Below are 101,442 nucleotides of genomic sequence, written 5' to 3'. Positions count from 1 at the left end.
GAAGACGCGGCTGGTATTCTTAGCTCTCGCGCGTCTTTTGACCGTCCTTCTCACACCTCCTCCCTCAAGAAATCCAGGCCTGGTGCGTCGACGGCGGCCCGAGAGGCCACCGCGTCGGAATTGTCCATCAGGCTCATGAAACGCTTGTCAATCACGCTTTACCATGACTGATGTCTCGACAGCTGTCAGAGTGATAATTATGGAAAGTGATGGAAGATACCAAGGTTACTTTCCATGAGAAGAGGACAACCACAACATCCTTCCTGTTCATGACGCTAATGTGTGTGTCTTCAAAATGCTTAAAATAAGAAGTTAAAAAAAATAAATAAAAGGTGCTTTATTCAGACATGCTGAGAAGTTTATTTGTTTTTAATGACTTTGAGGGATATTTTTAGTGGAAGATGCCTGAATATTAGAGTAAAGAAAAAAAGGTAAAAAGTTTGACATCACACAGAGGATCGTTTCAAATCTATATTGCACTTTTATTAAACATTAAAAACGAGACATGCAGGTAAGCGAAGCTCAAAGCAACTGATATCAGGAGGAATACTGTTCACATTCAACAGCCGACCCAAGAAAAACATGAAGCTTTTGTTTTGTTTTTCCTTTGATACACTCTTTTTTTGCCCCAAAACTTCCAACAATACTAGTGAGATATGAAATGTGCTGTAAAATACAATGAATCAAAAATGACGATTATTGGTGAACTTTGAAAAAACATACATAAACCCTAAAGCAATGTTTCAGTCATTTCACTTTGGAACTTTATTCACACACTCTTTCTCTGTCACACACACAAACACACACAGGGAGAATGTGTAAACTCCCCACGGCCTCGAGTCACTACTGAGAAACTCGGCATTAAATAGTTACACATTTTCACAAACCGGTCCCATTCACAATAAACAAATAATAAAAAAATTAAATAAAACTTGAGGCACTCCTCGGACAGCTTTTTGACCTCCTGATAACATGAGTTCTATTTTTTTCTTCAACGGTCTATAAAATCTATAAAGGCAAAAAAAAAAAAATCACGACACGTACAGCGGAGATAAACACTTCATCTGTGTTTGTTAAATGCAGACGACCCATTTTCAGAGCAGCACGGCAGCAATGTGACTGAGCCGCTGCCTCCTCGGGTCCATCCATAGTAAAAAAATATGCAAATGAGGAACAAATTCTGCATAAATACACGCCACAAGTACGTACTTAAAGCTGTATAATGTAAAACGGTTTTCAACATCCTTTTCAAATGGTTAGGTCAGCATCCGCAGTGAAGGAAAAGCCTGAACCGGAGAGCTAAAAAAAAAAAAAAAAAAAAAAGACAGATACACCTACACATTTTCCAATTGAATGGTCCTTCAGAAAGCGCTCATGGCGATGGAAGTTGAGCAACTCGAGTTCATGTTCCGATTTTACTTTTTGTGAAAGTTGTGAGGAAGGTATGTGGTGAAAAATAACCCGAAAAGCTTCTTCTTTTTCTTCTTCTTCTTCTTTTTTTTTTTCCTCGTGCAAATTCACATTCAATTGTCGCTCCACAGTGCACGGCTTAAGGCAAGAGAATTCTCCTCAAAGCGTTTCAAAAGCTTGTCACGTTTTAGGCACAAAAAAAAAGTCAATTTTGTAACATAATATACAAATAAAGATATTTCAGACGCAGCGTCCACAGGGTTAAATAACATCATTCTTGATCATTCTTGTTTTTTCTGTTTTCACTTGATTCTGCAGGACGCTGGAGGAGGCGTGTGGCGACCAGACACACTCTTCACGTCCCCTTATTGTCCACTCCAGACCGCGGCCCTGGATCAGCCCCGTCGATACTTTAATCAGCAGCTGGGCTCGTCCATCTCCTCGTCGCTCCAGTCAGGAGGCGCGTCCGTTCCGAAGTATCGATCCCCAAAGTTTCCTGCAGGGAAACAAAACCAAAACCCAGTAAGTGAAAATCTTTACTGATGCAAAGTCTATTCCTCGAAAAACGGAAATAATAGTTATTATTATGATAATTTTTACAAAGCAAAAGGAAAATAAAACTGATGCATAGAGCTGAATTAACAGATGAAACATCAAAAACTCCTTCTCACTCACCGATACCGGGTATGATGTGGAAGAGGTCGTTGACCTTCTTGTCCACGGCCGTGGTGATGATTTTGACCTGTGGGAAAGCGTAGGCCACAGAATGGACGCCCATCTCCGCCATGAGCAGCGACACCAGGAGGATCTTGTCCTCCTGAACGTCGTGATCCTGAGAATGCAGAAACGAACCCGTGAACACACTGAGCGGACTTCAGGGGGGGTTAAAGACGGTCTGTGGCGCTCACCAGGAGGACTCGTACGGCCATCATGGCGGCGGCCCCGGTGGACACGGTGCAGTCCATCAGAATCACGTGGTCCTCGCCGATGTCTTTGGGCAGACGCAGATAATGCAGCTAAAAGTGTGAAAAAAGGCAGGATGTGGCTCAGTATCTCAAACGCAGCGTCTAAACGCCGATGACCTGAAAAGGTTTTTGTTGGTGGCAACCAGCAGAGATCAGATAAAAAGCTGTGCACACACACACACACAGACACACACAATCAACCAGAGCACTGAGCTCCACATGCAAGACACTGCAATGCATCAAGTATTCTGACACTCTTATGAATAATCTGAACTTCTGCAAAAATAAAAGCTCATTTGTTTTAATCCCACCATCACTTGTTTTTTTTTTAATTTCAGTGGCGTCTCTGTGGCTGTTTGGTGTATATTTAGGACATGCGGTTCTCTAAAAACCCCTCCTCTCTGAAGTTTGACACTATTTTTAACTGCTTTGCACATCTGTGAAATGCACCCGAACCTTTGTGTGACCTTTTCTAACGTGCAGGAATAAATTCTGTTTTAAGAGAATTTCCTCAAAAGAACAAAAAAGTGTGATAAAGCATCGAGGCTGTGTGAAACGACACAAAACTCCTCATGAGCGGATGGCAACGCCGCATTAACGTGTATGTGTGTGTGTGAGATCTTATCTGTGTTTTAACTGTGAAAGTGTGGGACAAAGCAGTCGCAGAGTGCTCTGCAGCTGGATGCTGGAAGCTCCAAACTCATCTGTCGTTAATTCGGTTCAGCACCTCCGGTTCTCCCGTGTCCTGGTTGGTCTGGATGAGGATTTTGCCGATGCGGACGTCTTTGCACACGGCCCTCAGCGCCGGCTCCATGGTCTCCCCGGCTCGCAGGATGGACACGCCTGTGATCTAAAGACAACAAAGAGGAGAGTAAAAATCCAACAGAGGTTAATTGCATCAGTTTAGGGAGGGACAAAATTCTTTTGAATAGTTTTTAATATATATGAAAAAAAAAAAACAAGTGTGGGGAAGATGGCAGGAAGTAAATGGAGTTCACTCACCCTCTTCCCGTGGAAAGCCTTCCCCTCATAATCCTCTCCCTGGGGGGTCTGGACTACGCGGACCTGAGATAATATTAAAGAAATTTAACAGCGTGAGCGCAGTGCTGGGAACACTGCAGCCGGCCACAATGAAGTACAAACGTACGTGTGTGTGTGTGTGTGTGTGTGTGTGTGTGTGTGTATGTGTATGTGTGTCTGTGTGTGTGTGTGTGAGTGTGTGTGTTTGTCTAATGCACGTCATTATTAAGGTATGGAGACCTTCCTTTGTGGTGACTTAATAACTTTCTATTCTCGTGTGTGTGCATGTCTGTCTGACGGTCTGTGCAGCAAATACGAGCTCTTTCTTTCTTTGTCTTTATCTTTTCATGCGGCTGCGATTTCAAGGCCGCACGCCGTGCTGCATCTCGCTCTCACGTCTATCCTTCAGCTCTCGATCTCGGCCGTCATTGGGCTGCATCCTCTCAAGCATCTGAAGGTTCAGACTACTTAACAAAGAGGATCAAACCATCGTAAATTAATGAACTGTGCATCTCGGAAACCCGGACCTGCGACGGCAGGAAGGAGAGCGCCCGCTCGATCAGCAGCCGCATCAGCCTCTTGGAGTAGAAGATGAACTCGTCGCGGCTGGTTTCCTTGTTCCTGCGTGAGGAGGGGGAGAGAGAGAGGACACGGCTGCAGCGGCACGTCGCTCTACGGGGAACGGCGTTGGCGCGATGAACGCGGTTTCTTAGCACTCACCTGATAATGGTGTGCATGCCCCTGACTTGGGGGGTGCTCTCCAGCACGCTGAGGGTCTGGGGGAGGGGCTGGGCCTGGTGCGCCGAAGCCAGGGCTGCCCTGTAACCACGGCAACAAATAGCGGCGCGGGGGAGGCACGAGGTGAGGGCCGCACACACGGGAAAGATGGACACACACATGAATCCAATGCATATATACGTATATAAAAAAGCGACTGAACTGAGCACACGAGTGCAAGTTGATACACACAGAGAAAACGACACAGACACACGTGTACTGAATGTACATGCAGGGGGAAAAAAAAAAAAAGCACAGCTGGTTACGACAGTGTGACGGCAGACGCAGGATCAGTGCTGAGTATGTCAGTGGGAAACTACAAGAGAGACCATGATGATGGAAAAGATATGCTTCTTTTTCTCTATATTAAAAAAGGTTGAATTCTTTTTTAAATCGACATGTACATGTGCAACATGTGCAATGGTTAGTTTCCATCATCGGTCTCCACTGGTAATAAATCACCACGCTTACACAAATAAATATTAGTCTGCAATCTAGTTAGCTGAAGTCTGCTTTGGACTCTAAAACACACGACTCAGTGACTGAGTCACTAAACTGATTCTACAGTTTCTAAAACATCACTGAGATACACATCAGCCAGATGCAAAAAAAAAAAAAAAAGAAGAAAAAAAAAAAGAAAAGAAAGGAAAACAAATCATAGCAAATCTGCTCACATATCCCAGCGAAGTTTCCTCTATTGGGGAGGATTTGTCGACGACAATAACAACAGAGAAGACACAGAAAGACGAAACACAACAGATAAGAGGAGGGAAAATGAGACACAACATCAGGTGGATGAAGGGATGAAGGAAATATTTACACAGTGAAAAGTGCGACAGCTGAGGACAGCAGTGTTTCAACGTCTTTCAAATCTCTTGTTTATATTGTTGCAACGAAAAAAACAAAACAAAACAAGATTTGAACAGATGCTCTGGAGGGAAAAATAGTTTTGGATCAGATTAGAACATCTACGTGTTCGACCTGTGTGTGCGTGGGTGGGCGCACAAGCTATCGTGCGGCTGTCACTCTTTCACGATGTAGAGCAGTAGAAGTTGGTATTTGAGCTCACAGGCCCCGGCACATCCTGTGTCTAAAGTCAGACACCAAGCTCACTTCCTCTCTCTCTGTCTCGCACACTGTGGCCGACATTCAATGGAAAAAGTCAGCTCTTTGTAGTCGGGTATTGGAAACTTTCTCTGTGGCTGAGGTATGTGATCGTCAACAATAGCTGCAGAGGAGCTTCCTCTCGCTCGCTTTCTGTTGTAGTCACTCTCCCTCTGAAAGGAGGGTCAGCCGATTGACTCATTGGTGTATTTTTAGACACAGAAGGCAGGAAGAGTGCGAGCTGTCATTTCTCTAAAAGGCAGAGCGAGGGAAAACCAACGTCGTTTACGTTAGATGCTGGCTGCACCACACTACTTCCAAACTTCTCGTCTTTGTGCAGTTTTCAAACGGCACAGCAGCAGCGTTTGATTTAATTTTTACATTTTTTTGTCTCTATTCCACACCGGCGTTGACCGAAGCGCCGTCCCAGCGTCTTGTGACTGATCACTAATGAGCCACATTTGCTTTACAGGTACAAGAGTGCCGCCTGGTGACGTGTGGTGGCAGCCAGCACGGTGGAGGAAGGCGGAGAGGGGGTGGGGGTGGGGGGGGGGGCTTCGCAGGACTTCCTGTCAGTGAGAAGATGTTGAGGAGAGCGTGACAGACGGGATAAAGGCCACTCTACCTGACGCTGAGCTCGCGCTGTGAGCCGTGGAGGGGTTTTAGGGGAGCGGAGGGGTGGGGAGAGAGTGAGAGAGCAGTCCATCAGCAGTGTGTGTGTGTGTGTGTGTGTGTGGGTGTGTGTGAGAGAGTGTGTGTGTCACTGTTTAAATGTGTGTGTTGTGGGGACAACAAAAGGCCAACAAGTGCAAGAAATATGCGGTCAGTGAGTTGCGATCGGTGAAATTTGAACATGCAATAAAGCACTGTAAACGTACTGTTTCTGTCCTCTTCAGTATAAAATACAACTTATCAGATTGAAACTGGGGCTCGTGGTTATTTATTAACCAACAAAAACAGGTTTCTTTAACTCAACTCCTATTTACACAAGGATTCTTTTCTGTCTTATGTAAAAAAAACTCTAAATCAATTATTAAAATACTGTATATAGTATGAAGCACCAGCACAGCCAGGCTGGTTCAGTCCTGTGAGGCGTGTTACATAAAAATCACAACATAAAAATGATTAATGACCTAGTTCTGTTGAGACAATCCATACTGTGACTTATATAAAGCTGCTGATAAACTTTACTGGTCTTTCACTTTAACCTGGATCTTTACCCTGTAAGAATCCATAAAACACTCACTTTCACCTGATAGTGACATGAACGCTCTGACTCATCTGGAGAAGAACCAGAAATTACATTATGTAACGAGGACTGAATAATAAAACAATGTCACTACTGATCTGCAATAGAATTAACACTGATTAATAAGTTGAACATCATAAAACTACAAAAAGCACCCAAAGTCAAAGCTAATAAACTCAATTATTGCTACAGTAAAGATGTTACTGTGGTTCTATAACAAGCTGGGAGCTGATTAACTTGTGATCAATGCATCACCAGCACCGCGAGACGATCTGCGCAACTCAGCTTTTATTAAATGAAAATACACTCCCATTTCAGCAGATTGTCAGAAAAGTAAACTGTATGGGTGGTTTATTTAGAATTTCTGTGATTATTTTTCAACATGCTGCACAGAAATATACTGAAACATTTATCCACATAAAACCAAACCAATAACGTTAGTCCAGGTTTTAACGCTGCTTTATCTCTGCAGAGTTTATAACTGTAAAAATATATACAGTCTAAGTTTTACTTTTGCATTGTGTTGCAACAGTAATATTTTTCAATGGAATTGAATAAAATAGAAATACTTTAATTTCAGAAGGAAATTCTTTCTACTTTTAAAAGGGATTTTGTGTGTGTTGTGTCCAAGCTGCTCTTTTAACCGCCTCTTATGACAACGTTAGTGTGCATTTCACTGTGTGAAACAGCATCTCTTCTCTTGATAAAACACAATTTACTACATTTTGAAAATAAACCAATTTCTCAGCTTCCATGAAAGCTGTGCATTGTTTAATCCAACCACTAGAGGGAGTACTGCTGCTTGTAATTACATGCAAAAGAAGGAAGGGCCACATGTAACTACACCTTTTGATACCAATTACACTGTCAAGTCCAGAGATGAGACAAGGTGTGTTTGCTTTAAAAGATGAGGAACCGTGTAGCTTTTCAAGAAAATACTTTAAAGTGTGTATTAAGATGCAGAGCTGAATAATACAACATTTCATACCTCTTCCAGCTGACTGTGAACGTGCTGCACAATCAAATCGATGGCCACCATGTTTCCACCGCCTAAAAAACACAATAGCTTGGAATCACTGGAGTGTGAAGACACGGTGTCGCGTCCTCAGTATTAAAACAATAAAGCACAATTTAAGAAATTCTATTTTTAACATGAGTGCAGCTCTCTGTGATAAATAAAGAGCCATTGAGCGTATTGCTGCTGTTATGTCAAAGGAGTTACGTAACAGAGCGTGCACACATGTAAATACGGTATGTTAGTATGCGCTCACCACGTGGGACCACGATGTCCGCCAGCCGCATGGTGGGCTCAATGTACTGCTCGAAGGCGGGCTTCACAAACTTGTTGTACTGTTTGATGACGCCCTCGATGTCGCGGCCCCTCTCCGTGATGTCCCTCCTCAACCGGCGCACCAGCCGGATGTCGGAGTCGGTGTCCACGAAGATCTTCATGTCCAGCAACTGGCGGGAGAGCAGGACACAGCGTTACAGGGTTTGTTTTAGTGTTTTCTGAGGAACATTTCGTGGATGATGTATTTTGTATTGATATATTTTAACTATATTCTTCCACAATTCCATTTTTTTAATTGTCAGAAAATTCTTGGGAATAATAATTTATGATATAAACAAATCTGAAAACTTGAACTCTGCTGTATTAATCTTACAATCCTGATAAACAACTGGGAAACAGACACGTGTCAAATAAGCATCTTTCCGTTGACCAGAGGTGTTTCAAGCTACCTGCAGAAGCTGTTTGTCAGCAAAGGACATGATTCCTTCAAAGATAATGACACTGGCGCCATATACGGTTTTCTGTGGACACAAGAGAAAAAAAACATACAGGAAGAGTGTTAGCTGGATAGGTGAACTGAGCAAGCTAAAATTCTGGATACATCAATACCAGTAGCGAGCATCAGGTTCGACACTGCATAAAATACTCGTACTCAAAAAACCCAAACTCCATGTGGCGAGTATTTACATGATGTGATGCTTCTGCAACGTCGACTGCAGGTGCATGAGACAGCCCGAGGCACGGCTGTGGTTTGGGGATTCTTTAACATTAATGAGAATAACAAAAGTAAAAGTTTAAATTTTAAATTATAGTCTAACTTTTTCGGATACACTTGTTTACACTGCCACAATCAATATAACTCACAATTCACCCATATCACTGACGAACGATTGTCAAAAAGTAATAAACACACAGTACAAAATACAAACAAGTGTAGAGAAATCAGAGACCATCTGGAGACGTGCCGACTCGCAACGTGACTGAACCTCTACAGAGGGAGATTTAAACCCTCTTAGGTAATCGAGAAAACTGAGATTAAAAGCTGCAACTCTGACATGCAGCTCATTAAGTCACAAATGCATCAGCAGATGTGTGGATGTGTGCGTTCATGCTCACCCACTCCTTCTGCCTCCCGTGAGTTGTGAAGTCGTACACGGGGATTTTCACGCTCTTGCCCTGTTTGAGTTTGCGCAGGGTGTGCGTCAGCAAGTCAAAGTCAAAGGCGTCGGGATGGTCAAAGTTATAGTCGTTGCTGGCGGCCAGGACCTGCTGCTCCGGGGACAGGACCTGCGGACCGGCACAACGTCGTTAACAGAATGTCTTCACGGCAACCTGGCAACAGTGTTGTGTTTCAATGCAACTTGATTTGCTGAGCAAAATACTCCGAAAAGCTTTCGTTCCTTGACGTTTGCATGTACGCACAGAAACATTTGCATATAAAAACAAGAAAACGGCAAACGAAGCACTGACGTATGTTCTAGTTGCAAATAAAACCAATGCACCTCCTCGATTTCAAGCCTCTGATTCACACAGACTTGTGCAAAAACACTTAAGCACAGATTACTGTTGAAGAGCAGTGGAAGTGAGGAGCCTAAATTTAGGAGAACATCATGCGCCACTGTGACGTTTGCACCAGGTGGCGTGTCTGTATGTGTGTTTGTGTGTGTGTGTGTGTGTGTGTGTGTGTGTGTGTGTGTGTGTGTGTGTGTGTGTGTGTGTGTGTGTGTGTGTGTGTGTGTGTGTGTGTGCATGCATGCGGGCCTGCATGTGCCCTTAGGGTGGTCAAGCACTGAAACCCCAGACAAGGCATTTGGCGGTTTATGAACAGCTACTCCGGACCCCCCCCCTCTCCTCAACTGCACCGATTAAATACTCACAGAGGCTCTCCAACAGCAGAAAATGAGTTATCAGTAAAGAAACACATCAATTCTCGATGAAATGTGCGTAAATGCCGCGCTGTGGTAATGCAGAGAGCACACCGGCGGCGCCGGTCACTGGTAAATCCCTCCTACTCCTCGCACACTGAATCGCTGCTGTCAGATTTTGACGGTATTATGTAAGCTCGGAGTGGGTGGTGGGATAGAGGGGCAAGAAATATGGCTTCAGCTTGACTCCTCTACACTCTCCTTCATCTTTCCCCCAATTCTCTTGTTACTGTGCCTTCATTTCAACACATGTACCTTTTTACATTTTATCCAATCCATCTCCTTTCTCTTCAGTCTTCTCCGCACTTTCCCTCTGGGATTCAAAAGTAATCCCACTTTCTCTCTTTCAGTCTGTCTCCTGCACTTAGTGTCACTCTTTTCTACTCTTCCTCTGAGTCGCTGGGAGGTGAACAGTCAATGAAAACTCGGGACGAGGCGATCCTATTCTCCTGAATCAAAAGAAATGACTTCAACAAAGACATGCGCAGAAATGTCCGAATTCAGCAAATCAGAAGCACCAACAAGCTGGTGAGTGACGGCAAAACAATGTTAAGAAATTCAACATGACGCATGAACAAACGTACCTTGTAAAAAGAGTCCATCGAAAGTAGAACGACCCAGGGCACATCTAGGGCCTCGATGATTTTCCTGGCTACAGTCGTCTTTCCTGAGGCGCTGCCGCCACACAGGCCTGTCACACATCATTCATTTATTGACACATGGGCGTGAGCATTTTTTAATTACAGTTCAAAATACTTTCACCTGGTGAAATCTTAACAGGACAGCGCACGCTTAGACTGCTTGAGGCGATTATCATCAGCCAGAGAGAAACTTGTTTTGAAGTGCAGACTGAGCTTGGGTGTTTTTTTCAGGACTTTTCTCCCATCAAGTCGTGTTTTTAAGTCCAAAGCAAACGACGCTTTGTCTCAGTTAGAACGTGGAAAATGGTGCCATTTCTGTTTTCATTGTGAATGAGCTCTTGTTTATCTGAAAAACAGACAATACGCTCTGATATTTACATCTGACTGCGTCACAACGCAACTGAATTTTTCTCTCACAACTGAAATGATTTATTAGGTGAGACTCTTAAAGTGAGAGGGTGAAACTGTGGTGCAGCTTGAACCTGAGACAGGAGAGCAGAAAAACCTCAGACAACACAAAAACTTTGTGGATCTTTTTTCATGGTATGAAATTACTGTAGACAACCCACTTTACATTATGATTTTAATCTTTTTTTTTGCCATCATCTTGTTATCTTGTGACTTAACGGGCAAAAGCCAGTGACGCAGTGCAGTTGGGGTCACGACCAAGTTTTGGGGTGTAACTCACCAGTTGAGAAACTCTGGAGACAATATCAGGTGACTACAGGTGGGACAGGGTGGACACACACACGCACATACAGGCAAACAATCACACTCACACACATTCACACGGGCCCCGTTAACACGGATCCAAAAGTCCTCTTTATAATCGGATTGTGAGGTGAAACGGATCGTAAAAATCGCAGACACCGGAGGGGATCCGATTCACTCAGAAATCTGAGATCAGATTGTTAGAGGTAATCTACACCGATCGATAAAAAACCCAGTGGTCGGCGCTGAAGACTGCTGACTACAAAGCCTGCAGTCCTGATTGCAGCATGTTAGATTTCTACAGAACACATATGAAAAAATAAAAAAGGAAAGAAGCGAGTATTTCTCACCGATCACAAAAGCGTCTTTGGACTGTGTTCCATGCTCGTTGTACCACGGCGGCCGGCCAGCGGTGTAGATGGTTCTCTTGGACGTGCGCAGGAGCGGAGGCTCGGACTTACACTGGCTGGTGGTCCGTTTCCTGGCTGACAGGCCGCTGCTCACCGAGGGGAGAAGCCGGTCCAGTGATCCCTCACCGCCGCCACTGTAAGTCAACAAACACACAGCCGCTGTCAGAGCCACAAAACTTCCTCTTTTTCTGGTCAAACATCGCTGACACGAAGCAGGACAACAAACAGTAAAACCACATGTCTTGAAGTTTAGTCACTCAAACTGCAAACAATTACATGTTCTAAGAATGGAAAAGAAAAAAGTGTTTGCTTTAGAGATTTGTGTGCGGAAAGAAAACAAATAATACAAAAAAACAGAAATGCTATTCATCATGTGGCGTGTGAACAGGCAATAAACCATCCTGAAGACATTACAGTAAAACAAACGTAATTCAAAGCACACTTTGAAAATAAAGGAAACTCTTTTTCTCAGAAGGGAGTGAGTGTCTCTGCGGTGTTGCTTCAAATAAAAACACACTAACGTCTTTTTGGAGGGATGCACATGTAAAACATTGCACCGGTTAAACAACACTGACCCAGTATGGCGGCGTTGTCCCTCTTAGCAAGAGGTTAATGTTTTGTTTTGAATGTAGTCCAGCAGTGAACTTTGTCCATTTCCAGAGCAGCTACCTGCGAGTACCAGAGTACGTACAGTATGTACCTGTATCTGTTTCAACTACTGGAACTAATGGATCAAGGCATCCATAAACCACAGCCCTGAGACACGGTGTCAGTTTCAAGTGTGATCATACACTGAAATTAGCAGTGGAAACAAGTTGGGATGTGGATTTTTTTTTTTTTTTTGCAAAAATATGACAAGATAAATGATTTTCCAGTCTAGACCCGACTTAGTCAAACTTCCCTGACTGGTTATGAGTAGGGGCCTTGTCACTTCACACAAAAACAAAAATGAGCTGGAGCCACAAAACACATTTAGTTTTGGCATGAGGCTAAAACACAGCTGAGAAAAGCTTGATGTAAAGTTTTGATATATGGGCACAAATTTGCATTCATGGAGTTTCAATTACAATTTACAACACAAATCATTAGATTTTCAGCTGTTATTGGATCTGATTTTAATGGTTTGATACTTATTTTTAGGTATTTTCTAAGACAATTTTTCCATTTCAGCTTTGTAACCATTTTGGCCCTCTTTTAAACAGTTGTGCGTGTTTTTCCTTATGTTTTCGTTTAGTAATTCTGGTCTTTTTCAGGATTTTTTTTTTTTTTTTTTTTTTTTAGCTGTCTCTGCAAGTTTCCCCTTTTTACTGTGGTTTTAACTATTTTTCCTCTTTTGGTTCTTTTTGCATTCATTCCGAGTACTTTTTGAGAAGAACTGTTGTTCTCAAGCTGAAAATAAGCTAAAATGTTTCTTTATGTATACTTTCCTAAAAGCACCAGGGAGCCACTCCAGAAGGGCTGAGGATCCCCCTGCGGCTCCAGGGCTGCAGGTTCCTGGTCTGCCCTGGTCTTGAGGTTCAACTCTTTTAGTTTTGGTCCAAAGTGAAACTAACAAGCAGCTGAATGTTTTCTTAAAATTAACACTCTGACAAGAAGCTGACTCAAACGCAGTCCTGTTAATATGCTGTGCAAATGACTTCCTCTTGAAGTGGCTCTTCTGAAGTTGTGTAATCACAGACAGCTCCTCATAAGCAAATGACCACCACCTAATTCAAAACAGGTAGCATGAGAGCAAAGCAATTTGCATCGAGAGTTCAAACCAAACATCATGGTCGCTCACATCTCCTGCGAGAGACAAGGCTATATGGACGACACAAAGACACATTTATGTAACACCCAGTGCGACTGTTTTGTGTTTCAACATTATTCAATTGCATCTACGGGCTTCTGTAAAGGCTTTGTAACTAATGTGACTGTGCCAACACGGTTACTCAATGCTCCGCCTGGAGAACAAGGGCTTAATTTTGTGACAATACAAAGAAAAAGTGAAGAGGAAGGAGCATTAGCATTCAGCTAATGGTTCTGGTTGATTAAGATTCAGAGAAGAAAAACAAAGCAGGTCCAAAGAACTGGTCCAACACATTGCTGATTAGCCTCTCTCTTACATAAGCTCGCAGTTTCTTCGACTTTCAGAAACGAAACAGAAGTTACTTGCATATCACTGGTTAAACATTACCTTCAATTCACCGTCACAAACAAGAAGCTCAACAATAGTCCCAACAAAACTGATTGCTCCACAGATTATTTTACAAGCGAAACCCTGAGTGATAAGCTCACCGGGTAACAGTTGCTAGCAACACTTACTGCATTATTCGAGACATCCACACTTCACCTAGTGAGGACTGTAAAGAACCACACGCCATAACTGCAGTGTAGTGGAGTGTGCAAGAGTCCTCTGATCTTCTGCTGAGCTGTTATCCCAGCCAGCACATCTTTATACAAGCATACCTCCCCAGGTGGAGTGTCACAAGGGTCACAAGTCAAACAAACAATAGAGAGCAAACATTACTCTTATCTCCTCACTGTACCCGCTCTCAGAAGGAGTCAGGGAGTGGACTGTGGGAGCGGAGAGGAAACCCATGACACAGACTTTACTACAGCTGAGGTGTTATCACTTAGAACCAAACCAGGGTGCCATAAAAGATTAGCTTCATTGACTTCGCTGAATCATGCTCTGTTCGGGGAATAGATTCCTCAGCGTTCATGAAAAGCATACCAACTTCATACCCTGTAAGTCATGAGAAGAAACGACTGACGAGGTTATGGGGCACCTGATGGAGGAGACGCAGGCTGGTGGTCAGCGGTGCTTCGGGATATTATTAGCAGTAAATAAAGCAGTGTTTCATATCTTGTTTCTGTAGCGCTCCCTTGAAAACTGTCTTCCATCTCACTGGATTGTCTTCAATGAAACAAAACTGATCAGGCGGTTCATTAACTTTGGCTGACAACATTTTGCAAACAAACTGAGATACTATTCAGTCCCAACATTCCTATTCGAAGTGGCACGGCGGCAACTGCAAAACTTCCCAAACAATATTCCACACAAATAAACCTCAAAGAGAAAACGAGAATAGAAACTTTTTCTAACACTTGCAAAAAAATTAAAAAATTAAAGTTAAAGAAATGAACGAAAAGCACTTACCTGCCATCAGATCTTAGTGTCCAACAGCCAGATATTCTCGCTCCTGAGTACGCTGGGAGGGAGTTCATAGCTGAACAAACTATGTGTGTTTCAATCCTAAACTTCTTCCAGGATGTATATTCAGTACAGGTAGTCACACTCAAACACACTTCGCCTAATATGCACCTAACAGCACTGCCCTCTGGTGCAACACATCCAGGGAATCACACACACTCACAGTTTGGGCAATGTACAAAGGGGCAACGGCTGTGTTAAGAAACGAAACTTTAAACATCTCTTTAGCTTTCAGTTTCTCCCATCCTCTCTGTGAAGTGAGAGAGAAGGCACTGCAGCTTTGTGAAGGAAGCGCACTCAGCTTTTCCCTCCTCTTTTGCTCGCTCGCTGCTCCTCCCCTCGGCCGTCCAGCCAACAAACGTAAGAGGATAACCTACCCTCCAGATTATGTTCATTAGGTGGTATTAATAGCATCAGGTTAGAGTCAGACCTCTTCACTCCAGGCACACGCACGCGCGCGTGCACACACGCACTCGCATGCCAAGCTCGGGTCATCTGTCTTTGACAGTCAGTGTCGCAATATGTGGCTGGAGGTGAAAGAGGCACCAGAAGAGAGCGACAGAGACACAAACAACAAACCAGACCAGAGAGAGAGAGAGAAAAAAAAAACAAGTCACACAAGACAGTCGGCCTTTATTCTCCTCTGATGTTGATGCAGTTGAATGAATTCTTAACAGAGCTGCCTTAGGCTGAGGTGGAGAAGAGAGCGAGCGAGCGAGGGGGAGAGGGAGAGAGAGAGAGAGAGAGAGAGAGAGAGAGAGAGAGAGAGAGAGAGAGAGAGAGAGAGAGGGGAAGAAGGAAGAAGGAAGGGCAGTGGGGAGGTGATGTGCTGTTACCCTGCAGGGACTAGTGATGTCTCTGTGCCTGATTCCAAGTCTGAGGATGTCAGCGGCACCACAGCAAGCACACACACGCACACATACACACACACACACGCAAATGCAAACACGCACGTACACACCCAGCAATGTCCCCTCCCTGACTTCTCCCACAGTGAAGACTGGGGAATAAACATCGTGATGAAACCTAACACTACCTCTACTGTCAGCTGACAGGCTGAGGAACAGCCCAGGGCAACGCGCACACACACACACACACACACACACACACACACACACACACACACACACACACACACACACACACACACACACCCTCATACACCTCCCAGGCCACAACTTGTGCAGACAAATAAACAACTAGTGCAGAGGAGACTAACTAACTGTTTCCCAGTGCAAGACAACCCACAAACTTGATTATTTCATATTTCAGAAATCCAATGCATATGATATAAACTAATATTTAAAAGAGATCCAAATATTTGCCTACGGTTTCCGTCATTATTTCCTTGTTACGGGAGGAGCAACACATGGGAATTGGTTGTTTTCCTCTGATCTGAAGCTGTGACAGCCTCGGTGTCTTTAAACTGCTGGCAGAAGACAGCTGCACAGTAAGGAAGCCCATCGAAACAAGAAGCCTGCACTTGCTGCTATGCCAAACATCCGGCCAGCTCTCCACAGCCACAGGGAAGCACAGCGGGGTTTAAACTTTCAGCTTAGTAAAAATAACACTGTAAAAACATTACAGAAACCCTACACTTCATCTGAAGCAATTCTGAATTGATGCTTTGAAGCTTTAATAATGACAGAACGTAAATGCATCGGATGAAAAATGGAGGTTGTGCCCTCTTCAGAAGGAAACGTGTCATCCAAATGCTCAGTCTTATTTTTAAAACTAGGGCAAAATTATGTAAGTGAATACACTATGTATAGAATGGATAAAATATCTGGAACAAAAGTCTCATGTACTCCTGCTAATTATTAGAGAGTACAGATTCAATTTTTGAAAACTTCAACTGTGGTTATTGCTCTCGACTGGGCTGTGTGAGCTGTGTGATGTTTTAGTGTGAAAATATCAAAAATTTTCCTTCTGAAATGGTATCTGATTGTCTAGTCTAAAGAATCCTATCAAGTGTAAATCGTTTCAATGCTGTTTCATTTTTTTAAAGTTTATATTTTCTCAAAATTGTTACAATGATGCATAGAACATATAAAAGTGATTTTAAATGTCCTGTCTGTAAGACTCAGCCACAGTCTCCATGGGTGGAGTTCCCTCTTGTGGCGTAAAGAGGAATTTAATCTGCAGATCTGATCTGATGGAGAACCTGAAATGGGTCAGTATGACAGCCTGACACATGGAGTTCAAGTCAAATTCAGCATTACAGGTTTAGAATAAATACCAGCCTTAAGCACTATTTAAATTTGAGGACGTGTAACACGTTCGCTTTACTTGAACTGTACCAGACGGTTGGCTCTACGTAGCTTAATAACAGCTTTCTTACTGCATTACCCTGCTTTATCAGACCTGGAGGCTTCGTTCTTCTCACATCCATCACAAAAAGGATACTATAAATTAGCTAAAGGCTTTAGAAACCATCATTTTTGTGTTTAATCTCCCAACCTCAGATGAGAACAATGATGCCTCGTGTAAAATAAAGACAACTCCGAACAGCCAGCTGGCAGAAATCTCATTTTGTGGAGGAATCTACAATAAATCAACATTACAGAGTTAATTCGTGGCTGCCATCGCGGATACGTGTTACTTTTATAAAATGGACATGTAGTGCCACAAGTCGTGTAAGGATGCTCCACTGAAAATAAACGCCCAAAAAAGTTTTCCGTATTCAACACGTAATAACATACTAGTTCGAGCTCTCGATGTTCTACCTGTTTGTGACAGAGGAAGTTTTCTCCTCGCTGTCCATCTTTGAGCGTCTTTCTTCCATGCTAGCGGCAGACATTGCTACTCTGTTGACAATCAGATGTGAAGGGTTCAGCGGGCCGCGGAGCATCATGGGAAATGTAGGCGCACAGCGGCCCGTGTTCAGCGCTGAACAAGCCCGGTGGAACTATAAAACCCACAATGCACCGTTTCATTTTTCTGACTGACAGGTGGGAGCGTGTACTGTACCGTGAGCGCGGTGGGCCTTTCCCTAAAGTGGCAATGGCTGAGGTTCAACGGGCCACGTGTTTCATTACTGCAAAGCCGCTTTATCTGTCTTATTTATATTCGATACTTAGGAGCATTAGCAGCAAATATTTTCGTTTCAACAACAGCTGTGCATTTTTAGCTATTACAGTGCTTAAAACAAAGTAAAAATGGGAATACAAAACATAATTATGTAATATTAAAAAAATTGAGATATATAACACTGTATCTTAATACTCTGCCAAGTAGGTGATCCTAGGATATGATATAGAAAAAATGTCACTCTTCAATATAGAGATATGCAGCTCACTCTTATGTCTTCACATTCAGCTAGTTCACATCACATAAAAGACAACTTGCTCCACTGTGTGACATTTACAGGAATCATACATTCTGTAGGCCATTAACTCTCCCTAAAGACAAGTCATCCTGTCGTAAGTGAGACAGAGCATCCACACACTATCTCTCTACATCCTTACCTATTTCATGTGCTTCCATGAAGGTCGACTCCTCAGAATTGTGTCAGCAAATCCTCTGTAGTGCTGCTGTCTGAATTCCAAGATCTTAATATCATCTGTAACAAACTCTCTGGATCATCCTCAAGTACAGTGAATTTTGTAGAGCTTCTCGTCAGAATTTCTTCAACAGGATGATGTCAATGTATTCCTATCAAAGACAAATGACCTGCAGAACATATGGATTTTAGACACATTCTCTATAATTGTGGCTGTACTGAAAATAATAAAACCATAAAAACTGACAAGGATTACACAGGTTTAGTCAACAAACCTTTATTAATTAGTTTAGGGATACTAATGCACAGGTAATACAACAAGTTTGGGAGAAAAGTTGTAACAGTTCAGACTCAAAGGAGGTGTTGATTCCTCCAATGTTAGGTACTACACAGCTTAATTTCAGGTATGGAAATCTTTAATACATCATTAGTCTCGTTTTCTCTGTAACCTATATATCATAAACAGTTATAAGCTACAACATCATGTCTTAAAACTCTCCATAGTTTCCTCGCCATGGCTCCGACGGCATAGCCGGATGCCATCTCCAGCGTTTTGAAGTAGGTAGCATACAAAAGCGAACCACTGTTGTCCAAATAAAATGGTAAAATTCATAGGCTGTCTAAGGGGGATTTCTAAGGATTAACCTTGATTCCGTAATAACATTGCTGACAAAGGGAAGACACTTGAGCCTGCTGTTTTCCCAGGTACAAAAGTCACACCACACACAATCCAGGTAACTAGAAAGCTCCAACAACACTCCTATTTCAATCCTATTTCATGGTTTAATAAGTGCACTAAATACAGAAACAAACACACATACATATGCCTTGTTGTCCCATATTGAGTAGATAGTAACAGAGGACTCTCTCAATGTGTTTGCCATCACGTACTGAAAAAGCTCAATTTATGTGCATCAAAATGGGTAAAATAACAGTGTATGCCAACACAAAGGCCTACAATGTCCCTGTCCTCTTCACACTTTTCCAACCTTTTTTTTGTTGTTTAGATTTCATAATATGTATAAAGCATTTTCAAAGCAAACAAATAAAAGAAGGGGAGTGAAAAAAAAAAGCCATACAATTTTGAGAATACACATCAATATCAAAATATTAGCAAGCCAACAAAATCAGCTAAATATGGTGTATTGCTGTACTCTCTAAACATGTTGCAGTTAGCTCACACTGCGGGATAGATATGTGTTCTCCACATCATAGGAAGACAGATAGTAAAGGGTGTGATAAAATATAAAATACCCACTGTTAAAAGCAGTGCTAAACTATCATATTGCAACACCAAAGCTCGTCAGGTAAACACAGTCAGTGTGACGTTATCAATGAAACGAGTAACAAGCAGCCGATGAACTGATTCTGTGCCACAGCCTAACACTCAACAACAAGTGTTCCCATTTCTGACAATCCAGTCATTACAAAGGTGCTAACTGTTTAATTCACACGCACAGGCATACAAACGCACACACACACACGCACACGCGCACACACACACAGATTCTGGACAACTCATTTTGAAAAGGTCCAAGGACCAATCAGTGCTCGTCTAATTTATCCTCTCCATTAAATGACCCTGGACTGGAGATAAAGGTGCATCCCACATGCATAATCATCCTCACCCGAAGACGCTCCATCAGTTGATTAGCAACGGAGAGTTTCAGACTGAATCTTTGCTGTACATTGTAAAAAAAGTCACTGTGGAGGAGTGATGCCAGGTTTTAAATCCAATGATTCTTGAAAATGCTCTCTGCTGACATCAATGCTTGATTTTCTTTCTTTCTTTAATGACAGTTTGGTGCAAAATTCAGAGGACTTGTCAGCTGGTGGGATGGATCTGAGGACTTTAGTGAGTTGTGTCTGGTTCTTTAAGGTAGAGTGGTAAGTAAAGCACCCTTATCATCTCACCTCACGATTTTATCCAAAGCTATCGGATTGTAATCTAAGTAATTCATACAATAGAATATAAAATAGAACTATTATGTCATTCAGTCAATATTTTTTTTTTGTGGACATAAACTGCAAATATAAAGCAAATCATGAACTTTTCATTTACTCAAATTGGTATTCTACCTGTGGATTCAAGTATCTACTTTAAACACATTACAGTGAAAATAATCTCTGATCTTTTAGATCTTAAAAGCAATTTATTATTTTATATATATTTTTATATATGTATATAGATTTAAAATTTAAATATGGAGCTAATCTAACGTCGGGCGCCGGAGCAGCCTTCAGCTTCCAATAGACCAGTTATGGCTTTGAGGGTTGAGTCATAATTACACGGCTGTCAACCATGTAAAGACAAATTTAGGGTTTCGTCAGAGTAAAATATTCCCACTCCAGCATCAGACAGCCACTAGGTTAGGTGAGATACTCCTGAAGTGCAAAAATACAAGAGGGGAGCAGGAAGGGTTAAAGTGCAAGGCAATAACTTTGAGCGCCCATGAATTAATTCATAAACATTATTATATCTCGATCTTCATTTGCAGATTATTATCCTCAACTTCTCTATAAAAGATAGTATTTTTTTTTTTTATTATTCTTTCCTCAGCTTTCATTCAAGCGTAAGCAGGAGGTGAAATGTGGCCTCCGTTATGATGGTGTCACATCATTTGATTGTGCCGCAACGGTGCAACAAGCTTCACACGAAAATCTTCCTTCAGTCAAATAGTTTAGCTTTGTCCCATTTTAGAATGCTTCAAATGTCTTTTGTTTAAGGTCAGGTAAACGATATCTCATTCCACATAATCCTAACTTTTTCCATGCAGGTGGAAATATCCAATAACCACTCCTGGAAATATTCTGCTTATCGACTTCAGTGTAAAAGAACTGTGGAAGTAAATTTCAAACAATTAATTAATTATGGTTGTCAAAGCAGACACCTTTCACTGTCAGTGACTGATGCAGGAAAAAGATTGAAACATGGTTAACAACTGACCGATGATTTAGCTTATTTGACATCTGCTTACAGAAAACATGAAAACAAAACAAAACAAAACAAAAAAAAAAAAGTGAAAGCAGGAAGGAATTCAAAGATTTAAAACAACATTGCACGACAGCACACAACTGTAAAAACCTCCGACTGCGCATGACCCATCTGGACGTGTCAGGCTCGAAAATGACCGGTGGCATCATTGCTTTGAGTATATAGAGATATAGTTATAGATATTGTTTATGTACACAGTACAGTATATCTGTGGGAAAAAAAAAAAAAACATGTGAAAACACTAGTTATCGTTAAATGACTTCACCATGCTAATAGAATAATCTTTTTAAAACCTCTCAAACACAACACAAACTTCTCAGAGTAAAACGACTCTCCATTTATTCGGAATACTACTCCTGCTTAAAAAAAAAAAACTATCCGTTTGAAAGGTCGGGCTCCGATCTCTGATTTCTACTGACCTCCTGCGGTGAGTGGACAAACTAAACCGTGTGCCTTTGAAAGGGGACGAAAGTGGAATGGAGAAACAAAAACACTACTGGTGTGAGTATTGTTTGTCACAGTACGGATTACCTCTAGTGTTTCCAGACCAAGATTAGGAGACTGTGCTAGATGTTTCGCTTCGTAATAGGTGGTTTGGCTTTCTTCTCAGTGCCGAGTCTCTGTTTAGCCTCCATTTACAGTAAGCATCCTCTCTGGCTCCTGGGTCGACAACAAGCAGAGCTACTCTAGCAAAGACAGCCTCTTGGGTTTGCTCCGTGCGGGCTGTGTGTCCGGGCCTGAATCGTCGCTGTCCGTGGGGTCGGGGGTCGGGGAGGGGGACTGTGCTGGGCTGGACGGGGTCACTGCGGGGGCTACGGTTTGATTAGTGGCGAGCGCTTCAGTGTTTGTCTGGAGGGACTCGTCCGCCGGGAGGCGTTCCTTCGGTTTGCGGCCTCTTTTCTTCCCGGTGGTGGCGCCGTTCCTCACCTCGGCTTTGGTCCCGATGCTGTCCGGCACTTTGCTTTTGCTACTGGAGACCACTTGAGTGGTCGCTGCACGGAACCAGTTCTACAACAAGAGGTTTACAACTTCAGTACAAAAATAAATCAACACTGAAAATTGCTTTTTTTTTTTTTTTTTTAGGGAAAAAAACACAAATAGGTTAACGCAAGATCAAGATCTTATTAGGATTCTTCTCAAAAGAGAAATTCTACTGAGGTGAAGTCAACAGCCACGCTGCAAACAGAACAATGAAGCTCCGTCTGCAAGTGTGTGTGCTCACCTGTGAGTGTGTCTTGCTAATGTGGTACTTGACACCACTTTCAGAGCTAAACTCCTTCTGACAGATGAGACAGGTGTACTTCCCCAGCTCACCACCGCCCTGTGACACACACACACACACACACACACACACACACACACACACACACACACACACACACACACACACACACACACACACACACACACACACACACACACACACACACACACACACACACACACACACGCCCATACATACAAATACAGAGGTGTAGAAAAGGAGAATTTCAAGATATCGTTAATGGATTGGCTTTTAAAAAAGATCCGATGTGAGTAATGTGCTTTTCACAGTCAATGTGAATCCTTTCACATACTGTTTTCAATCAAAAAGAATTGATTAGATTATGCTTTAACCTGCATTTAGTTGTTATTTTATCTTAAAAGCAGAAGACAGCGTATCAATTCATATCTGAATCTGTCATTTCTGTCATTTAAAGGATTTGCATCCTTATTCTTGCTTTTAACAATAAACATACTAAACAGATTTAATAATTACTTAATGATTTCATTCACGCTCTGGCCAAAAAAATAAAAAATAAAAAAATAAGACTAGTAATAAAAATGGCTGAGGCTCAGTAACACTTGTTGGTGTTTTCCTCTGTTAATGGCTTCTCCTCCACAGAAAAAGCCCTTGGCTGTGCTGCGGCTGTTGGTTTGTACCTGGCTGCAGTTGGCGAGGTGAGCTTTAAGTCCTGACACACTGGAGTAAACAGCTTCACAGTTCTGGGACCAAACACAAACAAACAGCGAAGAAAGAAAACTCAGTAAATTGTGCAGAAAAAAGACGCACTGGAATCAACCTGTATTATTCAAACAGAACATTAATTTTCTGTGATCCTTTCAGTATCATTAAAGACACACGATAATAATCAATAAATGCAGATGTTATCAGTTATCTTGGGAAATAAGACAGTTTCACTAACTTGTTGCATATTTTTGATCATTTTACTACCACAAATTCAAAATGAATCCAGGCCTCATAAAGTCATACAGGGGTGAAGCATGTTGGTGTTCTCACTTCATTCGTGCAGCAGATGAAGCCCTTCTCCTTGACCTGGTTCTTCCAGGCCTCCAGCAGCTCTGGACTGAAGTTGGGGAGGCCCGGTCGAGTGTAGTTTAACTACACAACAAGTGATAACACAGCATGTTATCGAAACTTAATTTTATCACAGCGAAAAAAGAGAAATTGAGTACTGATGATATTAGATTTTACTTTTGAACAAGTGGTGCAAACTTCAGGGGCCACATCCAGCTCAACTTTATCTTGAGTGGGCCAGAAAAGTAAAGTAATTGCATAATAAACTTAAAGATTTTATTGGTTGTGGCAACTCTACCTATATGTGATGAAATTGGCTAAATTTTCACAAAATCCAACAAATTACTACCAAAAATGACTACAATTTCCAATTTGAATCCAATTTTAATGATACATTCTGGTGGAAAACACTAAAAAAAGTGAATTGTCCAGAAGACGACAGCATTATGCATGCTTTTACAAACTCAACCCTGACAGCATGGCTCTGAGTCTAACGCGAGTTTACTTTCATTGATCTCAGGCTTTCAGTGTTGTTTTGTGTCTGACATTTTTAAGAAATTTGCCTGAAAATCAGTGTTTTGAAAGTTCTTACAGCTGCAGCTGCATCTGCAGCCTCTTTCATATCTGGCATCAGTGTGTGTGTGTGTGTGTGTGTGTGTGTGTGTGTGTGTGTGTGTGTGTGTGTGTGTGTGTGTGTGTGTGTGTGAGCGTGTGTGTGTGTGTGTCCAGTCTGTCCTCACCCGTTTGCTGTCAGGCACCAAGTCGTCCTTGATCCGGCGCTTGGTGCCCCAGTCCTTGGCCAGCTCGTCCTCTGCTATCTCCTGCAGGTGGAACACGGCCACCTGGGCCGACCGCCGCCTCACCCTGCCGCTGGGGGTCCGTTCAAAGTCCTCCCCCTGGCTGTTCACCTGTGCCGCCTTCGCTTTGTCCCGCTCCCTCTCTCGGGCTTCTCTGTCTTTTTCCCACGTTTCTCTGGCCTTCTCCTTCTGCTGGCTGCTCAGTGCTTTCTCCTGCCAGTCCTTCCTCTCAGGTTGGCTTTGCTCCTTCCTGCCTCCTGACAGAGACTCCTCAGAGGCCACCTGTAGGAGCAGTGAGATCCCAACATGACTGGAAAAGCTTAAAACTCCAGTGAAACTGCTCTCTGGGATGATCTTACCCTCTCCTTGCCAGTGTTGTTGTTGGTGTCAGTGATATTGTCCTTGCTGTTGCTGTTGCTGTTGTTTGGGGCGGCTGCTGTGGTGGTGGGGGTGGCGGAGATGCTGACGGAGTGCTCGGTACGTACGTGGTAGTCTCTGCCCGCCTTGGAGCGGTAGTTTTTCCCACAGTGCTGACACAGAAACACAGGCTTCTCATCGTCAGATAACTCCCCTCCACAACGCTGCTGGTGATACTGGAAGCCCATCAGACTGGAAAAGTGGGCTGAACACCCCTGTATGTGTATGTGTTTGTGTGTGTGTGTGTTGTGTGTGTGTGTGTGTGTGTGTGTGTACACACACACAGAAATGTTTGTGCGACCATGTGACACCAGTGACAGAAATGAGACAGAATGAAAACGCACATTAAGCAGGAAACTGGGTAAGTGGAACAAGAAGCTGCTTTTAATGGAACACTTCTGCTGTGTTCGGCTAATATTTTCCGGATGACGGTGAAAAAAAAAAAAAATAAAAAAAAAAAAGGGAAAAATGGGAGGAAGATGCTCATTTTTCAGCGTGAAGACAAGGATTTGTCAAGAGTCTGTTTTTCTCAGCTCTCTCTCTCTCTCTCTCTAGTGTGAGTAATGGGGAGCTCAGTGTTGATGTAGTTTTGGGCAACATGTCAAGAAGGAGGCATAAAGGGAAAACAGGAGGGAGAGAGACAGAGAGAGAGACTGAGGCAGAGAGAGAGAGATAAGATGAGGTTGAGACGGAGAAAATGAGGTCCACAGAAAGTATAAAATGAGAAAGCAAAAGAGAAAAGGCGGCGAGGAAGGATGAAGAGGTGCATACCTCGCTGGGACACTTGATTCGTCCCATCTGTTTGAGCACTTGGCGCAGCCTTTCCCTCTCCTCGTGCTCGCTGCCCGTCTGGCCTTCGCTCCCTGAGGGCTGAGATGAAACAAACACACCGTCGCATGAGCGTGCGCCACGACAACACCTCCCACTCCCTCATGACTAAAAAAAAAAAAAAAAAAAACAAAAAAAACCTGCGATCGAAATGTGTTTTCCATCTCTGGCGTTCACGCCGTGCCAGGATCATTAAATGGTTTCATGGTGAGGCTGCTACTCAAGGCATGTTTACGACAACTGTCAGACTCGTGTTTTCACTCAGTGCTGGCTGGTGCCAAACCCCAGCCAAGACCAGAACAACAGATGGCCGGGCTGCCAGCGAGAAGAAAGAGGAGCAGGGGACGAGGGGGAGCCGGGATTTGCTGAGGGGTCCCAGCGGAAACAAAACTTCACGTGTTTTCTCATGTGCTAACACACGGAGACGACTGGCACACAACCCTTACTGCAGCTTCCTGTGAAGGTAAAAAGCAGAAGAGACGCCACTGAAGTACATCAAGCGCTCGCAGAAGCCCGCAGGCGAGAGAACAGACACCGGCTCAGCCTCTGATACGCAGCGGAAGGAAAAGAGGAGGGAAAACCCATGAAACTCCATCAACATGTATTCTTAATGCCTCGATCACAGTCAGAGCGCGTGATTCATCACAGCTGAGATGTCGAGGCGGAGCTCAGAGGGCGACTCCCGTAACGTCTGTGACCCGGGGTCATGTGACCGCAGCAGCGCTGCTTCCAGGAGAATAATGCACAAAGTGCTTCAGGCAATCAAATATGAGTCAAGAAAAATGGTGATAAAACCAGAAAGATGAGCACAGTCATTCACAAAGTTATACGACTGAAACTAAATGACATGTTGAAATGAAATGTTACACTTTGCACCGAAATAATATCACCCCAAAGACACAAAACGTACTATTTTTTAAAAAAACATAATTTTCTGACTTTATATATATAATAATATATCATATAAGGACCTACACTGTCAAACATATGGAATTAATACTGAAAAACACAATTCAGTGTGAAACGAAGCCAATGTCGATACTTCCAGAGTGTACAGTATGTGTCCTCCTGGTCTCTGAATGAAAGTTTTTTCCTGAAGATAAACAAAACAAAACATCACACCAGTCAAACTGGCAAATGATAAGAGCCTTCTGTAACTACCAGCAACTTGAGTCTGGAGCACAATCACAGACAACAACGCACAATCACCATGCTGCTGACTTTCATTCCGCCATAAAGGTTTTCATTATCTAAAATGAAAATGCTCAGAAACTCCTCAAACTATTGAGTGTGTCACATTTAATTCATACGCTGCTGACGACTGCCCGTTCGCCGCCTTTCACACGTGTCCTCATGTCAGCATGTGCGCTCATACGAACACAGATATACACATGTTACGTGTTACGATCCCGCCTGTGCATCCATTAAACTTGCATGGTACAATTTGAAACAGGCGGCCTTTAATAATTCAGCTAACTTCATAGCAGTCCCATTGATGTAATGCAGGAGTATCACGATAATATCTTAATGAAGCTCTCTGCTGTCAGAGTTAAGACAGCTGCACAAAGAAATGTGAGCACTTCAGGAAGAAGAAGACAATCGCCACTTCATACATATCATGCCCTGCAGAAGTCTTCCGCATTATTCTTCTGGAGAAAGGCTCACGGCTGAGGTACGTGAACACAGAAAGGCGATTTAAGACTGTGTATAGCCATTTTTTTTTAATGTGCACGGCTCCATGGAAACACATACTCAAACGCTTCCTTCCTTATCAGGCCGCCGGCAGCAGCCTTTACAAAGGGGCCTGCGCTCTAGAAGCTAACATGATATTGCAGGCACGCACATGTGGAAGTCGATCTATTAAAACAACACTCGGGACGCCGTCGGACGGAAGCGCCAGCGAACGCACGCAGTCGACTTAGCGCCTCTGCTTTTAATAACGAGCATCACGTGTGGTCCAGAACAGGCGGAGGACGCTACTAGATGACTGTCAAACGTGCAATGTGATTTAAATCTCTGTCTGTGACTGCATGTTTTTAACACATGCAGAGTAAAGCCTTCATCAGAGAGGAAGCTGTTATTTTTCTCCAGCAGGCCCTTCACTGGAAGCTTCATTGCAACATATTTTCGGTGTTGTACTCCTTCTTCTTGATGTGGCACAGTTTATTTTTTTGCTAAACTCAGATTTATTTGTTGTACAGTTCAGATGTCTTTGATAACTTTTCCCCCCAATCCTTGAAATCATTTAAAGTGCTTCCGTTTGAGCGAGAAATTCACTCATGCTCTTATTCTTCGGTGATTGCCTGCAAAACGCACGCAAACCAAAAGTGCAATCCATTTGCACGATCATGCAGTTGAGCACGCTTTTTACCAGATCGCAGTAAATCAAGCTGAAAGCGTCGCTAGTGAAAGCCTGACCACCTCCTGGATCGGCGTGTTTGGTGTGTCTCCTCACTAACGTCTGTTTTCAGCAGAAGACAGTCACTGCCACACCGATTGCCAAAACAATTCAAAAACCAGCAGAAAGCACAGACACGAAGCGCTGCAGCCATGTGCTGGTCATTACAGAGCCTTTATTACGGAGTCAGCTTAAAGGCATAAAGTCATGAGGATTTCGGAAAAGTGCCAGGAATGCCGGGATGCGCAGGCGTACCTTGCTGCTGTGTTCAGCCATGGTGTGGTAGTTGAGGCCGGCTTTAGACCTGAACTGTTTGTGGCACTGCTGGCACTTCAGGGCATCCTGGAGCTGCAAGGGTCGAAGGCCAAACATAGGATTAAATTGCATTTCTCTCTGAAATGAAACTAACAGACATTTCATTCTCGACGGCTTTGCTCTTTATTGGCTCCATCAGTACGTCCACATTTCATCTGTAATCTAATAGAATTTATGAATAGTGTGCAATTCTGGTTAAAAAAAACCCCATGAAGACTCTTCAGGAACCAGAAAAGGTCGGGTTTTCTCTCGGCCTGTGTATTGATCTGGAGGCAGAAGTGTGTTGATGGTGTGTGACCCGGTGGTAATGTGGTGATTGTGTCACTGCTTAACGGCGGACTGTCACTTTAATAGAGTCACACAGGCCGCTGGGCTAAGAAGCTTTAAAATGACTGGAGGAATACGTCTCTCTGAGGACTCCAGCAACTGCACCGCTCCCAAGGTCAATACACTGTCCACACTTTACCTCTTCAGCCGCCTCAGCTCCAATCATCTACATACTTACAGTAGACTACAGCTCTGAGAAGATGCCTAATGCAGGGAAGTGTGTGTAGTATCCTTTTCACTCCATTGGAGGTTGATATTAGCTTTCAACCACAAACAGTGGAGGAGGATATTACATCAAAAACCTGGCGAGATGGCTGTACCGAGACACTGTCTGATGGTACTTCCACTGGCTTCCAATCAATATCTTTTCTGTGAAGGCTCCCAAGACTCTGCACAGTGGGATCCTGGGGGGTGGGGTATCTAATAATGCTGTAGTCAAAGCTATAATTCATCCATCCATCCGTCTTCCACACACATTCTCCCTAGACCAGAGGTTTCAGGAAGTTAGAGGAATCCCTAGTGTAGAAATTACAGCTCTGGGTCGAGAAAGATCGATTTCCCTCTTCAGAAAAAGTCTTCTTAAAGTTACATGTTCCTTCAAGAACAACACAGCATTCGACATGAACTGCAGCCCATGACATTAACGTCCTAAGTCCAAAAGCAAAAGGCGGTGCTGAAAACCTCTGGGAAGTTCACAGTTGTGTTCAGTCGCTCACCTTCTGGCAAATCTCCATGTGTTTCTTGAGGCCGTGGATTGTTTTCCTGGTGACGATGGAGCAGGTGGGACAGACCACCTCGCCTCGCTCAGAGATGGTCCGCTGCCACTGCGTGTCGGTGACGACGCCTGAGAGGCAGGGAGGACGCAGGAAGGCGTTAGTCTACCAGTCAGAAGGCGACGTTTCTCTTTGTGCGTTGGTTTTACAGACTCATTCAATGAAATAATATGGGTGACTGAACATGTGTGGAATTAAAACCTTTGATTAGGGGAACTATTATGTCTTCGTAGAATGTTTCAGAACTGAACGTGTTGACTAACTGGGAGTGGTGGAGGCGCTCACCAGAGCTGGTTGTGGCCGGCTCTTTCTTGGAAGACTGACTTGAAGACGGCCTCCTCTGATGCTCCTCGCTGAACCCGCCGCCCTCCGTCCTCTTCGCACGGCCGGCCTTCAGCTTCTCCTCCACCTTGCTCATACCTGCAGGTCACACAGCAGACAGCCATTGTGATATATTTCCCTCAGTGTCTCCTTTTTAATGTATTCAGGATAAAGCGAGACGTCGGCGCAGACGGGCGCAGGACAGATGTAGGACAATGCTGAATAAGAACTCGGGTCTAAAAAGGGAAATTTGATACTGGCTGTAAAATAAAAACGGAGGCTGACAATAAAAAAAAAGGAAGGCGTTTTGAGCTTGAGCAGATCAATGACAGTCAGACTGAAATAGAGCAAAATGTGGGCAGTGAGTTCTGCAAACTGCAGATGAATTGTTTGACAAACCATGATAAGTAGTTTACAGCCCTGCGTGTGTTAAATGAGTCACCAAGCAGTGTGTGTGTGTGTGTGTGTGTGTGTGTGTGTGTGTGTGTGTGTGTGTGTGTGTGTGTAACTTACTGATTCATTTAGCCAGATATGAAACATCTCTCCAGTAGCCACATTAACACCGTTAAAAGACCAGTCCCATTGATCAGCAGCAGCAGGGAGCGTTCACAGTCACTTGCATAACCAATCACCACACGTTGTGATAAACTGACACTACAGGCTCACGTCTTTCTTTTTTTTTTTCCAGCATGTTTGTATTATTCCTTCCCAGACTTTACAGTACTTCTATTGCATTATTAAACCTTTACTGAGCTCGTTCAATACTCCGTAACATTCATGACCAGATTTCTTCCAAACTGATAATATCAAGTAAATAACAGAATACAAACACATGTGAAAAACACACACACAGTGTGTCTGATCTGCCGAAGGCCTGCAATAAAAAAAAAAAAAAAAAGGCAAGCTGAAGACCGAATCTGATACACACAACACACACAATCCATCAAGTGTGTTTGCATTCATGAATATGTAACACCAGGCGTGTCTCTCAGATTGTAAAAAGTTTATGCTAATAAAGTAATGTACAAAAAGCAATGTGATTTACAATGTCTGAAATGTCTGTGCTTGTTGAGCAGACTGAGCACCACTTCATTCCAAGATATTTTCTTAAGTGTTGCCTATCCATTAGGATGCTCGTTTTTTCCCCATAAAAATTCAGATTTATTTGCTGTTTTTTCAAAATTAAACTTCAAGCTCCACATGTTAGTGCTCAGTGCGTCCGCTAATCGCTCCACGGTGAACATCCCTCCTTTGAACACTGCTGCTGGTTCATGTCGCCACTTATAGCATTGATCTCAGTAAACCACTTGCAAAATACATGTACCGGTAAACTGACAGGGCCTTATATTGTAGGTAGTGTGTATTAAGTGTGTTAAATTATTGTATATATTTCTTGTTGACCTGTATGTGTTCATAAGACAAACTGTGGTTCAGTACCACTTGGTGTAAAACATGTTGAAAGAGTGTGTTAAAACCTCTCATATAAATATTTTTTAACTATAATGTGTGATTTTGCTAAGTTTTGGAATTTTACCACAAACTTTGCAATGCGTTCCTACATCCCGAAATCTTCAGAACGGTGTGTTTGATTAAGAGCCAATTAAATGATCAAAGTTCCTCCAGGGAAAGTGAGAATCAACAAATCTGCAAAGCACATTCTAACAATCTGGAAACGTGAAAACCCACATGACCTCACAAAGTTGTTATGAGCCAGTTCTCATAAGGAAAACTGTTTAATCTGAATAATAATTTACCCTTTAATCCAAATGTTCCAGATATGGACGGCTGTTCTCCAGTAAATTTCTTGGGCGTTTTCTGTTTTCGTCCTGGATCCAGAGAAAGACGGTCAAAAACAGACATAAAATCAGAATAAGAAGTAGATATATATATATATAACAGAAAAGACAATAATCTTACTGTGCCGCATTCGCTCCGGGTCTTCGTCGGGGAACGGCGGGGGGAGGCTGCCCCCCTCGCTCTCACTGCCCCCTGCGTCGGACGATGTGCTTTGGGACTGAGGCTGGACGGGCTGCTGGACGGGCTGCGAAGGCTGACTGTGGCTGTGCTGTTTCCTCTCGCTCCTCTGGTGCGCCAGCTCGCCATTCTGAGAGGGCGTGGACGCCTCGTGGGTCTTCTTCACTTTGAAAAACACCGGAGACGGGGGACTGTTCTCCATGGGTCTGAGGTGGGGAGGGACAGTTTTGGAAATCAGCGTTAGAATAAAGCGAGCGTAAACGGGCGTTCAGGCTCTGGATCCCAGTCACCTCTTCTTGGTGCTGGACTTGACGGGAGCCTTTTGAAGCCGGAGCTGCTCTTCTTTGGGCTCCATGCTCACTCTGTCTGCGTGGTTCCACCGCTTGTGCTTCTGCAGGCGTACCTTGGTGGCGAACGCTGCTTCGCAGTAGGGACAGCCGTGACTCAGTTTCTCAGTTACGGTGGCCTGAATACAGACAGGAAAGAGGGGGGGATTTACAGTCATCTCTCTCCCTACGCACGAGCAAATGACAGTGGGTAGCTTACTAAAAGCCTTCAGTTGACTATTCACAGGCTTTTAGAGAGAGAAAAAAAAAAAAACAGGCGACTGTGCATGAATGGTCTATACTGAGTATATAATTATAATGTGAGCATTATTATCCGAACACCTTATTTGAAAGATGTTCTCCAACTGTGAACTATTTTGAGGCTTAAAGGTAGAGATATTCACATAAGAGGAAACAGCAGAGGCTAGTGACTCACCCCCTGGCAGCGTTGATAGTGGTACTTGACTCCATAGATGCTGGGAAACTCTAACCAGCATCCTGAACACGGGCATTTAACCCTGGAGCGGCGCTTAAACTCTTCCTTCCATTGTACTATCATATGGGCCTGCTCAGGGGTGAGGGAGAGAGAGTTGAATATGTGTAAGCTACAGCGCTAATTCAGTGCCGTGTCGTCTGCTTAATGAAGGCCACCTCGAGCACACCCACGCTTTTCAGAGAGAGGGAAACTCACAGGGATGCTCCTGAGCTCCTGCATTTCCGCTTTAGGACGGCCTTTCCTCTTCCCCTCAGCCTGCTCGTCACACATTGGACCTGGAAGGATGAGAAAAAGATCGGAATTAAAAGGACAGGTCGTGGTGCATTTCAAGAATGTTCTTGATTCACAAGGCAAATCACAAATCCCATCTAAAAGCACGAGCTCCTAAACCAGCAACACTGTTTTTTCTGCTTTCACACATAATCAGACGTTTGTGCTGTGAACAGAAAACAGCAGAATAACTTCCAGCGGTGTGAGTGTTACTCCGTCGGCACATTGTTCCTCACATGGCAACAGAGTTTATGAAACAGTTATTTTTTTTTTATACAAGAGCTGATGCGTAAAAACAGATTAACACAGAAAACACGGAGAGGAATGAAGAAGATATTATTAGTTGACCATGTGACTCTGAAGAAAAGCTAATGCAGTGGAGCGCTCCCATCTGACAGCGCCCAAGCTTCTGGCTCACATCATTTGGGTTCTTTTCAATGCAGAGTATGCATGTTCTCCCTGTGCATGCAGAGATTCTTTTTTGTCCAGGCAATCTGCTTTCTTCCCAGCTTGGTATTTGAGGCCAATTGGTGACCGGAAACAGTGATTGCGAGTGCAACTTGATGTCTCTCGGTATTTATGTATGGATCTATCCAGCAATCTACCCCACATGGACAGAAGAAAACAGTTAACGTGCTTATAAAGTTAATACCAGTCAAAAATGAAATAAAACTTCAAAATATCAACAAAGTTTTTTTTTTAACTGCACGTTTCAATAAAGTCAACAAACAGATTTTGGAAATGTGTTTGTGCTCTGCCTCTTTATTCTGTTGTGAAGAATCACTGCGGGGCAAAACCACAGAGACTATTCATTATTGTGGTAACAAGCTGTTTTATAGTTAAACTTGTAATTACTGATTGATCCAACAAATGTGTAATTCTGGATTTTTACAGCTGTTGAATCCTTGTCCTGCAGTGTTTGACGTCTTCACAGTCATTATAAGACTTTCTGAGGCGCTGACAAAAGGAAAGGAGGCTGAGGTGGAGGTGGAGGTGGCAGACGGCGCTCAGGCCTTCAAACACGGGAGCTGCTTAAAGATAAGCAGAGGCCAGAGACGGGCGAGACATGGGATGAAGAAAGAGTGGATACACTGGACAGAAAACACTGGAGATGGAGTTTGGGTGTGATGTAAATACACTGCACGCTTCTCAGAGGAAAGACCCACAACTATGTTTACAAATGAGGACAGACTGAGACAAACTGTGATTCTTGTGCCTGTAAACTATGAGGAACGCGCAACAAAAACTCAATAAAGTGGCTGTGCACGTTTACATATGAAGAAAAACAGAGCAGAAGTGAGTAGGTTTGAATAGTAACAATTGTGTAGTGAGTGAGTGTGTGTGTGTGTGTGTGTGTGTGTGTGTGTGTGTGGGAAAGGCCGCACGCTGAGCCAGAGAGATGAGCTCTAAATCTCTGACGCCTGTGTGAACCTCTGACACAGCAGACTGCAGACTGACTGCCTCAGCTCCCTCTCTGCTCCACACCGCTTCCTCCCTCCATCTCTCCCACTGCTGCTTCTCACCTCGTGTCGAGCTTTCTCGCTTTCCTTCCCTCTCTCTCTCTCTCTCTCTCTCTCTCTCTCTCTGCCCACACCCTTCCTCCACCGCCTCATCGCTGCTCTCTTTTCCACTACAATTAAAGCCCTGCACTCCGTCCCCTCCGCGCACCGCCGCTCGAGGAGCGGGGGGGGGGGGGGGGCTGACAAAGGAAAGAAAGAGGACAGCCAAGGATGTTGAGGGAGAGGGGAGGATTGCAGAGGCGGACGACTCCGGCCAGGCGTAATGCTGAATGACAGTGCGGCAGGTAGCTTTCCGTCCCTCTCCGGGATGATATATGGACATATACATATACATGTGGCCCCAAACTCCCAGCGTTGATCTGACAGGGAGCAGATAAGAGCGGCAGGATCACAGCAGGCAGGAGACGCTGCCGAAGCCTCTTCAGTCAGATCGCGTTTGGAAAATGTCAAAGAAAAAAAAAAAAAAAAAAAAACGCCGTAACTTGGAGTGAGCGTCTCGTGAATGGGTTTCAGCAGTTGTCTTTCTTTTGCCTGTTTCAGTCTCGCCGCTGCTTTCTTCTCCTGTAAACTCACTGACACATGGAAGGTACACACACACACACACACACACACACACACACACACACACACACACACACACACACACACACACACACACACACACACATGCCCACTGCCGTTCAACTGTAGCAGGTACCAAACTGGCTCAGAGGACTCTGTGTGCCTTCCAGGATTTGAAATAAATAAAAAAAATAAATAAATGGTTGGATTAGTTTCCATCAGATAAATGAATTGACTCATAAAAAAAAAAAAAAAAAAAAAACTGGCAAAGGAAAAAAAAAAACACATCTCTTCATCAGTGATGTTAATGTGTATAAGAAATTCTGCACAACTAACCTACCATGACCTCCTCTCCTCATTTTACAGGGAAATGAGGAGGATTTATTACTCCACACCAGCTTTCAGCTTCTCCCCTCATTTTTTCGTCTTTTGGTTTCTCGCTCAACGTGCGCTGACGGATCATATGCAATCTTTCACTTCAGACTCACAATAACAAGGCAGGGGAGAGAGAGAGAGAAAAAAAAAGAGGGCGAACGCGACGGAATAAGAAGCAACGCGCCATTGCTGGCTGTGTCTGGGACGAGTTCACGACACGAGGTGTAAACACACACATAAAACGCACAAACAAGTACACAAAACCATTACCAGTGTGTGTGTGTGTGAGTGTGTGCATGGATATGAGTGTATTAATATTCTCCAGGCGACAGAGCATTTCTCTATTAGCCGTCTGGGTAGCAGCTGGAGAGGTGATGCAGTCGGCGCCGCCGCTCTTGTGCTGAGGAGGAAATTGAGCATGCATTCTAATTCCTGTCTTAGAAAATAAAGGTCTTGTAAAAGAAAGGCATAATTAATGAATTCTGCTCTTGGGAAAGATATGCTCTTGTTGCTATGGGAATAAGATCCACTTGTCTTAGTTACCACTATCAGAGGCCTCTTTACTGCAAGCAGAACAATTAGACCCACATCCAGGAGGCTGCAACGCAAAAACAGGCGACGCAACGCATCAGCACATATGCTGAGGTTACACACTCCGTCTTGAGGTTAACCACGCAAACAGAGCGGAATGGCTCAGATCTCTCGCTCGTTTCGCCGGAGTAGATGTGGGTAACGCGCTGACGTTCCAGCAATCACAGCCATTGTCTTGGCATGAAACAAAGCAGGTCCATTGTGTGAAATGTAAAGCTGGGCTCTCGGGCGCAGGCCGGGGGGATGAAACAGCTGTTCGGCTCATGTCAGAGAGCGACTCGCTCCCAGCTGTCTGCAACTGTTGCTGCACAATGGTTAACAGAGGAGAGGAGAGGAGAGAAGAGGAGAGAAGAGAAGCGAAGAGAAGCGAAGAGAAGAGAAGAGAAGAGAAGAGAAGAGAAGAGAAGAGAAGAGAAGAGAAGAGAAGAGAAGAGAAGAGAAGAGAAGAGAAGAGAAGAGAAGAGAAGAGAAGAGTCAGTACCCAGGAGTGCTGGCAGCTGTCTAATGATCTCAAATAACCTCTGAGTTCCCCTAGCTACGCCTGCAACTGCTCTCCCTGAGTGCAGGGTTCACACACACACACACACACACACACACACACACACACACACACACACACACACACACACACACACACACACACACACACACACACACACACACACACACACAACAGTCATTTGTTTTCCTTGACGAACGCTCACACTGAGGCCTTTGTCTGTGTCTGCACAGTAGGTTTTAGCCATAGTGTCGCTTAGAAAGACAACACGCAAACACAAACAGCACTTTACACCACAGCACTGCACTATCTATCACCGCTTCCTCAATCTCAACTGACAAGAGAAACACCTGAAGCGAGCGCCGATCGAACACACAAACCGGCCACTGTATTTAACCCCTGTATGTTCACGCCGTCCCGGGACTTTAGGGTCCACTTCTCTTCCTTCCTTGCTTTTTGGTGATTAGCACTCAGACTCTTACACACACTGTTTCATCAAGTATTCTCATTTTCTCTTTACCACTCTCTCTCATTCTTATACACACCTCCTTTTGAAGACGTCCCCATATTCCCTCCCAGTCAGGCTCGAGTCCAGACAGTAAGAGGAAGCAGCGAGGGGCCGCAAAACCAGAGCAAACCACCCAGCCACTGACTAACTGAAAGAAAACCACACTCTCACAGTCCTTCTCTCTCGCTCTCTTCCTCTCTCTCTCCCCTCGCTCTCTCCCCCCTTTCAGTGCTTCTCTGTAAACTAATCTCTTACATGCTGTAGAAACACTTGTTCATGGATACACGCTTGATTTTTTCCATTTGATTTGTTTTAAATCTAAACAAAGAAAAGTAGTTTAAAGTGGTAACGTTAATGATTAGATATAACACAGATGATCTGAAGTCAGCAGGCCTTTGCTTCAGGGTGTCAGTGTCAAAGGGAAAAGAAATCACTGACTCATAGTTGGCTTAGACTGTTGTGAGGAGGAAAATGTGAGTATTTTTCTTTTGGTTTCTTTCTATGAAGGAAAAAAATTCTCTACTATAGTGTTATTTCCAAAAAGGTAAATAGTTCACCACACTCTCATGGCAAAAGTCTAGCTTCACTTCGGCAGCACAAATACATCGAAAATGATATCAACATTTGCAAAATGCACATTGCAAAGGACTAAATGAACGTGTTTTCATACACTGTGGCTGGACGGAGACCTGCCGCTCTGGACTGCGTCGACTACGAATTATAATTCACGTCATTATGTGAACATTTAAGCAGTCGCAGCTGGTGAAAACAGGATGTAAATCAGAAGCACAAAAATCAAGGAAAAATCACTGAAACAACAAAGTCATCAAGCTGCTTTGCTTTGAAATGCTGCTGGAGGGAACGGCAGACGCTTTTCTCCAGGTACCCGATCAAAAAATGTTTTATAACACAGTTAAAACTGGGTTCAAGAAGAAAAAGGTTTCATGTCACGACTACAATACTCCACACGCAAATTAATGTGGGTCAAATGTACAAATGAGTAACACTATTTTCTGTCCAATGTTTTATACAATCAAAGCTGGTAACTAATTGATCTTGTTCCCAATTTGTCTGTTTTGTTTGACAAACCAACAAATAACCATTAGAGCCACCAAAGCTTTGAATCTCGACAGTTTTCTTTTAGAGATCTTTACGTTTGTCTATAACTGACAGACTTAAGACTGTCAAGTCCTAAATTAGTACATCTTTAAAATTAGTGTTTAATGAAGTATTTCTTCAGATTCTCAGCGTGCACCAAAGTCTTCCAGCAGACTATCAGTTTACTACCACGACTGCACTACGCGAAAAGCTGGGAAATCAAAGGAAAGACCTCATGTGAGAGGTTCCTGCTACATAATCTGGTGACTCACGGTACCTTGACAGCTTCTTCAAGCCGGTATTGATTTTACAGCCTTCCACATCAACGGCGTGCTTTATTTTATTGGAAACCTAATGTATTGCCTGATGCCCGTTCGGCCTACAGCCAACAGCGTGTTCGGTGACGTCCAATCACAACAGCTTTGCGTGACTGGCCTCACATGTGTGACCAGCGACGTCCTCGGAGGGGGGGGGTGGAGATGCCGGGCGAAGAAAATGAATCAGCTTCCAAGGATGATTTATGAGCCGCGGTGATGTTTTGCGATTGTTCCGCTGCACGTACAGTACAGGCGCATATGCAAACGGCATGTTTTATGCAGTATGGTATACAGCATGTACAGCCAGACAGACAGCGCCGGCCCCAGACTGTTTGCACTGCCCTCCTTATGGACAATGACTCACCAACTCAATCTCTCTCCTCTCCTATTTCCCACTATTCTTTTTCATCTGCCATCCTCGGGCCTGCCAAATAAAGGTGTGACAAAAATGACTAAGGAGTCCCCTCAAAGCGAGACGCGGCATCAAGCCTGAGAAAAGCACCAGAATTCAATTTCAACCCAAAACAAACACACTCCAATCTATAGGTCCTTATTGATTTTATCTTTCGGTATTTCACCAATTTAATATACTGAAAGCATTAAAGGGGGGTGGGGAGGAAAAATATAAGAAACATGAGACGTGAGAAGGGTGGCGATGGGTGGCAGGGGGAGCAGATGGGAGAGGTTGTGGGGACAGAATCGGAAGTGGCAGAAACAGTGAGGTCGAGTCACCGCCGCCGATATTCCTGCCTAATGAGAGGAGCCGGGATGAGATGAGGAGTTTCACCGAGGATGAAGCAGGAAGAGACGACAGCTACGGCGCCGCAAACTGGACAACAAATGAGTGAGAGGAGGAAGGAGTGGGGAAGCAGAGGATGAAGGCGACAAGCGAGAGACTGATGATGACGAGGGAGATGCGAGGGTCAGCAGATGGCGACTGCGGGCCTGCAACGAAGGTCCGGCTGTCAGGGTAGAGGACTGTCATATGAGAATACACACACACACACACACACACACACACACACACACACACACACACACACACACACAAAAACATAAACAAAAACAAACAGCTCAAACTGGCATGTTCTCATTCACACACAGCCATGCAGCTCGGCTCTGATCTTCCTCCCTTTGAACACAGCTCTACAGGTACGACAGACTCATTACATTAACATAGTCATCACACACTCCACCTGTTATTTTGGGCTCTTTAAAGTGTGAATGAATACTTTTGTGTTCCTAGTTTATCACAGCACAGAAAACACTGCAGTGGCAGGTTTTCCTGCTGATCCTTCACTCTTTATCAGAGCAACTGATGAGAAATATTCAAGTTTACTTGATAATTTTGACAGAATCTAAATACGGCGACTGTGTTGTTGACAGATCCTCACGTCCAGGAAGGATCCCGACCACGGCATGGACCGTGTCTCTCCATTGAGTCCGAGCCAAAAACTAAAACAATCAGCGCGAGACTGAACTTAAGTGCGAGACAGTTTACTGCCTTTTCACATAATTCGCGCAATCATTTTCATGGTGATTTGGAATCAATGAACAAAATGCAGCGGCAGCTGTAACAATGATTTTAATTAAAAAAAAAAAAAAAAAGTTATTGCCCATAGAGAGCTTAATGTGCGATTAAAAAAACCAAAATGTTGGGCACAATGATTCCATTGTGTCAAATGAGGACTTTACAATAGCATTATATTCATATTTGTGTTTTTTGCAAGGATTTTTCTTTGTATGAAATTAAAATATCTCAGATATTGTTCTCAGGCTATGGATGTGATACATTTTAGGGTGACAGTCCTTTACTTAAAACAACTATTTCCTGCTCAAAAAATAATAAAAATTGTGTTTTATTACAGACATTATCAGGCTGAGTTCACTGCATCATAAACTGAAGCTCTAATCTCTTTCTATCACTTTAACCTTTGGAAGAAGAAACCAGTGGGAATCTAATCTCCACGAAGCCTCACAAAAACTGGAATTCCAGCACCGCTAGGAAAAATAAAAACCCCGGCTGAACGAGAAGAAAATCTTACAGCGAGAGACGGAGCACAGGAAGTGTCTGTTTTGGCACAGAGACAACTCAGCCACAACACGACCCACAAACCCAATTTTAAGGTTCAGCTTTTTTCTACGAGAGCATGAAAGACGATTGGGAAAACCAACCGCAGCTTACAACAACAGCCATTGTTGCTTTATGCAAAGTTTCCACGAACGAGACCAGACCGTAGAAATAAGAAATGAAAAGTCACCAAGTCACGAAATCCAAGAACGGAAGTCTCAAAATCCTCCAGTAAGGAACAGAACATAAAATCATCTGTTTACTTCCCCAAACCGAGGATGTCTTTCCATCATTAGATCTGGAAAGCTGCTGAGTAATTCAGACGATCTGTTGTATGAACAGGGCGCAGACAAAAGCTGTGGATATTCCCGCTGACTGAACTACAAAGAGCCGTTAGTCAATGAATATGTTTTTGCTTTAAACTCAGCTGCATCTGAGGGAATCTTACACCATCCGGCTAATTGTGAAATCAATAAGGAACCAAGTATACTCCAGAGCTTCGTTTTTTTTATACAGAGAATAGAAAACACATTAATTTCCAATGTAATGCTTCAAACTGTAAATGTCACAGTCCATTCTGTGTGTGTCCAAGCGAGCCAAAAATATTTCCTCTTAAGTTTGCTGGAAAATCTCACAATCACATAAAACTCAGTCCCTTGTTAATAGTTGCCGTAAGTCTGAAAACCTGAGTTAACAGAAGAAAATGTTCCGTTTTCAAAACCGTTCCAGGTGTCGTTAAAGCAGAGAAAAGAGAAACACAGATCTACAGTATCAGTGACATGAATAAAGTTACTGACCGGCGTCCGTGAGAAGATCTACGTTAATGCGAGTGAGAACCGCGTGGAAAGAGAAAACGAAACAGTCCGGCGTTCAGTTACCTGAAAAAGCCCCCAAAAACCCAGCAGCACCGGTCTAATCCATCACCCATGACGGTATTGCTTTAACACACAGTGGAGTGAAGCTCGCCGTCGCTGCAGATTCTCATTAGTGAAGCAAAGCCAAGTGCTTCTCTCCGTTCGAGTTTTCAGCCTCAAAACAATCAGAGCCCGGCTCGCCGCCGACGTCCCTCTGATTGATTTATAAACTCCTCCTGTTTATTGAGTAATAAAGTCGAAGGCAAAACTATAAAATTCAAACAGAACCACTGTCTTCAGCCACAATAAATTCGTATCGAGTCAGAAGGAGCTGGCGGCGAGGACAGAAAAGTTGGGCGACGTGGCACGGCGACGGAAAATACAACAGATGTACGTACTTTAATGAGCGGCAGCCTGACACTCTGTTCTGTCTTGCGAAATGAGATTTAACGTCTTAAAGCGACACTAAGGAACTTTCAATTTTCGTTGATTTTGGCGGCGCCGGTGGACAAAAGCGGTAGTGTTTTGCCTGAGCGAATACTACAGTTCCCATGAGGACTAGCACATGGCGTCGTAAAATGCTGCTCCCGGTGGCGTGCTGTCGGACTGAACTCGCCTTCATTTGTTTCTAGTGGCTGTGTGAAGGACGGATAACGACGAGGTAATGAATCTAATGGGGGCTAAACAATGTTATATCATGATGCTGAAAATAAACGTTTAACTTTGGTAAACGTAACTTGGTCTTTGTACCGCTTTTCCCTCCTCGGAGACCATGCTGTAAAGCAGTCCGCACATTTGGAGTTTTTTAGTGTGCAGGGTTCCTACCACCCTCCTCACAGCTGCTTAGTCCAAGTGAAAGCAATACTGACGCCCTCAGGCCGTGACAGAGGGCTCATTCAACTAGTTGTAAGTCGATGTATCATCACAAAAGATATTATAATGTTTTATTAAGGTTGAAAAGTTCCTTAGTGTCGCTTTAACGTCCACATCGCGGGTGCACGCTCCCGCACGGGCAAACAAATCCAGCCTACGGGGCTAGAAGAAAGCGAACCCAAAGCACCTCGTTTAGTGTCGCTGCGTCTGGGAGTCGGAGGCTATTTTGTAGCAACCAAAACAACTGGGTCACATTAGAAGAGCCCCAGTTTTCCAAGCCTGCCTGACGCTATTAACAAAGTCATGATGATCTGCTGGTTATTGGATTGAAAAATAATTCCCCAGCCCGGCTCTCGCTTTCCAAAATCTTCCATCTCCATCCAGATGGCTTGGGGTTTCACTCATGTCAGTGCTTGGCAATGATTGTTTGTTTGGTTTTCTCACTGTAAGGCAGTCGAAGGAAAAATGTTGGAGCTTCCAGGTCCGTCTGTGGCGAGAGGGGTAGAATTACACCGAGGCTGGCTGGAACCATTGATTCTTAATAAAATATGATCCATTCAGAAAAGCTGCGTAAGACCCCGTCCAACTATGGCAAGCTAATCAAATTCTTGATAAACAGCACTGAAGTTCTTCGCAGCTAGCTTAGAATAACAAAGCTCCGGCCAACGCAAAGCCAGAGGAATATAAAGACAAATGTGCGTAAATACAAAGGCAAACAGTCTAAGTGTGTCATATTGTGTGCAAACCGTCACGGTTCTTCACTCTGCCTCGCCACATGGAGTTCCTCCTTGGTAAAAATCCCGGTTTATGGTGTCAACAGCTGAAGTCAAACGCCATTTTCAGGAAGCTTTTCTGGTTTTAAAGTGCAGCTGTGAGTCACTCACTGTGTTTGTTGTTGTTTTCGGGAACCGGCACGGTTCGGACGAGCTCCTGGGGATGTCCGTGCTTCGGGGTTCGACCCCTCGGCAGCCCCGATGAGGACAGCTTCCCAAGCCTGGGGCCGCCTGGGTTCTCCATGCCTGCAATAGTAAAGGACGGGTATAAAAACACAGGAGCAACAGACAGCGAGGGGCTATACCAGACGCTCGCTGCTGCTAATTAACCCAGTTCTATTGTTCAGTATATCAACAGTCTGTGATCATGCTGTCCTCTTCTTCTGTAATCCAGTTTCTTCAGGTTGGCCATCAGTGATATTGGACTGAAGGTTATCCAAGTGGAGGCACACACACATCATCTGTAGTGGTAATAAGAGCGTGACCTTCCATGTTTCATTTCAAAATCAATATTCTCACTTACACACTAACTTCATGCTCTTCCCATCAGACAAAAGGTGAGTCAAAGAGAGACGGCGGAGACAAAGCTCCTTTTTGTCCCGAGCCCCAACGCTGTGAAATCCAGTGACGCATCTCCTTATCGGATCACGCAATCAACAGAAAAGTTTTCTATTCAGACGCGATTGTTGGCGCCCGGATCGATTACATAACGCAGTCTGGCGGTCCTTTCACAAATGTCATGCCATCATGCGTGTATGTGGGATTCAGGCTCCATGCGCTCAAACCCTCGTTCCGTATCAGCATGGGACGGCCTAATGAATGGAGGCTGACAATCGCTAATTATGCTAAGTGGGACTGATTGCAATCCAACATGCTTTCTCTTAGCACACATTCATGTCACCCGCTTAATGAATTACAAATGCACACAAAGGGTCGCTCGGTGGGGGCCTCTCAGTGTCCGTTTACAACGCTGTGCACCGCAATGACGGCTCATCTGTCACTGGAGTGACACTGTTATTAGAAAGTCTTCATAAATTCACCTTTAAAATACGACTAGTTTGAGGCCAGCTGCTGACATTCTGTCAACACCTAATTTGTTAAAGTGAAATGATGTTGTTGAGACCTTCAAACTCATTATTTTATATCGATTTTAACTAATGGTAGAACCTGGAAAGTGTGCCGGGACATGTCAGGGTCGGTCGCATCAGCTTGTCAGCTTGAAGTCACTAATCCACCGAACACATGTTTGAACTGTTTGAGGTAAACTGAAGAACCAAAACACGCACAGGAAGAACATGGAAACTCCACGCGAGGGGTGAAGCTTCCATGTAGGCATGGCGGGACATGTGGCCGGCTGTGGACTCTACACGGAAAGACTCATGTCTGAAGAACGGCTTCAGCCACAAAACTTCAGCTTAATTCTGATTCCACTGACCGCTCCATGGATCTGCCTCAAGCACACACTCAAACCAGGGAAAAATATTAAAGAGCTCCATTATAATCAGTCTACAAGCTTTGAATTTGAAACATCTGACAGGTTTTTATTAATAAACCTCGACTGTTCAACTTTTGAGATCATGTTATCATGTTGTCATATCTGTCATAAAATCTATAAGTGTTTGTTTAAATAAAACAGCTTGACTTCGACTGCAGGTGGAGGAGTGGATAGCACTATAGCCTCACAGCAGAACTATCTCTGGTTCGAGTCCGGACTTGGAGAACTTTCTGCGATCTTTGCATGTTCAGGTTTCATCCGGCTACAATCCAGAAACATGCTTGTCGGACGATTCTGCGACTGTTAAAATGCCCTGATGTGCTCAATGATTTAACAGAAACACGTGGAAACACAGAACGAGAGAAAAGCTGAGGTCTCGCTTCAACTCGCTGACCTCTTTTCTGTTCTGACAGTGAGAAAGCTAAAGCTGGTTTGTTGATGCTGAACTTTGAAGTAAAGCCTGTGTGAGAGTAACTGTAAGCTTATAAGCTAAAAGAGAAGAGTATTTGGTATTAAAAACACAAGGCAAACTGTACTCTTTCCTCCTCTTTATCTCTGCTCCGAACATGAGTAAGTGTGCCGTCAGCAATCGCTCATGGAAGAATTATTATTCTTTTTTTTTCCAAAACAGCAGGAAAAAGGTCCTAAAGAGTGTAATAACTAAAAATAGTAGCTTCAGTGTTGATGCATCCATCGATCTGCTCTACTCCTGAATCTGTGGGGGAATCTGAATCAGCTGAGGGGGTTTTGGAGCCGATCCAGGCAGTGCTTGAGGGCAGGTTCCATCCAGGTCAGGTCAGTGGAGACAGGTGACCATTACACCAGGGAGCACATGCAAACTCCGCACAGAAAGGCAGAAGTCGGACACTGCACTGTAATAATCCATCTGCACATGACAACATCCAGTTTGTGGTGTGTGAATCAGGAAGTGTGTGTGTGGGACCCTGAGAGGAGGGAAGCCCACCGCAGGAACTTTGTGAGCAGACACAACACGTCCTGCTGGTGACAGCTGCTGTCAGACCCGACCTGCACGGAGTCTGGCGGCCACGTGCCACCGCTGTTTGTCAACTACAAGGTGAAGAGTGGAAAAAAAAAACCCACGGCCACACCTACCTGAAGGGTCGGCCAGTCACCCCGGGTCACCCACGTGCGGGGGGTGGGGGGGGGCAGGCTGGGGTCAGGAGACAGGCACCTAAAGTGGGCGGTTTTTCTTTCTTTATTCTTTTTTTCTTCTTTCTTTTTTCCCGTTGTGGTTACATGGCAGTTCTTCACACCTGCTGTGCGTCAAGGAGCGGTCAGACTGAGGCTGGGGGGGCCTGGAGGGAGGGAGGGGGGGAGCGGACAGTCAGGGTCCTGAGCCCCCCGCCCTGCACACCAGGTGGGTCCCAAAAAAAAAAAAAAAAAAAAATCCCCAAAAAAACAAACAAGCGGACAGATCACAAATCCGTCTGCACCGGGAAGGAAATCCACGATAGTTGGAGCTGGTTCCCAGCCTCCATTCGCCGCGTCCCCCTCCTTTCCTGCATTAATATGTAAACCACGAGGCACTTCTCCAACCTCCGTCTTCTTAAACTGTCCACGAATATCACCAAGATCCGGCGAAAAACTGGAAGGTCCCGGACTCCTGGAGGGAAATATTACAATACGGGATGGTTTATATAGGCAGTGAAGCAAAATGGCGACTTTATTACGAAGGAGGAGTAAAAAAAAAAAAAAAAAAAAAAAAAAATCCTTGCGCTGGCTGGAGCTGAAGGGAGGCACAAAAATATGTTTAGTGCAGTAATTTCGACGGCTGAGAGACTGTCGGTTAGAGTAAAAGAAAGCCGAGCGAAGGAAAAGCAGCAGAAACGCCGGAATGCGTGTGCGTGTCGGCGGCGTCCTCGGTTCCTTACCTCGGGATTATTTCGGGTTTTTATACGGACATTATCTCGGCGGCCGCGTACAGTATTACAGTAATGTGTGTTGGGTCATGCGCGGATCCTCTCCACCTTTGACAGTTGCAACTACAGTCTGGAGGCAACTTGCAAACTCTCGCGTTATTCTTCCCTATTTCCACAGGAATAATTGAGGCAGATGAGCGGATCGCCGACGCGACGGAAAAAGGGTCAGGGCTTCAATTCCTCATATCGGCCCCCGTTAAGTGTTTTTTAATGTAGTCGTTCCCCCGCCGTGCGTCCTGCAGCGCACAGCAGCTCCAAAGCAGACGGCAGGGCCCTGCAAGCAGCTCCCAGCCTGAACCTCTGGAATCACAAGCACGCCTAAAATCTGCTCAATCTGCACCGTGCACAGAAAGGAAAAAAAAAAAAAATCTACACGTGGAAGCGGAATATCACACACTTCAGCATGCAAAAGCAGGCTCAGAACATGCTTCCCTTCATAATCTCTCCCACAATCCCAAATTTCAAGGTCAATATTCATGCGTAAAGTATTAATCCCACTGATGTAAACAAACAACAACAACAACAACACAGGCCTGCAGTCAATACAGAGTTGGATCATTAAATGTTTTAGCTGCAAGCTGGCTACAGGCTATGTGCACATTCTGGCGTTTCCCCATTTAACACAGCTAATAATAAGTGTTTTCACATATGGTGTGAGCTCACATCTTTTCTTTCTGTCACAGCCCACCGCATGAATCATTCATGGCATCATTACCACCTCACTCCGTTTCAGTAAAACAACAGAGGGCCTCTCTTAGTCTTTGATTGGTGCCAGTCATCATGACCTGATATTTCCTATTAGTGGAAATAATCTGGAGCCATGATGTAATTTATGTGCAGAGACTGTTTCTACAGCGGCCACTAGAGGGCGGTAGAGGTCCATTTTTGACATTTTGTATTCCTTTGTATATCATTATAATAACTATTATTAATGTTATTATTATTACTTTAGCGTATTCAAGGTATCTTCAAGCTGCTATAGACAGCTTTCAAAAGGTTTGTTTTGCTGTGCGCTGCTTCATTTAAAATCCCCATGTCACATATGCATTTTTAATAACACCATTAGAGTGTTGCACAACAAGATAATTTCTTTTTTTATTGTTGCAGCTGAGAAGATTTATAACAGTTTCAAACAAATGAATCCAGTCCAGGCTTGTCTACAAGGATCTTCCACACGGGGGCAGTACAATTCTGTTACTCTTCCACCTCAGGACTTCATTCCTCTGAGCATTCCTCTATAACTGTGTGTTTGCTTTATTTCTTTATCTTTTTTTTTTCTGGAGCTCTCAGTGCAAACATATGTGGGATTCCCCTGATCTTCCAATCAGATGTGATGGATGCTCACCGAGCCTGTGGGGCATTTCTCCACCAACTGAGTGACAGCTGCTGTGCTCCTGCATGGTGTCTCCCACTGATAAAGCACAATCTATCTCAGATGGTTGCAGATGAATAGTTCACACAGGGCCCAATTTGACCCGTGATTAATTCCTCGAACCGTGGCAGTGATTTATGTTTCTTCCCCTTTGTCTGCTGAACGAGCAAAAGGCTACTTAATGGTTTTTAAAGCCGGCCAGGTGGAGTGGCATGTGCACTTAAAGGCTCTTGAGGAGTCAGTCCAGCAGTTGATTGCGTTATTTATCTTTTGACCTTTCTGGGGGAAATCTGCGAGAGAGGGAGCACATGTGCACTTTCTTTCATACTGACGAGCTTGTAGTTGGACACTGACAATTAACAGTTGGGCGCCGGCCAGAAGAATTCCACCGTTCATCTGTTTATGCTTCGGAGGAACTTGAATGGGGCAGCTGTTGAAGGTCTCATCCGCAGTCGGTGATGAGAGAAGACGCAGTGTCTCTCATTCAGTCGGCGGGATGTCAGAGGACTGAGATCCAGCTGATCAAAGCCTCTGGAAGATAACGAAAAATAAGGCTGAAAGGAGATTCAGAGATTCTGTGTTTTATTTCTTTCTTTTTTTTTTTTTCTGAGAATAATCAGGACAGACAGACTTTGAAAAAGGAATCGCACATTTCCAAATGTCACACAGAGAAAGAGAAGACACTTTATAGTAAACAGTACCTAATTATCTGCACCATCCAACCATCTGCTCCACAGATTTCCTCCCTGTCGAGGTTGAGAAGGCCACTGTTCACTGAGGCTGTTTATCATACATGTGCACTGTTATTAACAGGTGAGATGCTTCATGTCTCTCAGTAATTGGATCCCAGTGTGATTCTTTCTGAGTGTGTGTGTGTGTGTGTGTGTGTGTGTGTGTAGACAGGCAGGTGTATTTTGCATTTGCAGAGTTAAGCTCTTTGCCTCACGAGTCTTGAATCACAGGTCAAATAAGTAAACGTAGACTTGAGCTACAATCTGCCTATCAAATGTGTTTCTCATACAAATCTTTTCTTTGCGGTGGTTTCCAACCTATGGCCCATGACCTCCTCGGGGAGACGACCTGGGAAAGTATCTTCTGCTTTTATATCATGACGAGTGTCTCTTGCGATTGGCCTCACTGTGATGTCTTGGCACTTCAGATCCTCAGAATTTCTCGATTTTATCTACGAGGGCTTAAAAAAAAAAGAAAAAGAAAGAAAGCACTGATCTAATGGATCGAAATGAATGGAAAGGGAGAAAGCAGAAAAGAAGCAAGAAACAAACAGTGAAGGGAATATTGTACAGGAAGAGAATAAAGAGTCCCTCCATGCCACCGATTTTATTCAGGTCACATTTTATTCCTCTGTGCCTTAATTTAGTGAAATAGAGGGAACTGTGTGAAATGTATTTCAGGATTATCTTGTGCCAGACTTACTCCAAAGAATTTATTCTCGTTTTTCAAATTTATATAAACCGGCATGTGTGTTGGCTGTCTGTTTAAACTCTATCATTTCCCTCTGGCATACCATCAGAATTTATGATGGGAACGCCGCTCGCCAAAAAGCTGTTTCTAACAGCCTGGACACTCCCTCCAAAGAGGCCACTATGAAGAGCTGCTATTTTGATGCAAAAACTGTTTTCCACATAGTTTCTCATACATAGCAAGATTCATACTTCTAGTTCCTTTCTTTCATCCCTCTCCATATTTCTTTTTACACCTTGATGCCTGTTAATTTTGGATGCAATGTGTATTTTGAACTTTGGTAATCTAAAAAGTAAAAACCACTGTAGTAGCTGATCCATTCAAGAGACGAGAACCCACACTCGTAACCATCGTAATTAGTTTATTCAAAAAAACACAACTTTCATCAATGTCAATATCATAAGCCTTTGCATCTGTAAAGCAGATAAATATTTTCCTTTTTTTTGCATTTTGAACAGTACCTCAATCGTCAAAATAAGTCAAAAACGTCAGTATTTACAGCACATCAGGAAATCTAAAAATAATAGTGTTTTCTCCCTTTTAACAGTCAGTAACACACATTACCAGACCCCTCCTTTCAAGGACAAATGGAAGAATGTTGGGATGAGAGGTTTTGTTTGTTGGAAGGTTTATTTATTTATTTATTTTTTTAATATTATCCATTTATCTTTAATTCATGTGACTTAAGCGTCACCCTCTTGCAAACTGTCTGCAGCAGCCACAGAGACATCAGAGGTGCTGGTTTCAGTCACAGCGGGAATCCGCATCTGAGGAGCCGTCACAGTATCTCGTTTGAGTGTTTGAGCGTACGGCATCACACCAGGGACAAAAACAGGATGGAATCCAACAGAGGATTGTCTTTTCTTTTTGTGCCTGTTTGTCAGATGTGACATACAGTATACAGCAGCAAACACAGAGTACTGAAGCTACAAATCTGGAAATTGCTACCGCTGCAGCTGGCACGATGCATCTTCCCCTCTGTAATCATTCACACAGTCCTTCCCATCTCTGTAGAACAGATTCCCTAATATCTCCCCAGCTATTAACATTTAAATTATTGCTTGCTCAAGCACAAACAGCCAGTGATTATCACATTACCTCCGTGAAATCACCTCCATTAATAAAAGACTAATGTACTGTAATGGTATACACAAGGTAAAGTGTATTTTACTCTACAACTGTCATACAGTAAATGGAATACTTCTAATTTGTCACTGACTTACTGCGGATAGATTACAATACAAAAAGATTCGTTGTGGGTATGACATTCAACTCAAAGTATAATTTTTGATTCTCCAAGCCAAAAAAATTCTGAAACTGAAGTCCTGAGAGGAAAATGCAGAGTGACGTGTGGGTGGGAAATTGATTATATTTGCATTAGTGAAATGCATTCAAGATCAAGTCTAATTTTCTTTCAAGGGGCTTTGGATTGTGGCTTCAAGCAAACATTAAGATTTACTGGAAGTTTGCTTCTCTCAAGTTTCTTTGTTCAAATACAAATGTTGGATTTAGATCTGTGTTTTCACCATCACTTTTTAACACGTTTCCACCAAGAGTCAAAAGTTTAAATTATATAAAACCACAGTATTTGTGTAATGATCTTAAAACGTCTTGCTTGTGCAAAGCTTGTGTCAGAAATCGATGCAGGCTTTTGTTAGAGTCCGATTTTAATGAGAAAGGAAGCCAAAAGATTTGCTCTGATGGAGTATAAACCAGTCCTGGACCTACATCAGCAGTAGGGTTGTGACTCTTTCATCTTATCGTTATGTTACAGTGGGCGCTCCGGCCTTGAGCGCGGCTTTGTCTCTGCCTCGCTGTCTGGAAACCAGATTGGCTGTGGTAAATGAGAATCCTCCAGACGAGCTGGCACGTAGTCTATAGGCTTGTCCTCTCCCCTTTTCACTTGTTGATTCTCCGCTCGCATATCTGAAGACGGCAGCGCTTCCATGGCTCCGAGAGACGTGCTGTGGCAGGGGATGAGGGAGAGGATGCCAAGTGGGTCCATGGATGAGCTAAGAGAAATTTCCAAAGGAGGCTGCAGACAGGAAAGAAGAAAAAAAGAGAAGGAGGCAAATAATTTTGATTCACATGGAAAGATAAAGCCGAGGTGAAAGTTCCCACATCAATCCCTTTTGTAGAAGCAGAAAACGCTCAAAAACATTGTGCTGCTTGACGCACCATGGAGATGTCAGTCATGGGGCCCGAGCCTCTGTTGTTTTAGAAATCAAAACATCTCACTCACAGGGCTTTGCAAAGCCAAAGTATTGATTCAAGGTTCAATGGCTTCATCTATGCCCAACGGTCATTTAGCTTCACTGAGCAGTCATGTAAAAATAAATAAATAAATAAATAAAATAACAACAAAAAATAAAAAAAGGGGAAACATTCACAATCTGTCAAATGCTCAGATGCCTGTCAGAGAAAACAAATGAGCTTTGGGAGCCACAGCGTCAGAGGAGGGCAGGATGGAGTCGATAAACATGTATAAAGATCGTCCTCGGGTGTACAATACCTGACTAGTGTCATGAGCAGCAATAACAAATCTGAAAGACATTTTTGTCATGGAGGGGGTTAAGTCGTGAGCTCCTGAAGATATCAGATCAGACTGTTCACTTGTGCTCACTCAGCATTTATTCTTAATCTGTCAAGCTTTCCAGACCTCTGTTTTTTTCAGTGGGAGTCCAGGTCAGTCAGATGAACCCCGATAATCTTGGAGCAGAGTGGGATTAATCCTTAATTCATGTTACTTAATTCATTTGTGTTAAATAACCGTCACACTGACCTTTAATCACAGAGCATCAAGCTCGGCATTAACCAGTAATTGAGAACAAATCAGTAATGGGCTGAATAAGCATGAAAATAATGACAGTATTATAAAAAAATGTAGATTAAAAAGAGGCATTAAAGGAGAACTTCTTGAAAATGAGGGTAGTTTATGAGATTTGATTTCCAAAAATGTCGAAGGTTAGATGTGACCATCAGTAACGAGCCTTTTCTTTCTCATCGTCATTATCTCTTTTCAGAACAACAGATGAGACCAGGTGGTTTTTCTGACACGGAGCCAGCTCGCTCGATCCTGAAACGATTCGAGCGACTGTGGAAAGGCAGACTTTTCGCTCACACGCTGCTGGCATTTCAGCTCTAAGCCCCCCGGCCCCCCCCCCCCCTCTCCTGACAGCCAGCGAACGTGCACCACCTGTCCCCGGACACAGACAGATGTAACACGGCACCGGCGTGAACCTGAACCAGGAAGCGGAGAGGCAGACAGGATGGAAAGCCGCTGATATGACGAGAGGCTCACGCAGACAAAGAGGGGGGAATCGCTTCACAGATAGAAATTCTTTTAAATGAGCTCCCGGCGGAGTCGTCGGAGCCGAGGTGCTGCGGAGAGAGAGGGGCGGACGGGCGGAGGGGGATGAGCGGGGGAATCAGGCGAAATTTGGGTTGAGTGAAAATGACATGTTCCTCCTTCTCCTCTGTCAGTCACGGCCTGGGTTTTATTCATATTTTAATTCAGAGTTACAGTTGAGCCGGCAGGCACCGCATGCAGCTTGGAGTGAAGCTCTGCAAGGACGTCCAACATCACAGACGCGCTTCAGAGTTTAAAAGGTTACAGAGAGTCTCCCGCTGCAGCCACAGGGCCGGTGACTAAAGATTTTTGCAGTGGGGAAAATCAGGTGTTTCTTAAAGCTTTTTTTTTTTTTTTGTAAAATATTGAGTTTGGGATGATTACCTATTTAAACACAGCAGATGGCTGTACACAAACATGCAGAGCATATGATATGCTGAGGAGAAGGGAGCCTCTGACAGTTTATTATAAAGTTATACCAACAACCAGCAGCTAAAAGAAGACTGAGGGTAGATCCCCCGCTGGGCTCTGATCTGAATCCTTCATCCAAAGCTTTCCGCGTGTTACAAGTCTTGTTACGGTTCAGCCTGCCCCTGGAGAGCTGCAGCTCTGCTCACCCTGAAACCTCTCAATCTCACCTGCAAACAACACTTGAAATACTGTAAATGTACGAAAACAGAACACGAGACCGGCGCATAAATATTACGACGCAAAAGCTTCACCAACCGTCGCAGGGTTTGAAGAACAGATAAACAGCAGACTGCTGCTCAGCTGGATGGGAGCCTATGCATTTGCATTTAACTTTGATGCACTGATTTAAATCTCTCCCTTCCTACAGCTGAAGGGGCCATGTCACCGTGCATTCAGCCTGAAAAGTAGATGCTGAAAAGTTTGTTTTGTGCTTTGCTTTAGTTGCACTTGATTCCAAAAGTTTGCAGGCTTGAAATAATTCCAATGTTGAAGGTCATATTAAGGACAAGAAGGCGAAATAATGATTTCCTAGTATGTCCATGGTCCTAATTGTAAAGAACACGGCTCACACAGAGAGGCACCACATGGTAATCCCAGGTCATTTAGAGTCAACAATAAACCAATCAAGTGTATATCTGGATTCTGGGAGCATATAGGCACGTCCAGGAGAGGGGAAGAGCCCTGCTCTTTTCACTTTGATTCACTTAAATGTTAATCAGTATCCTCTTATTTGCACGCAAAATTAAAAAGCACCTTGTCCAATTAGCAACGGCTTCATTTTCCATCGATTCTGAAGCAAATGAATGTAAAACAAATAACCAGTGATTCTGAGAACTGAGCATCAGAAGCCGAATCGATTCAAAGACAGGCTGAGTTCTTGTAAACACAATTTTCATAATCATGGTTCCATTCATGCTCACTGTGGTACAAGTAACAAAGCAAATAAGCCAGCGAGAAAAAGCACATTCCGCATTCTTAGAAGTGGAAAAAAAAAGGCACAAAATTCTTCTGTTCACTCAGGAAAAAGAAAGTCTCTCCAAGCTTTGAAGAGATCATGCACTCCTCACAGCCGGAGGACAGGCTGCCGGGACAGAAAACAAAGCACCAAACCAAAGAAGTCGCCACAGTTAACCTCAAAAACACATTCTGACGTCTCAGTCCCACTCTTCCGTGGTGGAGGCAGACTTGCAAAAGACAGATTACGAGAGGAAACTCAGCGGTGAATGTGATGTATTTGCAAGTCCCGTGTCAGATCCCCGTCAGTGTCGAGTTAAACTCGAGACGACCCCGAGGACATGACAGGAGTTGTTTTTTGGTCACACTTCAGTAAGCTCACCCTCCACAACCATGTAAGAATTAATAGAAGAGTTCTGACAGGCAGAGTAGTCCAAGTGAGTGAGCTGACCTTTATGTGTAAAATTGATGGAGTGCCCTTTAGCATCCGTTTAATTCTGTTTTTCAACTCTGATGCTGATCATTCCATTTTCTAATCATAAAGCCAATTAAAGCTTTTTTTTAAAAAAAAGCATCTTTAAATCTTTCCACACTGTTATGGTGGTGCAGCGGTCGGGCTTTCTGTGTGGCGTTTGTATGCAGTTAATCAGGCAGCTTGTTGGTGTGAGTGTGAGTGTGTGTCCCTCGGTGTTTGGACTCTGCCTTTCCTCATAGTCAGTTGGGATCGACTCCAAACCTCCCCTGCGAGGAATTAAAAGATGAATGGGCACAGTATATACGCCCCACGAAACAAAAGATATAAATCCGCCCACAGTTTGACACAGACTTTTCCTGGAGTAATCATAAATTCTTTGTCTGCAGTTATTATGTAGAGAACAACATTTTCAACAATAAATTGCAACAGAAGTAATGTGATTCTGTGTGGTGTGTGAAATGCTATTACAGTGCTTTGAGCAAGTGAGTCTGCTCCAGACAGATTAACACAGAGTGGAAAAGTAAGGCCCTGTAGCCAGGGAATAAAACTGCTATTAAACCAGACTTTCTTTCACTCTGTGTCCCTTCATTAACCTTTTTACCCATCTCCTTTCTTCATCTGGGGTCTGTTGAAGTCATCTGTTCAATATCTCACCTCCAATCACAGTCCTCTGTACCTCTTTTCATTGTTTGAGTTTTTCTTTTTTTTCATATTTAAATCCACCCTCAGGTGTTTAGGGAACTCTTTGTCTTTCTTTGAAATTCCACGACGCACTATCGGATGTGACTTCTCAGACGGAGATGGAGGAGAAGGCTTGAGAGAGGACGGCTCTTTACAAACCCGGTGTGAATAAAGTGAGAACCTCGTGCCGTCAGGGCTCATATGAGAGAAAAACTCACATCTGATTCACCTTATTTGTATTTTCATCCCCCTCCTAAAAGTTATTGTGGGATCAATATTTAATTTTTTTGTAAATCAATTGGAGATGAATCAGGGCTGACAGATTGTATGACGGCTCCACTAAATCACATCAGAATTGCAAGTGTACTGGGGAGAGCTATTCAGGGGGGAATGACAAGCGTGTGTGTGTGTGTGTGTGTGTGTGTGTGTGTGTGTGTGTGTGTGTGTGTGTGTGTGTGTGTGTGTAGGGTTGCCGCTTTCCATCCTGCCTCCTTCCATTTCATCATCACCGTGCCTCTCCACACTTATCACCTCCATCAGCAGCAGAAACATCAGCATCTTATCGTCTTACCCTCATCAGCCTCTCTCTATTTTTTTTCCTATGCAGCCGAAATGTCACAGTAGCATCAGCAGCTCTGTGAGCCCCCCATCAATCCAATAAAGGTGCAAATTTCAATAAAAACCATAACAATTTCAAGCTGCTTCTGGAGAGAAAGACACCAAAAACTACGGAGTATTCATAATCTGAGAGCCGTGACTGTCTGCACAACATTTCATGGCAAGTCAAGCATTCACTGTTGAGATATTTCATTTTGGGGTAAAGCGGTGAGCACAGCAACAAACTGACAGACTCGGAGCTCTGTGGCTGATACGCTGAGATATGTGGTGCTTCTGCAGCTGTGATGGTGTCAATAAACCACAGAGTACTCACTCACGGTCTGACACAAGGCTGTTTGCTTTCTGTCCCTTCCGTCTCTCCATCTCTGTCACTAAAACACGACCACAAACACACAGCATCCGTTCCTTTTTTTTAAGAGAAAGTTGTAACTACCTGAAGTTGATCGCAGCATCAGCTCCATTAGATAATTACAAGGTTGTCATTGAACAATAAACTGTAAAAGTTGCACCAGCACCCTTGACCTTTAACCTTCATCACACTTCAACAGTGTAACCTGCCGCGTTATCACTTCTCCAGAAAGGTTCCCACCTCGTCCTCCACTCGTCCCCTCTGACGATCCTCCAGCCCCGGGAAAAAGCTCAGGTGTTTTATGAAGCCACCAAATTAGCTTGGCCCTGCAGCCTGGAGTCAGAGCCTGCTGAACTGGGAAATTACATTTGCATTGCTCAGTTAATAGAAGTGGCCAACAGCAATTTAATTCTTCCTCCTTACCGGCCAGTCGCATTAATGAATCTTCAAATTTAATTCGCCTTTCTTGATTGGCATAAATTTCATTGAAAGCACCTTTCCTATGACGTAACTGCAAAGTGTGAGTGAAAAGTGACGTTTTGATATGCTCAGTCTGTATACTATAAGAACGACATCAATCATCTTAGGCCGCATTTAAATTAAAGTTTAGCCTCAAACAATGATGTGGATTCGTCAGTCCCACAAAAGAAGGCATCTTGGCTTGTTGCTCTTAACCTCAGTCGTGGTTAAATTTGTAAGTATTGAACCCAGAGGGAGTTTTATTCTTTAGTGTTTTCTGGATTTAACTTGCAGTCCAATTCAGTCCTGCAAATATTAGAAAGTCTTCCGCCGGGACATTTTGTTCTGTAGTGACTGTTACTCTTAATCACTCTTAATCACTCTTTTCTGATAAATCAAAAACTTTTCAGATTGACATTATTTGCATCTATTGTTTAAACTGTTTCATGTTATGTTGTCATGATTTCAAATTCAAGGTCATTTTGGACCCATGAGGCTCTTTAAACATCCTACTGCATGGTTTAAGTGATGAATCCTCTTCTTAATCTGGCGTCTTCCTGACTCCTAACAGTCAACAACACAATCGGTTCAAAAAAATTAAATTAGCATAAAATACAAGTGCATCTTTAAAAAAAAATAATGACACTGAAAGGCTTTTTTTTAAAGCTATTTCCAAATCAAACAAGACTTGAAATGTTTGAATTGTTGTGTATTACATATATATTTTGAATGTATGGAAGTTTCATGGTTTCAATTCAATTAAGGGGAAAAAATAACTTTTTTTTGTTGTATTCAATTTTTTACATCCATCTGCACATTTTCAAATCTCTTACCTCAAAGCTGCTGATGAGCAGTACGACTACGCACAAAACATTTGATCATCGGCAGCTTTATGTCTGATGGAAATGTGAGACTGAGAGCTTGGAAAGCCACAAGGATCTCTTCAGAGAGCGCGAGTGCTGATTGTAAGAGTCCTCGGCTCATAATGATGAGTTCGCGGCCAAAAAAAAAAAACAAGTCTGATTTGACAGTCCAGAGCTCGTATGTAAAGTACAACTGATCCGACTCTGATTTGATTTATTTATTTATTTATTTATTTCACATACAAACAAACCTCCAAACTTCTTTTCTTGCTGGAAAAAGAAACTAAAGGTACCAGCTAGTTTCTCTTCAGTCTGTGCTGCAGAGCTCCTCTCATTGGCTTACTGTGCTCAGCCAGGATGGTGCTGCTGCTGAATATAGGTCATGATCTTGAAGATTATGTTGCCCAAAGGAAAACCTGAGAGAAATCGCAGCAAGGTGGGCTTTGAATACAAAATCTGAAAAATCGTGAAAACTGGGTAAAAGCACCACAACTCTTTATAGCATCTTAAATGTGTCTTTTTGAAGATTAAAGAGTTTAATGGAGTTAAGTTGTGAATGTTGCTCCTCCTGATGAGTATTTATCCAGACAGTTAAAAGCATTCGCTTCTTCCATAGGAATAATAAGATCTTTACACAACAGTGAACTTGGAATCCAGTTTTAAACTATTTTCTTGACCCATAACCATCAGTCCAGCAGAAAAATGTTTTCCAAGTCACATCGCCTCGATTCAAGTCACCAGTGACTGACTGAGCCGGTGTATTGATGGCTGGATAACAAAAGTGTTTACTGAAGCCGTCATACTGAGGCAGTGCAGCAAATCAAGAAGTCCCGTCAATAAACCCCCCCCCCCCCTCGCCTCAGCAACTGCTCTTGTATGCTGAACTCCACGTACGCCGCAGCGTGGTCTCACTCCGCCTTCACCCCATCGATCCCACCAAACTTTTCTCTCCGTGTTCCTCTGGGAACTCGTTTGTCAAGGTCTAAAAACATGCACGGAAACGTCTTGCTACTTACTTCTGCTGAGGAGCTGCAGATTGCGCACTTCTTCTCTGACCTGCAGCTGGAGGACTTGTTGGAGGACTTCTTGTCTCAGCGTCTCCTGGACGATTCCCATCCTCTCCAGCTTTTCTCCGTTCAGACGCAGCAGTGCTCGACCTGTCGGGAGGAGGAGATGAATGGGTGAAGTTCACCCCCGAAAGCACAACCACTGTCAATTCACTCACAGGTGAACAAACTGATGGACACGAAGAAGAGGAGGGTTTCCGCATACACTTAACTCTGCAGTCAGCACATTCAACCAAGTTGCTTTACTGGACTCGTTTGATAAGAGCTGCCAGGTTTCAAACATTACGACTCTCACATATCACTTGATTAGTATTAGCTCTACAAATATAGATTGATTGATATAACTGAATCTCGTGCTTTCCTCCTCCGTTTTGCAGACATTGTCAATAACTTTCAGAGGGTGTCCGTCCATTACTGCAAGCTACTGAGTGAGCATGTGTGTAATTTATTCTGTAGCAGGCTGTTGTCCACATTTGATTTATTCAGTTTGGCACGTCTGTGTCTGCAGTATTATTGGACACAGAGCTAAAGACTTTCACTATTCTCTTCTGTGCGCAATTTATTCTCTCGTTCAGGCTTTGTCGGGTTTCACTCACCTAACTCTGCCTGGTGGCAGAGCACGGATACCGTATTTGTACTATATTTCAATTATTTTAGATTTTAAACTTCAATCCAGAAACTGTAAGTTTCTATTGTTCTGGAAAAGCAGTTTGGCACCACGTCAAGACAGCACAACATGTGTTTGAGTTCAAAACATGAAGTTGTGTGTTTATTTGGGTTTTTTTCCTCAAGTTTTGATCATTTTACCGAATAAGTTAAGTGGATTTATTTTGATTTTATGTCAGAAAATTGTCTTAAAATGTGCAGTGACTGAGTCCTTTTGCTCTTTTTTGGAGGGTAACTTCAACATTCAATATGTGGGAATTCTTCAATATGATTCTATGCTTTTGATGGGAATGAGAGGCTCATGTTATAAGTGTTTGAGTCCTGGTTAAAACTGTAATGTCCAGTAGAAAGGCTCTCTGCTCCATTCCTCTGTGCTTTGTCTTCCAGTTGTGAGGAGTATGCATGTCAATGGCTAAGACTGAAAAAGGTTTAAGAAGTGGAAGGCATCTGATAGTGTGGTCTTATTTATGCTTTCACTCGTAGAGTGACAATCTAAATGGCTTAAATGGGTAAGGTGTTTATTTTCCAGTTAGCGGTGAAGTCCTCCAGTTGGTCGCATTAAAAGAGCTGGCACTGCGAGGATTACTCAAGCTGTGGTCGGGTTTTACTACAGAGTTTTACAGTTAACCCCGAGGACACACACACACACATGCACACACACACACACACACTTACCATACCATTACCCACAGTAAACAGCTTTTACAGCCAAGCTGCACTCAAACAAACAGGGACTGGTAAAAAAGAAAAAAAAAAGTATGGAGGGCATGTTCACACACAGGTCTGGGTAGGAGAGCTATGTCCTTCACCAGAGTGGAAAGAAGAGGAATCCATCATACCTGCAGCAGCTCTGCACGACACCCAAATCATAATTAGACTCATTACTCATGCAGCTCCCTCTCGATATTATTCCACTCATTCCCATTTCTCTGTCCTGAACACCAGCACTTCCTCTATGTCTCTGGATTTTTTCAGTATGAGTGCCGCTCTGTACTAGAAAAGTCTTCCCAGTGTTCTGCGCTTGCCAGTATGTACAGAGTACTTCATCCAAAAACCAAACTCTGCCTATCGTTGTTTCTCCCAGTCTTCCTCTTCCACTATAAACCCTGCTGATTGTTCTTTTATTTACCCACACAGCAGCTTGAGGTCCATCTGTGGGATGGAAGCAGGAGAAGAAAGTGAAAGGAGAGGAGGGCAAGCAAGTGGAAAATGAAAAGAGAATTAGAGTCCCACATCCTCTGTTCTCCCATGAAATATAAATACCTGTAATAGGAGGTCGGTAGGCATTTTTCTAACAGGCTTTATGGTGGAGAACATAGTGTATTTCTGAGTGTGGTGGAGCTGCAGTTGGCGTGTCGTTGGTCTGCTGTGACCCTCAGAGGACCCAGGTCTGACTAAGTGCTTCAAAAGCCTTCTGTTCAAACAAAACTCCCAATCCACATTATCTTTAGTAGCTTTAAGTCAGATTCCTTTCAGCCTTTCAGCCATATGTCACACAGATTAATGTGCGTATTGTTGGTCCATAATCCACGTCGACTTTTTCCTCTGCACTCCATGGTTGCGTAAAAGCATCGTTAGAATGTATTGGGCCATGAACACTGAGCTGTATGAGTGTAAGCTCAGCATTAACTCTGTTTCAAGCGGCTTACGTCTAGTTTTTATCTTCAGTCAGCATTTTGTTTTGACGGAAACCAACAACATAAAAAGCATTGTTTGACAAGCTCGGGGAGCTTTGTGCATTTGGTCCTGATGGATGCTGGGATGAGTTTTGAATGATGTGGTTGTGTTTTCAAGAAACTCATTAACAGATGTGAGATGTGTGAGACAGATAATGGCCCACAACATGCATATTATAGGGAAATGTAGACATTAATTCTCATTGTGCGATGTGTGTGTGTGTGTGTATGATAGATCTAGAAAGAAAACGGTTAACAAAAAGAAGCATTTTTAACTAAAAACTATCAAAATATTGGCATTGAGAAGATCTCAGTCCAGTTTTTCTGGAAAGTCGCAAAAAACTTTCCTCCATCGACAACATTGAACAAAAGTCTTCAGTTAACAATCCTTTGTTACAGTTGAATGATGGTTGTTTTCCGCGAAGCTGACAGGTTGCTGAACATTATATCTGAAAAGACCAATTATTATGCTTTTTTTTTTTTTCCTAGCGTCTCGGCTCTTTCAGACATGATATATAGCTCAGACGGAAAACAGACAAGCCAAACGAGGACAAAACTGTCAGGCAGTCTGTGCCTCGTATCCAGATGGACTTGAACAAAAGGCACAATAGCTACCTCTGCCGTGGGCATGGCTCCACTCACAGGGAGAAAACTCCATGACAAACCAGTTAGCTCTCATCATAGTTGAATGGTTAGTGTGGTTTTCGGGCATGTGCGTGCGCGCACGGGTTGTTTAAAGGCAGATTATTCGCCTCTCCTCAGAGTCCAGGTGCTCCCTGTTTCCAGCACACAGAGTCAAATAACCCAATTTGTGTGAGCACGGCTGTCTTGGGGATACAACAACAATCATTTTAGATTCATTTTGTGCACTGTTCCTGCGTTCTATTCAGCAGACACGTACGCGCGCGCACACACGCACGCACACACTTCCCTACAAGAGCACACACTCGTCAACCTCTTCACCCCATCTCCACTAAAGCCCTCCAGTGTGTGCCTGCCAACCGCCGAACCAGTGTGTCCTAGAAAAACCACTGCCCTTGCTCAGTGTGTGTGTGTATATATGCGTGTGTGTGTGTGAGTGTGTGTACAAATGAGACAAAGCAGATGAATGGAGCTCAAATCAATTTCCCTCAGACAGACTTAATACAGCTCCTAATAATTGCCTGCAGATAGGGAAAGTATGCTGTCAAAGGGAGAAAAGAGACACAAAAACAAAGGCTGTTTCAATGGAGGTCGCGTCTCTCAATTTGGCTTCAAAATAAATTGCTTATTAACAATGTCTGTGGGCGAATGGGAAGCAGTTCTGCTTCAGCTTGGACAATAATGACTCTTAAAGCAACCTGGGATGATAAAGACTTCCTTATAGAGCAAAAAAAGCTTCAGTGTAAACCTTTGAGAGCGCTGCGGTTCAGGTCCCTGAAGGCTTACATGCAGTGTGACAGGCTTGTATAAACAATGTCACCAAGGTTAAGTGTGGAGCCTTGTGGCCAGATTTGCTGTTTAACCATTAGTCATTTCACTTTTAGAGTGGAATACTGCACGTTCTCCCTCTATCTCCATCCTGTCTGCCCTATTGGTCATTTACACCTGGGCTAAATGTGTCCCCTGAAATTAGATATACTATCTTGATAATGAAAATGGAAAACTAATGGAGGTGTAAATATGACAGAAACTACAATTCAATCCAGCCTGTAGCAGCACAAATGGAGGTGGTCTATCTCCATCTGTGATCAGATCTTAATCTGTAAATGAAATGTGTGAATCGTGCAGCCATAACACATGAGAGGAGCACACACACACACACACACACACACACACACACACACACACACACACACACACACACACACACACACACACACACACACACAGCCGATATCAGCTAACTGACTCCACACCTGCTGGCCTCCAGAGGTATTTAAACGTGGGAAGAATGCAGCTCAGAAATAATGCGCCGAATAAAATCACCTCGTGTGAATGATCGACATCGGGAGTCATTTATTCAGAGAGCTCATCTGGATTCAGATCAGATTTTTAGAGCAAGGGTAAAACGGCTTCTGTCACTAAATCACATGCACGTCTTCCGCGGTGGCAGAGGAAGTACTCAGATCCTTGACTTTAAACGACACCGTCTAACTTCAGAATGAGGAAATGATTGATTTTGAAAGAAGACATTATGTGACTATCTCACTGTCTCCAGTGCTTAAGAAAGAAGTGGGGACCGCTTGCTTGCATTGACTAATTTCAAGTATATTAGCTGCTGTGTAATAATTAGTTTCTAGTAAACAAACTACAAAAAGTTTACTTGTGTTTTTGAGATGATTTAATTATTTATAATTGCATTACATTTTCATTATCATAAATTGTTACCCCCTGCTACAGTCGACCTTGATTAACAGAAGATGCACATAGCCACAATAAAATGACACAACACTCTTCGCAAGCAGAATTCCTTCACTGTGTGGAAATCCAGAGTTTCAACATCCGATTCTCAATATGGAAAATATTCACTGGTATCATCAGTATATAAATAATCTTTTCTGAAGTGTTGGAATACACTGAACGTATTTGACAGCTTAGACTTAAATAATGGCAGTAAACCAACCTCAGAGGATTTCCAGCATTAGCAGGAGCAGATCCAGAAAACTATGTGGAGGGCACACAGGGGCACCGGGGGCTAAACCAGGGGCGTAATCCGTAGTGACAAGAATTAAGGGTGCCGCTGATGCCTGTCTTAGATATTCTGAATAAGTTTAAATAAACTGCTTTACTTTCAGAAAGTATGTTTCTGTCCTCATTTTGTTTTCGTTGGGAGTTGGAATTTTGCTTTCTTATCTTTGTAAAGAGTACAGCAGCCGGAAAACACACGATGTGCTTATTCACTGAAACACAGGCCCTTCATACACTGTTCAGTGAATGAACAATGTATGAACAATGAATGAGTTAGGAGTAAATTGCATACAGTCGATGCCCTGCTCCTCCACAAATCACTTATAAAATCCAGAGACATTGTGGAGGATGCACTGATCTGCTCAGACAGCTTGTTCCACCCTGACTGAGAGACTGAGGAGGACACATTTCCTCGTGGGTCGTTGGGCTAATGTGATGCAGACACAGAGTTCATCTCTCGACTGCGTGTGCAGACCGACGTCCTTTGTGTGCAGAGCGTTCATTGTTCCAGCAGTTTGATGCTGACCGTACGCGTCTACAAGAAAAACACATATTCACCCCCACATTTGCACACCAAAACACAGGAGCTAATGAAACAGGGAAATGAAATCCAGCTGAACATCAGCAAATGAATACAGGATGAATACATGAATAATTGGATCTGAGCTTCACTCGGTTTGAGTCGACATAAATAAAAAGCATCAGATCAGAGCTGCTGGAAGTGGCACCGCAACGTTAACCCTGAAGCCTGTTTGTGTGTGTGTGTGTGTGTGTGTGTGTGTGTGTGTGTGTGTTGACCCTACGGCAGCAATCTGTTCTCTGTGAGACACCAAACAGAACCCGGCTCCACCGTCTGCTCTGTCCATTCCGAGGAGGTGTGTGCATGAACGTGTGTGTTAATCTGCACACACGTTTGTGTCCACTTACCCGCGTGTGTTTCGTCAGTCTGGATTGTGTGCATGTGTGTGTGCGAGCACCTGCGCGCACTTGTGTGAGCTTAGTGACAAATAAAAGTGTTGCGGAGTGCATTGTTTGAACTCGAAACGCGACAACCCCACATTTTTTCCGCAGCTTTGCTTTTCTTCTCCAAAAATAGGCTGCACTCCTTTCGTTACCTCACATGAATGCCTTTTAAATCTCCTTTGCAGAGATTTGGGTGTAAACCTGTTTCCAGTTGAAAAAGCTAAGCCGTGGAACCACAAACCTAAAAATAAAACTTGTGTGAGATTTGTTAAGCCTTTTATGGCACTGGTTTGCAATGTCTTAGTGAAACCCGGCAGCACTACTGTACTTAGTGACAGGAGCAGAGGACGGAGGAAGAACCCTCAGGATGTTAACACGGGGCAACGTGCTGAGCAAAGAACCCACCGGAGTGGATTTCATGTTTCACACTGATGGTTTCAGAGAAAATGCGCGTACAGTACCTGTGATGGCGTGATGGGAGAAGGCCTCGACATAGGTTAGGTAGTTGTGAGGACAGTGTTTCTTAAGCCACTTGCAGACATCCTGCTGAGTCCACAGCACCACCGGTTTGGACAGGCAGGACAATGTAGGACTGGTGTGGTACACAGTGAAGGCTTCGCCCGGACGCAACTGAAACACAGAACAAGGAGGGAAGTTTATATCACTCATGTTTACTCATCAGCCATAGCATTATAACCAAGAGTTTTTATTTGACTTTAATTACATCTAATCACATGAAACACTTTCCATTCAAAAATATGGTGTCAAATGTACTTAAGAATAACGGGGAAAAATATGTATGTTAAAATAGAAATAATGTTGGACCACCAATTATGATTAAACAAGATTCCTAAGTTGACAAGAGTTGTAATTTCAGCTTTTTTCTTGAAGCAGAAAAGAGAATGTGACATGTTTAATACCTCATTAAGCTCATTTCAAACCTGAGTGCACGCATGCATTTTCTCTTCCCACAACCCAAAAACAAGAATTTGGGATCACTTCGTTGACTCTAAATTGGCTGTAGATGTTAATGTCTGTCTGTCCGGGCTAACGGTGGCTTCACACACCGTTACCTCTGGCACCCTGGGTAAAGTGGCATTGAAGATGGATGGATGTATAGAGCTGAAATCAAGCTATTTCTGTTAGAGTTGGTGAACAATTTAGTCTACATTACACATGGATTCTCGGTGTAATGGTACTTATCAACCATCAGAGGACTGTAACAGTGAAAAAATAAGTCTCTTTTTTTCCTACTAGAAAAGGGTTATCCTATCATTTTGAGGATTGCATCACATCTTTAAAAAGGTTTTGTGGAGCCTGATAACATTACATTACATTACATTAGCAGGAGACCACATACAACTCAAAATTTCTTGATTGGAATCTGGGATCTGAAGTATTTTCTGTTTGTCAACAGTTTGCATGCATTGTCACTTTCTTCTTTAACATTTCTTACAGTCTGCCGGGGTGCATTATCCAGAAGAAAGGGACCAAAGCTACCAGAGACCATTGTTTCTGAGAAAGGCTGTTCTTGGTGTTCAGCAATGCTCAAAACAGCATCAAAAAGACGTGGATTCCAAGCAGTGTACAGCCTCCTTGAGTATCACATCTTCTCCGCTTCCACACAATCCACACCCACCCACATGTTTATGTTATTATTGGTTCACCAGTTTTTTCTCGTTGAGGCCACTTTCCGTTGCTGCACTAACCATTGCAGGCACGGACCGGGAACGAGACCCAGATTCTCCACAGCGTTCTGATCCAGTACAGTTGTCTATATATGTCATGTCTCTTCACATCATTGCACATAATTTCTCCTGCTTCCAAATCCAGCAGCTTAGTACTTTTCCTCATTACACTGATGTCACTTAAGCAGGGGGGGAAAAAAAAAGAAGATTTCCTTCACCTGTTAGTGGTGATGGCAGCTGACTGGCTCCACGCTGTATGTTGTGTTACAGTGTCATTATCGAGGCAGACCCAGTGAGTGGGTGCATGTGTGCACTTGTGTTTTAATTTCCTGAGGTACGGCGTGATGCAATTAACAACATTACTTTTTTTTTTTATTGCTTTTTTCAGCACCTTGTAATTGCCATAGCTCGCTTAAATATCCAACAAGCAGGACTTTCTCATCAATGTGAAATTAGCTGGGACGGTGCATTCTGATGCTACAACAAAATCCCTTCTGGTAACAAAGAGAGCCGCAAATGAAACAAGTGCACAGTGTGAAAGAAAGCCATATCAGGAAGCTCATTAAATTCCGATCCATCGCTGTGTAGCCTGCAGAGGTATTAGTTTTATTCACAAGTCAATAGCATACTGTTGATCTTTGACCTTCAACAATTTCACACAGCTATAGCCTAATATTGTGTGAAAAAAATTACATTCACAAAAAGAACCACGATTGGGATTCAGTGGGGTTTTTGAAGCTCGTCGTCATTGAGGAACAAACAAATGATCAGCTGGTTTTTTTCACCATCTAACCCTAGTTTGAAGAGCTGCATGTAAATCAGCCATTTCTACTGCATCACTGTATTTATTCCATTGAGTCTATTATTGTGATTCTGAACTGTAATGGGGCTCTTTAGCCATCTGTCAACAACTTATATTGATACAGTAATTACACTCCATGTGTAATTTTCCTCAGAGCAGGGCTGACACTGTGTTATTTTGTGACCGTTGTGGTGTTTTTCTCTAAAGGTAATTTACTCCCGGCACTTTGATTCACTTCACAGTCACCACAACATTAGCAGGACACTGTTCGCTCCCTTTCACTCCAATTTTTCCTTTTTCTCCTTCAAACAATCTACGCAGACACCCAATATTTGTTATACTTGTGAGAGGAATTGCAAGGATAAGAGTTGATCCTAACAACTGAGAGATGACAAAATGGTTTTCTGACACATCAAATGGACATAGTAGACATAGTAGCACAAGCAGAACTGCTAAAAACCGACAAGGTGCTTTCCAAACAAAAACAATCAATTTTGAATGTTATACTGTAAATATCTGACATGTCATCTGTGTTTAATTGTAAATAAATCACAAGCTGAAAGCGTTGCAACTTCTTTTCTTTGCAGTTTACACGCGGCCCCATCAAACGTGCTGTAATATAGACATTAACAATGTCCCAAGCAGCTCATTTGGGCTTTGAAAACACAACCGTCTCCTTGTCCCCTCAGCGCACTCTCTTCTGTGGCTCGCTCTCATTTCTAATCCATTCATTCACAGGCTGCCACTGAGCCAACTCCGCAACAAAGGTTTTGGCTAATATTCAACAGAAAAACACAGAACCGCTGCCAAATGTTCCCGTCCATAACTGACTGCTTTTAATGGGATTATGTGTGCTGAAACGCCGCACACACAAACGCGACCTGCACACACCCTCCATATTCCACGCTCTCCCTCAACGATTTCTCATTAAAGACTCAACAACCACAACAAACAAATGTTATTCCAGAACACCTTCAACGTGCGATAGCTACAAGCCCGGAACTTCTGTGTAATGAAATCTCCCTCTGTCGGTTAAAGCTCCATCCAGCACCCCGACTCTCCGACTATGAGTCTCCAGGTGATTTCCGCTTTGTGCGTTTTAATTGAAAACAACTATTTCTCCACTCTGTGTGTTTACTTGTTTGTTAAATATATGCGTACTTTTACACCGACGCCAATTTAATAGCCAAAATTTACTGCTCACATCCAATCAGCAATTAAGAAGGAGAGAGGTGTGTGGAAGATCCGTCATGCAGACGACTGAAGGTAAACCAGATGAGATGAAGTCTTGAAACTACAATGCCACAGATGGTTGTGGAAATATTGGGATGAGTGGAGAAAGCAAAAAACTAAAGCAAGCATGTATTGTAATCCTCCAAGACAGATTAGTCAGAATAAATTGAAGATGTTAATTTTCTCAGGACTAAATGTTTCTATTTGGATTTTTTCAGTCAATCGATGAAATTGTTGTGCATTTTAAAAGAGCTGTTCCTCGATGTATGGCAGGAACTGTTTTTCTCTTTGTCTCAGATAAAGGCTCCAGGCGTTCCCACGGAGAGACACAAGAGGCAGATACATCGAAAACAGTCAAGTGTGGAGCTTTTTCTGCTCTGGAAACTGCAGCCAAACAATTTGTTGAATATGAGGAATAGCATAAGGTGAGATAAGCATTTGTCTTTTGGTTATTCCCACAGACCTTATAGGTCTTTCTTCTGTCTTGAATAAACTAAGAGTATTACTTTATTGTATGAAGTCCAAATGAAAATGACTGATTAGAAATAAAACAAAGTTACCACATTTTACTGTATGAGCGACCTGAAAAATGATGTGGCTGCATGTATTCAAACAAAATATCTATTCTACCATCTCTGACACATGTTGTGAAAGGCTTTTATAAAAGAGAACCACAAACAAAGATGGTAAAATAAGACTGTACGGGCGAGTTAAGACATTCATATGTAAAAGCAACGCACAAAGATTGCTGCACTTCTGCATGTTAGAGAAGCACAAGCACAAATTTGCCTCTCCAGTCAATAACTGCAAGGTATAAATCAACACCACTGCAGAGACAATAGTTTAAAACGCAGCAAGCAGATTCATAAAAATCCAGGGACCCATTTGGTTAGGGAAAATAAATTCTAATAAACGGAGTACATATGCTCCCAAAAAGATGACCTGGAATCTGTAATAACTTATCTTTAATAATGGCACCGTTTCAGAGGCGCTGCTTCATTGCATAAGAAATTAAATGTACTTTAGATCCACTGGGGGATCATTAAGTACCGCAACAAGTCTGGGAAAGAGAAACAGATCGTTGCTTGCAAATGCCAGCGTTGTGATAATAAATGGTTTGAGATGTGTGTTGATAGTCACTTACAGCACAGAATACGTGCCAAAGAAACCCCAGAAAAACATAGAAAATGAGAGACTGGTGAAGAAAGATGACGGACAGATAAGGAGGGTGAGGGAAGACAAAAAGGAAGGGGAGACGGTGAGTTGTGGGACAGGGTGCTCTGTGTGTGAGTAATGGCCTTCATCATCAAAACGCCAGACAGAAGGGAAATGGAATGATAGCCTCCCATCATCCTCCTTCTCCTCTTCCTCCCTCGCTCTTCTCGCTTCATTTGTTGGCCATCCATCAGACTATATCTCCTCTGGCCAGTTCTCCCTCAGTCCTGTTCACCCTTTACTACCTCCCTGCTCCTCCTGAGACCCACTTCTGTCCAGCTGGAGGAGGTCCCTCATTTATTACACACAGAGGAGGAAGCTGGGAGGGGGGCATGAGGCTGGAGGGGCGACAGGGGTAAAAACAAGGTGGAGGCTTTATATGGAGCCAAAGTCTAATGAGAATAAAGACAAAGGACACACACACACACACACACACACACACACACACACACACACACACACACACACACACACACACACACACACACACACACACACACACACACACACGTATATAGTAGGGAAAATAGTCAGGTTAGCTTTTAAAGATGGATAGCACAAAGCCAGAGGCCGGTCGGGTTAATTTGGCATAAAGACGCTGGAAAGAGAGGAAAACCACAAGCTGTTAGACGGTAATAAAATCTGCCCAGAAGCATCTGAAATCTCACTAATGACATACTAATCCACAAGAGTTCCTCAGTGGCTTAATCAGTTTAAAGAGCAACATCAGGAAAATGGACTCAGAGGAGACTCCAGTTACTGATTGTCGAACTAAAAAACTGTCTAGTAAAACACTCTGAAAATCACATTTAAATCTACAGATTTGATAAATGTTTTGTTTCTTATACTCTATTGACCACCCTTCGTGGGGGAATTCATACTCAACGTTGCACCCATCCTTTGCCGAAGAGCGGGTGGCTGTCACAGTGGAGTACTGGGGTCAAAGGTCATGCTCAGGGAGCTGTGGGATTCCAACCTCTAAGTATCAGACCTCAAGTCATCCTCTTTAACCTCTGGGTCACCACCGCCCCACTGATGCATGCAATCTTAACTAAAGTCTGGTGTATATTTTAAATTATTGAACGAAGCAAGCCAGGATCACATTCACACATACTGGTCACTTACAGTCAGCGCCATGTTACAGGAGGCTCAGGAAGAACATGCAAACATCATGTAATATTGAGCCTGGAACTGAACAAAGAACCTGTCACTGTGAAACCAACATGCGAAGCAATGTTAAATCATCTCATGCCCATTTCCTCACTTTCCATTTTTCCATGATAGCTATGTCTTCTAAACAACTCAAGAATACTACGGCTGACTCTGGAAGGTTGGAGCTCAGATTTATTCTATCAAAACAATGCACAAACTGGATGTCTCGATGTCACACGTAGAGCAGACATTTGCAACAGACTACAGAAAGCTTATTAGGAGAAGCATCTAAAAACAACAGGAAAAGACCGTCTGGGTGACTTCACCGCCTCAAGGACCGGGCAGCCCACGGTTATTGATTCACCTCTGAAGTCTGAATCACATCAGTGTCAAAGCCCTGCATTTGAGGCTAATTGGTGACTACAAATTGCCCCGAGGTGTAAATGTGGGTGCGTGTGACTGTGTGTGTGTGTGTGTGTGTGTGTGTGTGTGTGTGTGTGTGTGTGTGTGTGTGTGTGTCATACAGTCAGCTGGGATCAGTTTCACCCACCCCCTGCCCACCCCAAGACCCAGATCAGATAAAGCAGCACAGAAGACAGATAGACCAAACAGAGTCTGAAAATGGTGAAGGCCAGTGTCCTGCAGGTTAAAGTTGAACGAACAGCTGCACCACAGGATGCCATAAAAGAAGAAATCTGTTGAACGCTCAATGAGATCTCATTAAAGGATGGGGGTTCATTCAATGGAACTCTTTTCAAGGATGAGAATTAAAAAATTAATGGCTCTCAATGGTGAAGTATTCCTTTTATTCTTGATGGATATTAAAGTTTTTTTTTTTTTTTTTTTTTAATTTTCTTTGAAGCTCCATACAGATACAAGCAATTTTCTTGAGGTTTTTCTATGAATTCACTCCGTTCATTCTTCACGTTATTCCGTCCGTCAATTCATCTTCTTCCCTCCTCACATCCTTGTCACTCCCAACAACAAGCTGACTTTTTAGTCAACACTTCAGTATTGATTATTCTGCTTGTATCCTCCAACAGCTCATTTGTCCTTCTCTGCTTACTTTGTTCTATCATGTTCCCCATACCTCCTGGACTTGCTCCTCATAAATTTCACCCTCCTGCTGTCTGACACCCTCCCTCCTCCCTCCTCCCTCCTGCCTCCCCCCGTCCCCTCTTTCTCCACCATCAATTCCTGTACAATGAACTACTTTTGACCATTTGCTGCCTGGATTTCTGTGTGTTGCTGTGTGACTTCTGTGTGTACGTGCACAGCCGTGCTGAGAGGCTGAATGGAAGATTAGCCCAAAAGTCAGGGGAGCGTGGGGAATCCTTAAGACTCGCTCTTTGTGACCGATAACGTTTCTCTTCCGATGGCTGCCTCTGTGTCTGCACGTCCACACCCTGTCTCAGACTGATCAATGGCAATGTGCCAATTAGCAGGGAGAGAGAGAGCGAGAGAGAGACAGAGAGAGAGTGAGAAAGAATGTGCTTGCTTTTGAATGTATGAATTGATTTCTGACATGCACTGCATCTCACACATGCGCCTATACATTTCTGCTCAGCACGTTTCTTTGCAATCACATCTTTTGTGACTCTCGATCTCCAGTCTGACCTGCAAGAGCCATTTTATTTCTTTTCCCATTTGTCATCACAGAAGCAGCTCTTCAGCCTTTCCAATCCTGAAAGACTCAGACGTATGAACCTCCACTGCTCTTTTGTGGCTCAATCACCCTCTTCTCCCTGCATCTGATCCCTCTTTACTCAACGCTTTTTAAAGCATCTGTCGCCGCCACGGCCCCCTCGCTCAGCCTAACCTTGTACATTTGTGTGTTCGAGTGGGTCAATGCGATTCTGAAAAATGTTTCAAAAGCTTTTGCGAGTGCCCACTTGTGTGCCCACTTCCTGCACGAGAAACTTTGCGTGAGTGTGTGAACTGTCACCCTCTGACAGCCCTGCGCAGCTCTCTGCCTTTGGTTGTCCTCAGAACTCTGAGTGTAAATGTCTCGCACACATGCAAATATAAAACGGCATCTCAGTGGGTGGACGGAGAGCCAGATGGGATTTTCACAAAGCTCCCTATTTAGCATGAGTTAAACATGTGTCTTGGACGACGCAGCGGAACGCAGGACGGCAGGGCAAGGACAACACAGACCAAGGCCTTGGAGCAGCTTTTCTCTTTACAATCTTCCAGCTTAAATCAGCTGTCTTTGTGTTTTGAAGCTCAAAACACCTTAAGTGCTGTAGATCCTGAAGCTTCTGACAGTGATGGTTAAAGGTTTCAGTTTTAAAAACTAAATATTTAAAAAGGACCTTAGTATCTTCCTTTCATCTTCATGCAGTCCATTTTTCTTTCGTTCTTTGTGCCGGTGTCAGCTCAGATGCTTAGCCACTGCGCTCCGTAATGAGAGGGGGGGAAAATAATCACAGACTGGTCCTTTTAATTCACCCACCCAGCATGGCAAATTAGTGAAAGAGAGCTTTACTTCCTGTAACAGGCTCCGTCCTGCTTTAGAAAGGGGAGGCTCATTGGCTGCTGCTGCTTGGTAAATTGCGTCTCTGCTATTCCACCTATTCCCCAGCCTCGTCTAAAGGTTCATCCACAAGCTGAGTGTCAGACAGCGAAACGAGCCGCCCACAAACCCCTCCCTCCATTCCATCTGGCTGCCTCAACAGCAGCCAACCCAGGACTGGCACAGAAGGTGTGCCAACAACACAATAACTCATTATCTGGAAAAATGCTATTAGCAATTAGGTCTCTGTGTATTTCCATCTTCAACAGTGAAAGAAGAGAAGTAAGCACATCATCTTAAGTTGAAGAAATCCTTGATGGCGTCATGAATGGTCTGGTGGAGCATAATTGCTTAATTTCCCTTGTCTGATGCATAAATTAACGTATTTGCAGTGTCATTTTTACTACACTTTCAAGACATGGTTTATAAAATTGTAAACATGACATTTAAACAACCCCACGCTTTTCATCATTTTTTCATATCTCATAAATAAAAGACACGTATACAGATCTGTCCGTGGCTTTCAGACTTTACTTCTCTCTAGTTTATCTTGCAATCAAATAACTGGGCGCATTTTTGGTAAATGCCGAGTTCATGCATGCATGAGCTGCAATACACAAGCAGGTCTGAAACTCTCCTCTCTGTTGCCACCATTTCTTGTGTCTCCCCTGACAGGAAGTTGGCATAGCAGTGCATAATGTGTTGTATCATCTTGGGTAAACAGAAAAGGAAGATTCCCAATGGTCCCACCTTATATACTGAGGCTGAGCTATGTTTCACTTAACTGGCTCCCTCATTATAGCTGATGTGTGCACAAGCAGTGTAATGAAGAATAATCTAATCATCACCCCTGAGAGAACCGGGCACACACACAAAAAAAAAAAAAACTATCCTCATGAAGAATACACACACATATTATTGCACTGCAAAATACACAAAGGTCCCATGTTATTGATGCAGAAATGGACATTGCTACATGTTGTGAATGCACGTTCACTCACTCACTCACTCACTCATACACATCTGGGAGAGCTGGACTGCTTTTCCTTTTTTTTTGAATAATGCATAAAGAGGCTTGTTGCCACAAGGAAGAGATAAGCCTTACTTCTCATGGTATAGAGGAGGTTTAATTATCCAGTCTCTGTGTAATCACATGGAAACAGCTTTCCACTCGTCTTTTATTAGGCCTTTTATAGCCGCTTTGGCTGAGGGGGCACTCTTTTATGAATTATTGAACAAATTTTGCAGTGCGCATGTTCGTCTTATAGCTTCACAGTTGCAAACTTTCTTTAAAGCAGAGGAGTGATGAAACAAATGACCTCCACTGGGCTATCTGCTCTGTTTCATTTGAAGAGGAGAAGAAAGGAAAGGGGGCTGTTGTGTCATTCACTGTTTTAGGTCAAACATGGGCAGAATGCCTTAAAATAGATATCCCCCCCCCACCCCCCCATCTCTTTGTTTTTTCTTGTGTGGTGCATAACAGATGGGATTGCGTTTTGTACAAAGCGATGTGTGGAAGTAAATGATGCTCTGGCTGCTGTGCTGACTTTAAACTACAGAGACGCAGAAACACCGAGCAGTTCACAGAGAGCATTTCTCTCAGTTCATGTATGTTCAGTTAAAAACATGCATTAGTGGGGAAAAAAACACTGCTTTTTCCCTCATTTAGGTGAGATGATATGAACTGTGTGCAGTACGTGCTCACTTAGTATCCTGTACGGTCTGTTACATCACAATGCCATGAGGTGCCAGAGCTCGAAACATCCCCACGTTACATAAGAAGCTTTTCTCTGGTGGCACTGAGGTGAAACCAGCAGACATGATGAACAAGACGACCATTTGACTTCCTCACACCTCTGAGATGGTGAGAGGAGATAGATAGATAGATAGATAGATAGATAGATAGATAGATAGATAGATATCAGAAGCGGCCTTTTTTTGCATTTTGTAATTTTTTTGTATTTGTTATGATCCATGATTCATAAATCAAAGTCCTCGTCTTTCGGAAATGTAGTGCATTTTCACCTCAAAGCACTTAAGTATCAAACGTCAGCGGGGGCAGAGCTAGCATGCGAGGCGCACGCCCTCCATGAATACCAACGGAAGCTTCAGATCTTTGGGCACGGGGACGGAAGGGACCGAGGGTCAACCTGTCAGCTGTGGAAGGAGACGACGACGCGCTCCACCACCTGAGCCACACTCTCCCAAATCTGTTTTCACCAGCGGAAGCACACAGGCACGAATGCGTACGCACGCACAAACACACACACACACGGTGAAAACACTGCTCGCACACGTCTTATGGTCGATTCGGGTGCGTGTTTGTACCTGTATGCCCTCTGTGCCGGGCTGCTGCAGGAGTTTGACTGTGCGTGTGTGTGCCGTCTGCTGGCCGCGGCCGTCGTGCCAGGTCAGGTTGCTTCCTCCGGCGCGACGCGGCAGCTGGTAGCTCAGCTCCTCAGCAGACACCGTGTGCTCCAGGGAGGCACGGCAAAAACTGAAGCTGGAGGCCGCTGAGGACGGCGAGAGGAGAGAAAACAGAAAGACACGGGCTGATGAGACACTGATGAGCTCGGTATTTTCTTATTTGAGAGGGTTTCAAAGTGTGAACTGAGCAACAAGCCAACAAAATAAATGACTGATAATCCTCCAAGAGCTTAACAGGCTGCATTCACTCCATTACATTACATGATTTTGGTACAGCTACTAACAGATGGATATTTTGTTGATGGTCGTTGGCCACAGTGTTACTTCACCGCAATCTCCAATTATTCTGAGTGCATATTTACACAGGCAGCACATGATTTCTGGAACAGTGTCTCTCTCGCCAGATTAATCCTCGATTATTTAAATCCTGGATCATGAATATTGAATACTTCCCTTCTCTTTCTCTGTGTTTTTCTCCCTCTTATTCTCGCGGCGGCGTTCGAAGTGAGACAGTAAAGCAGACAAGTTGTCATTGCCAGGTCAGGGTACAGTTGTATGACAGCCACAGGGCGCCTTCTGCACATCACATCAAGTCGAAGGAACTACTGTACTGTGGCGGGTCATGTGTAGCAGTAGATTTATTTCAAAGCGGTAGACACGCAGCCTTTGCCCTATTTACATAAGCACAGATTCATATGATGTAATGTGGATCATAAAATAGGAGAGGAGACAGTCCAAGAGAGGGGAAAAGGTCAAGTGAACATGTGACAGAACCAAAAACAGAAAAGGATTTCAAAAGTGACCTTGCACTGTCGAACCAACTGACTCACCTGAGTTTAGGAGATCTACAGTGCAGTGTACCGACACCAGACAACAACTGATTCAAAGTGTTAATATTTAGAAGAAAACGCAGAGTTTTTGTGCAGCATTCTCTCAGACATGTCCTGCATCCAGAGGACTTCTCCTTCAGATCTCTGATTTTCTTTGTAAATGCAGCCGCTGACACAGAGACAGGCCCGTTGATGATAGAGCTAAAAGTAGAACAAGGCGTAATAAATGCTGCATTCATTACTTTTTAATACGAAAAGTCACTTTACAAGAAAACAATGTTAGAGCGTTTTTTGAGGGGGAAAAAAAACCTTTTTCCTTGCTTTTGAATGACTAAATTTCTCCTTCACTCCCTTAAACTATTTTATACTGAATTATGGAACACAAATTTATTTTTCTATTCCGTAGAATTGTCATTTAAAAAAATTGCATTTGGCCCTATTTTCTGATATGTCTCAGAAGAAATAAGCAAGCAAATAAGAAATATATGTTTTCAACAAGAAAAAAAAAAGACAAGTACAACAAATAAACTCCACCAACAAAAGAAACAAGCCTTTCATTTCCATTTCATAAACTCACATAAGACCACTGAGACCTTATCGATGATGGCTGAGGATTGTGGGGAATCACCTGGTTGCAGCTGAGAGGAATAGGAAAGCAGAAACACCTTTTCTCAGCATGAAACTGTGTTGAAGAGAAACAGTGTTGAATACAGAGTTCACACAGCCATGATGGACGAATGGGGAAAAAAGGTGGCGATGGAAAAAAAGAGGAAAGGCCTGTCAGGAATCACTGATGTGTAACCTTTTCAGCCTCCCGTCTTTCGCTTACTGCCTCTCTCTCTCTGCTCTCTCTCACTCCTGCCTTGCTCATTTCTATATGTTACCCCCTTTATAGCTTTTTATGCAGCATCTTTCTAGTTTCCCATCTTTTTTTTTTCATGCTTTCTTCCAGCCTGTCTTTTTCTGGCTGTCAGGGCTTCGGGGTCGTTGGGACAAACCGAGCCCTTCCTTATGTAATTACTGCCAGTCAGACTGAGGGGGAGGAGACAGGAGGAAGGAACATGGGAAGCTAAGCGCCTTGCAACCCTAAAGACCTGCCAATCTCGCCAAGAAGAGATCGGAGAAAGTGCAAAAAAGCAAGAGCAAGACTGATAAGACAGAGAAGAGAGAGAAGAGGCACGCTGTGAATTAGCTCTGAATCCGTGCAACCCAATCAAACGGCTCGAAGGGAAAAGAGCTCAGAAAGCAGACACGTTAATCGACCACGAAACAGCTTCATTTCACAAGCTGTTAAAGACAAAGCTTCCCAGTTATTAGACAGGGAACACGCACATTATAGACATCGCCTTTTAACATGAAAAAGTGCAAGCTAATGACTCTCCCCTTTCATGGAAATCTCAATCTCTGCCATCGTGTCAGAGCTCGCCACCTTCAGCAGCCATAAAACGAAGACAAAGTGCCCATTCTGCAAACTTTAATGGACTTGGTTGGCTTAACCTGCTGGCGCCGGATACAGCGGAGAATTTCAAATCAGCCAAAGACGATTAAATATCCACACCTTTCAACGGAGGTTTCTTGAAATGACATTGCAACATATGCCGAGATGCAAATGCATTATAATCACGCTGCGCTAAAGGTCTTCCTGTCTTTTTTTTTTTTTTTAACTGTGATAACCACCTCCACCAGGCAGCAGAAGGAATTATCTGTCACTTTTCCTTGTCTGTCTCGACATGTATTTGATCGACCTGGACATCCAGCGATTCTCCACCGCCCCATTTGTCACTATCTGCTGTTGCATTATCTCTTGCTGCCCTTGCTGTGACTTTTTATCACCTCCAGTCGAGGGAGGGGTGAGACGACGAGGGATGATAAAGGGGTGAATTGTGGGAGGCAGGATAAAAAAGAAGGAAGTATGATATGTGTCTTATGAGCAGCAGTAAGTTGATGAAAAAGAAATTAGATATCAGATGATAGAGTAGGTTTTTTTTCATAGGGGACTCTCTACATCAAATCTCAAGCCCACAGAGGAAAGGAAGAACAGTTGTGGTAGATGTGCCAGAATCAAGGGCAAAGTGTCAGACAGGTGTTTGCGTGTGCGTGTGTGTGTGTGTGAGCAGAGGGTAGATAGGTCAATACGACTCAGCCCAGTGAAGTGTAACCTCATATCACCTCCTCTTGACTGAGCAGCATATCTGCTGTGCAGAGCGGCTGCTAAATCTCGGAGGTATTCCCTTTTGAAAAGGTAATTAAGCTCTTAGGTACGGCACCCTGGAAGGTCGTTCCAAGCCAAATCCCTCAGTAGATTAACATGGCATCACCGAACATTACTCATTTGACTGCAAAAGGGACCATCTAAATTAGCCATTGGGTACTATTTTGCTGTGTAGGCTTTTTGTAGAAGTTGGATTTTTTTGCATAACCTTGGCACCAACTTTCAGGTCCATTTCTGCATGTGTGTGTTTGCTTGATCTCCTCGCATTGAAAATGAGGTGAGTTTTTTTGGTTGAGCCACCGGATTTAAGGCGTTCCAGAGAGGCCGATATGCTGCACTTCAGCAGCATGTTACTGGCATCAGTCCCCTCCTCACCATGCGCCGCTTATTCAACGCGAAGATAACATTTACTATTTGTAGTCCAGGCTTTATAATAGAGGAAAGAAAAAAAATCCCAGTCCCCCTCATTTCTTTGTAATCTTCAAGGTAGTAAACTTCATCACGCAGTGATTTCATGCCTGTAAAACACATTAAATCTCAATTCCTAAATATAGCGCTGACCAGACCAACGCTGCCAACTCTACTACATTTACCAATGATCCCGATTTGTTGGTACCATAGAGTCCAGGCGTAAAGTGAGGGTCTATTTACGACTCTTCCACTCCACCAGACTCGGATTTAACCCCAGGAATGAGGCATGAAATTACTCTATTTTAAAGCACGGGAGAAGAATTTGGTTGCAGCTTTAAAAATAAATATAAAACCCATGCAGGACCCCAGGGGTATCTCCCATGATGCATTGCAGTCTATTATCCTCTCTGACATGAGACATTGTCGCCGAGGCTGGGGCTGAGGTTTACCTCTCACAAACGATCAGTGTCATGGGAACGCGCAAACAGGGAAATGGAAGTAAACAATGGACACCCACAACGCAGACTCCAACCCTCATCAGGACATAGGCGGCGGGAATGCCAACGAGATCTGTGCGTACGACTGTGTGCGTTAGGGATGCTCATGCATACATGGACGTGATGCACAATGCCAGCATGTGGACTCGCTTATTCACACATCTGTATCACCCCTGTCTGCAATTGTTTAGTCCAGTGGACGTAAATGCAGAGAAGGGCTATATATGCAGTCATGTGCATACGGGCTTCATTCTGGATTCAAACTAAGGGCAACTAATGCAAAGAGGAACCCAGAAGGCAGGTAGAGCTGGCCTTTCTTTTATGATTATGATACGGAGAGCCAGGCACTTTCTTAACATAACAGAGAACAAAAGCTGGTAGAAGAAATACCAGGCTGACCTTGACTTCCTGTCTGTAGGCAGTGCTGCGAAGGGGAAAAAAAAAAAAAAGGCCCAGCTCTGAGGACAGGATGACTTTAATTCCCTAACTGGAGTCCCCACCGCACTTCCACGGAGATGGACAGAACTATTGATTATCCATCACCGTGTCAGAGAACATACAATTACAGATCGCTTTAGATAAAACACAGACAGACACGGTCCACCTAACCCGGCGACTTGAGGCCACTGGCTGTCATATCTACTTCTGTTCACTACATGTTTCTCACAGGAAAATGGTACAGAGGAACGACACAGCAGAGGAGATCCAGGGGAATGGCACGGTCATGACCTCCACAGAGGATGAAGGGATGACACCTCAGACAAATAAAAATGACAGTCTGGGAAACCTACAAAATAAGCCATAATACAAGAAAAGAGGAGAAAATGTGTCACTTAGAGATAAATATTAATTAGTGAAGGATTACTGAGAATTACTGAAGGAGTGAAGAACTGAAAGACGGGTCTACAGAATCTTGAGTATCTGTTGTTTTCTCTCCTTCACAGCAAAAAGTCTGCCCATGATGATACGGCGAGACAGATTAGATCTCTCTGACGATCAATAATCCACAGTGAATGTCAGAGGAGGAAGGAGGCGGACGAAGGACAATGAGGAGCAGATGAGGTTGAGCAAAAGGATGTGAGGTGTGATCCAAACCAGTAAACAGACAAGATCAATGAGTTTCTCTTCATGTAAACTTTCCCCAACGTCTACTGTTTTGGTTTGTGAAGTACTCCAGATCTGTGCTGTGTGTATTCTGCTTCAGGGATATTCAAACATACCATCAGAAATAATTACAGTATAAGTGTTTCTGCAGTCAGAAGGAAATTTCAGCTTGCATGACAGACTGGAAGAATGAAGTAGTTGTTACACCACATTCCACGTCTCACGATTCACATTCCGACCCCAACACTCAAGCTCAAGACTTAACACCATGTGGGTAATATACGCTCCGAAACCCTCTGCTATAAATCTGAATATTGTCTGCACAGACTGCCAAAAGAGCTGCATTAGTTACACATTAAGGTAAAAGATTTCATAACAAGGAATATTATTGTGACTACATGTTGAAATCAATTTTAAAAAATTAGGTTGGCAATACATAATTTATACTCTTCCTTTCACTTTCTGTTGGCAACGATAAAGTGGTAAATACTAAAACAAAAGCGCCAACATTGAACTGTATTCATGTTCAGCTGCTGATTAATTCATTAAGTCCCCAAATTAAAATCTAAACTACCAAAAGACAACCACAACAGAAGTCATATCTGCAGAAATAATTCTGTGATTATAGATATGACTGCCTGCTTTTTCATGATGCTTTAAGAAGTATGAAAACTCTTTGCAGTAAGTGAATCAACTCAAAGCTACTGCAGTTAAAATAAAGACTCATTTCAGAACCTCGGCTGTCTGTAGTAGTTTGTTTTGTGAGATTTGATAAATCCATTTGCATCTCATTTAGTCACATGACAAGGCAGGAAGTGTTTCTTTGTTTTTTTATATTGTGCTTCAAAAAATAAGGCTATAAATGTTTTTCTTGACATATTCACTCAACATGTAAGCAACAGCTTGAACGTACTTATTAACAGAAATTACTGACTTATTTTCTAACAGTCTGTCAAAACTGCAATTCTGAATCAGTTATATAAATAAGAATGTTTTATTAAATGTGTTGGCAACTCATGCCAAGGAGTGATTTAATTCACATTTCAACATCTGAGCAGAACATGAGCAGAAGAGCCAGATTTCTAGTTTTCTTCCTTAAAAAATGAAAAAGAATTTCCATTCCTACAGGACGGGAGCAGTTTAACATGCAAACCCTGCAAACACTGCGTGGCAGCAGTACAACGGTAATGATCCGGCGCCTCAAAAGAAAGCATGTAGGAGTATCAAATGAGGAGGGAGGAAGCCCTACAGCTCAGTAAGTCAGGGGAAAAGAATGAAACACATGTTCTGCTTTGAAATGTGGAAATGTAAAGTTAGACTGTTAGATGATCTCGTCCCTGAGTTTCCTCCAGATTCACCCTGGAAAGCAGAAGAGGTTTGTTGAACTAATGTTAGTGTTGGAGATAAGATCAGAGGATGTTTTATTTTGGGTAGCTAATATTAAACATGTTTTTTTTAATTACTGTTTGTTATTTTAATTGGGGTCTGTCAACTTCACAAGAATAAAATGGTTGTGTTTTATCAGACCTGATAACAAGTAAACAAGCAAACAACCTAACAACCCTCTGCACTTTTTAACCAAATTATTTCCTTTCACCTTCTCAAATTTGCATAAGTGAGACTTGCACAAACTGTCATTTTTCAGTATTTGGAGGATTTGGTGGATTTGGTGATTTATATCAGCACAGCGATGTGCCACCAAGAAGAACTTTCTGCACAAATGCTATTTAGTCAGATGGGCAAACCACAGCGGGGTCAGAAGCAAAGAGGCTTACACTGACCTTTGTGCCAAGCACGACATTCCAACATCCATTAACATAAATGAGAAAGCGAATATTATAGGACTGCATCTTGATTTGATACCACTGGTCCAAACTATTCCCTCAAAAGGAATGAAATGATCTCAAGAAAAAGTGAATAAGGTTGCCTTTGCAGAGGCAGAATTCACGGCAGAGCTGCTGCAAAGGACTGTGTGTAGATTGCATGTAGATTGTATGTTATATATCACCATGACCCTAATGCAGCCCTCACATGCAGGAGAGTAACATCAGCTCCAGCAGACAGGCTGTATGCAGAAACAGTCTACATTATAATCATAGATGCATTTTCAAGGGCATACTGTAACTGTTTGTACGTGCACGCTCCAGTTCATGAGATATCGACTAATTACAGAAAATGCCTGCCTAACTAATGGGGGTAGTCACATGATCAGTCTCTCTGCACACCGTCACCACGCCGGTATCATGCAGATCACATCAACAGCTTGGACAAATTGATCTGAATTTGCCTGATTAGAGGATGCTAATGAATTGAGGGGAGTGGGACAGAGCATAAAATGGGAAAAATGACATGAAAAGGTCAGGCAGGCAGAAGATAACTTAATATGCATCAAGAAATGTTTCACATTCACATGGGGCGGCATCCTGAAGCAGATGGGAGCTCATCCTATCTAAAAATTTCACACTTTGCAGATCCTGACAACTCAACATCAGATGTTTGAGTGCAGTAAAAGTGTGAGGATAACAGCATTATGTTGCCGTTGGATGTGTAATAACAGTTATTTGGGCTGTCACACAAAATAACGCACTGTTCCTCGGCTTTCCGATTCTCACTACATGCTGCTGCTGTCAGAAATGCCTTCACAGTTTGCTTGTCATGTACACAGCTCTCATCTGTATGCTCCTAGAAAGAAACCCAAATAGTGTTGGAAACGAAATAACATAACTTCTCAGCTTGGACACAATTTGCCATTAAAATATTTAGTGTTTGTTTACAGCTGTTCCCCTGAGTGGGGAAAAAAAACATTCTGTATGAGTAGAATAACGGGTGTTTGGATACAAAATGCTGAAGCCCTGAAATACTCCTTGAAACTTCGCACTATTCCCTTGATAAAAGCCACAGGAAATGAGTAATTTAACAGGTCATGACACAAAGACACAAAGAATAAATGCATTCATTCCAATATCAAAACATTATCTTTTCATTTCAAGAGCAATTTAAGTCAATTGTTTGGAACCAAGAGCCAGATGGTTTACTAATGAATCCCAAACAGCTTTTACAACTGAGTGAAATGAAATCAGAGAAGCTGTTTAGACGTGAAAATGTTGACAGGTTACCTTCAGTGATGACCTGAAAGGCCGTCCTCCAGGGGTCCACCAGGGTCTGCCTGCCGATCATAGATAAATCAGCACTTCGTGCCGCCACATGAGAACTCTTTGCGGAGCGATCCGAGAAGGAAGTTTGCGCTCGTACATGCGGACGCCGTGGTGAGAGTGAACCACACTTATTTCCGATTGTCACATGCAGTTTGTGAATCAATGTGCTGCACTCACACTGCAGCCCGGCTCGATGTCGAGGGGGGTTTCAGTGCTCAATACTTTATCGACTGTCCTTAAACCACTACAGTCACACAAGTAGCCCACTTCGTTTGCGTTGCATGTCATTGCTCACTGACCTCTGTGACATGTTAGCAAAGAAATGTCTGAGCGGCGCAGCGTGGTAAGGAACCCCGGTCGATCACACAGAATGTGCAAACACATGCACACACATATTTGCATAAACAAACATGGAGGTTATTGAACACGGAGAGGCTTGCAAACAATGAAGTGAATAAATGACCATTGTGAAGGGTTAGTTGATAATCTATACACCGGGCCTGCACTGACACAAAGAGGCCAGGATGAGGGTGTGAAAGGAGATGAAGAGGAATAAAGAAGACGAGAGGAGAGGCTCAGAGGATGGATGGAGGGCCGGTGGAAAGAAAAGATAAAAGTTAAAGCTCTGCAGAAGCTGAGAGGTAAACAGACAGAAAGAAGAAGAAGAAGAAAAAAAAGAGCACAGCAGAGAGAAAAGAAAAATGTGCCAATGAATGTGAAGCTGAGATAGACAGGCGGGGAGTGAAAATCTCAGACAGAGTTTGTAGATTCGCAAGCAGCATGAATGATTAGAAACTCAGCAGCAGTGGTGATGATGGTGGCACCATTTCTGTCACCCAGCTGAAATATAACTCAGAGCTTTGAAGGTTTTAAAGTTTGTTGCACTCCTGTGTGATGTGATCCAGGAGAACTCCTCTAATCTTTCCCGGAGGGGCGAGCGAACAAAGAAGAAAGGTGGCTGCAGGACGCCGGGGCTGTGGCAGGGGGCCACGCCGTATGGCCCTGGCAAAACCACTGAGACGGCTGAGAGGAGACTCTGCACCGCCTCAGGAAAGAAAACCATCAAACTCCGACATAAAATTAAGATGCTCTGTTTCCGCTGCACGTTATCTCGACAAGCACAGGAAGCCATAAACCCCAAAGTTTGCCAGGACTCTTTTTTTAGTGTGTAAATCGTGCAGTTTGTGGATCGAAAGGACGCAGCGGAAGCAGCAGGTGTCCTCTGAAGGCCTGTGAGCGTCATGTGGGCTCAGCACCGGCTGCAGTGTTTGGTACAAGGCCTTCTGCAGCCCGCTTGTTTTCAGTCCAGCGGCAAGACAAATTAGCTCCCACCTGGGGGCACTCAGCAGCTCCGCTTGTCTCAGTATCCAGCTCCAGTGGTCCCACCTGTCTCAGTAAGTCTGTAAGCACCCCGCCGTGTTGATTGGGGGTCTGTCTCTCCCGGCTTAATTGCCATGTTATCAGCTCCACTCCTGCACTGCCACTTCGCCCGGGCCTTTCAGTCAGATGGACATGCCAATTACTGCCGCTCTGCACACGCAGACACACACACGCACTCGCGCTGGCGTGGTTTCCCGAGGCTGCGTTGTCAGGTAAAGCAGTCGACAGCTGCTGGCACAAAGGGGGCAGTTTGGGAGGAGCGGCGAGGCTCTCTGGTAGCGTTCATGCACGTTTGCAGACAAACACAGTCATCAGTACACATAAAGTCACAGCGGGAGCTTCATGTCCAGGCCAAAAGACCCCCGGGGAACATTTCCTCCTCCCCTTCCTCTGGAAATACATACATTGCATGTGAGGAAATTTACACCAGTGCACATTTGTCTTTGTTATGTGCTTTTTCTGCGCTTAAGTAGATATTCATGTATGTGTACTTTAGTATTCATTTTTCTGCTGACATTTCACTGTGACTCCCTACATTTCAACACAGAGATCTCTGCTTTCTACCCCTTCTTAAAACTGACTCGTGACTTGTTTTAAAGGGAACATATCAATGGAAAAAGCACTGTTTTTTTTTTTACTGATTATACACATATTATTGTATTTGGCTTGCCTACCGGCTCTTAAACTTTAATAATACATACTAAAAGCAGCAGCGAACAGTTAGAAATCCCTGTGGATTTTCAGTTGGTTAAATTACAGACCAAATGTTACATAACATTCAAGACCGTTTAAAAAGCATGCACAACCCTTCCGAGCATCTCTACCCACAAGTAAAATGGAATTGACTTTATTTTGGTCCGGAGCAAAGAAATAAAAACCATGGTGCTGTAAGAACCACATGATTGCCCACTGGATTAATTTTATCTGTGATTGCAATGTGTGGTAAAGTAAAGCCAAAACTCTGAATGTGCCCATCGGTTAGCAGCAGACTGCCTCTCTGAGGCCCCGTTTACATCGTTTCAGTGAAAAGGCATTGTTTTTGTGCTTTCGTTTCAGAAAGATTTCGCGTTTCCACCACAATGCTTTGAAAAAGATGCCTGTTTACACGACAACAACAGAGACGTTGAAAACAATGCAGTTTTCCTGGAGGGCCACTAAGGGATGCTGTTGTTTTTTTGTGACTGAAACCACATGAACACTGAGTAGATGAACATTTGTGTACACACAGACGACAAAGTCGGATTGCTCTTACGAGAAACTCCCAGCTATAAAGCTACCAAGTCCCAGAAAAGGATGAAATGAAAATTAAGCCTTAGCATTTTCAGAAAGCTGAGTTCCCCCCTTGTTTAAGATGAAAACGTTGACATGTAAAAGCGGTCTTCGTGAGGTCAGTAATCAGGACATTCAAACGTCACCTCAGACCATTTATTTTCCTCATTAGCTACTCTCCAATGCTTGTCCAAAGCTAAAGGTGCAGCAGAGGGAATGTACAGCATCCATTTCCGCTACCTCTGCATTATCGTCACATCCAAGCCTTAAATATAAACCTAAACTTAAGAAAACTCAGGACAGAAGCTCTGATTGTGCTTTTTAACTACCAGCAGCTCACATAAAACCTCTTTGCAAAGTTGAGAGGTGCCCGCAGGCAAAAATACCCAGCAAATGTTTCACTTTTATATTTAAAGACTAATTACAACCATCAAAGATGAAACACTGCTGAAACCTTTGTTAGTTGTAAACCTTTTTAAAAGCGAGATGAAACATTAATGTTGTATTTTATAGAGAGTGAGCCCCAATTAGAAAGAGCCTGTGCAAGCCAGCAGTCAGAGCTACGATAGTAAATGTTGTGCGAATCTGTCTTTCAAAGGTATCCTTTCATTTGTCTTCAGGCTAATGAAAAACAGACCTCCGTCAGCGTGGAGTTTCCAAACACTTATTAGTTCTCTATTGATAACTTCCCCAAATGTTGACTTCTAATGATGCCAGATGTTTCCGAGTGAAGCAGAGACTGCTCTGGGCTTTTCTGAGAAGCCGACCAATTAATCAATCTTAGCGCGTATGTGTGTGTGTGTGTGTGTGTGTCTGATTTCTTGTTAACGCTGACACTGGCATATCTCATGGTGTGTGTCACAGTGGTTTTAGTAATTGCGTTCCAACACTGATGAGGCAAACTAGCTCCAGTTTCTCCTCTCTTTTCCACTCCACTGAGCCGTTCCCTTATTATCACCCAGATAGTCAGACGTCGCAGAGATTCGCACACAATGACATACACAAACTAAAGCGCACTAATTTTCCCTGAGATATATCATGTTAACAATGGGGCATTAATATATAAGCACCCACTTTACACTAACCCATGTCTGAACCATTACATCCATTTGTATTAATGCGCTTCCCGATTGTGGACTAAGGTCATTTTAAATGTAATGGGACGAGAAAGAAAAGCTTTATTATGTCATTTATGAGAGTGACTCACCAATAATCCTCATTTCCCCTTGTCTAATGGACGTGGTGGTTTTTTCCATCTGATAAGTCATATTTAGGATTGCCTGTAGGAAGCAGCTACATTGTAGTACAGCAGGACTTGGTAGTGTGCAGGCAATCTCTGGAAAATGGTTAAGTGTGTGTGATGTGAACCTGTTTCTAACGGTTTTTGGAGATATAAATGGCAGATAAAGATACTGATTTCAATCTGAAAGCACACTTAGACTTTTTTTTTTTTTACTTTTAAGAACTCTTGAGGGATTAAATTCCCAAGTAGTTTAATGAGTCTCCTATCAAGGGTTAGAATTATTCCACTTGGAAACCTTTAGCACATATTGACGACTTTACTAGACCATTGAGGTGCCCAATAAACCAGCTTTTAATTTATCAAAAATCTTTTACACCACTTGTGATCCATTTTCAAATCCACTTCCATCTACTGAATTCACAGACTTTATCACAGACATGATTCATGACTGGAGTCAGTTTTCTTTTTTCCTCGGCTGTAAATCTTTCTTTGCCCCACAGCCGATGACTCAGCGCACCAGTGCAAAAATGTGCAACAGTGCACAAAAACCATGTATGTCTATGCAGTTTGAGCTCTGAGGCTGCAGAGCACCAGTGACCTGATATGCAGGGCGAGACCGAACCACTGGGATGACAGCTTAGAGCCCGCCCCCACTAACTCTGACCGACAGCTCTGTAACCTCAGCTGCCTCCCGCGACAATACTTGAGTCGTGTTTCCACTTTAACGTCTGTCATCCCTTGTTTAATGTAACAGCTATTTCTGGAATCAACTTCTATAAAAGCATCACAACAGGACTGGAGGACAAGACCGCATGAAGTAGAAAGAGAGGAAAGATGTTTTTTAGGGACTGAGATTTTTTAACTGCTGCTTATGCCTTCGAGCAACTGTCAAAATCTGCACAAGTCTTACATCATTGCAGGTGCTTCAACAAAGTCAAACGCATTTCAGTGACTACTGCTTCAGGAGCTCTCGGTCTTTTAGTCCCACGACCTCTACGACCAGCACAGCACTCAGGCAATCACATCCAGCTGCCTCTATCTCCCACTCTTACGAGACAAATCCATCCTAATCTACGGATAACGTACAACAGCCGCATGTCTCAGTGGATTAAAACTAAATCAGGTCAAAAGGGTGCAGACACTCAAGAGTGCTATTGTACACAAAGCGTGCGGAGAGCGACGAACAGAGTTCCCACAATCTGATGCAGAGGAAGCAAAGTGAAGGGCTGGAGCCACAAAAGACTAGAAAATTTGTAGGAAAAGGAATTTTGAAGCTTTCACAACAAGTTAAATTGAGGAAAACGGTTCTGGAGGTCCATATATATACAAAAAAAATCTGTTTTACAAGACATAAATGCAATCTCATTCTGAGAATGAATCATTAAATAGGAAGTGAGGAAAGGGCCTGTGAGGTAGCAGGTTACGTCCAGACTAAAAATGAACTCTCTGCAGTCTTCAGGACATCTTCTGCACTGTGACACTAACCTCACTTCTTATTTATGACCATGGTAGAAAATCAGATTACATGTACATGCAAACATATACATGTAAGTTTAAGCTTCTCACAAATATCCTGTATGTCTGAGTACATTATAAATATCTGTAAAGTGTATTTTTCAATGGCTTGAGACACTTTTTGATAGTGCCATATGGCTTTTACATCAGCCAGAGCTTCCCTTGGGCTGTCTGAGCGTGGGAGGGGAAAAAAAAAAAGGAGGGGAAAGTTTGTGAAGTGAAAATGTCACATGTTCAATGAGCATGCAAAGGATTGTGGGAAGGATGTGAATGGGGAGGGGCTTTTTTTTTTTTTTTTAAATGCAACTCCAGTGAGATGGCAGATGGAAATGGCAAGACAGAATACAAACAGGCACGAATGTTCAGAAAGTGGGAATGTGGAAAGTATTCAAGAAAGTCATACATATGTAAGAAAACACATGAAGCATGGTACTTGTGGAGGTTAAGACAAGTCACTCTGAGCTACGTTTAAGCAACTCCTCTTCCTCCTCCCGCTCCTCCTCCTCCTCCTCACCTTGGCCGTGGAGCTGACACGCTGACACTTGGCTGCATATTGACATGGTGAATTGAGGGCCCATTGGAGCAGCGCTGTGGTAGCCGGAGGAAGCCATATTCTGTCAGAGCTGTATATTCACTGATACTTTGTAATAAAGCCCATCAGGGAACGAAGCGGAAAAGGGGAGAGAAAGGCATAAAACGTGGACAAAAGTAAGAAGAAGAGTAAGTAAAGCACATGGAGGTATGTCGATTAAAAAAAAGGTGAAATATAGTCTGCGGCATGACGAGGGAGAAAAGAACTGAAGAGTCTGATAAGAGAGAAAGACCGAAAGCAAAAATTGATTTCTTCTTTCGGAAGGAGCTGAAATGATGAACGGAATAAGTCTCGAACGCATGTTCAATTTCAAAGTTCCACAAACACACACTTCGCCGGTTTAATATATGCATAGAAACTTCCGCACATGCAGATGAAACCTGACACAGATCATGCTACCAGATTGCTGCCAGTAATGTAATTGCTTTTCGAGTGGCTGAACGTGACTGGTGCTCCCGTACGTGCAAAGGATGTATGCCTTGTTAGGGTGTAGCCGGAGCCATTAGCCATTTGGTTTTAATGGACGGTCTGCACCGCGGGCTCCGCTGACCCCCCGGCACTTGGTAGGAGGAGCAGGCCGGCCTATTAACAATGAGTGAAAAGCTCCGAGCTTAGCCTATCACACAAGGCCACACTTAATTAGACTGTTTGTTTAGCAAACTCTAATGGGAAGGATGGCGAGCGGGGGAAGAGGTTGACTGCTCTCCTTGAAACTGCGGGCTGAAAGACATCTGGCCAAGGATGAAGTGGAGGACACAAAGATATTAGAGGAACACGGACTCATCACGTTTGCTGCCATCTCATTTTCTCGGGACAGATGGTAATAACGAGGACCTACAGAGGACAATCTTCCTAAATGGTGAATGGAGTCATTACAACTCTTCTTCTATAATTATAGTTGAAAATAAAACTACACTAAAGCTTTATCTGAATTGCCAAAACCACTGATCGAATTGATTAAGCATATGAGGAATACGAGGAGAAGAAGGGAAAGAGAGTTATTGGGTTTATAGGTTCGGAGTCAGTAAGTAACAACAGTGTGATACACGAGGGATACAACCCCTGTATGAAATTATCTCTAATTAGCCCAATGCTTCAGAAAAATTACATCTTTTTCTTCCGTCCCGACACCCTTTCAGTTCCTCTCCCCTGATCCGACTCTGTGTGCAGAAGGCTAATTAAAGGAAAGAAATTGGATATGGGCCTGTGCGCTCTCTAATTCAGGAAGAGGAAGGAATAAAGGGGGACCATGGAGGGGGATATGGGGGCAAAAAGTTGGACCTAAGACAAGGACGGTTGATCGAAAAGGTGAGATCTTGTCATATGCAGAGGGCTAGTTAGGGAACAGGACATGTGAGGCTTCAAAATCCACCAGTTTCCTCGTGATAAATCACTGCTCATATAGACACTGAAGGCTTCTCTTGTTTTACAATCCCATCATTCTCCCAAAGCCCAATAATCAGACCAGAAATGTTTATCCACTAACTCATCCTCGTCCCACACACTGGGTCATAGGTTAAAACGGTTGGCGGTTGGTGTGATAGGAACACTTGACAAATCCATTAAATCAATAACTCATTGAAAACGTTGTCCATCAACAGGATCCCTCTAATGGATATCTGAGTCCTAATGAAATAACCTCAGAAAACGACCTTATTCACACCAAATTAATGAATGGGATCAGGGAAAGTATATTGTCCTTGTTCTTACGTTTCCTTTCTCCAAGTATGACTGCATCCCAACAGGTGCAGATTAAGTTAATTGATCATCCTAATCATGTGCTGCTGCTGGAATGACCATCTCAAAACTGTTTTTCTTCAATGAATGAATACCCTAAGTTCTGTGCCATACATTCAATTAATTTATATGAAATCTGATCTTTTGATTGCAAAGAAGTTACAGGAATGCACTGCACAGAGTAGAAAGCACGTTGGTAGTCACACTATTTTGCATGTTTATTAGCAGGTGTACTTTTTTTGGCTGGACAAACAGGTAAGCTATAAAAATTATAAGCAAGTTTGGCATATTGAAGATAAAAAAAAATAGTGACACTGGTTCAACTCAATTAGGATTTTCTCCAATGAGGACAGATTAATAACCTTTCAGGCTCGCCGATTTGTGGTTTGACCTCTTCAGCGTTTCAGATAATCTAATCGGCAACTTGTCAACAGCTGGTCTGAATGTTGGAAACCTCAAATTTATTCCAGCAACAGTTGTGGGTTCAGAAATCACTCTGATGGATGCAACATTTTAAGAACCAGATGAATCTTTGACCCAAACTGAGCCTCGCTAAAGAGCAATGAGAAAAACGTATCTTCCAGCGGTCAGAGCCGCTCAGAAACATTTTTTAAGGATGTTGTTAATGCGTTTGAGTAATTCCTTTCAAGCTACCAGTTTAGACAAACTCATCCCTCAATGTCCTCTTTCTCACTCCATTTGCTTCAGTCTTTGCCCTGCTCGCCAAAATCCACACGGGCTCGGGCCAGGTGCAGCGGTGGATCAGAGAGCCGATGATGGATGGATATGTGTGTGTGTGTGTGTGTGTGTGTGTGTGTGTGTGTGCTGAAGAGGATTCTTGGTGCTTTAGACTGAGTGACGCGCTCCCTGCTGCGAGGAAGCCGGGATGATGACGGACAGGAGAACAAGGTCAACAGCCTGCACGCTTCCTGTCATGCACACACACATTAAACTGCTGTATGACCCCACTGAGTGACTGCAGCTGAGGTGGTTGATACACCATTACCACGTTATTTACCTACAGGGGCGCGGAGCACATTTGGCCGCAGCGCCAAAATGCACCAAATGGAGGCTGCTTCCAGCAGGCGACGCAACAAACGCCAGGAAAACAACAAACGGTTTATTTATTTGTTTAAACTGACACTTCTCCTCCCCCATCCCATCCACTGGGGTGCCGTATCCCCCCCCATTTCATATGTTCTCACACACACAAGCACAAACACACACACATGTAGAGAGCCTGTAAAGACTGGAATCTTTATAGCAGGACTGGAAAGAGCCAATTATTTTACAGATGAATGACCACGCACCCAAGTGATCCCATCGGGAAAACAAGAGTGTTTATGTACGGTGGGGGTTTTGAGGAAGGGGTTAACCATACGGGTGAGGGTTAACAGCATAATTCAGCATGACATAGGTACAGGCTGGTGGTAAAATCGCTCCTGAAATGTCAACAATCATGTTTTTTCTGACAGACGCGCGGCACTTACAATTCATAGTTTACTCTTTTGTTAGTGTCCTTTAAGGGAGCGATACCTGTAGTATCTGTATTAATGGGGAGAAATCTGCCATGCACATATTTCTGTTCTTGGCGGTTTGTCCATCATGACGGCAGCAAACAGACAACATCAACCCTCCTACAGTGGAGTGTCTGCTGACAGTCCCACAGATAGATGTGGGAGCTGAGATAAATAAACGAGTTGTTTTTAGATTCTGATTCAGCTGCATGCTTGTCTCCGTGTGAGCCTGTCGGGTTGGTGGTGAGCATGGCTTGTTGCTTTTTTTTTTTTTTCCTCCGCCGCTTATTGTGTGTGCTCTATTAGATAGAAGCTACCCTGGTTTTCTCTGGAGTGGTAGGAATGTTTCGATACTCAGATGCTGAGCTGTGTCGGACTTGCTTGCTGGTAAAACAGACGCTGGGTCAGCCCGTCTGCAGCTCTCACCTCCGGACAAGACAGAATACACCTGAACAAAGTGTACTGAACAGCACAGCAGCCACAAGCACGGTTTCAATGGCTGCTTATCGCCGATATGACAATACAGCCACATGTCTTGCTCGGTTTAAGCAAACGTCTGATGGATTTCATCCTATCACAATTGCCAAACATGAGGAACATAATTACATAGCGTGACTCGCAGTGCAGCCGGCTACAAGAAGGAAAATGTAATTCTGTCAGCAATTTACATGAGGATGAGGGAAAAAAAAGGTCTATGGTACCATTTAAAATGCAGATCATCTCTTGTAACTGATCACATGCTTGCAGCTGACAGCCTATGTAACAATAGCTCTGCAACCTCCTGGTAAATGGAAATCAATGCAAATATTATAAACCACGAATCCTTAATCAAAGTCTGACACTAAACTGTTTACAATATTACCTAATTCTGGATGCAAATTTTCTGAAACAGAGCAAAACTTTTTCATAAAATAAAATCACAGAAAATTCATTTTTGTGGAAATATCTTTGCTCCTATGTGCAAGTGAGAATACCCACATACTGACCTCCTCCGCTGGTCATACAGTGAGCTCTGTGTGTGTCTTTAAACGGCAACACAGTCTTTTTTGGACCAACACTCATTAAAGTTTAAGTGGCACTGCACACTGTCAGGGTGGCATCAACGCCCGGGGCTGCGGGTAAATTAATGATGCTTAAGTAAACTATGGATTAATTATAGATAGTCCAATGTGTCACGAGGCACATATGCATATCTGACTGAGCCTCTTACCTGCAGCCATGCTAATGAAGAGCTAACCTGCTTCAGTCGACAGAGGACAGATGGAAAACACACTTGGCACCACACGGATGCTCTCACACACAGCATTGCCCTTGAGCAGAGAGAGGCTCTGATTATACTTCACTTAAGTTAGTTCGCCTGAAGCAGACACCAGCCAGCCAAGTCCAAGCCAGGAAATAGCAGAACAACAACAACGATGTTACAAACCACACGAAAAAAAGCACCGGAGAGCGTTTTATGCTCAACATAATTTGTTTTGTTCACTTATGCAAGAGGAAATGGAGAAAGCTGCTTCTGAAGCCTTAAAAACAATGTTTGTTTAAAGCTGAGGTCATATGAAATATGCCCTCGTTAGTTAAAAAGCTGGATTTCTGAAGACATTTTGGGGGTTTTGAAGATCTGGGTAAAATTCAGAAGTTCAACTCTCAAAGGTTTATTCTGGAATTAGCTTAATACTCAACATAAACAGTGTTTTTCAAGCAAAGATTTTAATAATAACATTTTTTTACTGTCACCATGTCCATTTCTGACCTTTGCAAGTGAATACTAATTAGCAAGAACACATTCATTCTACTGAGAAACATCAAGGAAAAACATGCAACACATCTATGCATGATATAATGAGAAATAATCCCTTTATACATGTGGACATACACATTTTAAACATTTTTTCCCACGTTATAAACCACAATTCAAGCCTTTTCTTTTTGAGCAGACAATTACAGGAGAATTTTGCTTACATTGCCGCTTGATTCACATTTGAATACATAAATGAAAAACCAAAGAATGAAGAACAAAGAGAGCTGCCTCATTGTCAGGATGAATGTGATCTGCCCAGGTGAGCCAGGTGCTGCATGACAAACACGGACCATCAAGTGCAAACAGAGAATTGTTCACTGTCCCTGTGATGTGAAGGGCTGAATATGAAAGATGGAGCTGGTTCTGATCCCCACTTTGTCAATGTGTGGGACATTCATAAGTTTGAGAGTGAAATCTGGAAAATACCAGTTAATGTGAGAGAGAGGACGGAAATCATATTGATAGTGCCATATCATATTTATTTACAATGCCAGACTTTTGTTATTATTATTATTATTATTATTATTATTATTATTATTATTATTATAAGGATAGCGGTGCAGTTGTGAGTGGTTGAACTCCTGTGTCTGGTTTAGTTTTATTGTAAAGAGGAATAAAGAGCGGTCTTACCGTCCACAGCCATCCCGGGTCTGAGCGTGTATCTCTCCGTGGTGTCAGCAGGACTCTCCCATTCTTCTTCCACACGGAGGAAACGCGGGCTGCCGGGACGGAGAAGGGGGGAGAAGAGCGCGTCCTGCCCCGGCTAGCCTACCCTGAGAGCATGGGGACCAGCCTCAGCGCGGACACGGGAGAAACACACTCCGGCTCCTCCGTCGGTTCACGGCCATTTGTTGTCCCGGACGCCGGGACCGGGCCGATAAGAGGCGGCGGCGGCGCGCGTGTCTCCGCCCCCTTTCCTCCGTACCTGAGGACCGGGAGACGAAAGGTCATCCAGCTGATTCCTCTCTCTCTCTCTCTCTCTCTCTCCCTCTCTCAACCCTTTACCTTAATGAAACAACAAATTTGCATTGTTGCAGTAGCTAATTGAAACTTAGTAAAAAGAACGAATATAAAATATAAATAATTATTAATAAGTATTTAAGATAAAAAAAATACAAAAAATAAGCACTATAAAATCAAAAATGAAAAGTGCAGTGTGTGAATCTGCCCATGCTTCAGGGGTAGAGGTAGGGGGTTACTGGGAGCAGTGCTGTGCTGGTTATATAGACAAACCAGAGAAGAACAGCCTGCAGTATCCCTTCACACACTGAAGAAAATCATTTGCTAAAGACCAAGATAAAGAACAATAACAATCCATCTCTATAATCTGAAATAGCTTTGACTCCTTCCTTGCAGCATATGAGCTGATTTATCTTGCTTTTGTGAAAAAAGAATCACGAAGGCATAATGATGGTTGGAAGGTCATGCATTCAGATACCTGTCTGAAGTTTGCATGTGAGGTTATTTGTTGACCCTAAATTGCCCCGAGATATGAATGAGAGTGATTGTGCTTGTCTGTCTCTCTCCGTTTGTCCTGTGATGGACTGGAGACCTGTCCAGGATGGACACTGCCTTCGACCAAATTCAGCTGGAACTGGCTCGGGCACCCTGAACAGGATGAAGTGCTGTGGAAGATGGATGAAGACAGAATCAGTGTTGTATCTACTGACGGTTTTACTCGGTATCTGACCGGAACATCAATTGTATCAAAAATCAATACAAAAAAAATTGCTTCACTGCCAATTTGAAGTTACTACAATGCGCCTCTTACAACTCCGATTGATTTCTAGTGTCAAGTGTATCTGTGAAGCTGCTGGATTCGAAGAAAGTGATCAATGGCAGAAGGGCTCACACAGTAAAGAGTCGTGTACGGTGAGATTTTCGAGGGGGCAACACTTTCAGTTTTTAATTCCGGAGAAGAAATCTTGAAACAAAGAAATACATGGTTGTCAAAACTTCTCTCTTCTTCTCTGTAGTTTCTCTGCTTTCTCTCCACAGTTCAAAAACCTGCATCTGGGGTTTTCTGCTGGCTGTCCAGAGCGCACTCCGTCTTCATCAGCGGTCATCTGGGACTGGCTCTGAAAATGTGTAGTAGTATAAAGAACTGAGGCTATTTCACACACAGTATCTGGAAATCTGTCTCCTCACTGATTCCCATTTTTCCTCTTTTAATAGCAGAACTTTTCAGGTGAGCTAGGAAGTAATTATTTATGGGATGTTATGACTTTTTGGCCCTGATAAAATTTCACTTAACAGTGAACTGAGAACACCATTAATCAGGACAGGGAACACAAGCCTCCTCCATTTTTCCAAACACTCCCAGTTTAATAGAAATCTGTGCTCTTGTGTTTGGGTTTGACTGAATGTAAAGAAGCCCCCTGGGAATCTCGCTACAAAGTCTTCCCACTCTGTATAGCGTCAGCAAAGAAAATTACACAGTGTGCGCCTTTTTTTTTTATTTTGTTTTGTTGCACAAACTTTCACACAAACAAGTGAAATCAGAAGGAAGCCACAGTCTTTGACAAACACAAACAAGCATCAACGCTGCAGGAAAGTCAAGAGGAGCCTCGACAGAAGCAGATCAGGAGCTTTATGTGAACTGAGGACATTAAAAAAAGATGCTTGCTATTTAGATATTAAAATGCAAAGGAAAACTGCATTCTTATTCCTAAAGTTTCTCACATGGAGAACTGTCGAGAGTCAAATTTGAACTTTAGGGGAGAAATGTGTAAAAGGTCTGCAGAGTGGTGTAGTGGTTAGGGGCATTAATGTTTCTTAATTGTCATGTGATGTACCATGTGGATGTGTGCATCGTGTCCTCTGTCTTTCAATGTCAGCCGGGATCGGCTCCTTCCCCCACAGAGTCTCACGTTAGAAAACTAACACAGGCAGTAATAGATGGTTAAAGGCTCCAGAAATAAATCAGGGCCCTCTTGCTTTGAGGCTTGACTGTTCCAGAGTCTGCGATTGCGTACCTACAGCAAATAAACTATTTCTTTTAAAAGAATTACGTACTATTTGGATATTTTCTTTTTGCCAGAAAATAACAGGAGATTTTTGTTCGAAAACAATGAAAAGTAACCAAAAATGATGATATTTTTGATACTGTAACCAAGTGCTTCAAGCAGATACGCAGTCTTTCTCAACATGTTATCGAGTTGTTTCATGGCGAAGCCCAGCTGCTAAAAGGGTGAAAAAGACTTTAAACAAAGCCTGCTCATTGTTAATAGTGTTACTATTTCTTTCTATTTCCACTCCCTCAGTGGGGAATGCTGCCTGTCTCCCAGAATTGAAAGTTTTCAGCACCTGATGCCAAGAATAGGATTATTTTCTAGGGAGTCTAAAAACTCTCTCTTGATCTACCAAAGATGCCATGCTGCTGCTGCTGCTGCTGCTGCTGCTGCTGCTGCTGCTGCTGCTAAATATTACAATCTACGATTAACAAACTCAGTTGTTATATGTTTGGTGCCATTAAATGAATCATAGAGAAGTTTAGTGAAAAAGAAATTAAATCAACTTTTACAAAGAAGGAGTCTTTTGCTCACAGCAGGAGGCCAATAAGAAGTGAAGATCCTTGGGCAGGAAAGCCTAAAAACAACGATCCCCTCCTAGACACTTAGTGCCAGCTCCGATTTGACCATCAAACAACCAAACTTCACTTCAAAGAAAATAATATAGGAGCGAGTTGTGAACATGACTTTGTCAATGCATTCTAAAAGCATACCCAGCTAATTGATTCTGCTGGCATTCAGAAGCACGCCGCCTTCTCTGCGCCAGTGTTTTTGTGGAACAGTGGAGAGACGTGTCCCTGAAAGACTCATCAGTCTGCGTAAGAAGATGAAGGCCCTCCCCAAAGCCCAGCACTGGATCATCAAAGGCTGAACAACCGGCAACAAAGGATGAGCTGGTCCATCAGGGCTTCTCCAGAATACACACTGATTGGGAGAGAAAACACTACACACACACACACACACACACACACACACACACACACACACACACACACACACACACACACACACACACGGTGCTTAATATAGAATTGTGCTTCTCTTCGCCTGGAAGGACATTTTGTCATGTAAAAAATTGAGCAAGCCGAAGCTTGTATCTTTAATTTAGAGGGTGGTCAGTGTGGTGAATAATGAAGAGACTGGACCTGCAGGAATTGGCGAAACTCTTTGAACAGCAGTTTTAAAGGGGTTTTCAGGTGACAGAAATGCAGCAACTCGCTTGAAAAATGTTAGTCTTGTGTCAGTGCAGACAAACAAAAAAGGAAAAACCAGATAAATGTTCTCTTCTCGCTGGTAAACGTTGAACGGTGGGAGTGATGAAAACCCTGAGGGTGTCGATTCCTGAACGGCAACGTGGGATAACTGGCATCATATGACACTGTTAATATTTTCCTGACAATCCTGTACCATCAGACATCTTTCTCATGTCCCGTTTGACAGTGCAAAGCAGCATATTAATGCTCCACAGATACACTCACACGTACGCAGATGTCTGAGCAGTTTAAAAAAGCAAAAACTGAGAAAAAAAAGAAAACACTGTGCGGTACACTGGTAACAGCCAGATCGTGCCTGGTAGCGGGATGAAAACAGAGCGTCTTGGGCTCATGCTTGAGCTCTCTTCAAAGCGAGCTGGAGAAAGAGGGCCCTTGCCTGAGAGACACAGAGAAGCCATTGATGCTGGAGTGTGGTGTCAGCCCTACCAAAGCTGGTGTCATGGTGAATGGCTGTCCCTGAGTGGCAGTGAGAAACACCAGAGCCAAACAGGACGGTGGAAAAAATTAGGAGGAAAGAGCGGATAAACCTCGGGTGCATCTAAATGCTCGGAAACAAAACAGATCCAAAGAGGCTGAGTCTCAATAAAACATAAGAGCTCCTTTCTTTCTGTGCTTAATCTGATCTGAAAGGGGACCTTCTTTCAGGTGGAAGTGAAAGCAATCTAATGAATTCCCATAGGAAGCTATTTACTCCGCTGAGATGAGTGTAGATGATAGAGAGGAATCCACTTTATAGTGTTAAGTTGTGGCCCTGAGCTGCTTTCCTAATCAGGGACCTCAGGGAGTTTTTGGTAATTCTGTGTGCATATTGTTGAGAGGTCTCCTTAAAAAAAAAAAAAAGAAGAAGAAGAAGAAGAAGTAGAAGCTACGTTCTTACTCTAGATGTATTCAGCAAGTGAAGAAAAGATGACAGAATCTGAATATGACAGAATATATTTCTTTTGCCACACCCTGATCATCTCCTCTTATCTCCCGCTTCACTGTGTGTGTGTGTTTGCGTTTGTGTGCATCTGTGTTTTCTGTCTGTGACTCGTGTGCATGTACTGCACACACGTGCACGGAAGGAGGGAGGGATGGGACAGGAGCGTAATTTTCATTCCTCTCAGTCTTTGATGGCGACCTCACTGTTATGCAAATGCATAAAGTGCAACAGACAGTCTGCGCAAGAGAGTGGCGCTACAAACTCTCCCTGTCAACCACAAACATACACACAGTGGGCCACACACGTCCGTGTATCCTACTACCTAAGTATCAATCGGTTTATGTATCGATCTACCTGTCCATACTGCCACATTGAAAAGAAATAGAATAAAACATCTCTACGTGCTCAATCCAGCCCTGTTTTCAACAAACACTGCAACACAAAGCTGAAAATGTTTCATGTAAGTCTGACACCTGCAGACTGAGTGAACTTTGTGGTGTTATCACAGTGTCTCTATTTATCTAATATATTACCATGAGCATTAGCATAATCATAATTTAGCCAGTGAGCTGTGAGTAAAGCGTTATCTGCTGCCTTCGTCATCATGAATCCAGATGAGGAGGTGAGTGCACCTGCCAGCGACCTCTCAGAGGACCTCTGGGTGTCGGTGCCACGCGTGATTCTGTCTCACGCCAAGCGGTAACCTTTTACTGAATGCCAGACCTACTGTCAGGGCGCAAAGACCCAAAAGCAGACCAAGACTTGAAAACAAAAGAAAACCTTTCAGGAAGATATAGCCAATTAAACGGGAACAAAAACCACAGTTCAAAATATAACAGATAAACTAACAAAATAAAAAATCATGGAGAAAGATTCTGGACGCAACACAGGAAATAAGGAAATTAAATATATCGAATATGGTTTGCACTCACTGATTACACATATGGATTATTTTATTTGAGTGCATCTCAGTTACTACATTATATATATTTCTCTAAGTATAAATCTGTTTTTCAGTAGTTCATTTTGCTTTCATTTACATAATTTAAACTTACAAAGAGAAAACCATGTTCAGAAAATCCCGGATGTGAAACTTTCAGGAACCTTTCTACTGGACTGATTCCTTCAGAACTGAAGAAAACTGCAAGGCTTTGTGACTGGTGAAAGGAAAAATATATCAAGATGTAATTCTCTAACAGGTACTGCAGTATTTTACTCTTTTCTTTTGTTACTTACATCCCAAACCAGTCTCACCACTTAAAATCTTATAGATTTTCTCATATTATTTTAATCAGTAAGCAGCTATCTGAATGCACAACATCAGATTGAGATGATGAACAAGAAAATAGAATTACTTTCCTTAAAAACTCACAAAAAAAAAAAAAGGTTTCAGGTTTATCCAACATTTGTACTTTGGAGAAATGGAGAGTTCAACCATCTCTTATCTTTACTTTATGTTTCTGTGATTTACTGTCCATACTTGTTCAAACTCAAAGAGCCTGTGAGCCTTGTCCTGTCTCATCTCCTTCAACAAAAGGCTGAGTCACAGAAAAAAAAAAAAAATCATGATTTGATTCTCCGTGTCTAAAAACCTCAGCTGTCTCAATCAGACAACA

The 101,442-nt window shown here is 43.2% G+C and overlaps 3 protein-coding genes across 11 annotated transcripts; all 3 read right to left on the bottom strand.

Moving 5' to 3' along the window:
- Window positions 1-458: 458 nt before the first annotated feature.
- On the bottom strand, window positions 459-17,514 carry uckl1b (uridine-cytidine kinase 1-like 1b). Of its 5 annotated transcripts, none has more exons than XM_030117852.1 (15): window positions 17,426-17,514; window positions 11,444-11,637; window positions 10,326-10,432; window positions 8,933-9,103; window positions 8,266-8,337; window positions 7,797-7,986; window positions 7,514-7,575; window positions 5,902-5,918; window positions 4,116-4,214; window positions 3,923-4,016; window positions 3,378-3,440; window positions 3,103-3,225; window positions 2,319-2,426; window positions 2,086-2,242; window positions 459-1,906 (listed from the first exon to the last, which is right to left on the bottom strand). In XM_030117852.1, exons 1-15 carry the CDS (start codon window positions 17,497-17,499, stop codon window positions 1,827-1,829), a joined length of 1,611 nt encoding a protein of 536 aa, XP_029973712.1. In that variant the 5' UTR covers window positions 17,500-17,514; the 3' UTR covers window positions 459-1,826. The 5 variants fall into 5 exon arrangements, with proteins under 5 accessions (XP_029973712.1, XP_029973711.1, XP_029973714.1 ...); XM_030117851.1 differs by lacking the exon at window positions 5,902-5,918 and adding an exon at window positions 4,847-4,866; XM_030117854.1 differs by lacking the exon at window positions 17,426-17,514 and adding an exon at window positions 14,646-14,989.
- Window positions 17,515-19,994: 2,480 nt separating this feature from the next.
- On the bottom strand, window positions 19,995-45,613 carry znf512b (zinc finger protein 512B). 4 transcript variants are annotated; one of them, XM_030117842.1, is made up of 17 exons: window positions 45,386-45,613; window positions 42,889-43,023; window positions 32,663-32,742; window positions 32,408-32,536; window positions 31,936-32,111; window positions 31,589-31,851; window positions 31,426-31,497; window positions 29,636-29,770; window positions 29,294-29,421; window positions 28,191-28,283; window positions 25,481-25,579; window positions 24,652-24,924; window positions 24,236-24,574; window positions 23,478-23,579; window positions 23,120-23,182; window positions 22,419-22,517; window positions 19,995-22,204 (listed from the first exon to the last, which is right to left on the bottom strand). In XM_030117842.1, exons 2-17 carry the CDS (start codon window positions 43,019-43,021, stop codon window positions 21,878-21,880), a joined length of 2,511 nt encoding a protein of 836 aa, XP_029973702.1. In that variant the 5' UTR covers window positions 43,022-43,023; window positions 45,386-45,613; the 3' UTR covers window positions 19,995-21,877. The 4 variants fall into 4 exon arrangements, with proteins under 4 accessions (XP_029973702.1, XP_029973703.1, XP_029973705.1 ...); XM_030117843.1 differs by having other exon boundaries at window positions 24,652-24,822; window positions 45,386-45,600; XM_030117845.1 differs by lacking the exon at window positions 32,408-32,536 and having other exon boundaries at window positions 45,386-45,601.
- Window positions 45,614-49,739: 4,126 nt separating this feature from the next.
- On the bottom strand, window positions 49,740-95,487 carry samd10b (sterile alpha motif domain containing 10b). Of its 2 annotated transcripts, none has more exons than XM_030117858.1 (5): window positions 95,250-95,487; window positions 75,261-75,445; window positions 64,789-64,957; window positions 58,342-58,442; window positions 49,740-51,101 (listed from the first exon to the last, which is right to left on the bottom strand). In XM_030117858.1, the coding sequence occupies exons 1-5, from the start codon at window positions 95,260-95,262 to the stop codon at window positions 50,835-50,837; spliced, it is 735 nt and encodes a 244-aa protein (XP_029973718.1). In that variant the 5' UTR covers window positions 95,263-95,487; the 3' UTR covers window positions 49,740-50,834. The 2 variants fall into 2 exon arrangements, with proteins under 2 accessions (XP_029973718.1, XP_029973719.1); XM_030117859.1 differs by lacking the exon at window positions 95,250-95,487 and adding an exon at window positions 83,530-83,634 and having other exon boundaries at window positions 50,961-51,101; window positions 58,302-58,442.
- Between the last annotated feature and the right edge of the window lie 5,955 nt (window positions 95,488-101,442).

The sequence above is a fragment of the Salarias fasciatus genome, chromosome 20 (assembly GCF_902148845.1).
Source record: "Salarias fasciatus chromosome 20, fSalaFa1.1, whole genome shotgun sequence".
Taxonomy (NCBI): domain Eukaryota; kingdom Metazoa; phylum Chordata; class Actinopteri; order Blenniiformes; family Blenniidae; genus Salarias; species Salarias fasciatus.
The sequence above is the reverse complement of the archived record's forward strand: the minus strand, read 5'-3'. Positions and strand labels throughout refer to the sequence as shown.

Excerpts from the sequence above, each read along its gene's own strand:
- uckl1b (XM_030117851.1), bottom strand. The coding sequence starts at position 17,499 with ATGTCTGCCGCTAGCATGGAAGAAAGACGCTCAAAGATGGACAGCGAG. Across the intron at positions 9,104-10,325 it reads CGATGGACTCTTTTTACAAG|GTCCTGTCCCCGGAGCAGCA; the intron begins GTACGTTTGTTC and ends GCCGGTCCGCAG. Across the intron at positions 3,226-3,377 it reads AGGCTTTCCACGGGAAGAGG|ATCACAGGCGTGTCCATCCT; the intron begins GTGAGTGAACTC and ends TGTTGTCTTTAG.
- znf512b (XM_030117842.1), bottom strand. The coding sequence starts at position 43,021 with ATGGAGAACCCAGGCGGCCCCAGGCTTGGGAAGCTGTCCTCATCGGGG. Across the intron at positions 32,743-42,888 it reads CGAAAACAACAACAAACACA|GTCCAATGTGTGACGAGCAG; the intron begins GTGAGTGACTCA and ends TCATCCTTCCAG. Across the intron at positions 25,580-28,190 it reads TGGCTGAACACAGCAGCAAG|CCCTCAGGGAGCGAAGGCCA; the intron begins GTACGCCTGCGC and ends GTTTCATCTCAG.
- samd10b (XM_030117858.1), bottom strand. Across the intron at positions 64,958-75,260 it reads CCGGCACAGAGGGCATACAG|TTGCGTCCGGGCGAAGCCTT; the intron begins GTACAAACACGC and ends TCTGTGTTTCAG. Across the intron at positions 58,443-64,788 it reads CTCCCATCACGCCATCACAG|GTCGAGCACTGCTGCGTCTG; the intron begins GTACTGTACGCG and ends TCCTCCCGACAG.